The sequence below is a fragment of the Macrosteles quadrilineatus genome, unplaced genomic scaffold (assembly GCF_028750875.1).
Source record: "Macrosteles quadrilineatus isolate MER2022 unplaced genomic scaffold, UCM_ALF_1.0 Scaffold_5__1_contigs__length_97177068, whole genome shotgun sequence".
Lineage (NCBI taxonomy): Eukaryota > Metazoa > Arthropoda > Insecta > Hemiptera > Cicadellidae > Macrosteles > Macrosteles quadrilineatus.
The window spans coordinates 56,921,714-57,032,676 of record NW_026542598.1 but is presented as its reverse complement, the minus strand read 5'-3'; the positions used below and the strand labels follow the sequence as shown (position 1 = coordinate 57,032,676).

Sequence of the window (110,963 nt, the reverse complement as noted above, 5' to 3'; positions counted from 1 at the left end):
AGGTGAGCACTGTGCAGAAATTCCTATCGCATGGGGCTCAGGGTCATCAACCGTGAGCTAGTATATGGTGAGGGGGGCGGTGCGGGACTTAACCTTAGACACCAGCATTAGTGCTATTGAGGAAATTTATTCTAAGGCCACCAGGATCTTGGGACTTGTCATGAGATCCTCTAGGTGTGGACTGAATATAGAGGCGCTATGCACACTGTACATTTCTTTGGTGAGGTCAAGGGGTCGAGACTTGAATATTGTAGCTCCATATGGTCACCCCACAAACAGTGCTACATTGATCGTCTGGAGAGCGTCCAGTGCCGGTTTCTACGTCTCATTGGGCGTAGGATGGGGTACACGTACCGGGATGTACCTACCCAGGACATAAGAAGGTCTCTTCTTGGACTTGATACCCTGGCCAAGAGGAGAGAAAATCAGTGATGGCGTGTTCCTGTTCAAGATACTAAGTGGACGAATCAACTGCCCTGTTCTGCTTGCGCTGATTGACCTGCATGTTCCCCCACCAAGATCCACTCGTTCCAATGTGCTGTTTGCTCGCCAACACTGTTCGACTGTTCCACGAACTATGAACTTTATATAGCCCTCTGCCTAGACTGCATCGACTCAGTCTATATGTAGACTTCTTTGACTGTGGTCCACGGGTTATCAAGAGGATTGCTGCGTCTTCGGTTCTTGAGGAACAGTGATGTTGTTCTGGTGTGATTAGTTGTACAGGTCTTGTGTGATATTTAATTTTTTGTCAAATGTTTCGTTATCTCTCTAGTCATTATTGTGGGCTATTACTGGTGTATTGCTGTTGCATGTACTATTGATGTATGTATTATCTTTTTGTTATCTAGTCGCATGTTTTCATGCAGTAATATTATGGATTGTTATTGTTACAAAATGTCTATCTATTGTTATGCTTGCTATTTAACCAAGTTTTTTCTATTAGCATGTGATGTTGGTCCCTTATCTGCCTTTCAATATATTCTGCAAAATAACATAAAAAGTAAAAAAACATGAGAAAAGGCAGAAGAGAAGCAAATTTAATTAGGATAAGTATTCCTTTCACATTTCACTTGCATTCATTATTACTTTTCGTTCATTAATCTCAATCTTTCAATATTGTAATTGTATCAATATTAGCATGTTAACCCTGGAAAAATGGTGTAACCGTAAAAAATAAATAGACACCACTTAAGCGTAGTTTATCCCCTGTTCCTTCCTTCTCTGTAGCATATACACAGTTATGTTGGCAACAGCGTGACAAAAATGTTCCTCACACCTACTGACCTAGAATACCCATTATCCAAATTCTATTTTCGTCCTACCTTCTATGGATTGGAAATTCTAATGATTTCAACATGTGACCATTGACTATAGTCAAATATGTGACTTAAGAGTACATTTCCAAGTTTTTTTTTTTATCAACTGCACCATATTCATTCTTCCCATATATCCATGAGATTGTTTCCACCGAATTCAAAATGGTTTCACTACTCAAGAAAATACATTTTTTTCTTTTAATTATGACTGAGGTTTTTCTTTGATAACTTCAACTGAGCAGACATTTGAGGAGGAATCCTCCAACACTTTGCATGTTTACGGTGGTATCATATGTTTAAAAATTCTGGAGTGTGTTAAAATGTAAAAGCAGTGGTCACAATCTTAATTCTGAAAAAGAGTAAGCCTATTCACCTTTATCTACCATATTCACTTATTATTACCATTTATCCACTTTACCCAAACTAAAACTTGAGACTGAAAATAATATTTAGCAATAATTTTCAGATGAATTCAGGTACTCTTTACAGGCTTACTAGTAACAATGCTGGAAAATAGTGTGTGTTATCAGTTGATGAGTTGTATCTAATGTTTGATTTAATTTATTATGTACAGATACACTGACCAAAGATTACAGAATCACCCAGACAGACCTAGGGTTATATAAGGAATAATGGTTACATTATAAACACCACAAGCTTAACTCATTGAGCTGCTTTCATATTTACTTTTATCCGTAAGAGTTTATTACTCTGGTATAAAAAGTTTTATTTAAAATAACTATGTATTATTAAAACTGATAAATAGAAAAAGCATATTGTTCATCTTATCAAATATAACTTCTTAACCCTTTGGGTGGCAAAAATTTATTTGGGTACTTTCCTAAAAGTGCCAGAGTTTTTTTAACTAGGCTTGTCTGAAAAGTGCCAGGCTTCCCGTGGGGGCGAAGTGTAGTGCGCAAGAATAAAAATCAGTAAAAGTATAAATTTTCATCCCAAAAGTGCCGTGGAAGAATATATGGCGCCTCGATCATATGAGAACTCGATTGAAATCGTCGTTGTTTTATAATGACAACCGAGTCAACCGATATGCCCATTAAAACTCACATGATCGAAAGTCACGCCGGCCCGATATATCGTTGTGAAGTATTTTTCAAATGTGTTGTGCAAAACGATATATCATTGTGTGGCACTCAAAGGGTTAATTATTTAAATATTTGTTATATCAATGCAATTTTGTACTCGTCCTATTTTACCATAAGGAAACCCTGGTCTTATTATAGCCTAACGTTAGCCGTTGTATATTATAAGCGTGATTAAGCATTGATCTTACTTAGGATCAGATTTGAAGACAAGCACAACAACCACTCTCTTACCCAGACATTGAGTAGGTAATGAAATACTAATATTTGTTCTGTGCTGTTTGTGCATTCTACTTCAGAATCACATCAATGTACTTTGGATTAAAATAGATTTAAGTGAGACCTGAGTTTAAATGACCATGTATCAACCTGAAATTTAAAAAGTTTGAGATAAAAATAAGTGTGAGATTAATAAGTAATACCTTTGTAATATCAAAGTCTGTAACAACCTTAAACTCAGGACATAATCTTCTTTGGCATCCTTGTGCACTTTGTGCAGTCCTGAATGTTGATCTCGTAGAGATGTTCTTCACAGTTTTCTGGTTGAGATAACAATCAAGGGAGTGTGATAAAAAGAAGAAAATTAAAAAAAAGCACAATGTATAAAAAATATCAATATATTATATTATTTAAAATGTTGAGATACGATAAACAAGCTTATATCGGGAACTGAAGTACTAACATCTTTTGTCATCACATATTTATTGTTTCTTAGGATAGAGTGAGCGTGCGAGAAGCACAGTCGCTCGGTGCATCTCGCAGGATCACACATGGAAATAAATTTCTGTAAAATAACAAAGTCTAATATTTAACAAGAAAAAGGATGATTTATATGTATAACATTTCATTACTTCTAACACACACTATCGTCAGAATAATCGATAAAACATAAACCCACCGAATTTACCATGTGTCTCGTTCGGTAAATACTTAATTCGAAAATTCTCTAAAGCTTATCTCACAATATGGAGTGTAGCTTTCCGCCTTTTAAGAAAATTTAATGGCAGTGTAATTGCTAAAAATGAACCGGGTCACTTCCTTCCCTCCCTTCCCGAGCTGACGTTTGTACGGGCAAGAAACTTCAAACGGAATCTTTACACATCTGTTCAACTGCTATTACCGCCGAGAGGGGCCAGCCGTCTCGGCTCGACCGTAACGTTTTATTTCTATTATATTTCAAACAGAATTTTGGTAACTAATCGTAGTTTCTTATTTTACAGTTAAACTTTAAAACCGACTAACAAGAGAACACAACGTTTAAAGACATTATATCGATAACAAAAATAAAGACTGTGACAGACAATAGATAGATGAAGAAGGTGCTCGCATACAAGAGATGCAAAGGAAAGTGTACTTTTATACAATATAAATAAAACTACGATAACATAACTTTTATACCCGAGCATAAAGACGAGGGACTAGAAACGAGTATCTACACTGTCGGAGTTTGGAGAATAGATAACAGTTTAGACGGAAGTTCGGCAAGAGACAAAACCCCTAGCCCTAAAGAATAAGCATCTCTGTACAATTTTATAACCCTTTTCGGTTCCTCTACCTCGTCTATATCACCAACTCGATATCCCACCGACATTTTTAACCTTTTTCTATTAACACATTTAAACTTTTAAGAAAAAACTCGTTCAACAAACAATACAAGCGAGTCGTTTCCCTCTTTTATATACAACAAACAAAGCAAACGAAACAGTAACTTACTGTAAACATAAACATCATTAGTCCCACTTTGATTAATTATCACTAAGAGACAAAACGAAGCCATCAAGTATCTAAAGTAACAATCTCGGGTCCGGTATAGTCGCCCATGGGTGACCGTACCGGGGCGCTAGGCGCCTCTCCACACGTCGGACGGAGGAGATCGGTAGCGCTGGACACCAAAACCTGACCGTCACTACAAGCGCTCGTTGCATTCACACATTCCCCCACACAGTAACAAAATAAAACTCGATGAGATTTTGATGTCCAGCTATATAAATAGAAGTTTAAATTTCAAATCAAAACAAAAACAATAACGAAAGTCGGAACAAAAGACACGGAGCGTCACGCGACGCGGTCACTTAGTCCTGACAGTCAGGCCACATTCACGGCGCACACCTGGCACTCATGGAGGGAAAAGTCTCTATTTTGTTGCCAGTTCCAATTGGTTGTCTATTCCTGGTGCCGATCTCATTTTGTGCCAGGGCCGTTGTCTGACCCGCCGACTGACGCCTTCTCCCCGCCGTCTTTCATCTTCTCACAGTAGTCTGCAAAGATATCTCGGAATCGTGCCCATGATTTTTCAGGTACGGTGATGGCTGTTCGGAAATTTGTTTTCACCTGTAAAGAAGGAATTGACAAGAATTAATAAAGCAAATGTTCGTCATTGCCCCTGGCTCAATTCCCACTGAATATGCAAATTGCAAGCAAAGTAAGCCTATGAAAATTCCTTTTATCAGGCTTCTTGTCTAAGAGTAGCTGTAATGATTCTGAGTTGTCCATGATGATAGTGTCTAGTATCTAGGTCTTCTGAAAAAATCAAATGTCCGTTACTAAAACCTTCAGTAGAGAAAATATACAACTGATTATTACTATTCTTAGAGATTTAAATGGAAATTCATGAATCTGACTATAAATAGAGAAAATAATAATCTGCACTCCTAAAGATATGTATTACAATTCAATTTTTGTATTTAATTAAATTTTCTATGAATATTGAAATTTGGATGAGAAATGGGAACGCATTTTGTTCTCACCACTTCCACAGAGAAATTACATGATAAATATTTTTTTTACTAATCAAAGAAACTTTACAGTAGACTTCCTCTTTTTTGGACACCTGATAACTGGACATCAGTTTAACCAAACTACTCTCAGCAGAAGTGGGAGGTACTGAAAAAACTTTTATATTGCAGCTGTCACGAATTAATTGTAATGGGCATTTGTAGTGCTAGATTTGTAAAAAAGTAGGTGCCGGAACTGTAACCTATTTAATGTGATTAGTATCTATTTATGTTCCTATTTATACCATTATTTTTATCTTTAAAGAGAAGTATCCTCAAATCGAGCAATGATCACCTAAAGCCTTAACATCTGATGTTTTGTGTTTACAGTAATTATCCCAAAGTGTATAGTTTTACTATTTTTACGCAATAATAATTATTGGCTTACACATCAGGCATTCAAAACGTAAAGAGTTTTAGGGACCTCGTTTTATCCGGACTAGCTTCAGTCTTGAGGAGTACAGGTAAGACAGGTAAGGAGCCTACTGTAGTACCTAGTTCTACAGAGTATCAGTGCAGTTATCCCGCTCACCAAGAAGCAAAACAAAACTTAAAAATAAAAAGTTATATACAACTAATCAAAAATATTTAAAAAATAATGAAATCCAATGATAAACAGTAAAAAAAATGTGATTGGTAAAGTATGACCATAATACTTACTTCAGAAATACGCATGTATATGCCGCGGTTATTTTGACCTATGTCAAAATAAAAGTTTTTGTTTTCCACCCGCATGTGCCTCCCTTCGGGCAATTCTCCCTTGAATCCTCCGTCGTCAGTTCCAAACTCTTCTAGCAGATCTGTGAGCGCATCTCGGAACTCGATCATTCCCTGAGCTGGAATGGCTATCTGCGACCTCGGCCCTCCCCTTGTTATTGTTTGTGATACCTGAGACAAAAACAAACCTTGTTACCAATGAATTACTTTTGAATTAAAATATTTTACAATAAAAAGGTAGTGTAAGATAGAAATGGAACACTAAGTGATTTGAGAGACACTGGGTAGTCGTTTTTCTTTCATTATTTACCCAGTTATCGTCTAGTACCTGTTTTTTCTATTTGTTAGCGGGGACATAAACTGAAGATAAAACTGGTATGTATGCAACATTGCTTTTATTTCTGAACTCAACACTAATAGCTGATTACTATAGTCAACTAGAAGGGTAAACGGATGGTCATTAAAAATGTTATGACCACCATCAATAATTTATTTAAATAACCTAAATTGCTTGTAATTTACAAAACAAAATTCACACAAAAACACTACATATCTTTAGTTTGCTGGCTAAAAGAATGAAATCCCAGCTCAGAATATTTATACACACAAATTCATGCAAGGTAAAAATCTGATGTAGCCAAATTAAAAAAAAAATTACAATATTTGAAAAGTTATTTTGAATGTAGCAAGAAACTAAATAAATGTCACAATAATAGCATGTTATTTTTTTATGCCTTAATTCAGTTGTGAAAAAATAAAATTTGATTGGTATTAGCAATATGTACATCTTAAATGCAATAACAACTACTATAAGGCCAAGCGCAAATGCCGTAAAGGGATAACTCAGTTTAATGAAGTCGAGGTTGTAACATAGAACACAAGGTCCTAGGTTTTTAGAATTTTTAAAAAAGGATAGCTGGCGCCTGTGACATGATTGGGAAAGAGTCCAAACTGGCTCACAACACTTTAGACTATATAGACAAAACATTGGAAAATTTCACTGTCATAGACAACATTTTCAACTGAGTTTTTTTCAGGTAGGCCTACAATATGGTGAGAGAAAAAAACTCTCTCTCCTTAGTTGTAAATACTGTCAGTGACAGTGAAATATTCTAATGTTTTGTGTATATAGTTACAAGTGTTGGGTCTCTTGTGCTAGTTTCAACTCTTTCCCAATCAGGTAAGCTTACTATCCTCACAAAAAATCAATTTAATGAAGGTTAATTCCGTAAACTGAAAGATGGTGTGAAAATACTCACCAGAAAACCAATTGCTCACAGACAACAATTACAAAAATTTGTCACAAATTAAAACCACAAAATTCCAGCAGCATTTTTTTTATCCACAAATACACTGACAGTCGTTTTAAATTATAAAGAGTATTTTTTTATTCATGAATTTACGTTTACATTTTCTCCAGAAATGAACTACAAATATAAGTTAAGACTATCTAAATGATATCATTATCATATAAAGAGCAAAATACATCAAATAGCTCACTTCTAAAAGGATATAAAAAAATTTAATTTAATCCATTTTGTTAAAAAAACATTTAATGTACATTTATATATACGGGGTAGAAAAAAGTCCTGGGACAGATAAATAGCCTATATAAAAAAATAATCAATATAAGAGCAGCTAAAAAACTTGGTACAAAGTTACAGGGCATTACAATCATTTTAACACATTATTCTGTGATACGCTAACCCCCTCAGGAGGACGGCCCACCAGGGCTCAGAGAAAATCCTTAAATGTAGGTTATTATAGCACATCAAATTAAAGGGCTTTACTAGTAGAATACAATTCCACAAATCCAAACTCAAACTCAACCGAATCAAAAATTGCAGCCGTTTAAAGATATCTTGGTTCTGCCATTTTGAATCTTTGAACGGCTGCTATTTTGAATATTTGAAAGGCTGCTATTTAGAATATTTGAAAGGCTGCAATTTTAGAATCAGTTGTTCTTTTTAGCTCAAACTTACGGCATTGTATTCCACTAACAAAGACTTTAATTTGATGTGCATATTAAACTATGCTTACATTTATGAATTTATTCTGACACCTAGCGCCCTGTCCCCATTAGGAGGTAGCATATCACTGAATAATGTGTTAAAATGATTTTATCACCCAGTTAATTTGTACCAAATTTTGTAGGCCCTATCCTTATTTTTTTTAATTTAACTGTCTCACCAACATTTGTTCCACCCTGTATATTTTGTCTATAACACTACTAACTAAAGGACCTAGCATTTGCCTGCACACATAAGCCTTGGGCCTGTAATCATATCAAGAAAAGCAAGGGGTGAGTTGGCACAGCATAAGAATCGGCTGTATTGATAATATTAGTTTCAGCACTGGGATGCAAACCTGCGAAATCACTGGCTTTTAACCTACTGAGCTTACTTTGATGGACGTAATTGTCAAGATTGAGAAAAATTACTTTTACAGTGAAACTATCCTATGCCCAGTAGGCCTACAGAATTTTAAGAGCTAATATTTTATCCAACTACAAAGTATATCACACTTTTGAATGTCTAATTAATTTTAAATTTTAATTTTAGAATTTTAAATTTTGAGTAATTGTCTTCAAAGCTTGTTTTGTCAAATCTAAATGATGGTTTTAAACAGATTCTCCTTACAGAGATAGTCCAATTCCTTACAGTAAACTAGTTTTCTTACTATTAAACTAGGATCCCAATAAAAATTAAATTTGGCCAGTTTAAAAATTAATTTACACTGAATTGGCTAGGTCTACACAAACTGTAGTCAAATACAACATACCACTTCATGTCAATCATGCATACCACAATCTATTTATTGTTTACTTCGTTAATAATCTATTTAAAAATATAAACTCCTCAAATCAACTGCAAAACTTCAAAAGCGCTGCAGCTACAAATTTTTCAAAACTCAAAAAAGGTAACATTCCGCAATTTGGAGTAAGAGATGTAGAGCATAAATTTTAATGATTGTTGTAGGATAGCAAACACCTGAAAGCACAAAAGATACGACAAATAACACTTATAATAAAATATTTACACTTATACTGTTTACTCGCAAGATTGTTTGATACATATACAAGCTGGTAAGTGGTGATCGATTTTGATTGGACACTCCAATTATCATCAGACCCAATAGGCAAATCTCCTTCGCATTCGCCTATTGGGTCTGATTGGAGTGTCCATTCGAAACCAATCACCACTTACGATCTTGTATATGTATTAACCGTCTTGTGAGTGAACAGTATAAGTGAAAATATATTTTTATAAGTGTTATTCGACATATCTTTGGTGCTTTCAGGTAAATTAATAACACGTACAATGCTGATCAAGAAGTTATTTAGATAGCAAACATACTTGAATGGGAAGAGACAAAAACTTCACAATGTACGCAAAAATTGAAATGTTTCATGGTCAATGACAGCACTTTCAATTAAGAAAGAAGGATGTAGCTTCATGATTTGGTAGGTCACAAAACTAAGACAAACTCCAAATCTTGAGACGGTGAGACCCGTGTCAAATTGGTATACACTGACCAGACGTTCCCCCGGATAAGGCATCTTCAGTGGCAAAGCTTTAACTGACTAATTTAACCAAATGCCATTTTACCACTCATTTTACGATCCGATTCAGTGAGTCAGCTAACAAAAATATATTTATTTACACCACAAACTAATATTACAAAATGTTTACATATTGGCAACACTGTAAACAACTTCCTGACCCCCATTGGACCTGAAGACAATATTCTTAACTCAGACCTTTCCTGGTTGTTAAAGTGTCAGTGACAATTACTATTCTAATTGACTCAGTACAATGTTAAATTTTTGAGCTTACTCTACTCTTTCCCATCTAAGTAAGGCTAATAATTGCAGCAAAAAAAAACATTCTAAATTGTTTTTAGCGAATTTCCCTATAGGGAAGTAGCTATTACCGTAGGTCTCATGGTAAGACTTAGGCCCGGGACCGATTTACTTTTTCATTTTGATGTCCCCAGAGGCCAAAAACACCATTCGTTCAAATTTTTATATATGTATATATATATATATATATATATATATATATATATATATATGTGTCCGTGAACACGATAACTTGAGTAATTTGTATCCGATTTTGATGAAATTTGGTTTGAAGGTGTAAGGCGGGATAAACTTGAATGAGTTCGCGATCCAGCATGATCGGACCATGGGAACAGGGTTTTATGGGGTAAAAATTGGTTTTTCTCACTTTTGACCCTCAAAACACAAAATTTCCTAATTTTTCTCTAAACCTTCTTAAAGAGCTTAAAAAAACAAACAATTCAGTATATCAAAGTGTTTTTGTACGGTTATTGGTTACGGAGATAACTAAAAAAAATGGTAAGTTTAAAATTCCCATATTATTCTTATGGAGAATATTGAAAAATGTTGTAGTTTGCTTGTTTATGGATATCTTTTGATCAAACTTGGCAAATACATTCATTTTATACTAAGCAATAATTATTTTACTTAAAATGCACACTTTATTAGTTTCCTTGTAGCAGCAAACCTAGGTACTCATTAAACCTAATGTTATTTAAATAGATCAATTAAAAATCAATACAGCCAAATGGAAATTCGCTTAGACGGCAGGTTTGCTGCGGCGGGGGTATTTTAGGTAGATATCTCCTATATTGCTCTCAAACACCAGCACACCACAACAACATCATGCAAGTAGCACAACATACGGAGAGTGTAGAACGTAGGCTATACCTTGCTTACCCTAAGGAATCTGCCACGAGAGTTTTCTTTCAGGTCAAGGTAATACCGTCTATTATCTTTAATCATCATTTCTGACTTTAATTTACCGTCTTCTGGGACATTTTCGGGATTCGGGGGACCTGAAACAAATCCATCATCTCAGCATACCAAATAATGAGCCGTCTTACAGACTAGAACACTTCATAAAATAATGTGCCTATGTTAAAATATTTGCATTAGCATTTTAAGATGATCTACAAAGTAATATAATAATAATAATTTATTTTATTTTATTTATTTTATTTTTGGTCAGGGGTGATTGAATGTGATAACTTTTATGCTGCTATGCTGTTAATTATTTAACCACCGTCATTGGTTAATGACCTTAACAGCCGAGTAGGTTTCACACTTAAATGTGGCAAAAGAACTTTCACTTTCTCATGATCAAACCAATGATCTTTGGTCTCAATGTATAAACCTCATCTCACGCTACTGATGGGATTCCACACCGAACAAGTTTTAGAGAGAAAACCAGAATGGTAATTTCAAAATAAGTTATTAGCCTAAACATAAAGTTGAGAATGTGGTTACAAAAAGTGTAATTAGTCCAAGATAAATTCTGTTCAGTTCTCTTGTTGTTTCAATGACAGTTGAAGTTTTATTACACCCAAACAAGAAGGTCTCTTCCAATATTATGATCTAAGTGTTTTTGTACACTCATGGTGGAAGAGTCCTAACAGGAATGTTAAACGAATAAGCACTGTAAATCCTTATCCATCTACAAAACAGCTTAGAATAGTTTTGTTAAAATCTGTAAATATATTGTTTTGTAAATCATGAACATATCATAGTTTTACGCGTCTTTGAAAAAATGCCAGTTGTAAATTGTGCAATATCACAGCTATGTAAAGGATAACTTTATTTTTCATAATACATGCGTGAGATACTCTACTTTTCGATAAGTTTTAATGAAAAATATTTGCATATCATCTAAGTATTGAATTGTTTAATTGACCTTGAACTATTTTCTTATCATAATGTTTGACCTTGTTGTAATCTTTCAAACTATCAGCCTGTGCTTATCTCGGCTTATTTTTAATATCATCTGGGTTTAAAGTAGTATGTTAAAAAGAAGTTTGAGAAATGTGTGGGCTCAAACAAAACACACATATAACAATTTGAAGTGTTTTGGCTTGAGGCTTTGGTGTGATTTGTGGGCGGGGTTGACCTAATAATCATTTAGAAAGAGGTCTCAGAACTTTTTTACATCACGGTTGTGTAAATGAGGTAAACTGTGGAATTTTACCTTCTCTACAAATAAGAATACTACACTCATGACCTTTAAAGACCCTACAATGAAATAGTATTACAGTAGTACTGCACATAGGTATGACAATGAATACTACATTACTATAATCTAAAAATTCAGTCAAAATTAAAGTTGCAAACGGACAAGAATATTCTTTATCAGTTAGGATTTTTAGGATCGCTTTTGAAGTGACTGCAGTGATAAAAGCTTACCAAGGGCTGCGTAAAATTCACTAAATGCTGTTAAATGGTCTCTAAATTCTGCGGCTGTTGAGAGAGCGAGGAATATTTGACTCCGCCTTCCATCTGCTCCAATCTGGAAAAAGAAAACACAGTTACAAACACTGTAAATTATATTTGTAAATTTCTTTTTAGATTTAAGTTTGATTTCTTTTTATAAAACTGCTTCCTGTTAACCATTATGTTTGATCCAACTCAATCACACACTCACATCTTCATTAACCCTTTGAGGTAGAATTTTTTCCAAATTTTCTGGTGAACTTAGCTTGCCATTCAAGCAGTCAGGAAAATGGCGCCCAGGGACCTATACTCACCATTCGGCTTAAAAAATTAACTTTTTTGATTTTTTAATTTTTAATTTTTTTTTGTCCTTGTAGGTTGCCATTTTTGAGCAGTCGGCAAAATGGCGGGCGGCGACCTATACTCGCCATTTGACCGCAAAGGGTTAATTTGTGTTTTGGCTGTAATAGTATCAACAGTTTTCTTTATGAATTTCAGTCCTACTATATCACATTTTAATAACCTGTTTGACAATTTTATTTGACAACTTTTGAATCAAGTACACAAAAGTAAATATATTTTCTAGAGTGCACTCACATATCCACAAAGCTAATAATGTAGAATTCACACTGGCCAAAAAATTTTAAAACTTGCCAAGGTCACTATTATGCAACTGATTAAGCAATTCTTCAGACGCCCTCAGATTACTGTATTTCAATCATGCATTGATCCAAGATTAGACAGTTCTTCCAAATGCAAACACTTTTTTTATTAGACTTTATTGTAATTAACAGTTCAAGCCATTTTGATTTTGCAGACTAAATAAATTAGCTATTAACTTGATTTCCATGATCCTATATATTTGACTACTTCAATATTTAATTCACTTTTTGACTATAAGGTACTCAAGCAACTGATTACGTAGGTTATTTTGCAGTCTGCTAACGTAATTTGAGTTTCTCTAGAAATATCATATATAACGTGACAGGAGTTTTTTTATTTCACGATTCTGAATCAACCACTTAAAGGATGTTCATGACTTTTGTGTTGAAAGAAAGATAATTTTATGAAATAGGGAATGTCAAAGCCATAATTTTAGTTTAGGCTTTCAGTTTTTTAGAAATTAAGTTTTAATTTTTAATAAGTCTAGCAGCTGACTCTAGGATACTGTAAGTAGACCTACTATCCTTATGTAAAATATAAAACATTCTTTGGCGTGTGCTCATGTTTGGTTACGTTTGGGTGTGCTGATGTAGGCAAAATATCACTTTTTTCAACTAAATATCTTATAGTTTGAATAAATGAATATGGGATATTAGGATGTACATATATTCAATGAGGGTGGGTAATTATCACGGACATTTAAACGTATAACGGTATGAATAATAAACATAGAAAAATTACCTTACTAGCTTTCTAACGTTGTTTACTTTATCAAATTCCTTCTAAAGAGAAGTAACAAGTTCTTTTTCCAAATGAATGCTATTTTAACTAAACAGCTGCTTCAAAACAAACTAACTGCCATTGATTTTACTTCCTTTTGTTTACTTATTGATTTATCAATAAATACGGTGAAATTTATATAAAGGATAGGTATGGATGATTTATTTGAAAATGTCAGAACTATGTCGGCACACCAAATTTTTGGTTGGTAAATTAAGTGTCAATTGGTGTGGTAGGTCTTTAGAAAACCATCCAATAAGCTGCAGGGTGTCAGCAGAAACCAAATTCGATTCATACCATAGGCCTACCATATTATTTCAGTAGTACTGTATGGTACAAAAACTTGGGACCTGAACAAAGTTAATACAAAACCAAAACCTTACTATCTGTAATCAGATATTTTTATCTTTACTTTGAAATGCTTGTTTTATATTTTTAGAATATCTCGGGAGCAGAACCTGTACCTCTTAACCTCTGCTCTTCTAAAGGTCAAATTTAAGTATTTACAGCCAACTTAAATTAATTGATATATTATTTACATTCTTTGAAAATGTAAACGTGGAAAATTTGGAAGCCCATGGGGCGTACCTGCGTAGCCCAAGGAAAATATGAAAATTAAATTATATCATTTTGCATTGCCATTCATTTGTGAGCTATGTTTCAACTTTCAAGTCTCTAGCTCATCGGGAACTTCGTTTAAAATTGATATCAAAATTTGTAAGAAAGTGAGCTAATAAAAACAAGCCCATGGGGCGTAGCCCAAGGGAAATATGAAAATTAAATTATATAATATTGCATTGTCATCCATTTGTGAGCAATGTTTCAAGTTTAAAGTCTAAAGCTCATCGGTAAGTTTGTATAAAACTGATTGCAAAATTTGTACCGGACAAGAAAGCGAGCTGATAAAAACGTTTTAATAAGATACTATGTAAGTCAGTATGCAATGGAAGGTGGTACCTTAGGTGTACCTTAAACCAGTAACCAGTGTATGTGTGTGTGTCAACCGCCAATCTCACTTAAAGGCTTTTCAAATCAACAAAATTACTATTTTATTGTAAAATTACCGGATTTAAAATGAAGGTCGTATTGACCTATAATCGGATAAAAGAAATATGTGGTCACGTGATATTTGTTTACAAGATGATTGTCCTTATTAAAACTGCCAGAATGTTTCTATATGCGTGTAATTAGCTATTCTCAATTATATCCAGTTTAAATTGACTACCTGATTCCCGTACGTAGAACAGGCCAACAGCTAGTTAAAGTAATTTCATTAACAAGCCTTTTGTCAATAGAGAGATTTGATACCATAACCAACTAAAAATACCTAAATCCTCTTATCCAGTCCATTTTGATGCAAGGCTAGTGAAAATGGTATTGATGAGACTAATTTAAGTTTTTTTTTATACAATATTCATTTTTATTTTTTATATGGATACTATTTCAAGCTTGCATTTAAGAATGGGTTAGTCTACCACATGAAATCTTTAATACAATGGAAATATTTAAAATGTATGAACCAAACAGTTGTAAAATAAAAATCTGCTGTAATTTGCAATAATTTTGCTCAAAAAATTAATGGCTTGGTTGTAAATGGAAGAGTTATGAGACATTTTTTCAAAACTTTAAAAAGCTTGTTATGGTTTACAAGTCCGGAGTTTATTTTTTGAGATTGGCTATTAAAGCAGGTGATTTTTAAAATATATAATTGTCAAACGAATGCAAATGGGGAGACAGATTTTGATAAATGCTTCTTGGACTGGTTTATCTTAACAAATCAATCAAACAGCAAATGATGGGCAGAACTGAACCAAAATACGAGCTCAGTTAACACCTGACCAGCTTTTCAGGATTAATACTGTAGTGAGATATAACTCTGAGCAAAGTATTTAGATGCTAAAGCAATGTACAGAACATACAGCTTACTTCGGCTACTTTGATAAATCTTCCTCTCCTATTCTGTTTAACATCTAGGTAGAATCTTTTTGACTGGATCTGTAACATTTTGGTCGCCAGCTCTTGCTCCCCCTGCTGTTGTTGCCCTGTAACAGAAAAAAAATTGTTACATATGAGTTAAAATAAAATAAAAAATATTTATACTGTCTTATAAACAACTAAACAGTCATTTACAAGAAACAGAAAGTATAAAGTACCAGCCGGCGTTTCCCCATTAAATCATGCGAACGTGTTTTTCTTGACAAAGCTAACTTTAAGTTGTGAGTTGATTTCAATGTTTGAGATTTTGAGTCAAATCCATATTAAACTGAACGTAGACGTTTCTAATACTATTACAGTAGACTGCCTCTAATCCGAACTCCTCGGGGCTGAGGCCAGTCCGTATAGCGGTTTTTCCGGTTAAACCGACGTCCCCAAAAACTTGTTAAAACAGACCGTATTTAGTATTTAGACACGTGATCACTGGTCTCAAATCTTTCCCATGAGAACAGTTGTTTCAGTACCGCCCACTTCCTGTCGATCTAGTCCGGTATAAGCCGATGTGCTGATAAAAATTGATCGGTTAAAAAGATGTAATTTCCGCTGAGTGTAGTCTGGTTAAACCGATGTCTGGTAATAAAAAATTTGTACAATAAAGATCTTGAGCCACCTTAAAAATTTGTAAGATGAAAGCTGAGATCTAGCCAGGTGGGACAGCAAGTGAGAGGTCTTTATCACTGCATTGAACATTGAACATCCTCACGTATAACTGGCTGTAAAATAAGTCGAAGATTGGTCCTAAAATGTTAAAATGCCAACTCACATTTTCTAACAGAAAGATAGCTGATAGTGTGGTTATTCATAATAATACCTGAGTTTAAGACCATTCTATTTTAGTTATTTTTGAATTCTCTGAATATATGATTTTTGTTGGTTAAAAATGATTGTATATACAGGAGCGGCAAAAAACCGATCTATTTTTTGCTGCGCACTGTTCATCGACAGGTCGTCAGAGCGTGGTGGGGGTAGGCTCGTTGGAAAGCCTACACAATGACATTATCTGTGGTCATAGAGCAGTGGTCACTTGAGCAACACGTGCTTGTTATCGAGTCGTTTGATGATCAAAAGTAATGATTCAGTCATTGCAAATCAGCGGCATTTCCATGCATTCTTTAAATTAGGTTGATATAGAGAGGTTCTGGTGGGATTATCTTGTTTGGACAATCAACAACATTGAACAGATTAATACACATTAATCTGTAGGGATAAGAATTAAGATCGAACCTCAAAATTAGTGTAACTGAGCGGCCAGACATGTTCAAAGCAGATGTTCGTTTTCGAGCGGGCCTACGATGAATGTTTTCCACAGCAGCACGGAATCTAACGAATGTTAGTTGTCTGACATCCGATCTGACTTTGGACGGCTTGTCAGCTTCTTTTTGAACGCAGAAGCCATTGCTCTAAACTTGGTAACCCACCACATGATTGTGCCACTTGACGGAATCAACGTCACCCTAATTTAAAAAAAAATGAACCGAACTGCCGCTGAGTTGCAATGACTGAATCATTACTTTTTTAATTTGACTCGATACCAAACGCACGATGCTTAAGGCCTGTTCACACCGGCGTAGCAAGACGTCTGCAGACGTATTCGGTGTATTAATACGTCGCCAGTGCACTGATCACACCGCAGCTACGTCTGACGGCTACGTAGCCGGCGAGCCGGCTGTTGTTTGTTGATTTCATTATATTATTTTATATTTGTTTATATTTGTTAATTTATTGTTCATTTTTATTAGTGTTTCATGAATTTCAGTTAAGATTGCCACAGTTCAATTGCAGCTTTTATAGTAGCCTGAAAAGTCTGTTAATGTTAATGTAGACAAAAATATTTCACTCTAATTTTAGGCCGTATATAGTTGGCTATAAGATTTGCGCTATATGATAATATTAAAAAATATTACCAGAAAACATGCAATAATTTTGCTCATCCATAAGGATTACATTATAAAATAGTCTATGGTGTAAGTAAGACCTATGTCTAGATATAATTCATTAATGTTTCATAAATGTCAGCCCACTATATGAACCATAATAAACCATGTGATAGATTAATGCGATTTAATAACTTTTAAGTGAACTTTTATGTTATAGTCCAACATTTACCACTAATAAATTAATTATGAGTTGTAGGGAGGGTGGCGGTGACAGCCTTGTGTGCTAGTGCGCATGAGCGTATTCGGCTATGCGAGCTACGCGTAGCTAGCAGGCGTAGCGGCAGCGCCGTAGCTTCCGTAGCTCACGTATTAATACGCCGTGTGAACACTCTCTATGAATTACATTAAGAGCTACGTCAGCTACGTATTTCGAAAAAGTATTAATACGTCTGGCTACGCCGGTGTGAACAGTCCTTTAGGTAACCACTGCACAATGACCACAGAAAATGGCATCAAGTAGGCTTTCCAACGAGTCTAACCACACCACTCTGACGACCTTTTGCTAAACAGTGCGCTACATAAAATAAATCGGTTTTTTGCCGCACCCTGTATATAATACATGTCTGTACCTCCCAATGTTGGAGGAAACAAAACTATAATTAATTTAGACATATTTTTCATTTATGTACCGGTAAGGAAACCGGGGGGCCACCAGTTGACCGACAAGATACTTGGTCGTCTGGCCACTAGACCGTCTTTTTTAATTAAATAGATAAATACTGAAAACCAGTACGTCGACAAGTTATTTCATCGTCAGTCCAGTTGACCGGCCTGTAAATCTAAATTATTATATACGAGAAACCAACTTGTCGTCAATTCTCCCGACCGACTTACCACTTGCTCGTCTTTTAGGTGGGGATGTGTTGAGCGGCAGTGCCAGCGGCGCGCGCAGCTGTGGAGGGCCCTGCAGGCGTACCAACTTCTGTATCTTGTAGCGGCGGTTTTCATTCCGACGATTTTCAGCTATCACAATGCAGCGGACTAGCGAGGTTCTTATTACGTGTAATTGTTTGTTTCTCAATCGATATTTTGTTATACACAGTACAGTGAATATAAATAGGCCTATATTAGTTTACTTCAATGAAATAAATGTTTTATTTAGCTAAATAAATACAAATACGCCGATTGAACAAATACAATTGTTACAGACAACAGGAAGTCCTTAATATGATCAAAAAAGTGTTTATCTTTATTAAAAAATTACTGAAATTTGTAAACTTACTGCTGGCGACAAGGGTGGTGCCATACATAGGTTTATCAATAAATAAGATAAACATGGACAACCTTATGCAGCTATAAGTCAGGAAACATTTGTAGAAACATTAAAAAGCAATACCAATTTATGAAATATGATAAAATATTTACAGGAAATGTTGATTACTGTATATACATCGTGAGTATCTCCAGCAGTTACACACTGGTGATCTTTGAGTTGACTCTTTTAAACTCATTGATTATTACTTTTTTTCGTTTTGAAATAAATTCTGTAATACTTTGAAATTGCTCGAATTCGAGCAACATGTACACGAGTTTGAATATTAAATTAACTAACATGTAATAGGAGGGTCAAATATTGTTAACAGTGGTGAGGTAACTACCGTTACATTTATTCAATTGAGAGATAAATACAAATTGATAATACCGGTTATTTAAAGCTTTGTTGTCTATTTTTCCCTCTCTTAAAAAAATAAAATAAAGAATAAATTTAGACTTTTGGTGACATTAGTTTGTACTATTTCTCCTTAAATGACACTGCTGTCTTGGTAAGCAATAGTTATCTCGGTAAACTATTTATTTGCTGAAGTGCACAGTGTGCTACTTAGCCTGAGAAACATCTTTTGTTTTATGATTTTGTTGTAGGCCTATTGAAAACCTTGTCTAGAAGGAATTCCCATTGCCTGTGTTACCGGGGAGAAGTTTTTCTTAGTAAAGTCTGTAGACGTCTTCGGTTTTACACAGAAACATGTAATTATAATTGAAGAAGTACATGTTTTATCCTCTCACGTTGTTGCGTGGACAATACTATGGTGATTCAATTCTGTGTACTTCAATTGTCTAACTGGCCCTAACTGACGCATCCTTGTTTTTTTTTACTAAATAATGTAGTCTTTACTTCCGTGGATCTTTGCGTTTTATTGTGTAACTGTCCTCAAGTAAGTCTGTGTTCTGAGTAAGTACTTCAAATGCACGGCACTACTGTATATTCAGATTTTCTAATGAACTATCATAGATAAAAGGAGTATAGACATGTATGTATGACAGAGTATGTCTACTCCTTTTATCTATGGTACTATTTCCAAGTTCATCTGGACGACCCTGCAAATCGTTTCTAGTAAAAAAAATTGTATTTGGTTTATGTTTATGAACTTGTATGAGTGTTGTTAACTAAAGCTAAATTCACATCAAATTAATTAATTTAATTTATTTTAATAGTATTTCTAATTAATTTCAGTTTTAAGAACATATAGTAAATAAATCCTTGTTGAAACGGCTGTACTATCCATGCAATTATTGTCAAACTATATGTTCAAAGATTCCTGGACGGCAATGTTATAATACTAGTTGGAGCAGAGGTACTGGATCTAGGGTTAATACAGTTTTGTGACGTGTAAGGTATATCACTGCAGAAGTAGTTAGCTCAAGAATTATGACGCGGATGACAAAGATTGGTAGCTTTTGCTATAATTATAAAAAAAAAAACCAAGTACATAAATCATTCACAGTTTTTTTTCACAGTCTATTGAATAGCCTGCAGTTAAGTTCACTCTAATGAAGAATATAGACGTGGCCAGAGTTCCAAACGATTTAAGTAACAACTGTTTACATGAACTATCCTATATGTAAGTTTTTTTTTTATAGTGTGCAATGTACTTATTGAATTTTCATTAGTAATATATCATGGCTATATCGTTTATGTAAAAGTATCAAAAGATAGTAAAACGAAAACGAAACAATCAACCAAGACCAGTGACCGAAACAAGTGTCGAGCTGGCGGCGCCGCGCCTACCTCGGGATTCCCCGAGGGCAATAATTCATCTTTGAAGTAACACCGGTAACACTGACTCACTGGCCGACACGGATACCCGCCTACCACCCCCTTTGTGTCGTCACCCTATGACCACCGGTCGGTCGGCCACCCATCCAAGGAAACTCTAGACATCGGCGGCTCTTTGTCGTTCGTTGACCAGCGTATTTTCTAGAGTTGAATGTATACCCTCACTCACACCAGGGAATAAGTAAACTGTAGTAGTTTTCTTGTTTATGAAAATATTTGCATTAAATTAGAAAAAAATCATTTATTTATTTATAAAATGTTATTATTTTACAAAAAAAAACACACTTTTACCCTCCCTGTTGCAGCAAACCCAAGTACTTGTTAAACTTATTCTATTTAAATATGGAATAACTGTGATATTTTCAAAAAGGCATTTTAGTGTAAATCCAATCAGGCAAATAGAAATTTGCTTAGTCTGCAGGTTTGTTGCGGTGGGGGTATATTTCGTCATAAACTCTTTTGCCACTTAAGAGTCTTCAATAGTAAAGTGGCAACTAAAACGCGACTCCAGCGACCCAATTCTGGCGGCGCTCTAGAACTACCCGAAGGCCATTTCCGGTATTACGCGTGCCGCATCACACAAGTAGTTTTCCCGCGCCCCTATTCAAACGCTTGTAGGCGAAGAAAAAGAAAGCGAGTTGACGACCGAGGCTAGGTCGACCCGATCGACTTCGACAGCTGTTTTACTGTCTCTCTCCCTCTCTCTCTCTGTCTTTGGATGTGTAGGGTTGGCGAGGGTTGTAAAATTGCTGAAAGTGAAAGGGACGTGGCTGGCGCTACGTTCCTAGTTTTTGGCCTCTTGATGCTAACACTGGGTCGGCTACTCGAGATCAAACAACAGCGTGTGTTTAGTACAAAATTGGGTCCACAGTCACATCTATACTTATTTAATACGCAAGCAGGATTTTTGTGACAATTATTCCTCCGAAACTACTGAACCGATTGACATGTTTTTGGTGTCATTGGAAAGAGCGTAACGTGAAGTTGTGCAGGAAACTTTCTTTTTAGGTAAATAATTAGAGAGTGAGGCCCTGGGACCCTTTAAAGTTTCGTATTTCTCCATAAGATTAACACGGGAAACAAACATTGTTTTGAAACTCCAGCTGTTGTCAGGAATTAAATATTAATAATTAATTGCTCCCCGTGGAAGCATGAGAGTTCTGTAGAGTTTGTAGCCTACACCTTATTGTCTACAAATTGGCTAAATAACTTAAGGCGGTGACACACTATCGATCTTTTCCCCGATCAAGACCCCGAACCGAGCAGGGAGAAGGGAGAAGGGAGATAAATATCAGCAAAATTTTACTCCGAACATTTCCCCGAACATGACCAAGACCAGACGAATTCTACCGAGCGCGGCAAAAGGAAGTTTGGAGAGAGATAGAGAGTGTGTGCGAGTGAGAGCGCGGAACTATCAATGCTAGCGCAGGCGGCCGCTCGGTGCGGCGCTCGCGACGATGTACGGGGCAAAAATGTACCGTGACACACTATCGTACATCGGACCGTACATCGGACCGATCTTTTCTTTGATCTTTCGCCAAAAAACCGCCTCCAGAGCGCTCGTCTCCCTGCTCGGCCTGATGTCTTGTTCGGCGTCTTGATCGGTGTACGGACTCGTGACACACTATCGAACATCCTCCCTTCGACCTCCCTTCTCCCTTCTCCCTGCTCGGTTCGGGGTCTTGTTCGGGGAAAAGATCGATAGTGTGTCACCGTCTTTAGGTACAGTACATTATAAAAGCTGACAGACTTTTTATTTTGACTTAAATTGTAAGCTTACCATTTCCCGTCCATGGGCAGTTTGATAGTTAAAAAAAAACCCTTTAAACTGGAATAGGACTGTTATGTAAATTGTGAGTATTTCCATTAGTTAATAATCTTTTAGTTGACTCTTTTAAAATCATCGGAAATTATGACTGTTATTAGTTTTTTAACAAGTAATTTGTTTATATGTAACTCCTGTATTTCTTTGCAATTGCTCGATTTCGAGCAACATGTACACTAGTTAAGCTATAATTTTATACAATAGCTAAGATATTCCACATTCCAACCAAATATCTGGCCGAAAGTAGTTTTTGATTGCATTTTAATTGAATAATTTGTAACGAATCGAATTAAACCACGAATCGGACATACCATGATCCGTATGTCAAAATGTATGTTTTAATAGGTGAGGAATCCGATTATGGTATTTTTAAACTTTCGAAAATGTATGGTTTAGGCTGTAGAGATAAAATTACGGTGAAAATCAAATATATAATTGAAACGATTTTTTGTGTTGAAATTCTAAAATAAAATTCTTAACTCCTACCCCAAAATATACCGATTCATAATGTTTATTACAACTATGATCGATAATGTAGCCATAAGGTCGATACAAATTCTTATATTTCGCGCGACGAATATGAAAATATATAGGTTTTTATTAAGGAACGGATTGTACAAATATATTGATCCGTATGTCGAAATGTATGTTTTAGTAGGTGGGGAATACGATTTTTGTATTTTCAAAGTTTCGAAAATGTATGGTTTAAGCTGTAGAGAGAAAATTACGGAGAAAATCAAATATTGATTTTAAAAGATTTTTGTGTTGAAATTCAAATATAAAATTCTTAACTCCTACCCCAAAATATGCCGATTCATAATGTTTATTACAACTATGATCGATAATGTAGCCATAAGGTCAATACAAATTCTTATATTTCGCGAGACGATTATGAAAATATATAGGTTTTTTTAAGGATCGGATTGTACAAATATATTGATCCGTATGTCGAAATGTATGTTTTAGTAGGTGAGGAATACGATTTTGGTATTTTCAAAGTTTCGAAAATGTATGGTTTAAGCTGTAGAGAGAAAATTACGGGGAAAATCAAATATTGATTTTAAAAGATTTTTTGCGTTGAAATTCAAATATAAAATTCTTAACTCCTACCCCAAAATATGCCGATTCATAATGTTTATTACAACTAACTATGATCGAAATTTAAACTGTGTCTATTTAAACTGTGCGTGACACAATGATGATAATATCTTACTTTTGTCATTTTTGGCTAAGCCACTACGGATGATTATTGTCATGATTGTAATACTCTGTTTATTTCTTATGTACTGTAAAATATTCATGGCAGCTTCACCGCAGGTGAAGCCTTGGGTTGTATTTACTATGCCATTGGATAAGCTAATACGATAAAAATCACTGGCAGCGTTATTAAGAAATGTAAGCATTTCAAGTTGATCGAATAGTGGAACTAATTATGTGGAATGTTTGCTGAATAGCATTAGACACTGTGACGTTTGACTTATTTCCACAGTCAACGAACACTGATAACCAGTGCAAATTTTAATCCAATATACCATGTGGTCCTATTGTGGTTTAATGTCAAATGCTCTTTCATTTTCAAGATGAGCTCGCTCGCATCAATCAAACACGTCCTGGTTGATGTTCGTGTACTACGCTCAATCCGGATATTGTGGCTACACAAATGCCAATAAAAATAATCAATTATAATCAGCTATTTGCTTAGTTAATTTTGAAATATTTAAATTGTTCAGATCAGACAAATTGACAACAAAAAATGCGTTGTAAAAAGTCACTATGATATATTGCTGATGAAGGTATGCGAAGGGGTGGCAAGGTCATCCAACGCGGCTTCTCTTTCATCTACGCAGTTCTAGGCTTCTCTGGACTTCCCCAATACTTTCGTTCTCACGCCGATGAAGGACAGGTCAGGTTGATTGGAAATGGAAAGAAGTTGTAAAAGGTGCTTGTCATATTTATGATAGTCTCTATTCATTTAGGGCTTATAAGGGTGTTGTTAAGTTAGGGAAAGCAGACGCGGTGGCGTTCTTTTGAAGATATTGACCGCCCTAGTGGCAAGTCCCGCACCCGTGGACTTTCCCCAATACTTCGGTTCTCACAGTGATGTACGTCCAGAGAATTGTAAATTAAAACTGATTTATATAAGTTCCTCGTTATTTTTACGATAGTACCTTACCTATTCGGTGAAGGTTTTTAGGGGTGTTCTTAAGTAAGAGAATAGGGATGACAGACACGGTGGCGTTCTTTAGAAGTGGTAGGTCCCGCTCCCGTCAACTTAAATATTTGAAGGGTTTGGTATTTTTTTTGTTTGGAGCAAATATAAGCATTAGTCAATTATATAAGGCAAGGACTATACAGATCTTAGCATACACAGCATATACAGCATATACAGACATTATTTTCTTCCGCGTTCTCTTCCCATTGCGATTACTTATATAGTTAAGTCTTTTTTGTTTTACTTGCGATATCAGTAATGCTCCATATTTATTATGTTGCCAATTTATTGTTAATTTGTATTTTTCAAGTTTCTATGTTAGTTTTACCTGATATTCTCACAGCAATGGCCTTTTCGAACAGAAACAAGTAATATTGGCACGGGCTTGGAAATATGTTTCAAATCAGGCGAAAGTACTTGGAATCACACGATTAGCCGACATTTATGTTATAGAAAGGATTTCATGTGTTCTAAATAACAATCTCTCTAGACATCGCCAGAAGTTATTTTACCATCCATGCGATTCGGGCAACTTTGTCGAGCGATCCTTTAAGCTCGTGATACCCAACATCTGTTGACCGTTATTAAGTCACTGGTATCGCGCGGTTGGTTAGTAAGTATTCCTTTGGTTAGTAATACATCATAAAACCCAAATACATTAAATAATCAATGCTCAATAGCATTCATAGGAATGCCCTTTTCCTTTGTATTGTATTTTGTAATTTGTTACTCTAGTATCTAGACTAGTTGTTTCCAGTTAATATTAACTATACAGTACCTATTTAAAAATCATTAAAAAATTTTAATTACCTTATAACTTCTCATTACAAAAAAAGGAAGAATTTTAAGCGCTTAACTTTTAACTAACCGTAAATAAAAATCTTAAGCTCAATACTGTTTTAATAAAGGTTTTAACAGAGTAGGCTTAGAATACTGACTGACAGACCAGTTAAAATGTTCATCTTATTTTTAAAATGTTAAATAAGAAACTCTTCACATACCATGTCTTTTTGTAAACACTCTAACGTCTTCAGCCAAATGGCCTTGGTTTCGTTGTTCTTTAACCATTATTTTTAGATCATCAAAAGCGCGGCATCTTGAAATTGTTACGTACAATTCCCCATGCTGTAAGCAGGGGATGCAGCTCTAGCAGAAAAGACCAACTTTTCGAGGACGAATTTTAGAGGAACACTCGTTTTCCAGCTGAACTTCAAGTAATAATTTCAAGACTTCATCATTCATAACTTTCGCCATTAATCTGGTTCTATTAACCAGTCCTTTTTTTGGATTTAATTTTCTTAGTAAAATTACAATTACACCTTTTTTGACATAACTTGCGAGGAGGTAAACCACTTGGTGCTAAAGTGTGAAGAAATTCATCAGGCACATGTATCTGGTCTCCCTCTTCTTGAATCAAAGTGTCCACTGAGTAGTAAAATCGGCTGTCATCATTTAGTTGCTCAACTATTTTATTATTTATTTCGTCACAATGCCAAAACAATCACCTTTCCACCAAAAGGCTTTTCTTGGTCTTCTCTTCTGGCAATATATCGCAGTAATCTTTTTACAGACGATAAAGCTTACTAATATAGACATATGAGCTTCATCCCATAGTATTTCTTTACAATTCCTGATATAAATCTCCCTACCACTCTGAATGAAACTGCAAAAATAAACTATCCCATTTCATCAGTCATCCTTGTATTGGAAAGTCAACTGATAAATAAACAGGAAAAGTAAATATTTAAAGAGGTTATTTTTATAAAGACAGATGTTTTTTTTAGAAATGAATTATATGTTTGATAAACTTAACTAAATGTTCACTTATATTTAAAAATACAAGGTAGCTTTAAAGTCCGATGGGTCAAAGCACATTGAACTGAGCGTGACATCAATTATTCCATGACTTCTGCAGATAATTCTCTTTAATTTGACACAACAATCATCAAAATAGGTTGATAAATATAAGAGTTTTTGCTATGCACAAGAAATTCCTTAAGGAATTAGAATAATAGATGATTTGTTACAAGCCTATGTTAAAATTAATATTTGTTTTACGTTTGTGTGCTACTATCAACAAAACATGCGATCCACCACTGAGCTTAAACATCGCATTCTATACTTCCTAACCTATCGTGAAGTTTGAAATTGGGAACACATTAGATCGGCATGTTGTGTTGATCGCAACTTGGGGTATATATGATTGCCCAAGTAAGTAATCCTAAAGTGGTTTTTTGACGTTTAACAAGAAAATACCTAAGTCACATAAGAGTGTAATATTAAGGACAATTTCGGAATGCATTCTCAAAAACTACCTGAAATGAAGACGAGCAATAAATAGCCGAAATGCATGAACAGCTACGTATGGCAATATTTTTAGATAGTTCTATCGTAGATTAAAAGAAGTCCTTTTATTTATGGTTCAATGTAGAACAATTGCTTAAAAACAATGATTATTATAAGTTGTATGTACATAATTTAATATAATAGACCTTATAAGGTTTTGTGAAGACTGTTTGTGCGATTATATATAAACCAGAACTGTAGGTTCATCAAATGACATTAGCTCGCATTCGTAACCTAATAGTTGAGATTGTCCAGGGTCAGGTGCTGACGTGTACGCCTCCTTTCTATGTTTCGTTGTTGTCGCGTCGGAGGCATTTAAAAGAAAAAAACAACAAATAAACAAATTATAGCTACACAAAACAACGATAAATGCACAAATTTAAGTTACAATCATGCTAACACGATCCGTCATAGCGACACAAAGCAACGATAAATATATAAATTCAAGATACAACCATACTAACACGGTCCGTTTTCGTTTTGGGGGTTATGTTTACACAAACTCAAATAGTAAATAAATTTACTCAATGCGTTTCATTGAATCGAAAAATAAATAACAGCAATTAAATTATACAGCTGATCAAAATGTAAACAATTATGTTCTTCATAAGGATAACATGGGAACTTTCAAAGCCACTGGGGCAGAACCCAAGGGACTTTGTAAAAAATATAAGGCCAGTTGGCAAATCTACGCGACACGCTCTTTCCAATGAGATGTCAATGGATAAAATCGGTTAAGAAATGGCGGAGGAGTTCAACCGACAAAGTTTCATGTAGCGTATTAATTATATAGATATATATATATATATATATATATATATATATACACACCATATTACCACACTACAAATGTAATTCTACAATATACGGTACGTAGTTTTATCCAAACAAACGATCAAAACCCCCTAATGATATTGTTATTTGATTCAATAGTCAATGCACATAAGCGAGTCTTATCTTTCAAAGCAGATTAAATAATACAAAGGCAGAGGAATGCGCGAGAACGAGGTCACTTCACGGTTGCTATAGAAACGGCGAAACTATCCATTAGAATTGCGCGGCAACGTCAACTAAACGACAGACTGTATAAACACGCCGAGTGTGTAGTGTTCGACGGAGCTAGGCTACTTTCAGTTGGCAAGACTGGCTTCTAGCCTCGAGCGACGTGGTTCAACCACGAGAAGCGCCTCAAACTCCTGGGTAATCCCCGGTTAGCTCCTCCCACTCTGCCCCCTATCCCCACCTAAAAGACGAGCAAGTGGTAAGTCGGTCGGGTCGATTGACGACAAGTTGGTTTCTCGTATATAATAATTTAGTTTTACAGGCCGGTCAACTGGAATGACGATGAAATAACTGGTCGACGTACTGGTTTTCAGTATTTATCTATTTAATTAAAAAAGACGGTCTAGTGGCCAGACGACCAAGTATCTTGTCGGTCTACTGGTAGGCTCCCAAGGAAACCTGGTGATTTTAATGCATGTGAAACACTGAAATATTTAACTTGGTTATAAAATTCCAAAATAAACAGGCATGTGTAAAAATAATTAAAAGAAATGTTGTACTAATACTTTTTGGAATGGCTTTCCAACTTAAACTGTCAACAGCAAATAGCAACTGATTGTATGACATCTGAACAAATATTTCATCTAAGCAGACCCAATTAATATACAGTACATGAAGAACTCTAGCCAGCTGACAATGGCACATCTGTGGTTTAAGTGATATCCACAAATTCCAAGATAAAGCTGAACAGATTTTAAGTGTAAAAAATAAACCAATACGTAGCAACAAAATTATGAAACACAAGACATTCACCAAATCCATCAGGTACAGGAACTATATCACTAAACCGAACAATCAAACTTAGACGGAACACTTGAATTATATTTCAAGTGTAATTCAATTATACTTTTTGAAAAAAACGCCGAACAAAATTATACTTCTGAATTCTTAGCTGCCTGTTTCATCAAAGTTTGATATAGCTTATAATGAACAAGTCTCAATAAGTAAAACCAACAGGACAAATAAGACAAACTGTTATAGATCTGATTTTGCAAAAATGTTATGAACTAATAAATCTTGAAGTAATAATAAATCAATAATAATAAATAAATCATAAAAATAACAAATCAATATTACTTTGCATCTTAAAATTATTTGTAAAAATTATTTTGTAATAAGAACTAAGTATAAATAGCATCAAAATATTATAAAACACTTGGTTGTCTATTTTAAATGTAGCATGATGTTTATATACTGTGCATCATTGTTAAGTTTTTTAGAAACAACACCCATTATTAAGATAAAACTTTTATTAAAACTGCTGGGTGATTTGGTAAGAGGTTATTTCATGAGTCTAATCCCCAAATAAAGAGGTTGTGCAAAATACAAGTGTGATTAGGCAATGAGGCTCTTTTTTGGTAATGTATAGTACTGTATTAAAATTATTGGCTTTTGATCAGTTGCATTTTCCACTTCTTGTCGACATGGTTTATAATATTTAACATTTCTGAGTATTACATAGTTGTCGGTGTCACCAATTGTAAAACACAATAAAATATGGTTAATTGTAAAAATTAAATAAACGACAAACAATTTTTAAATTTAATTCAGTATCCTATAAAATATCTAGAAGAAACGACACATTATAATTTGTAGGTTCCAGTTAAATTCTTTAATGGCCTCCTATAAAATTAAACACAAGTAATAGTGCTAAAGTATAATGTTAGACACACTTTATCTTCACAATCTATTGCTAAAAGGCGTTCTTTAAGTCTGCTTTCATAAACAGATGCTTTCTTTGAATTTTTAATAGATCTTTTAAGAGGAGGGCAGACAAATTCTAGCCTTGCTGAAAAATCCTCAGGATAAAACCACTTATCCTTTCAGTTGATTCACAAAGCCAAAATGCCACTGAATTATTAAGGTTCTTTTAGCTTCACATTTTTATTTCAAAGGTACAGTTAACTATTTTATAACAAATGGCCAGTTTATAAAATTAGTAAATACAATAGCTATTTGTTTTAAATTCTTAATCTGTTGTAACCTGTGGCCTATAGCATACTTTTTGTTGGTGAACCTAATGAAATCTTTAAACAGTATTCTTATAGTAATACCAGAAACAAAAGAACCCTCGGCCGTTTCGAGCCGCGCAGGTTTCAATGGTACGGCCCACCTACCTGCGCGAACCACGTGATCTTTTCGTTTCTGCGCAGGTTGTTTTGTTCGTGGTATATCTATAATTTAATTTTATATAATGAGAACAGTACCAAGAAGTTAAAATATGTATTTTGTAATTAGGCCTACATAAATGTTATATTTAATTAGTGTATTTTTTAACAGTAAAATATATAGGCTACTCAAAAAGACAAAAAAAAATATGATTAAAAAGGGTTAACATTTTGTCGTAAGTTTTATGTAAAATAGGTGACCTACATTTAAATAGTTTTTTTTTTTTATCGGGTTTTTAATATATCTGTAGCTGTGCCTATTATACAATTATGTATAACTTATACCTAAATACATGCTTTTATAAAAAGCATCAATAAAACATTTTCTAAAAGTCATTAAACACATGTTTATATATATATCCCATGTAATCTTGGAAATTTCACGAATTCAAATTTAAATTGCAAGTTCATAACCCACAGATTTCAATATATTTTTAATAATATTTTGTGTAAAACTATAAAAATAAAAAAATCGTTAATTTAAATCATTCACCTAATTTAAATAAAGTACTATCAGGATCTGGTAGAAAGAGTGTATAGGCTATGCTAATTCGCCTTTTTGAAATCTTTTATTACTTCAACCTAGTTAAATAGACATAAACTTGATTTACAAAAAGCCATATAACTCATATATTTGACACTCCTTCGAATAGCTAAACAGAAAAGCCATCACCGCCATATGCTTGGAACAAAGAAAGTGCTTCAAGGTCATCGCGAAACACCTTGGTTTCTCTACAAATCTCAGTTTCCTTTGCTCTAATCTGCGCCAAAACGTCAACCACATACACATAGTGAGTGTGGACGTGTCAAAAGGCCGTAATAAGTCGAGTTCGACCTCTGATATAAATAGCAAGTGTCATGGCCGAGACCTCAAGTTACCCCATCCCGTAGGCAACACGTCTCACAGCGGAGTTGAGCGTGTAGCATGTACTGTCTGATAACGAATTTGACATTTACACTTCCCAGGCGAGTTGAACCTCCATTCGTTTTAAACAATAATAGTTTAAAAAAATTGTATTTTTGTGAACATTTAAACTTAAATATTTTGGAAACGTAATACAGAACTCATAACAAAAAGTATTTTTTTATATAATTAGATAAAAATTAATAATTGTATTTTCTGAGTCTGAAAAAATATTTGAAAATTGTTACCAATGACAATGTAAAATTAAATTCCCCAAAAAAATTGTTTATCGCACACAAAGAGTATTAAGAAATTTAAAAACAATATAATAGGCTAAGTATATGTTACATTAAAAGTAATAAGTTAATTTTCCGCAAACCATTTGTGGTATGGTAAGATTTTTTTCCCGTTAAAATGTACAATTTTCCGGTGCGGCCAGGTCAGCCAGGCAGCAGGATCAATACGGTTGGTGCGACAACCTCCCCCTACCCCTCCACCATACAGACACATGGCCTACTTTCAGGCTCTTAGCAACATCGCTTTGTACACCTACTGTACACGACACGAACCTGGTACACGCAATCCGCGGTCCGCAACGATATCTCACATCCACTCGTGACAATCATGTAAATAAGTACGAAAATCCACCAATTTTTACAGTATACAATAAACAAAATCTTGATATGCCTATCTAAAATTACTAAAATTTGTATGTAGAAAAACATGTTTCATAAAAAATATTCATTACGTTAACCCAAGCTAAGACTAATTGGTAAAAATGTTTAGGCTAAATAAAGTGATGCAGTTTAAGTTAATCCGCCGGGGCTCTTGAGGCACCGTAGAAACTATAAAAACAATATATCTTGTGGTCGCCACTTTACCGTTGTCGTCGTCGGGCGACCCATCGCCGTTCTCTCCACGAAACACCCGGCTGCGATACATCCTTCCGCATGCTACAGGCTACGGGCGACCACGACTACGACTCGCGCCGGCGACGTCACATGTTGGACTGGTCGGTCGACCGTCGTCTGCTGCGTCAAGCTGGCCAACCCTCCAGAGGGAAATTTCCCTGCTCTACCCCATCGCACATTGTCATAGGTCATTCGGTATGGGTTCGATATTCTCATACAAAATCCCTAGTTTTAACTGAGTCTATATTTTCGTACTGATTTTATTTCATTGAGTCAAAAGTTCAGTCCACGTTTGAATTAGGCCTACGAAATAAAATAAATAATCCATTCCGCACTCTGCAAGCCTACTTACTGTAGTATTTGCTAATAATTATTAGTTTCAAATCAAAATAGCGATTAAGTAAATTCTAGTTTCAAACACATTAAGGAACGCGATCATGGAATAATAGATAAAACACACTCCCTTGGAATCCATGGGTACGAGCAATAACTAACACGAAAATTATTTCACGACTGATTTGTCTAATTATAAACTCTAAAATTGTAAATATGCCAATATTTTATCCAGAATGGTACCGTTCTAATAATTTGACCCATTATATCACTCTTGTACATCAAGATTGACACAAAATACCAAGTCACCAGGTGATTTATACCCAAATACGGTACTTACGTATTATACGGAGGCCACTTATTTTACAGCGCGCTGCGGCGGTTGGGTTAAGTTGGGTTATCATAAATATGTTTGTAGAACTTTCCTAGTTTCGTTATGAATCGAACTATACGAGATGAGTCATAAAAACTTATGATAACCCAACCTAACCTAACCGCCGCAGCGCGCTGTAAAATAAGTGGCCTCCGTATAATACGTAAGTACCCCAAATACTGTATCAATAATGTTGAACGACGACAATGACTCCTTTTGCAGCCTTGTTACCAACAAAGATACTTCAATGTACTCGAAGTCCATCAAGGACAGCTGGATCCAGTGGCGGTCCCGGGGGGGGGGCGAAATATTTTATTAGCTAACATAAATACTACTAGATGGAGCATATTTAGAAGCTCAAATATTGTTTTTAGGCTTTAAAATCCACATTTTGTCCCCCTTTTTTTCTGGGGGATATTCCATACCCCCCCCACAAGTGATCATCTTCCCAAAATGAAATCCTGGGACCGCTACTGGCTGGATCCAATTTAAAAGCTACGACACCGGCATTGACTTGGGATACTCCAAGTAGACTTCTTATGCCATTATAAAGAACTCTAAAGCCAGTTTAAATGCACGTTTAACGTTCGTTACACTTGGGCTTGCTGTGGTGTATTTTTAAATTTGGTAGAATCACCAGAACCTTAAATGATAAAATTTATAACTTCTTCGGTCAGCTCAAATTTACTTAAAATATGGTTAGCGGGTCCTCAATGCCAACAAAAAGATCTAGAAGGGTGTGTGTTTAAAATATGGTAGCCTACTGACTGACAGAATCGAGCCTACGAAAGACCACGGCTCGATCGCGCTTAAATATTTGAAATAAGTCAATTGAAAATATAAATTGAATAAAAACCACATGTTACCCATTCCAGATTAAAAGGACTTTCATTTTTCCAGTGGTCTATTTAGTGAAAGACAATTGGCAGCAGTGCCGGGTCAGGTGACAGTTGGTAGAACCGCTCACAGGTAGCAGCAGCAGCAACATCGTGACGGTGACAGTGACAGTACGTTGTGTATGTGTGGTATTGTGTTTGAGTAGGTATCACTGTGTCAAGTGCGACGCGACCATTACACATCGTCTTGCAATGTCAAGTACAGCCCTCCCAGCATTCACCACCCGCCATCTTCGCGTTATCAGTGGCTGCTAATAAATATCATATATTTCAGAATACCCCGAACTATCTTACCCGATGAAGAAACTGTTTGACTTCCATACAGTATACCTTTGTATATTGATACACTCCACGGCATGGCTAAGCAATCTCAACGATGATGATGTAAAGAACTACCGGTACACGAGTTGTTCATATCGTTGTAAAGCAATAAGTTCGCGTCGATGTTCGATCTTTTGTCGTCCACGTGGCTATGGAAATAAAAAGGATAGTTCCAGATTCAACATTTTTTAGCGTCATTGTTTTAGTAATGAAAACAAGAAAAGCTCTAAAAAATAAAATTACATTTTTATTAATCATAGAAATTAAAAAAAAAAAATGCTGAATGGTAACATTACCAGAAGTTTCAACCGTTCCCCTACAAAAAATAAAAATGCAAATGACACGAAAAAAGTAGCAATAACACAAAAACAGACATGTAGACCAAGTATTTTTATTTAAGTTTCAACATCTAACACATTATACCATGCCTTCGTATAGCAACATATATTTCATCCTGTAAAACTCATAATTGGTTGGGGCCATATTTTATTTGTTCCAAGATCTCTCTCTCTCTATGGTGAATGATTTAGATTTTTATCAAATTTTGACAAAGCTACAGGGTCCTATAGCAATATCTAATCATTCCAATCAGCATAGCGCCGCACGCCGTCAGTGTTTACGATTTGTGATTGTATCAAGAGACATGTGCAATCTGCAAACGAAAAGTAGTTTGTGGTGTGTGAATTAAAGAGGCGTCCATCTCAGAAGGGGACTACACATGGCAGTAAAAGCCACAGACTCTAGTAGTCCATTTATAAATGGATTTTCCCATAGATGGGAAAACACTCTAATATGTAGTTCTATGAAGCAGATTGATTAGTAGACCTACCATTGACTATCAAACGCAATTGATTAGTACCATGTCCTTAGTCAATGTTGGTACTGACAAATAATGTTTAGTTTTCTAAGCTATTGTTATTCTGATTCTTTTATTTTCTTAAATTGTGTGTTGCTTTGCAGATGCTGTTTGCTTTGGACTTTTCGTTTATACCAAAAAGTTTGGTTTTCTTGTGTAGTTCGATTTGGGCAAGGTTTTAATTTTAATGCATGGCATGTCTTGACTTAGATTATTGTACACTATTTTCATTGAATTGTCAGATAAATTATTTGATTTGAATCCCATAGTGTCCATGCCCTATCTAATCTGTCAGTATAACTGAAGCTGTTACCTCCCGCTACCAATAACATCATTTCCGCCTACTGTTGTATTCTCTCAGTCTCAGACGTATCCGAGACGTATGAAAACTCTAATAGCATAGTTGTCAAAGAGGAATTCCATCATAGTGTCCACAATCTTAATATGATACAACCGACCGAAGCAGTCATCTCTTGTCAAATACAATCAACATATAACGGTCCATTAAGCCAGTACAAGCTACTGTTTAAATTATTTTCCTACCGATTGCCACTCATAGGTAACAGAGATGTATGAAAACTGTACAATATAGTCATGTTGCGTCCATAGCCTAACCCCCAACTTCACGAAGCTGCGATCTCACGTCCCCAATATCAACATAACCTCACTTTCCTCTACAATAGTCTGTACTGTACATGCTGCAAATGCATTTCCCGCCAAATTACCACTCAATAACAAATACTCGACCGAGACGTATGGCAACTCAACTCTATAACACTTGTCAAAGATTAATACCCACCATAGTAAACATCAACATAACCTAACATGGCTAAAGCTATAAATTGCTTTCCCGCAAATTTACTAATCATCACCGGTTATTGTGGTTAGGCTACTTCATTGTTGTACAAGATGTAGTCTAATTTATCTAACCTAACAAAACAACCTAAGCTGTAATCCCTCGTCACCAATATCAACATAACCTAACATTTTCCCCGATCCAATATAATATTGTATAAACTAAATTCTCGGTCTTACGGTGTGCCGCGCCGCGTCAAATCAGTATTACACTACTGTATTTGCAAAACCAGACGTTTCGCCCATTCTATGATGCAGCATCCTCAGTGACACAGCTGAGAGCTGAGACTGATGAAACCGGCCGCTCACGCATACGCATTAAGTATTGAAGATTATACATTAACTACTCAATTCCAAGTTGTAGATCAATTTAACGTGAATAACCTAACCTAATTGTGCTACATTAGGGGGTGGCCGAAGGAGCAAGGGGTTGTTGAACACCCCCCTAAAAAAAAAATCAAACCCAACATTTTCAATCAGTACGCTACATACCCGGAGGTGTCCAATACTGTATCCTCTCCGTTAGCCAGTTGTGTGTATCCATATTATCACTGTCTGCCACCATGTTATCGTATCACCAGTCACCACTCCACCACGAGCACCGGTTGCCGACTGAAGAGTGACGACGTCAGGGAATGCAGCGACCGGCGGCGCTTAGGTGACGTCACTCTTCCAGGAACCTACGGTGACGTGTCTTCTTGGGGAACCCCCGCGCCGCGGCCGCGCCATTCATACTGACTCACTAGTCACTAGTGCACTACGTGTACGTTCATTCATGAATCCACAGGTCCTTGAGATTTCTACGGCGTCGTGCAGAAAGAGACGAGAGAAGAATCTGACACAATTCCTTATTTGGTATTAAATCAAATTATTAAAATTAATAGTTTAAATTTGCATTTCGGTCCGGACTACGAAATCTTAAACCACTTTAATCCATTTAAATGAAAAATAAAAGGTTAAACTTTTTTTAATGCTAGCTTAAAACGATTTGTTTGACGATAATTTCTTGACGAGAGAAGAGCTGAAAATCAGTTTGTAAACTGTAAATCGCTTGACTAACACATTTTAATTTTATTTATATAATTCCATTTTCCGTAATCTCAGAGCTGACATTATTGTAGTTTAAAAATCCACTCTACGTTTTTATTGTTTGTTTTTTGTCTGCCCTTTTTTATCTTTTACTTGAGAATCTTACAAGAAAACAGTTGTGGCAGTTGGAGACAAAGCCTCTCAATAGTTTGTAAACTGCGGAAAATCGTTGCAAGGAGTTAAATCAAAACTCAAATATGCATTAACACGTACCTAGACAATCATCCTTATCCGATAAAGCGGAAGTTTGTCAAACATTTGTAGAAGTAGTGCTATTTTCACCATCGATAAATATAGCCTACAACAGAAAGTTTTAATCGGCGACCTCGTGACGTTACCGAGGCAAAAAAAGACTAGAATGCAGCCTTGGACTTTGTTGCATTTGGTTTAACTATTAGATAACAATGAGTAACAGCAAGTATGCTACGCACGTATAAAACGCAAATAACGCTTTTAGTATGATTCATACTCTATCCAACGAGGCAGCTGAACTGATAAAGTTTATCTGGCCAAAATAATCATACTTCCTTTAACAAGATCGCCGAAGAATTGCAAACAACCAGTTGCGTGGACAAAAATCGTATTAATTGATGCGAAACTATTTGGTAAAATGACGATTTGAGCAGTTAAAAAAAAAATCACCTATAAAGCTGATTCGCTTCCTAATAGACTTGGTGATTCGCCAACAAACAAGACGTGATGGTAGTGGCGCGGTGATGTAAAGGATTTATCAAGTGAAAAGTATTTATCGCCCCAAGAAGAAAGTGACGATTGGATTAACGTTAATACTGGTGGATAGTGAACTATTAGGATGGAGCAAACCCGTACAAACCACGACAGACTCTCTTTCTCTGTGGTGCAATAAACGAAGTCTTAGTGCTTTCAGAATAACAATTTCAACAAAAATATTACGACTTGAAGCACACAAGTGTATGTACATGGAATTGCAGTAGAGGACATAAAAACACTTGTTTGACGACTATTAAGTGAAATGCTGAGGGAGAAGACGGGGTTTGGAGTTGGTACGCTATCATTTTATCGTACGAGGGAGGTAGGCATATCTTAAAGAAGTAGAAGTAAAATATCACCTATTACGTTATGATATGGAGTGTCGTAGCCATTGGACGAAGTAGTCAGGACTTATTCCCATGGTGGAGGGTGAACTCCACCATAGCCGTACAAAATCATGGTACCATGGCAGACTTCCTTTGTTTTCGGTTATATAACGAGTTTTGCCGACTTTGGAAATCGGTTATAGAGATGACGGTTCTAATACTGTATAACACAGAACAACAATGGTATGGTGAATATGAGTTTAAGTGTTGGGGTGGTAAGAAGAGTTACTCAGAAGTGAGTATACAAGTAGGGCCTATATTCGCCCTACGTGGTAGGTGTATCTATCAGAGAGCTAAAAAGGTAAAGCACACAGAATACCTCGTCTTAAGAGGATATGATAATAAATGGCGAGCCGGTGGACGAAGTCAAGGCTACAGATAGACACGTATACTGTATATGTATTTCTGTAGCCCTGGGACGAAGTAGTCAGGACTTGGGAACATTCCCGCACAAAACGCTGAGAAGACCACTTATTGGCTGTTATGATGTGTATTGGCACCTGGCGAGCCGGTGGTCAAGGTGACGTCATACCCAGGACCAGTGGTCATTATCCACAGAGCATGATCCGGCTGCGCCACCGCCAAATGTGGCACACAATCGATCATTACAGATTGACTCACACCTCAAGGTGAGTTGAACCCAAAATACACGCGCATCTAATTGTCGATACGTAATCCGTAATCATGACGGAATATTTCATTTTAAATTTATACAGCTTGTCGACTCTGTTAAGGACACTTTGTTTAGGTAAGATGTCTACGTATGGCTATATATGGTCAAAATCGACAATTGTTTTGAGGAGTCATACCAAAATGAGAAGTGAAGTAGACAGTATCGGAATAGGTCAGTTAAATTTAAGACTTCTCAACCTGACCTCTTACGGCATTCTATTGTGCAAAGAAAAATTAGTGCCAAATCGTAAGTAGATCTAAACATTAGTACAGTTTCTTTCATACTGTATCAACTCACCACCATGTAATGCACGACAGTTCTACGCGCCTACATTCCTTAAAGGCCTATACAGATGGACTTCATAGTTATTCATAGTTAATGAATTGTCGGTACAGTACGTGAAAATCGTAAAATAAGATAATGTAATATTGACGTATTTTTGTGAATCGCTGACGCAGGCGAACTATATCTACTAGTGCTCGAGGATACGAGAAGCCACGGGGAAACAGCCGAGGAAGGACCTCCGGAAATAGCAATCTTGTTGTGATAGGAAATTCCACCTTATCGGCTCTATTAATAGACCACCGTTGCTATATCTGCTGGCGGATAGAACACGTGTGCGACGAGTCCCAGGATTAATTATTGTCCTTTGGAATTCCTCGTCTCGTACTGTATGTTGAAGATTTCCCCTGCACTGGGAACTGGGCTTTACAGTTTGTATGGCTCCAACATGTTGCAACTTTTCTAAGAAAACGTGTTTCCTGTCCTTGTTATCAAAAGGAGCCTAAAATAGTCCTGGTTAAAGGAACAGATATCTTAGTATGAATCAAAGCTACACAAATCATCTCACTCCATTTTTACAGGATAGGCATCGCAAGTTAATTCACCTTTATAATTTCATTGTCTGCATCAAGTTTTAGCATATTTTAAGCAGAATTATGAAACTTATTAAATCTTATACAGTTCAGGATTAGACTTTGCTAGGTCCGTTAAGTAGGTATATTACTTAAAAATATATTTCCTCAACAAAAGAATCGAATTCTGAACTATACCAGTTAAGTAAAATTTCAACCAGAATAAGAAGCATATTAATCTTATTTAAGTAAATCTCATACTGTCATACAAATCGGGGGAAGGTTTCTTAGGATTTGTTTTATTACCGCGTGATGTTAAACAAATTTTTTTTTATAATTACAATCGAATGTATATTGTTTAATGAATGTCTAATACAATGCACCCACTCGTGTTACCGGAATTAACTTTTCGGTGATTCAGTCACTGTATCAACACAATAAGCCCACTTGACTTGAAATTACTTGAAGAGAAAAGAAGTCAATTACTGACTCCGCCACTTCCGCCGGATACGATCAAGAGATCCGGTTTAGTGGAGTGGTCGGATTCTCGGAATGTTTGCAATAGCAACACACTAACACACTCCCACCAGAACAGCTGGAGTGGAGATGAGAGAGAAGCAGAAGAATAATACGGCGATGATTCAGTGATTCACCAGTGACGCAGTCAGCTGATGTCACTGTCTTCAGTACTGCCAACCTTCGCAGAGAAAAGTGGAGCCAAAGCGCGAGACACAACAAACATAAACAAAGGAACGCGACGCTCTATGTGTGTGTACATAACACTTAACACTGATGACTAAAATGAGGTTAAATGTTATAAATAATTTAAAACAACAAGTGTAGACGATTGTTAGAAATGTTTTTTTTAGAAATGCGTTCCAAGTAAGAAATGTTATGAGTTTAGAGACGATAAAACTGTAACATTAAGATGTAAAAATTGAAATTTTCCATCTGACCTCTAAGAAAAAGAATGATTTTATATCCACTTATATTAAAATGACAAATAGTTTCAAACACGTGGAATGTAAAAGAAGTCATAATTTACTACAAAGTAAGGGCGTAAACAAATTTTAAAATTCATGTTTTTTTTTATTAAAAAGAAAAAAAGACAACAAATTTCGAACTTTGCAGTTTCTTTCTACATCTAGTTGTCCTCTCAGTGACCCGGCGCGTGATTCACACTATGACCGACGTGTTGTCTATGACCTCAGGTACACTACACGTACACATACCTTTGGTTTGGTGGTGTTGGCCTACAGTGACTGAGTGTACTTAAAATTATATGACTTAATCTGTCACGTCTGTGATTCCACTGGGATTACAATAATTCTTATTTTGTTTACCAAGGTACAAATGATTCACCCAGTGACGTTTTGTCATGACTTCATCACAATTTTGGAGGGAACATTTTGCCGTTTATAGCAGGGCCGGGGATAGTAGCTAGTAGCTACTATCCCTGGCCCTGGTTTATAGTGTTATCTCTCTAAATGTCTAATCACAGATGACAGGTGGTACAATGACAAAGTGTGGTTACATTGTTATCTCTCTAATGTCTCCTCAATGTTTAGTTGTGGTAGTGGTGGTACAATGACAAAGTGTGGTTCTAGTGTTATCTCTCTAATGTCTCATCAATGTTTAGTTCTGGTAGTAGTGGTACAATAACAAAGTGTGGTTTTAGTGTTATCTCTCTAATGTCTCATCAATGTTTAGTTCTGGTAGTGGTGGTACAATGACAAAGTGTGGTTATATTGTTATCTCTCTAATGTCTCATCAATGTTTAGTTCTGGTAGTAGTGGTACAATGACAAAGTGTGGTTCTAGTGTTATCTCTCTAATGTCTCCTCAATGTTTAGTTGTGGTAGTGGTGGTACAATGACAAAGTGTGGTTCTAGTGTTATCTCTCTAATGTCTCATCAATGTTTAGTTCTGGTAGTAGTGGTACAATGACAAAGTGTGGTTTTAGTGTTATCTCTCTAATGTCTCATCAATGTTTAGTTCTGGTAGTGGTGGTACAATGACAAAGTGTGGTTACATTGTTATCTCTCCAAAGTCTCCTCAATGTTTAGTTGTGGTAGTGCTGGTACAATGACAAAGTGTGTTTATAGTGTTATCTCTCTCTCGTCAATGTTTAGTTCTGGCAGTGGTGGTAAAGGCACTAAGAGTGGTTGTTTTAGTGCAAGTTTCTTTCCACTTGAGGTATTAAACTACAGTATATCTGATTAAAGAGTTACAAAGTTCATCATTTCTGTCTGGCTTAGCGCTTAGCGCTATATCTGCACAATAGCAATGGATAGGTTTGTAGTTAGGCTATGTTTTAACACACTTTGGTTTTATGACTCAATCTAGCCTTTGTTTCTCCGTTTTTACCAAGGTACGTATGAATCATACAGAGTGTTTCAAAATGAAAGAGCAGATTTGGACATGTCACATGTTTGAATCTACTCTTTCATGGGTCAGATTATGGAAGTGGGGTAAATCCACAGCCTAAGTAGCTGTTTTCTCTTGATCTAATTCCTGGAATTATAAAGCTATCTATCTTTTATTTACTCCCGTTAAAATGAATCATATATTTTTTGTACACTCAAAATTCCTGTGTAGTGTGCTGTTACTTAATATAAATACTAGTTGACAATTTCAAAAATGAGTTTTCTCTACTTTTATGGTTGATAGATTTTTATTTATTTTTAGTAATTTTCAGACATTTTACCTTTGTATAGCATGAGACAATTAATTTTAGTTATCTTGAAATACACATGTACAAAGCTTGAGTTCTGCATTCATTTAACATGGGCGTGACAAGCACAGTTACGGCACAGTTGACTGAGTATGTGAGTGTGTGGTGTGTGTTGGTGTGATGTGTAAGGTTTTGTTTCACCAAGGTCGACCAGATACACAGTTCCACTCCTGATACACTGGATATTTATAGGTGTGAATGGCCAACAATGGTTGTGAAGTTAGGTAATAATGCCTTGCCTTCTCCACTCTACATCTGTTGTTAATATACAAATATGGGTTGCTAAACTTTGTCTAGCTTTATAATGTTCACAGGATTAGGCTACTGCAGTTTGGAAGATAACTTACGTACTAGGTTTGACACAAGAAAGTAATTTTGTCTTTATTTGTATATTGGCATAATTAAAAACATATTACAATATACATTTACAAAACACATAAAAAAGTATATAACATTCAAAAGTCCATTGAAAATTTATCGACAGGCGAAATAAGGTTCACTTTTCTAAAATGCACGTGAGTGTGGTTCTTATGACAATAGACATGTACAGTAAGTTACATAATAAACTATTTTCTTAAATCAGACCTAAGGATTTATCGACAAATTTATTTTTGAAAACTTGGTAACATTGTAAATAGACAGAGGGTAATAACCCTTTCTTATATTGAGAAAATCTGCTTTGGAGGCCACATAATTAAATGAAATCAAGTGTTTATTTGTTGATATTTTTAAGAGTTAACCAAATAAAAATTTCTGACAAATAGAATGACTTTAAAAATTACTAAATTCCTTTTTTTTGCAACTCATCATTACCTACTCGACACTGATTACTCTTATATCTACAAAATGTATTACTATAGTTACAGGTATTTAGTTAATTACAAGTTTTAAATAACGTATCACAAGTAGGGTTTGGTTCTAAACTCAGATGCTGTTTATGTCATTGGACGATCTGTTAATTAGTATCCCATCTAACAAAAGGTCAATGTTAGATGGTAGCCAATTACTTTAGATTAAAACTTTAATTTTAAAACCATAAGCAAAGCTAATGGTGTCCTGATGCCTGACTGAAGCAATGCAGGCCTGATGCCCCTAAATGGAGAGAGGATAAAGGAAGTTGATTTAATTTATAGTCTAATTATTTCTGGATTTATGTCTTCTTTTGGATTGTAGTTTTTTGCAGTAATGAACTTAAATTCTAGACCATTTAAGTGTTATCATTTGTGTTTTGTATCTGACTCATAGGAGCTTCATTTCATTTAGTCGTCTATGCAGACTTGCTACCAAAGAAACGAGGGAAAATGGAAGAATAAGAGATTTCATTAACCCACCTTAAGGCCCCATTTTCATTACTTTCACATGATAATGAATACAATTTAATAGAATGGCAAGCTAAAAATTCAATTTGAAAGAGCAACGTACAAAACAGAAATTCAGCAACACTTAAATCAAAGCCATTGTTTGTTTATTGCTGCCGCTTCTTTGATGTAGAGCTTGATATGCGTCACACAGACAGGGCCAACCGTTGTTTGCATTTCAACAAGCCTAATTTCCCAAGTACTTTGCAGTGGGCTTTCCCTGCCCTTGAGCTCCTATGGCTGCCAGGATACACGAACACGACTGTTAATTTGTTCCTAAACGTACGTGAGAAATACAGCGTACTTATCTTGCCGGCAAGACTTGCATACAAAAATCAATGCATTCTACAAAATATATTTATTGTACAAATAATACCGTACTGGAAAACCAATCAAATCGGCTTAGATAGCATACTGCCTGGTTTTTATACTGCCTTTAAATAAGCAATCTAATATTTTTGCAGGTGACTTAATAACTAACTCTTAACAAAAAAAATCTTTTGTAAAAACACAAATATTTTCTGAACCTTTATTATATCAATTGCCAAGATCAATAAATAATTTGTAGAATTACACATACTTTAAATCCCGTTAGTGTTACTTTTTTCAAGGAAATGAGTTTGTATTTCAAAATTAAATTTTCACTGTCCATAATATGGAATGATGTGGAATTATTATATTGAGACATAGGCTACACATTTCACAGGTTGAATTCCATTTTATTTTCATAATAAAAAATATATCTTTAAAAATCTTAAATTTGTTAATAGGCCCATTTTTCTAATGGTAGAAAACTACATTCTAAAAGGCTACAGTTTTTCTGCTCCACAACATTAAAACATGCCTACAACTTTTTTCAATAACTTTTCTCTAAAAATATTATAAAAATGACTCAGAATCGCCAATTTACAGAAAACTACAGACTACAGAAAATGTTAAATTAAAATTCACTAATAATTGCAACATTCCATGTAGAGTAAACACAACATAAAACAATTATACAAAAATATGTTTAGTTAAATTGAGTACAAACTAAAGAAACTTAACTTACCGTATATTACGATATAACACAAATAAGAATAACTTTTTGTTTGAAAGAAGACAGGCTTGTTACATACAGAAATATGCCTGGAAGCCATACAAAGGCTTACAAATATAATCTTGCTAACAATGTTTGTCTAGCCGACCTTAGGATATAATCTTTCATCTATCATCTCCATTACTTGTGAAATGATTAATTAATTCATTTCCCACTGTATTTAAACTGACAGCCAAATCTATATCTATACTTATTTAATACGCAAGCACGATTTTTGTGACAATTACTCCTCCGAAACTACTGAACCGATTGACATGTTTTTGGTGTCATTGGAAAGAGGGTAACGTGAAGTTGTGCAGGAAACTTTCTTTTTAGGGAAATAATGAGAGATTGAGGCCCTGTAGCCCTTTAAAGTTTCGTATTTCTCCATAAGGATAACATGGGAGATAATTTTTATTTACAGAAACATATGTTTCTTACTTGAAAATAGTCAAAGTCTACTACATAATAATTGCTGTGTATTATGACTCTTAATGTATACCTACTACATTTCAATCAAGGATTGTGTACCTTAAAGTTTACCCATAATGGATCTTACTACTTTATTTTAATGCTGGGAATAGTAAAATTTAGTGGAGAATAAGTTAGGTACCATGATTTAAAAACTTTACTATAATAATTTATGTATTTAAATCACAAATCTTTGACATTATTAATTCATTTGAAACTAAACAGCTGATCGACAAATCAAACAAATAATCTACTTCATGTGAATAATGTTATTACACAAACATAGTTTTTTTAACCAATATCTTGATTCTTTTTTACTTGTGGGTGTATTTTGAGTTTGCAGTTATGAAAGCACCAAGCCAAGTAACTTTTTTCAAATTTTCTTTATAAACTAACAGTATTAATGAATTACTACATGAACTTGACAAGTCAGGAGATTAATTGTCAGTTTACCAAGGGGAAGAAGAGTGGGTCCTTGAAACAGACGAAGGCGCAGACACCCAGTGGATTGCCAAGACACAGATTAGACTAATAAAAGGGGGCAGTGGTTTTATTGATGAGGGATATTAATACATCAAAAAGGGCCTTATTAATGGCACAAGGCTTTGTGATCAGAATGGTTAACAACTTAATAGAATGTAAAGTCTTAACTGGAACAAGTGAGTGGGGACATATTTTAATTTCGAGGATAAAAATTTACCCGTCTGAAACAAACTTACCTTTTAAAATGGAAAGATGCTAATTTCTGTTACCTTTGGCATTTGCAGCGCTGTTCTTACCCAGACCAATTTCAATCATGAGCAACTATATTATATGTTGTTTTAAGTAGGCTACATCTATTAATAGGATAAGCATATTCGTTACCGAAAACTCTGACCAAGGTAATCTTCCTGAAGGTAACTTTAAGGCTAAAATCGTAGTATTCATGGAAGTGCTTTTGTGATAAAAATATTTTTTTAGTGTTTATTTTTAAAATTGTGTTTTCTTCAAGCAGCATTTTTATGACCCTCAAAATATGCTACATAGGCCTATTGGTTTGATATGATAAAATGTTTTGTTAAATGTGTTATAAAATCTTTAAAACATAACTACCCTATAACCTTGCTCGCTGCCTATAACATACTTGAATTTGAACACTTATTAATTTACTAAATATAATACACATACAGCTAGAAAATGGCTGGACAGCTTCCCTTCCAAGGCTTCATTATTATTGTTAATTTTCGACGTCGAGTCAATATATGATACGATGAATTTGTTTTCTAAATTCATATGTTATTTTGCGGCGCATTGAGCCGCACAGGTTCACTAGTACTTATTTAATACGCAAGCAGGATTTTTGTGACAATTACTCCTCCGAAACTACTGAACCGATTGACATGTTTTTGGTCTCATTGGAAGGAGCGTAACGTGAAGTTGTGCAGGAAACTTTACTTTTTAGGGAAATAATTAGAGAGTGAGGCCCTGGGGCCCTTTAATGTTTCGTATTTCTCCATAAGATTAACATGGGAAACAAAAATTGTTGTGAAACTCCAGCTGTTGTCAGAAATTAAAAGTGAGAAGAAGGATGTTAATTTTAAACAGTCAATAAGTTTTCTAATCCAACAGTTTGCTACAAACATTTACTGACTTGGTTGAAATGAAATGTTTACTATAGTTCGGCCGCTTAGAAAACGACCTGCGCGCTAATGGTAAACCAATGCTGGAGGAGGTCGCTTTCTAAGCTGCCGACCTATATTTGAATCTGGGTTGGCGTAAATATTACAATGGAAAAAAGCGAGAGAGCCTGGATAAATTGATATACTAAAAATAAAACTGAATTAACACTGTGCTACATTTCTTAGTAATCATTGAAAGAGCCAATTTGCAAACTATGGAAACATAGGAAAGTCATAAAACACCACCAAAGAGAAGAAATAGAAATAATGTTTTTTTTTAGTTTATCATCGTTATTACGGACAACCTAATGCGGAGTAAGGCTATTTGTAGAAAACAAGATCAGCTTTTGAAAAATGATAAGATATTTACAAGAAATTTTGATTACTATGTACATGTTGCTCGAATTCGAGCAATTGCAAAGTATTACAGGAGTTATTTCAAAACGAATAACAGTCATATTTACAATGAGTTTAAAGAGTCAACTCAAAGATTACCGGTGTGTAACTCATGGAGATACTCACGATGTATATAACAGTAATTAACATTTCCTGTAAATATTGTATCATATTTCATAACCTGGTATTGCTTTTTAATGTTTTCTACAAACATTTCCTGACTTATAGCCATATAAAGTTGTCCATGTTTATCTTCGTTATTGATAAACCTAAAACATTCCGGCTGGTTTTCTCCTTCTCAAATTGCCTCGCTGTACAGGCAACACAGGTCATTGATAGAGGGCCAATTGAGAACGAAAAGTCGTTTTGGGGTAGTGTTAGGACACATTTGTAACCTAATAGTTGAGATTGTCCAGGGTCAGGTGCTGACTGTCCCGCTCCACTGTTCTGTAGCTGCGGTCATTATCACGATTACGCCTCCTGTCTATGTTTCGTTGTCATCACGTCGAAAGCATTTAAAAGAAGAAAAAAAACAACAAATAAACAAATTATAGCTACACAAAACAACGATAAATGCACAAATTTAAGTTACAGTCATGCTAACACGATCCGCCATAGCGACAAAAAACAACAATAAATACGCAAATTTAAGATACAACCATAATAACGCGATCCGTCTTGGAGGTTATGTTTACACAAACTGAAATAGTAAATAAATGTACTCAATGCGTTTCAATGAATTGAAAGATAAATAACAGCAATTAAATTATACAGCTGATCAAAATGTAAACAATTATGTTCTTCATAAGGATAACATGGGAACTTTCAAAGCCACTGGGGCAGAGCCCAAGGGACTTTTTCAAAAATGTAAGGCCAGTTTGCAAATCTACGCAACACGCTCTTTCCAATGAGACGTCAATGGATAAAATCGGCAAAGAAATGGCGGAAGAGTTCAACCGACAAAGTTTCATGTAGCGTATTAATTATATAGATATCGATCTGTTATGTACATCATGAGTATTTCCAAAATCTTTGAGTCGAATCTTTTAAAGTGATCAGAAATTATGACTTATTCATTTTAAAATAACGCCTGTAATACATAGCAATTGCTCGAATTCGAGCAACAGGGACACTAGTAAAACTTATTACACAAACATATAATTAAGCGCTAAGCGTTGACATGTTGATATCATTAAGCTGTTCTTAAGCACTAAGAAACCATATAGCCTGATTTCCATTATAAATAAAAATAAACAAAAAAGTACAACCAAAACAGTAAATGTTTACAGCCATACTTGTTTACTTAGCCACGGATTTCTGTTCGCAATAAGACGTGAGTGTAGCAAATACATGAGTTTATCGTTGCTAGGCAAAGAGCATACACCCGAAGATCGGATAGTCGAAGCTCTATGACATCAACCCTTTAGGAGTTTTACATCGGGTAAATTAAGTTTATTTTTGTTGATTTAGAATTTTGTTTGCTTGTTTGCAAGGAGCCTTGCACCAGGCCAATATGTATATATATAAACAGCGAGGTCTTTCCAACATCCTCATTGTAAACTGTGCTGAGTATTGTATACTAGGATTGCTTTCATAGCAATGAAAGCCAGTTAAGCGGAGCAATCATGATTCATGATCTTTAATCAAACAATAAATTAAAATTGTTTATATAGATATATTACAAAATACAAATGTTCCACACTCTGCACTGCTAGCCTTTACTACTTCCTTCAGCACTTCCTACGTTGTGTCGCGGACCTGTTTCCCTTCCTTCCCATAGCTTTATAGTATTAAAGATACCTTAATGTAACTGCCTCAAACGGTTCCCACACTCCGCACTGCCAGTCTTTACTACTTCCTTCACCACTTTCTACGTCGTGGAACTGGTTTCCCCCCTTCCCATAAAACATGTAACTGCCACTAACGGTTCCCACACTCCGCACTGCCAGCCTTTACTACTTCCTTTACCAACTCCAATGTTGTGGACCTGATTCCCTCCCTTCCCATCACATTTTAGGATTGCAGATACATTTATCTAACTGCCACAGACGGTTCCCACATTCCAGACTGTTCACCTTTACTACTTCCTTCACCACTTCTTACGTATAGGAGCTGTTTCTCTCCCTTCCCATAGCATTTTAGTATTGCAGATACATAATGTAACTGCCATAAATGTTTCCCACACTCCGCATCGCCAGCCTTTACTACTTCCTTCACAGCTTCCTATGTTGTGGACTTGTTTCCCCCCTTCCCATAGCATTATATTATTTTAGATACAATTATCTAACTGCCACTCCATGAATATTTACCACAATCCGCACTTCTCGCCTTTACTACTTCCTTCACCACTTCCTATGTCGTGGACCAGTTTAAGTTAGCCATTTATGAGTTGGATCCATGAAGGTAATTCACCGATGAATTTTTTAAGATAAAATATTATTTGTTATAACCTTATTTAGCAACGTAGGGTAAATCAAATCTGTTAATGTACCTAAGAAAGTATGTTTTATCTATGACTGTACATATTCGATCAAACTGTCGTTTCCAAATTGCGACTTAAATGTAAATCTAAGACTTTCTCTGTTGTATTTAATCAGTAGTTGTAATCATCCGATTCTTCCCTTTGTACTGTGTTTAGGTCGTGGATTAATTTTAACATAGTCTATGATTCTTTGTTTTGTTTACATTTAGGGCCTACGTCGTTACTTTGTAACCATCATAGCAACCCATAAGACCAATGTTAAAATTTTAAAACTTTGAGTTGCTTTACATTATTAAATTGAAAATTGAAATTGGTTATGTCTAATAGCAAACATTTGACAAAACAACCTTGGTAAGTTTGGCTAGAATTTGTTCAGCCGTTATTGAGATTAAGTGTTATAGGCCTAACGATTGCATTGAAGTTGATCCCAAAGAGCTTTGCTTCACTCCACTCAATAAAAGTATTAATCTATTTATATCTATAAAAGAGGAAGTATGTATGTATGTATGTTAGGTACCTACTTTGTTTGGTTGCCATTTAATAAGTATTAAAGTATATACCCTATGGACTCCAAAACCGCTTGACAGATTGTAATGACACTTTCAGGCATTATAAGCATTATTCAAGGATGGTTTGTGTAAAGTTTGGTGCAGATCTGATAAAAGGGCTCCGCCCCAGTGGGGTTTGAGGGGTGCAATGTCAAACTTTTGGAACACAAATTTATTAAAAAACCCGCATATATAGAACAGAATAACCTTTTTTTCTAAATCAAAATTTTAAAATCCGTTAAATTTGTTTATTTTAAAATTACCTACAAAACAACAAAAAAGAATCATCAAGATAACTGTAGTAGCTCCTGAAATAATGGTACCAAAGTGCAAAAATTACAAACTTACAGGAATTCGCATTTAATAAAGGGGTTACATTTTTTTCTACTGATTTTATTATTTTTGTGTTATGTCATGTTATTGGTGAACACGCAACGCTGCACTCGTCAGTGCTACGCCGTTGCCATCTGAGCTATCACGCCACCATCGCCCTACCAGGTAGATTGCAGTTATAAGCAAGCTCACGACAACACTAGCGCTCGTAGGTCTGATTTATAAGCTCATCACCATAAGCCCATTTGTAATATTTTAGGGATTCGAGATTCTATTTTTTTAGGATTTTGACCATCTCTACTTACCAGAATCAAAATCTGAGCTCCCTGGTGCATCCATCCCCCCTCCTTGACCATGATATTTGTCTGAAAAAAAAAAGAATTATTTTAGAATATTTGGTAGCTTTGTATTATACGGAGGCCACTTATTTAACATGTGCTGCGGTGGTTAGGTTTGGTTGGGTTATCATAAAATATGTTTGACTATTCTCGTTTCGTTATGCAAATTTTAAAATTAGTTTTGTTATGTATAAATCAAACCATACCAGATGAATCATATTATTCTCATTTATTAATGCATTTTTTATGCATTCATTCAATAAGTTATATTTTTATTTCTCTGAGTTTAAGTTGAAAATCATCTATTTTTTACGTGATAGCCTAATCATTAACTTATCACTGACTTGAATTTTTTCAAGCAAACCCTGAAAATAACTTTGTAATTAATTAGTTTTTCCAATACAATATAAAATCATGTAGGCCTACCCATAAAAGAGTGAAACAAACTTATTTGAAAACACAAAATCCTATCAAAACACTAAATCTAACGTAAGCCTAAGTCATTTTCTTCTTTACATTTTATACATATAATATTACAATATCTTATATATTTAAAAAATTTGGTTTTTCTTTTCCGAGTTCGTTTGGCTCTTCTACCTAAAAGATTTTCATGATCGAGGTCTCAAATTGAAAGTATGCAGGCACAGATTTAACCAGTGGCGGTTCCAAGGGGGGGGGGGCTACAGGGGCTATAAAGCCCCCCCTTGGACCCTGGAAAAATAAATTTAAACGTACATTTCATCCTTAAAATACGCAACCTCATAAAACAAGACATTGATGTAGTTTTTATTAAACTTAAAAGCGATGGCAGGAGTAGTATTAAGTCCCACATAGAAAAACTTTGTGGACACTAGCACAACAAATAAAACAATATTCTACGCTATGGAAAGTGTTGTACGCATCATCAAATTTTTACAGCAGTCAGCTGTTGACATGCTAGGGCAAAGGCAAGCACTGAGCGCGCGAGTGAGGACGGGGAAACAGCTGATTTCCTGATGTTCCACAGTTAGTTGTCAAATTGTCTGCTAGCCACTAACTTTACACAGGTATCAATCAGCCATCAGCGGTAGCACCAGAGTGGCCTATTACCATTGACTATATAAACATTAGTGTTAGTGTTAAAGTTTATAAAGTTAATGCCATTACTGAATTCGATACAATACATATTGTGACATATCTATGAAATGGAGAAAAACGTAAAGTTAAAAAAAGTGTCTACTTGCTTGCATGACATATAACAGGTGAAATGGGAGGTTTTAGGACAATTTGGCACAGTTCTAGCCAGTAGAAATGGCTTTATAAAGTCACTAAACGGCTTTTAGGAGATGGATTCGTAGTCTACAGTAGGTCTTTGTTGTGAAATTCATGAATGCAAGTTCGCCATAGTTTGAGTTTAAAATGTCTACTTGCTCATGACAAAGACAAATAACAGGTGAAATGAGAAGTTTTTGGACGGTTGGACACAGATATAGACATTAATAATGGCTTTAGAAAGTTAGTAAACAGTTTTTATAGCAGGATATGGCCGTAGCCTACAATATGTTTTGAGATTTATGAATGTAATCGTCATGGTTAGTTTTAAAAATGTCTACTTATTCATGACAAATAAATGTGTAAATGGGAGGTTTTGCACACAGTTCTAGACGTTAAAACTGGCTGTAGAAAGTCGCCTAACGGCTTTTAGGAGGATATGGCCGTAGACTACAGTGTGTTTTGAAATTCATGAATGCAATCGTCATAGTTTAATTTGTTAGGCTAAATGTCTATTTGCTCATGACAAAAAACAGGTGAAATGGGAGTTTATGGACGATTGGGCACGGTTTAAGGTGTTAAAAATGGCTTTAGAAAGTCACCAAACGGCTTTGAAAATTCCAAATTTTTGAGTCCTTGATGGCAAATCTGTGTGTGCATAGGTACCTTCAATTTGAGACCTTAATCATGAAAATCGGTTGGGTAGAAGAGCCAAACGAACTTGGCAAAGAGAAACCAATTTAACTCCCTTAAGAAATACATGGAGATCAAATTCCGTTAACAAATTAACCAGGTGGGATTATAGATGAATATATGCCGATCCTTGATGGCAAATCCAGTGGCGGTTCTAGGACCTTGTCAGGGGGGGCTTGGGGGGAGCACCCCCTGACAAAGCAGGGGGGTCCGGGGCTCCTCCGCCGGGAAAATTTGGAATTTTCAAAGCCGTTTGGTGATTTTCTAAAGCCATTTTTAACACCTAAAACCGTGCCCAATCGTCCATAAACTCCCATTTCACCTGTTGTTTGTAATGAGCAAAAAGACATTTAACATATCTTTTCTGTTATCGAACGGAATTTCAAAATTGTAAGCAAGTCTGGTTAGTTATGTTAGTTTAGTTTAGAACAGTTTAATTTCTTAATCCATAAGCCTACATATATTTTTGCCCAAACAAGACTAGTTGTTGTCAATTTGTAGGCTATTACGTTTGAAGATATTAAAACAGAAGGAATATGGATCGTAAAGGAAAAAAAATACAACAAAAAATCATCGATTATGAATGATTGTTCTCTTTAACAGAAAGTACCGGCTTTTCAAACCTTTAACAAACAAACTACCATTACAATTCATGATATTGAGTTATTTGTTGAGTTTTCTAGGGACTGGATTCCAAGAAACAAGTCGTCAAAAGCGTCTGTCCCCCTCCCCCTCTTATTAGCCTACTTGTTGTTTGATTTTGCTGCCCCTTCCTCACATGCCATAGGCTGAATCACTCGAAACTAACTCAAATATAACTTATACCGTATGTTAAATTATGGAGAGAATCGTATTTAGACACACAATAACTTAACTGGTCTCAAACCTTTCCCGGTAGAAAAGTCTTTTCTGTAGGCCTACCGCCCATTTCCTGCCGATCCAGTCCAGTTAAAGCAATGTGCTGGTAAAAATAGTCCGGTTAAAGAAATGTTAACTTACTTCAGCCAAGGTTAGTCCGGTTAAAAAGGTACCAGATAAGAGGGAGTCTACTGTAAATCAGTCTTGTATTATACCTAATCAAAATGAAAAAAAATTAAGATTTAACTTACTTAAGCTACTGTGAACAGTTAAAGGGTACATTCATTGCTAAGAAAAAACTCATATAGGCTAACTTAATAGAAAATATCAGAAGTCACCATCTGCAATGGATTTGTCCACGTAATAACCTCCAGGGTATATTTTTTTATGGTATGAGAATGGACCCAGCTGTTCCTGATCATTGGGCTTTAAAATTACTCTTGAGAAATAAAATGATCCTGGCTAAGAAAACAGCTGGATTGTTGTTACAAAGCTACACAGGATCCCTTCACACCATTCTACACTCATTCTTCACTCATATTTGGGTTGAAATATGCACCTATAGTAATACCAGAAACAAAAGAACCCTGGGCCATTTCGAGCCGCGCAGGTTTGAATGCTACGCCACCCTACCTGCGCGAACCACGTGATCTTTTCGTTTCTGCGCAGGTTGTTTTGTTCTTGGGATATCTGTAGCATACCCATCTCAATGATTGATAACTTAATTGATGTTTTCATTTAAGGGCTGAATTAAACTTATTTATTCTATGGCTTTGATAAAATGAACTAGGCCCTAATTTGTATTAAATTTTAAGTAGCAGGCCTTGGATGACAATCAGTTATGCGATTAGCATTAAATCAGTTTCTTAGGAAACAGTGCAGCTGTGGTTTTGGACACTTAAGTATCAACTTGACCAAACTTAGCCTACTGTTATCTATAAGTACATTAGGCCTAAGTTATTTCTATTTCATTAATTGATAGTCCAATGAAAAATGGCATCTGGGTCCGGAATCAGGCTTGGAATTGAACCAGCGAAACTTCAAATTTAAAGACCAGCACAAAGTAACATAACTTAAGTAAGTTTAACCACTCGACCACCCAAACTAGGATACGGTAACTTACTTTGAGGTATTCACAAGTTAAGAAAGGTAAGTTAAATCCTACCCTACTTTATTATGTAACTTACCGGTACCTATATTTCTAACAGGCAAGAAAATCGGCATACAATTGTTCAGGACTTCAGGCGTCTACAAAATGATATCATTTCTCATAAGTTAGGCAACGCTTAACTTTCACATGGACTTTAAAAAAAATTTTCCAAACACTTTAGTTTGCTTTAAGTTTGGTTTCAGATTTTTTAGTAGGTCCTGCGCCTAAACATTTCAAGATTGCAAAAAAAACCAACAGTCAAGTTAGGCTCAATTTAAAAGACCAGCTGTTGAGAAATCCTGACTAAATATTGATGTATTAAAGCTCCATTAGCCTATTAATATCTCTCAGTGGTGACCTGTTTATATTAAAACACTGAAAGCAACGAGCTTTCAAGAAAGTATCCTTAATCCATTTTGGACATCTCAACAGATTGACAAATCCTTGACTGTGATAGGCCTTGGATGTCAAGTAACAATTGAGTGATTTATGATTAGAATAATTCTACTCTGTCTACTTGGATACAGCTAATGATTGCTATCAACAAGTCATAAGGGTCTTAAAACTTTAGAGGGAACGTTCATAAGTTTCTATTTAGAATAGTGGTGCCGAGACATAAGTTTAATCCTACTTCATTTTGATCAATTATATGACAATTCAGTAACAGACCTACAAATCAGTCACACAGGAATCTTACAAGCGCCATTTAAATCTAAATACGGTTGATATTTATACACAGTCCACAACTAAATTATTGCCGACTTGAAACTCCATTTCCAATACAATATATTATTTTATCCAGATTAAAATTCAGAAAATCATAATCGCCATCTTGGTACCCTTCTATTGTGGAGATGTACAAACGTCAAAGTAGGCCTGAGGAGGGATATCCTGAACGTTAAGCAGTGAGAAAATGATGCTTAGATATTTAATAAGTGAGTAATTAGAGAATAAGTGTAAATATCAAGCTTACTTTGACCCTGGGGTTGATCATCTCCACTCTCGCGGTCGGACATATCCTTTACCTAGAAAGCGATTTAACCCTCTTTTTGCCCGAAAGGTAATTATTCCTACGCCGGACAATGCTACGCCACGTCTACCGTATAAAATAGATCATGAAGTAATTTAAGATTGAGGCTATATTGATTTTTCGACACGCAAATAAGTGACACAAACACGAACTAAATAACGTTTAAAGTAGAAAATACTAAATTCTCCTCACTATAAATTCGGTTTTACAAGAAAATGAAACGATTTGACACTTGAAGGGGATATGACGTCTTTGTGTTCTGCTGCACAAGTGCCTTCTATGACTACTTTGAACAGTAAACAAAAACATATGTTTCTCACCTTCTGTATCTTAAATTTTCTATATGCATATGTATGATTATGTAAAAATTAGCTCATTATGATTGCAATAAATTAATCAAACGGGATAAAATATCCCCACTACAGCAAACCTGCAGAATAAGGGAATTCCTATTTGCCTGATTGGATTTACACAAAAATATTTCCCTAAATCACATTTTTATTTACTATTTAAATAGCAATATTTTAACGAGTAAGGCCACGGCCTAGAGCTAAAGGCGGCTGTGGTAGTCCTCAGGACATATGATCCTACTATGGGATGTCCCTGGGATAAAGTGTGCTGTCTGGGCCATGAGGCCTTATTACCTTATTACCTTATTACCTCCTCCTTGGCTTGATACCAGCATTAAGCTGGTTAGGCTGCGTCAACTATTTCAATTATAAAAATAAAAGCTAATATTTACAATATTTACAGACTTCCATTTAGTCGGATTAATAGACTTAATGGCGGTGGATTTAAAGTCCCGTGAGGTCGTCCTCAAAGAACTCCTTAAGCGAGTAATATGGCCTAGCTTTTAGCCAACACTTTAACCTGGCTTGAAACTGATTTTTGTTTAAATCCCTAACTGCAACCGGCAACTTATTGGTCAGTCTGAGGGCCAGGACCGGGAAAGCATCCTTTGTCCTACTGAGCCTGCAATAGGGCACATCAATGTGGTCTTTGCGCCTGGTGTTGTGCGCATGCACCTGCTGCCTGGTGGTGAAGGTATGCACATTGGAGTGTAGGTAGCTGACACATTGAAGGATGTAGTTGCTGTGTATGGTAAGTATGCCCAAGTCGACAAAAATAGGCTTGCAATGCTCCTGTCGCCCACTGCCAGTCATGATTCTCAGAGCTTTCTTCTGCAGTTAAAGGATTCTGGAGACATTAGATGCATGACCCCATAGCTGAAGACCGTAAGTGACGTGACTATGGAATAATGCGTGGTACACCACAACTAGGTAAGCTTTATCGACTAGTCTTGTTAGTTTCCTGAGAAGATGTGTTACTCTTGATAATTTCTTTGCCACGTTATCCACATGATCTTTCCAACTCAGCTTAGGGTCGATCGTAAAGCCCAGTAGATTTACCCTATCAACGTCCTGAGCCAAGTTTGACTGAAGTGAACACAGGATTTTTTTGTGTCTTGTCTTGGTTGAGTTTTAATTTGTTTGTCTCAAACCAATCTTTTGCTGCCCTAAACATCACTTCAGCTCTTTCTGAAGCCGTTCCTGGATTGTCACCAACAGAAATTAGGGTAGTGTCATCAGCAAACCTGAGTGCATTGCCACCTATAGGTCGTTTATCTATGGCTATATGTGGCTATTTATGGCCTAAACATAAGAAACACAAAATAATATAGATTTAGTATGAAAAGCTTAATAATCAGTTGAGTAAGTTGATTAAATAGTTAATAAACACAAATTTTGAAAAAAAAAACGAAAAACAATTTTTTGGCCCAGACGGGTCTCGAACCTGGTACCTTACCTCTGAGCTATCCGTGCTCGATGATTATGAGAGTTTTCAAGAGGTCAAAGAGTAGTCGACAGTTGCAATGGTCGCAATACTTAAAATATTTTTGATACTACAGTTATATAATATGATTCAGTTAATCTGTTAAGGCTTCAAGTAGTTGAATAGTTTTTCTGGTAGTTGGAGAGGACTGGTATTTATAGATTATTTAATTACCATTAGATTAGTACTTTTATAATTGATTGTTATATGACTAAAATTAGTATTGGATTATTTTATTAATTTAAAGTTAGAATTAAATACACGTTTCACACAACAATGATAGAAACCTAGTTTCTCTGAACTCATTTGTAGTAGTTTTTTCCTCAATTTGTTACCGGGACATTACAGGATATCCAGTGGATTTTGTACATGTCATGGGGGCATCCTATGGCATTCGTACATATCACAGGACTTTACAGGATATCCTGAGGTTAACCTATAAATCCCGGCACATACGGTATATTTGTAGGATCCTATTGGTTTCGTACTCGTCCCGGGATTTTAGGGATATCCTGAGGCTGGCGTACATATCCTGAGATATTCTCAGGACATGGGACCTACTATATGGAATGTCCCTGGGATAAAGTGTGCTGGGTGGGAGGGTGCACACCCAAAATCTTCAATCTGCTTGGCTTTTAGACAATCCTTTCTACGATATCATCAATCAATTGTTATCTAGATTTGGTTATCGTTATTTTTCTAAAAATGTTTATACATGTTAACTAGGATTTGTAATATGTATGGATCAAATCTTTGTCAACGCATTTTTGGTACAATCCTGTTTATGTCTTTTTTCATGTTACCAATCTTTTTTATTGTCTAGCAAGATTAATCTGAATCTGGCTTATACAGGGTGAGTTTTAAATGAGTCCCCCCCCTACTTTTTTTATACATTTCTTAAGATATCAACTCCGAACCACGTCAGATCATTGTAGAGTAGCAAGTACTTCATTTTGATTGGGTTTAAATTTTTGGCCACCATCTTGGATCCGCCATATTGGATACAAAGTTATTTTTTCAAATGTAAAGGTAGGGTTGTGACCCACCGTTTCACACAAGACTTTTACGCTGAATACGATGCTGCAATCCGTTTTAAAAAATGTTGATCCATTCTAAAGTTGTGAGAACTTTTTATAACTTTATTTTTAGTCCATTATAACATTGTGCATTTACAAACTAAGGCCATAATATCAAAATAGTGCAAGATAAAGATAAGTGTACACCATTCATTGTTGACCTATTTTCACTCGGTTATGACGGATGTATTTTTTCAACCGCCATCTTGGATCCGCCATTTTGAAATGTGATCAATTATTTTATCCGTTTTTTGTTATCAAGCTTTCTTGATAAAATATTACAATTATTTTTATTTAAAATGTCAATATTTCAAAGACCAAATATGACAATGAAAAACGGATTGCGGCATTGAATTCAGCATAAAAAGATAGTTCAAAATTATGGGTCACAACACCACCTTCACGTTGAAAATAATTTATCACATTTCAAAATGGCGGATCCAAGATGGTGGCTGAAAAAATACATCCGTCATAACACCGAGTGAAAATAGGTCAAATATGAATGGTGGTGTCCACTTATCTTTATCTTGCACTATTTTGAGATTATGGCCTTAGTTTGTAAATGCACAATGTTATAATGGACTACAAATAAAGTTATAAAAAGTTCTCATAACTTTAGAATGGATCAACATTTTTTTTAAACGAATTGCAGCATCGTATTCAGCGTAAAAGTCTTGTTTGAAACGGTGGGTCACAACCCTACCTTTACATTTGAAAAAATAACTTTGTATCCAATATGGTGGATCCAAGATGGCGGCCAAAAATTTAAACCCAACCAAAATGAAGTACTTGCTACTCTACAGTGATCTGACGTGGTTCGGAGTTGATATCTTAAGAAATGTATAAAAAAGTAGAACTCACCCTGTATATATTTATAAATATTTATCTTATGCCACTCATTGATTGTAAAAATGGTGTTTACTGTATGAATAAATAAATAAATAAATAAATATGTATCCTCTATTCGTTCGGTCCGCTCGCTCCACTCAATGAGATTGTATTAAACCAAATGTAACTTAGGTCATTCTGACTTCTGAGATGTTCATCTGACACAGATTCTATAAGTTTCCAAGATAGATGTCTGACCCGTGAACCCGTGAAAGGTCGTTGATGTCATGATGTGAACATGTCAAGGCAATTTGGAATCAATACGAATACTTATAATAGCTTGACTAAACCACCCCAATCTTAGATTTGGAGAGGTGCTAATGATAATATTTTGGGTTTTAATTTGGTTACAAAGTAGTTATTCGTGGAAACCCAGTTTAATACATCCCCCCCTCCGTGTGTAGACAAATTAATTCAGGAATCTTTCTCCTCCAGAAATTTTCTAGGTTTGCAAATTGTGATGTTCTAATTTACAGCATAGCATATTGCAGATTAATTTTCCCACATATATGGCGTACGCAGTTCCAAGTGGGGGTGTGAGTGTGGGAAAACGTATTTCCTCTTTCTGTTTCAAAGGCAGCCGGGGTAGTCTTTGGATTGAATAGATCTTACCAATGGATATTTTTACCTAGGTCTAGCCACAGAAAACGTACTATATTAGTACGTTTTCTGTGGTCTAGCCCATGGTCTAGCCCCGAAACGGCACACGGATGATTTCTCTGGTGCCGTTTGACGTCACTAACTGCTGATGTCACTTTGAGGGAACACCAATACCGCAACGATACGGTATGAGCTATCGACCTCGGTGGTGTAGTGGATAGCGTGTTTGGGCTGATAATCCTATTGTATTGGGTTTGAATCCCGCTGGTAGCATTGACTTTTTGACAACAATTTTTTCATATCAGCAAGTTTGGTTAGGTTATGACAGTTTAATTTTATAATTAAAAAATTATAAAATTCAATTTTAGGCATTTATAATTTCATTTTACAGTATGAACAAAACTATTTTTTAGATTAGTAAACCTTTATTCGATTTTTCCATTATCGGCACGTTTGGTTAGTTTGGTTAGGTTATGACAGTTTATAAAATTGTCTGTTTCTTCAGACGCAGCAGTTAGTGACGTCAAACGGTACCTGAGAAATCTTCCATGTGCCCCACCGGGTCTAGCCCTAGCCTGAATTAACGTGAAAAACAATTCCGTGCTCGTATCTAGCGTCATAGGCTAATCAACATCTGCGCTGGCGTCCGCCTAGGACCAAATAAAATCCAGAAAAATAGTATAATCAATGGTGATACTTGAAAGAGATCTTAATTCATAATACAGTAGTAAACCGCATTAAGTTAACTAATGAGCACTTTAGTCCTGTAGATAATCATTTAAATGTTTGTGTGAAAATATTACAACCCGAAGTGTAATTATTAATTATTGTGTACCTAAGAACTCATACATATAGGAGCTAGAAACATTAATACTTTTCTACAATATTGTAAAGGCACTGGTGAACAAAAACAAAGTTGAGTCGTTTCGTTGAGTCGGAAAATGTCGCTCTGTTAACTGCTTTATCACTGTCGAAAGTTCAAAATCGACCCTTCTTTTTGTTTTATTACTGCTTAAAGTATTTTGTAAAACTGTAAATAATGCTGATCACACTTAAAAATCTTCAACAGCAAACCTTTCAAGTTGACATCGACCCTTCTCAGACCGTAAGTACTAGTTAACTTTTAGCCTAAAACACCATGGCTGTTTCAAGTAGAGCCTGACATTGAAATTGATCAAGAAACATCATTAAGTTATGCGTTCGTGAGCACTTAGGCTATTCACTTATTTTTAGTGATCTATCGCCATCGATTTCAAATTTTACTAATTCCGTCATTGTTATTGTTTACATGAATTGAGTGAGCAAGAGGGATTAGAAGGATGGCCTTTTATGGTTAAAAACAAAAGTAGGCTAGGCCTAGTGAATTTCACGTTTTACTCAATTTCACTCTCTTAGGCCTATGAGTTAGTCTTTATTTTTCTAGCAACTGATGACTTCAGTAGGGTAATTCAGATAGGTAGCTTTTTTAAGCTGTTGTGCTGCAGAGTCACCGATGTAAAAAAGTCATTAATACGAATGATAAATCTTAACCTCACATTCATTCACAAAAGCATTAGGCATTATTTGAGGTTTTATGTTAAGTAGACTGGTTTTAGTGCAGTAACTTAGACTACATACAGGGGACCATCGACAAACTCAGGACTCGATTGTCCTGATAGGTGTTTTTTGGGGATAGGCTAAGTTACTTAGGAATATAGGTACCAATGAATTAAGTTAAAGTAGGCTTGGCTTCATAATAAACAAGGTTATTAACCCATTGGCGCCGACTTACGAGCGTTACTCGTACGGCCGCTGCAGGCCCGGATGCCGTCTTACGAGAGCCGCTCGTGTCACCGCCATTTTTTATTTAGTTATTATTATTTTTCGCCCTTTTTGTTTCTTCTTACTATTATAATGTTTATAAATATCTTGCTTCTTGATTTGCGTATTTACACATTTATTTTAGCGAATAACAAACAATTTTGTGTTGCCATGGTAACCACATATCACCAAAAATCAGCTGTGGTAAGGTAAACAAACAATTTTTTAAAAATGTTACTACTTATAAAAGTACACAACTTTTGATTTTTCTACGTAGGGAATCGATTGACCTTTATAATCGTAGTGTTATTTGGTGTCTGGATTAATCTTGGAATTTGTATAGGCCTTATCAAGTTTTCTTTCAAAATATTGTTTTTAAAATTTTTATTTTTATAATCTTTATATATATATATTTTTTTTTGTTTAGAACTTTGACTATCCAATTATCACTTTTCTGTAGACAATTTTACTGTGAACAAAACGGTGAAATAATTATTAATTTATTACTTAAGGTTTTCTTTCTATAGCAGTTAGAGTTAAAGTCTACAAATTCGGTAAAATTAATTGCCGCCAGAGGGTGCTGCTGGTAGCGGATTAATTCCTTCCCCAATGGGTTAACCCTAGATCTGCTGACCATTTTTGTCCAAAACGCTATGGGTTTTAGGGCAGTTTTGCGTTATATTTAGTAACATATAATTTATAACTTAAGTTATTTATTACCAATAACACCAACATATTATATATCCTTTTGTATTCTGTATAGCCTAGATCAAGGACAATTTTAATGACAAACACGATAGACCCTACCAGGTATTTTTAATCTTAGGTGACATATATTGCACTTCAAGACTGACATTACATAGGGACTTCATATTACATATAAAAGAAGCACAATTTTATGCTGAAAAGAATTATGTACAACACTTACTTATAGTTTAAATGTTAGGGTCATTCCATATCAAATCAACTAGGCTTTCAACCTGACCATCTTAGATTTTGATGACATTTTTTTTACCGTGCGCGCAAATCTAAAATATTGTCTAGGATGAGTTCTATTGGTCCCATCAAGTTGTACAATGGCTCATTTTAAAGAGGATTCAAATGCCTTTCTGATACCAAACTCAACCTACTTGGTAAAAATTAATTTTTTTTTTAAATTTCAAAATAGCCTGTTTAAAAAAAAAATTAAGATAGGCCTAGTGATTTTTGAAAAATTTGAAAATTACATATATATGTTAAAGAATGTAATCTAGTAAGTAGGTACACGTACACTATAAAAATTTCAAAGTGGGATGATAATGGGATCAGCAGTTATGATACAAATACTTGACTATGGTTCACTGTTTCCAAGCATTTTGGCGCATACAACGTGTAAGTAGGTACTAACCGAAATGTATCATGAAATAAGAGTCAAATAATTATATGATTAGAATTAAAAAGATCTGCCTATATATTCAAATTTTATATGACATGTTTTGCTATAATATAAACTAAATCTAGCAAATAAACTTAACATTACAGTATTCAAGTTAACAGAGTTGCCGTCAACCTTTGAACATGGGGGCTACTTTGAATAAACTTTCCCCTTTTCATATTTTTTATTCTTTTTTCATATTAATTTTAGGCCTATCTTTAAATGATAATGTTTATTATATTTTACTATTCCCATATGAATACTCTACTTAAAAAAATATTTAATAGTGCATACTATGGTTCTACAATAAATGAAAAATACTTTATTTTTCACTAAAATATTAATAAAGTATTTTTCATTTTTTGTAGAACCATAGTGTGCACTATTAAATATTTTTTTTAAGTAGAGTATTTATCTGGGAATAGCCTAGTAAAATATAATCTATATATTTAATACGCTAGGCATATTTTTGTCATAATTGTTTTGGAGAGATGGTGCTACCGATCACCATGTACAAGGTGTCATTAGAAAGATCTTAGCATGTAGTTTTGCCATCAAACAAAAAAAACTTTGAAATTCCATCAGGGCTCTGCCCCAGTGGCCTTCAAAGTTCCTATGTTATTCTTAGGGAGAAAATGTTTGTTTACATTTGAACAGATGAGTACTTTAAAATTGACACTAATATTTGAAACAGCTGGTTATACTAAAGTTGGAGACATATGCTATATAAGGATTTATTAGATTAGCCTAGTTGAAAAGATTGATGTTTCACTGTTTTAAACCAGTATTTATTTGCACAAAATCAAAACAACCAAAAAAACGTTTGACATAATGGAGACTACAAGACGTCGACCAGGACAGCCAATAGGAGGAGGCCGACAAACTTTAACTGGTAGACGCGAACAAAATACAAATAATACTATTGTCGATGATAACCAACAGCCGCCTGAAGATTTCACATTCAATTTAGGACCGTTGGATAATTGCTGCATAATCTGTTGATTATGGAAGACAAGGAGGCAGGTAGGACTACATCGGAAACAGAAGAGAGGAGATATTAGATGAGTGGCAAATGCATTGGGAGCAGAGTGATTTATGTTAACGTTTTAAAGGTAAACGTTTGGATATATACCTACAACAGAAAGAGACTGGAACAAGATTGGGAGATGGGCCATTATGAACTCAGTTTGTCACAGGACAAGGAAAGTTTTAAGGCGAATTTGTGGAGGTTTCACCTGGTGGAAGAGGAAGTATGTAGATGTGTAGAAATAAAAACCACGAGTCACGTATTTATAAATTGTTCACTTCAGGATACAAAAAGGAGAAAACAGGAATAAGTCTTAGAAAAGAAAGGTCTAGGTATAGATGAGAAAATAAAACATGATGAGTGGCAATGAAGCAAATAAAAGAACACGTTTATATAAGTAGCTAGGGAAATAGGATAAAAAGAAAGAAAAGGAATGAAAACTAGCCCATGAAGGGGAGAGGAAAGGTTAGAGCGAATCTCAATGATGTAGATGTGGAGAAATAAAAACCACGAGTCACGTATTTATAAATTGTTCACTTCAGGATACAAATAGGAGAAAACAGGAATAAGTCTTAGAAAAGAAAGGTCTAGGTATAGATGAGAAAATAAAACATGACGAGTGGCAATGAAGCAAATAAAAGAACACGTTTATATAAGTAGCTAGGGAAATAGGATAAAAAGAAAGAAAAGGAATGAAAACTAGCCCATGAAGGGGAGAGGAAAGGTTAGAGCGAATCTCAATGATCCCTGTCGCTCAGGGTGATATGAGTAAGGGAGTCATGCTGTTAGGCTTTTGGACACATAATGTGTCTGGACGAGGATTGAAAGTGGCTGAAGCCTAAAAAGAAAGAAGATTTTCACGGGAATTGGCCTGGCTAATAAGTCCCAGACTTAAGCCAGGAGTGGTGGTGGGAACGAGGAGTTAGCTACAAACATTTACTGACTTGGTTGAAATGAAATGTTCACCTGAATATTTCCATAATCTTTGAGTCGAATATATTTAAGTCATCAGAAATTATGACTGTCATTCGTTTTAAAATAACACCTGTAATACTTAGCAATTGCTCGAATTCGAACAACAGGTACACTAGTAAACATTATCATTTAATGATAAAATTAATATGAAAAAAAATAAAATATGAAAAGTGGAAAGTTTGTTCAAAGTTCCCCATGTTCAAAGGTTGACGGCAACTCCGTTAACTTGAATAATGTTGTTTATTTGCTAGATTTAGTTTGTATTAGCAAAACATGTCATATAAAATTCAAATATAGGCAGATCTTTTTAATTCTAATCATATAATTAATTGACTCTTATTTAATGATACATTTACATTAGTACTTACACGCTGTATGCGACCAAAATGCTTGGAAACAGTGAACCATAGTCAAGTATTTTTATCATAACTGCTGATCCCATTAACATCCCACTTTGAAAATTTTATAGTGTGCTTACTAGATTACATTCTTTAACATATGTAATTTTCAAATTTTTCAAAAAACACTATCTTCAATTTTTTTCCAAAAACATGTTTTGAAATTTTCAAAAAATATTAATTTTTACCAAAGTAGGTTGAGTTTGGTATCAGATTAAAGGAATTTGAATCATCTTTAAAATGAGCCATTGTACAACTTGATGGGACCAATAGAACTCATCCTAGACAATATTTTCGATTTGCTCGCAGGGTAAAAAACGCCAATTTTTACCATTTTGAAATATTTTTATCGTAAAAACTATAAAAGATAGTAAAAAAAAAAAAACATATTTGGATTCAGGACTTAAAATACTACTAGTATGCAAAATTTCATCAAAATCCAAGATGGTCAGGTTGAAAATAATTTTGTATTGGTTGATTTCATATGGAATGACCCGTAAGAGTATCTGAGAGGCAAAAAACAAATTGGGCGCTTGGGCTAAAAATCACTGTAGGCTATTTTGTTTTCATCTTGTCTAGATTATTCTCCCATTTATTATCTTCTCATTTTGTTCTAAAAGTCATTTTTTCACCCAAACATTTTACTTCCTTATGCTATAAATAAAATCTATTTACATAAAACATCCAAATAAAACTTGAAAATGTCATAAAATATTATTCAACTTATACTAAGTCAGAGTCAGCGCGAAACTAGTCAGAATGACTTCCCGCTGCTGCCCTGTCATGCAAACAAGGCCTCCCTCTATTAGTTGGTCTCCAAAAGTGGTTCATTTTGTGGAAACAGGCTGGATGTACTCCCACATTGCAACCTGGGCAGTAAAAATGGCTTGTAGACTTTTTGCCTTCAGCAGCACACACAACACATCTACGGAGTTTTACACCTGGAAGCCAAGTAAGTATATGGCCGATATCCCCTCCAGGGCCAGGCATGGGGTTCTCATTTTGCTGGACAGGAACTTCATCCCCCTCAACTAGAGACTCTATTATACTTACAATAAAGTCATGCCTATTCATGGCTTGTCGGTATTTTTGGAATAGAGAATCCATGCGTCAAAAAGTGCCATGTCCATAATGTTGTCATAAATTTTCTTCCAGTATTTTTTTGCTTGCCTGGAACCTATACATAGTACCTATACCTATACATGGTAGGCTATCTTTTGAGAGTACTCCCCCCATGTTTAGGTTGTACTTATGGATTAGGATTGGCTTACCCGGTACATGCTTGTCTCCCACTCTTACTCGTTACAATGTCGTCTTTAGCGTAACAGCCAGTAGTAATCAAATAGGCAGGTTTCCGTTTTTCTTTCTGCTTGTAACCTACCAATAAAATGTCTTTTTCCTGAAATAAATGCTTTGCAAGGGTTCTAATTTAGTTTCAATTACCTTTTTTGAAAGATCTTTTGCTTTTTTATTTACTGTGCCAGTTAGGTATGTTTTGTGATCTAATAACTTTTGTGTCACCGGTAACATAGTATAGTAATTGTCCATGAACAAATGGTATCCGGTATCCCTTTCCCAACAAACTACACTTTCTCATCAAATGCATAATTACCTTTTGAGTAAAAGGGTCATTTCCATCTTGGCCTTCTAAAAAGCCCTTGCCAGGACAAAGTTCAGTATGTAAAACATACCCAGTCTTGCTGTCGCAAATTTAAAACTTTTTGATACCGAATCTGGCATGGTGCTTGTTGGGCATGTACTTGATATAAACAAACCTATTCTTCATGCCTATCATTGATTCGTCGAGAGATATGTTCTGTTCTGGAATGAAATATTTTTTGAATGCTGCATTCATTGAATCCAAGAAAAACCTTACTTAATACCAAGGATCATGGTTAGGTTTGTTTTTAGGAATAAAACGAAGAGAACTGACTTGAACTGAATAAAGGACTTCAATCACTACTCATAACTTCTAAGTAAGGTTATGTTTTTGTTTATAACACTCATTGCCGATTGTAATCAGCTGGTGTCCGGTAAAAGTGTATTACAGTACAATAGTAGATAATGAAACCCTACTTTATAAAGCAGGCAGCAAACAGTTGTTTTCAGGACTAAATTCATATGTGGAAAGTCCATTAAAACCAAATAGTGTGATGAAATAGTTATTTGTGTAACTAGTGGGCAAAGTGGCACTTTGCTGCACACAAATGTTTACGAATGATCTGGAGTGCAGCAAAGGCCTTTTGCACTCGTGTTACACCTTATATTTTTCCTACAGTCACTATAAAACATATAAATAATAATTAGTCTTTCAAACATTATACAACACGTTTTTAGGTTCAGCTGGCAACACAAATAGGTGCCCTAGAGAAAGTAGTACCCGGTCCGTATCACTCCGCTATTTTTCCTCGGCAAGAAATGTGCTCCGCGTTTTGAGGATATAGTTCCGTATGTTTTTGTAATTTGAAGTGGTTTCCGCGTCTAAAAAAATGCTTTAAAGGTATTTTCTTGTTTATTAAGATCGTAGGAATGTTTTAAAAACGTTTAAAAGAAAAGTTCAGAAATACCGAAACTATAAACACGAAATGACAGGTTAAATCGTAATTATAATAGTCAATCAGTTGCTCATAGTATTAATATTTTTAAGTGTTGCCAACCTATTTTCAAGCGTACACGGATTATGTGCATAATAGAACCACGCTGTTTTGTGTTGTTTCGTTGGAATCCTGATGTGCGGCAAAGTATAAACCGTACGACAAAGTATAAACCGTACAGCAAAGTTATAAATATGCAGCAATTAGCAGCTTTCTGTACTATAAACAGTACAAGGAAGCCAACTTTGTTGGGTGACTGTTGGAAAAAGATCTATTGGGAACCTTTAAACTTGATTCCAGCCCATCCTGGACCACCCCCTTGCTTTCCACCAACAAATGCCTTGTCGTGTCTTCTCCTGTTTGTCAGGATCGTCTTTCAATCAATCAATCAATTGGCAGGATTGAGATTCGTCCTCATGTACAATACCTTTTACAATTATCCTAATAAAAATCGGCCATGCTCTTGCTTTTCATGTAGGCCTAATTTAGGCCTATTGTTGAACTGATAAAAAAAATGTAGGAATTTCAACAGTTTTTGTTTTTAACCTTCTTTGGCCTTTTTCAGATTAAAGATCTGAAGGAGCGAATACAAGCTGAGAAGGGAAAAGACTACCCAGCTGCTAATCAACGACTTATCTATGCCGGTGAGTATTTTCTTCTAATTTTAGGAATTAACATATTAGAGAATTAATTTAATGTGCACAATTGTTATGAAAACAAAGTTTTTCCTCCTCCATGGGGAAAACTAACACTTAACTGCTTGATTGAATAACCTCTTTATCCCTTGGATTAGCAAATTTCCAAGTTTTTTTACTCAATCACACTATCCTCTGCATTGTTTTTGGAACTTGTGAGTAAATACTCAGGTTCCTGGCCATGGAGGTTGTCTCTAAATATTGGATACAACACATAAACAATACGAACAAAATATAAGTACAAACGAATAACTCCGCCAACCATGAAAGATGTAGGCCTAGTATATATCTGTACTTAATTGTTTGATTTAGTCTTCAACACAGGTGAAATGGAAAAAAACCTTAAATTTGAACTAAAATGACTTATCATGTTTGCAGGTAAAATTCTCACAGATGAATCCCCAATTAGTGAATACAATATTGACGAGAAGAAGTTTATCGTAGTGATGGTGTCAAAGCCTAAGTCAGCCCCAACCCCCAGCACTGGCCCCGCTGATCCTACAGCCCCGCCTGCGCAACCCGAGCCTGAGTCTAGGCCTAGCGAGGACAGGTTGGTACAAGACTTGTACAGTTGTAATGTATTGATTTGATCTTTTATCCTACAGAATATTAATCATTATTTTAATGCATAGGCTATTCTTTATTGGCACACCCTGTCAGTGACTAAATCCAACTAAATTAATTTTCATTCTGAAATTGGCTACAACTTCACCATGGGAAATGGGTGTCTACTTTTATAAATAGTAAATGGTTATATGCAGCTCTCTAAAATAATCAGAAAGTACAGTCAAACATAGGTGTCTGAAGCCAGTCGGGTATCTTTGGGAGGGCAGTGAGAGGATTGAGTTGGGGCCTGTGAGAGCAAATGCAGGTAACCCAAGTGAAAATCAGATATCCGACACACTGCTGTAGCTAGGCCTCCATCTCAAAACCGTAAATTTATGTGTGTTTACCAGTTGGTGTTTTCAAAAGTTAACAGTAAAATTTGTATTTAGACCAGCTGAGGCTAGGGCGGAGGCAGTACCTCCGGCTAACATCTCTGCCGCAGAATCAGCTTTGTTAATGGGTGAGGAGTACAACACTATGGTGCAGAATATTGTAGACATGGGATATGACAGAGATCAGGTATGTACAGTGTGTACAAACTTAGTTCCCTCCTCGGTACCAGTACTAACGACCTATGTACCTAAACATTTTGAAAGGCGAAAGTGTTAAACTACAATATTAGTGGCTGGGTGTTTTTCTGATGAACCTCAATTCAATTGTGGTACTTCAAAACAGATTTTTGAGATTTTTTTATCCAGTGTCGCATTTACTGCTAATCAACTTTCATAGGATGTGGACAGTTTGTCTGACCCATATAAATTTGTCCTTGGCGTGATTAAACATTTTCAAATCCGGTGTTTATCAGTAAAAGTTTATGAAAGTAAAAAATTTCATTTTAAAAAGAGAATTACATTATTAAGTTTGCTTTCATATGTAGTAATATTTGATCAACACTACTAAATTCTCATACTCAGTTCACAAAATTTAGGTGGTTTTCGGACACAAAATCTATTCCCTCCACTTCACCATATATTTAAAACCATAGTTCAACAGCTGAGGTAACAAGTAAATATAAACATACATTTATTGAATCCACCAATCAGCTGCAACATCAAAAAAAGGAAACTAAAAAGTGGTAACTTTCCCTCATACCGCCTAAATTTTGTGAACAGACTATAATTGAAGAATTTATATCATAGATAATTCCATTTAACATCAACCGTATTAAATAGACCAAACTCAATTTCTCAGATATGTACTCAGCTTCCTTACCAATCATAGATTCTCACTAAAAAAATTCCTTTGACTATTGATACAACTATACATTCCATCCCCATGTTAAAGTTTTCGCCAGTTTAAAATCAAAATCGCCGCAGTTGATTTGAGCCACCATCAGATTGTGCTGATCAAAATTACTGATTTTTGTCGAGTACACAAACTTTTTAACCAATTAAAACAAATGGAATGACTTTTAGTGAGCTATAGCAATTCTGTTATGACCAATCAACTTGTTCAGTATCCAAAAAATAAGGTAGAAAATAGAATTTTAAGCCCTAGTGCATTCTGTGACTGGCTTGCACGACCCTAGCACATTCTGTGACTGGCTTACACAACTATGTCCTTTTTTAATAAAAAAAAATCTACGACAGCTGGTCCATATAAATGAGATGTCTACTTCGATATTCAATATACAATGGAAATCTCAAGGTGTTCATTCAAATCACTATAATAATGTGTTTCTAAAAATTGATCCAATGCCTCTCTGCTGACTTTGATAATTAAAAAATGATGTAAAGAGAATAAACAATTCATCATGGAAGAGCTTCATGTTTAGTGAGTGAGTTGATTAGTGCTCTGCATTCATCAAGAGCTACCCCTTCAATGAATCCTAATGTATGTTCATACTTATTGTCTGTGTTTAGGTAGAAGCAGCACTTAGAGCGAGTTATAACAACCCAGACAGAGCTGTGGAGTACTTGCTGACCGGAATACCAGCAGACACAGACAACGGGCCAGCTGATGAAGACTCGCCACCTGCAGGTACAAGATGTTCATCATATTTGTCATTGTTTTTCATTTGTTCCTTAGAGACTGTTTTGTTTTCCAGACAGTCATTGGTAACTTCTCAAATTCCCTATTACTTGCTTGTTGCCCCACTGAGTTTTACTTTGGAGGTCACAGAAGTCATTGATCTCACCAGGGAAGTCACTAAATTGAATTTAAAGTAATTGTGTGAGCTTGGAATTTAAATAGACTTAAGATTTGTTATATAACTTAATGAATTTTATGTAATGCCATGTAAACAGTTTTTCTGTCACAAATCTTTTTTCAAAATGTAATCTAATGTTTTGATCCTATTTAGACAACTGTGAACATCATCCGTGATCACAATGTCTGCATATTCCGAATTTCCACTAATCCAAACAGGGTCTGGCCCCAGTTAGTTCGGATAAGAGGTACTCTAATGTATTAACTTAAGCAATCATAAATTTGATGCTATGTGCATTTATCACAATGTTATCGCGGTGATATCGTTTCGATGATCATTTCCCGAAGTAATGTGGACATCATCACTGTCTCCATATGTGATAGCACAAAGAAAGTGATTTGTGATCTTCATGGATAGGCCTCCTAGTGATATTTGAGCGACAACCGTGTCTAAATTTATGAAATAGGCTACTTCTATTTACCAACATTTCGGCCCTTATGTATTATGCATTCTTCAGGTTGACTTGACTCCTACACAGTTGATGTATCTTTAAACTCAGTTGTCCCAGCCATTGCCTGAAGACCACGGATATTAAGTTTTTTTACTCTAATCTATAAAAATGTGAACCATGAGTTTGTTAAGCGGCTACACAATGAATCTTTCAGTCGCAGGTGAGCCCGGAGAGGAGCCACTGGCGTTCCTCAGGTCGCAACCTCAGTTCCAACAGATGCGCTCTGTGGTGCAGCAGAACCCCGACCTCCTGAACGCAGTTCTACAGCAGATCGGACAGACCAATCCGGCGCTGCTGCAGCTCATCTCTCAGAACCAGGAGGCTTTTGTGCGAATGCTCAATGAGCCCCAAGGTGGCGGTGGGGGCACCGGAACTGCTCCTCCCGCCGCAGCCATGCCTCCTACAGCCGTCCCTGTCACTCCCCAAGACAAGGAGGCCATTGAGAGGGTATGTTTTCATTTTTTCTGGTTGGTTGAAATGGGAGAAGAAAAGTCATAATTGAACGCTGTTGTGTATTGAGCAAAAACGCACATCATCATCATGGTTGATTGACTGAGGGCAGACCTCATCCCTGGGCACCAGCCACATGTAGCGTGTAAACTAGGGAGGCAGGGGTCTGCTCAATAACATAGTCCCAACCAATCCTCTGTTTAATTTAAACCAAACAAGGCATTTTATTTCTGTGTTTTAAGATTTTGGATTAGCCAAGAATTTAATTGTTGACAGAAGTTAAAGTAACCACTTAGAATTAGTAAATTTCAGTTAAGCTATTGCCAGAGTGATGGCAATAATTTAAAGAAATATATGACATGTGATATTAATCTTTAACCAACCAATAACTTTCTGCAAATATAATATGAATATGGCTGGTATTTTCTTTTTGGCTGGATGATTCTGAAATGACAAATCCTATTGTCATAAATGCCACAACTCACCGTTTGATAGTATGGGTCTGCAGGTCAGACTTTTTTTTTCGGGTCAGATCGAGTAAACAGTGATCCTCAGGTCTCGGGCTAAAATCGGTTCAGGCCAAAAAGTTTGAATTCCCTTGAAAAGTAATATTTTAAAAATATATAAGTGTTTCTTAGTAAAAATGTCAAATGACTTTTTTATAGTTTCTGGAGCACTTTACTTATAGCTTCATAGTACGTAAAGTATAGTTTCATTAATATACTATATATTAATGAAACATTTTCAAAATATTAAATAAATGTTTGTTTAATGAATAAACTTTGTCAAAAGGGTATCAAGCAAAAATGAAGAAATGTATCTATACTTACGGGAACTACTTAAACAAAATTATTTTTAGGAACAGCTCAAAAATAAAAACAAACTAAAATTAAAATCTATATCAAATCAAATCAAAAATCACTTTATTCACCTTTATTAATACAGGAATACATTATTAGGGTAAGAATAGTATTCCCCCGAATGGACTGCAAGTCCGTGCTCGAGGGAAGAGCTCTTACCAGCAGGAAATAGGTTTTTGTTATTGTCCATACGTCAAAAACATGTGCATACTGTTTATAAATAATGTGTACATCTATACTTAATACGTATCAGAAGCTCTTCGGTATACGTATCATTATCATCGGTCACAGCAATATTATCATCTCCTATGATAGCGACAAAACCACAGGTCATGGTGAAATCAAGTACATATTCTATGGTCAGAATAAAAAAAAACTAATCTTTTTTTGGCCCAAACCAATCCCTCGGGCCAACTGATGGCTTCATTCAACCCTAAGATATCAGAGACTGCAGACCCCCTAGCAGTCATTTACCTAACTTTTAAAACTATGGAAAATCTGTTTATTTTTTTCAAAATCCAGAGTTCTAACAGTACTTATGATAGTCACATTTGATAGCACCAACAAAGAGTACTGCAGTACTGGTTTGGAAGAAGAAAACAACTAAACTTATTGAAATAACCCCTTTACTTTTTAGTTGTAAAATACAAATACAGTATTAAATGGTAGGTTATAGAAAGTTAAGAAGCACTGTTCATTAGGATCTAATAGTTATCTATAAATACTTTGTTTACAGTTGAAAGCGCTTGGTTTCCCAGAACATCTGGTGATTCAGGCGTACTTTGCGTGTGAGAAAAACGAGAACCTTGCCGCCAACTTCCTCCTCTCTCAAAACATGGATGACTGAACTGCAAAGATTATTTATTGTATAAAGAAAACAACCCTCACGCCTTACCTGCACAGATTCCTTGTAAATTTCCTGTCGATTCGATTTGATTAAATTTGAGCTAATCTTCATCATTCTTCCACGATTTTGTCTGCAAATAGAAATTATTTAAAGAAACTATTTTGTTACGATGTTTGTGCTAAATAAACTTTAGTGTTGGCTTTATTTTGGGATATGCCAGGATTATTTTGATTTTTTTCATGTTTTTATTGTCTGTTTATAAAGTATGAATGAGATACTTTGCATTCACTCAACTAACATTTGAATTTTGATCAGAGTTTTAACTTAAAGAATTTGAAGATTCTGGGAATATCAAAGTGAGTTTCTTGTTTACCATGATACGAAAAGGATTCTCAAAGGTTGATATAAGGCTTTTGTAATATTGTTTTGGTTTCATATTAAATTAATTGTAAGTAAATTTTGTGAATTATGAGTGTTTTTACTTTCCCGCATATTTTGTACAAAGCTTTAGGGGTTTTTATGAAATTAACCACAGTGCTGTGCTTGAGTGAGTGTGATTTTACTGCTTGGATTTTATATTTTTTCCTTTTCTTATGTAGCCGACCTTATCATACTTGACAGCAATATAAAATTTACCTTATGTGACATTTGCCAGGATTGCTGTAATAAATGGGGAGGGGGGGTGATATCAGTTAGGATAGCAGTGGCGTAACAAATTTTTACGGGCCCCCTGCAAACTTATTTTTTGGGCCCCCCTCTCATGAGTTTTTTTTAGACCACCGATACAACATAATCAAACGCCTTCCCCTCCCCCCAGAGTTATTTTTGGACCACCAATACAATGATCAAACAAATTAATCATAAAAAGAGTAGTAAATAAATTATAAAAAAAATATTAAATTAAAATATTAAATATTAATTAAAAATATTAAATTATGAGTTATGTTCCATAAAAGGGCGTGTTAAGTATTTCAGTCCTGGTTTGATGAAAATGTGTTACCGTACATGAAATGTTACACAATCAATATCAGTGTTTGTAAATAGTTCTGAAATCAAATTAAAAAAAATACTTTATTTTCCATCTGTGTATCAGAATGATCAAGGAGGTTAAAGATTTTACATTTAGGCCTAATTTATCACATATGTTATCCATTTTTATTGCCCTGATAATTAGATGACTAATTCGTTAATTACAAGGCAAAATTGTGGTTCGAATTCCTCTATTAACCCCCTTAGGCCCCCTAGTTGCCTTTGGCTGTATTGGCTTTTAATTAACAGCTTTTTCTAAGGAATATGTCGGCCTTAGTCCCTTTCAAAACTAAAAGGTTGCGCCACTCATCCTACACTCATCTCCATTAATTCATGGCTTAAAATGCCTACATTGGTATGGTCGCCATTTCAAAGTAAAATATTAAAGTATTAATTTAGTCAGTTTAATCTTTGGTTATAATTAACTCATACACTAAAAGCTGGTTAATTTAATAGATTAACATACTTTTATCACAGGCTAAAATAGCCTATTGCATTTTTTTTATTTTATCTTTGTATGGATTTCAAGCGTTTGTTTATCTTACCACAAATGTCTTTAGTATTGGTTAATTGTAAGGTAAAATAAGATATGGGCTAACAAACACAGTCAGTAGAGTAGCAGTATATTGTATTTAACAAAATACAATCAATATTAGGACAAAACTAAAATGTAAAATAATACAATATTAAAAGCCCCAGCCAACGTTCATGACTCCAGGCTCCAAAGTAACAAAATGTTTGCAGACGACATAAGCAGTGTACGAAATCACCGAGAAGTAAAATATTTCTCGGTGACGAATGTAAGATTGCATAATAATCAAAGACCCACGTTATTACACTTAAATTTGTTACCCTAGTTCGTTATCACTGAAGAGGCCTAACGAAATTAAACGATAACTGATAACAACATATTATTAATAACATCAATGCTATTACTTGTTCAATACAATTATTGAATGATTGATAGTACATTTAAATAAGAATGAACTCCAATTTTTCGGCCCCACTCGTCTCACGGGCCTCTCTGCTACACGCTCACCGGTTCGCGGGCCCCCTCAGCTCTCGGGCCCCCCCCCCGCATTGCGGGCCCTTCTGTTACGCCACTGTAGGATAGAGTTAACTTAAACTAAAATAAATTAATCATAAAATAAAAGCAATATTAATTTGTATAAAATGGTTACTTGTTTTGGCTTTGTTTATAGTAGTAAAACATTCCTCACACACTGCTTACACATAACAAAACTTCTCAAATGATAAAAGTAATATTTACATGTAAAGAATTAATTAAATAAGAATGCCTTTGAAAAGAAAACGCAACTACAACGCGCTCCTGTATTGTGGTATTGCATTGACTTTCTGCAGTCGTTTTTATTTTATTTTATTTTTTAATTCTTGTCTCGAAAAAAATCCTAATCAAAAAGAAATCTTGTCTCGTATAACGAGATTTAAAATTTCCCAAAATTTCGAGACTTGACCATCCCTATAAAAAAGTTTTTGTTTTCAACAGAAATTACTAATTTAATATATCTTGATAAGCTTTGTACGTGTTATTAAATTTGTTTTATAACACTTAAAACATTTATTTACGCCTGTAATGTTACTCTCAAGACGGTAAATATACAAAAAAGATTTTATTTTAATTTATATTTATATTTTAAGTTAATTTATATCAGCACAATCTGTCAGTTGCTCACATCAATTATGAAGATTTTTATAAAAAAAACTGGCACAATTGTAACATGGGGTTAGATGTCTAGTTGTATTGGTAGTCAAAGGTTAAACCTATAAAGAAAACAGGTCAGCAACCCATCTTTGAAAACAAACTCTAGAAATAAATCAAATGCAAATCAAAGCCCTAAAGGAAATTACCTTTTTAGTTACCATTCGTCTCTCCGCTAGGTCATTAGATCGAAACTTGGACCGAAAAAAATCAGACCGTGTACACTGACAGCAATGCTAGGCTGGTGAATATGAGGTTGTGATGTATTTCCAGCCGGTGTCGAAAGGAGAAGGTCGGTTGAACTAAGGTAACAAATTTAACATTTAAGGTTAACAACATTTTAAAACAGTTCGTTAAACTAGCAGAGGATGAACGCCTATCGAATCCTGACATTAATTTCAAAACAGTTGTGTATCATAGAACTTTAGATACTGTAATAAATCAAATGACTTAAATATTTGAGGGGATGAACAAGTATGTTTTCTGTTCTCACCCCGGAGTTTTTATCTTTGTCTACAGACGAACAGTTAAATGTTATATCAACAGAACTAGCTGCTGCATATAATGAGGATTTCACTTTAATTTTCCTCACTAAATGCTCACTTGTTAAAAGGAATTTGAAAGCAGAAATCTTAACAAAGATATCAGTAAAAGGAATTTGTGAACTTTTGTTAATTGACTACTATTCTGTCGCTTGCAGCGTTCCAGATGGTAGGACTATGCACAGCATACACTTTGTTTTTAACATTGTCCGTAAATGTTGCATCAGCTGAAAGGTCGTGTTCTAAGTTAAAGTTGATTAAACACTATCTTCAAAGTACCATGTCTCAAAAAAAGGCTTAGTGGGCTAAGTATACTAAGTATAGAGAGTGAAGCGGCAAGATAGATTGATTTTAAAGAGATTATAAAAGCATTTGCTTCACAACATTCAGTAAGAGTGAGCAAATTCAAGTGAAGAATAACATATTGAATAGTCGTTATTTGTAAATTGTAAGTTAAGCTAATTAAGTCTAAGAAGTTATTAATTTGTATAGTACATTATTTACAATTTTCTATAAGCAAATAATTATGTTACTTTTGCCCTATAATATTAATTGTGTATCGTTAAATACAATATTTTGCTACTCTACTGACTTCGTGTGTTAGCCTTTTTCTTATTTTACCTCACAATTCATCAATGCTAAAGACATATTTTTTATGAAGGTCAACACTTGAAATCCATATAAAGTTAAAATAAAAAATGCAATATTTTAGCCTTTAAACTAACCAAATAAATCATTGATAAAATTTGTTATAAATTAAGTATCAAACCTCCTTTACATAAAACATTATGATACGGATAAAAAAATATGATATTTTTATTTTATTTTAAAACTTTAAATAACCACTGATATTGATATAATGATGTTGAGATGTAACTTATCCAACCATGACTGAAATACTTAACACGTTCTTTTATGAAACATTACCCATAATTATAAAAGAAAAAAAAACGCAGGTGTTGAGGGGGGAGAGTGTTTGAGTATGTTGTATTGGTGGTCTAAAATAACTCATGGGAGGGGGCCAAAAAAAATAAGTTTGCAGGGGGGCCCAAAAAAATTTGTTACGCCACTGATTAGACACCATCCTGTACCATGTACGATAAAGAATAAAGAAACCTCGACTATTAATTGACTATAAGATTTTTGGAAATTTGGCGCTATAGGCTATAGCTTAGGCAGCCCAGTAAACAAAGTGAGGCCTGGCAAAAAAAATTACTACATTGACTAAAATTAGCGGTATAGTGCAATGTTGTTTGTGTGTTATGGTCAAAGAAGTAACTGATATCTTGCCCAAGTTTGCTGGATTAAACTTGTTTGGACCATCACAAATTATCTCAGTTTGATTTTCACATAATTTGTTCATGTAAACTAAATCATATTAACTAACCTTTATTTGCAGATAGCTTATAATCACAAAGCAGTTATGTGACATGAAATTTAAAAAGTGTTTTCTTTTTAAACTACAGTACCTCATATTTGTTTGCAATTTCTCAAGTATTTTGATTTGAAAAAGTTCTTACTATTGTGAGAAGACCCCAAGACAAAGAAATCAAAACATGTTTATGAAATAAAAATATTTAATTATGTATAAAAACTTACATATACAGTACCATAGCGTTCCAGCAAGCAAGGTAACATGTGTATACAGTCTCCAGTCATTATACATTAAAATTATTATGTACATTTATTCATCCATATATACAGATTAAATTAAAACATAACTATAGGAAAATTATAATACATGAATACAGTGAGCTTTTTACATGGCTTAGTATAACCATCGTTTTAAATTTAAATGAGCTAAATAAATTAACATTAGACAAAGAATAGATAAACTAAACAAGATATAACCTCCACAGATGATACTGATGAAAATACAGCTTTGGAATATCCACAGCACTGAGAATACTTTAAAGTCCAAAGTGGCAGTTTCAAGTTCATTTGAAATTGACAAAAGGAACTCTTTGCGCTATTGGGCGTAGGTCTATGTCGTCAGGGCGGGGGGCGAACTGTTTGCGACGGGGGTCGACAGGACGGCTCGGACCCGGTGTGTAGACTTCTTCATCCATCCGAGGAGTGGGTGGGGGGAACTGACGCATGTCACTGTCCATACGGTAGAACTGTGGCCGGTGGTCCTCATCATACCGAGGAGTGGGGGGAGGCCCAAGTGGAGGCATGGCAGGGGTGGCCAGCAGTGGGCCACGGGCACGTGGGTCCCTCACTGGCGCAGGGGCCGGCACGGGGTCATCCATCAGTCTCTGGCGGGGGTCGCGGGGAAGACCTAGGTCATCTGTGGGGGGACGAGCGATCCTGCGGAGGCGTGGGTCGTTAACTCCAGGCTGAAACATTACACCTTGATTTTATTTCAATGACACACCAAGATTGCTACTTTCTGTTTACATTTGAAACTTTTACAATCACCCTTACAACTTACCACAGTAACAGTGGTAGCCTGACTTTAACTGGGTTTTTTCAGTGAATGAATCTTATTAGGCCTACTTAAATACCAAGTTATTTCAACCATAAAATTTTTTTCTCTGTAATCGGCCCAATCTTTAACTATAATTCAGGGGGTCGTAGTTATTTTGTAGTTTAGGGCTTAATAGTGTTGTTACATTAATTTGGAAAAATGATAAATTCATTTGCTCTGAAGAACCCAATGATTGTATTTCTTACAACCCAACACATTATCAGTGAATGATTAAGTACAAAAAAACATGAAAATTCCTATGAATAGAAATCTAGATGAAGAGTAATAGATAAACTGTCCAAACTTTATTATTAGTGATTCAATTAAGTAGGCTACAAAAATATATTGATAAATTAGCACAAACAAACATGTATAAGAAAAACATTAACTCGAGAATATGCATTTGTAAACCATAAAGCCTAATAGCCAAAAACAAACACAATATTGTGACTCACCCTCGGTTGGATCTGCAAGTTTGTGTAGTCTGCCTTGATGATGTCAGCAGGAACCAGATTCCAAGTGATCGCAGAGTGAGAGGCTAGAGATGCATCAATCTCACTTGCTGCAGTGTGCTGCACAGGCTTGAATGGCAGACTGCGGAGATCCACATCTTGCTGCGGAGACTCCACCCGTGGTGGTCTCACCTTCTGTCTCAAGTCCACATCTCCTCCCTCCAGCCTGGACAGCCTAGGATCTCTCACCCTAAGAACAGCAATACAATGAGTCAGGGGTTGATGAAAGTGTGACAATAGACTGTTACAGGACAAAAGATGGACGTGGATGGAAATGCAAAAAAGTGTAAGAAGACAGGCAATTCTGTTAAAATGCTGCTGTTTAAAATCTACTAGGATAGATTTGTGTGAAATTGTGAGTTAAACGAAATATGCTTTGAAATAGTCCCTGCATTTTGTATCACACTTACAGGGTCCCAACTAAAACTTGGAGATTAAATTTACAGATTGTCACAGTAACTTTTGCTAATTTTGTAGTTGATAAGAATCTGGATATGGAACATGGTGTGAGTTCAAGTAGATGTGTTTTCCGTTGTAGCAGACCTCAAGACAATGTAACAGAAGACAATACAGTATTCATGTCATCTTGTGCAGACAGCATCCGTCAGTCTGACCTGATATAATTTTGATTTCAGACCAAGTTAAGATACAAAAGAATAAAAAGAACGGTGAACGATAAAAACGGTGGAAGGTTTAATAAATTATTATATGAAACATTTGGAAAAGTCTAATGTATGATAATATATTTTGTTATGTTATTAATGTAGTTTGTAAATGTTATTTGTACATTTATATATTACGAGCAGAATACCCGTCCTTCGTACGGGGTTGGCGTATGAGTATAAAATGCTTATTCAGTTATACTCGTTCATACCTTGCGTTTGCAATAGGAGAGGATACGGTTTGAGAAAATTTGATTCTTTTAATTTACGGTATGCTATAGTATAACACATCTACCATAGCCACAATATTCTACCACTACACCTAAACAACAAAATTAAATTATTGAATATTTGCACATTATCAAAAGGTTATTTATAATTTCAAAACATAAACTTAACTGTAAACAATCCTACTTTGACAGTTCAATCGCTGCTTGGTTCAAATTAACTGTTGTCATGAATGCATCAAAAAATTAATAGTGCTGCACCCTGTTGGTAAACCTTAAAACTTTTTAATGATATTGAAAAAAACCAACTTGTCTGGTTGAAACAGCTGACAAAATTCTTTAATTCCTTTTCAATATGAATACTCATAAGGTTAATTAATGTAGGACAATCCAGAGCCACTGGGGCGGAGCCCGAAAGGATTTTTGAGATAAAAATATGTCTATATGATAATCGGGAATGTGAGCTATCATCATACCAAATTTCAGCCCATCCGACCAGTAGTTAATGCATGATTGAACTTCAAACGAACAAACACACCAACTTTTTTCACATTTATCCTATTAGTATGATATGATTAAAGGACTTTCTTGGATTTTTGTATTCAGCAAACTGACCCCTAAATATTTATTTTTATATGCATTTTGGGTATCAATTTATAGCTCTTAACCTCTAGATGTGCATTTTACGGGTATTGATGATATCCCGTGAAAGCCCTTCATCCTATATACTTTTAAAATTCCAGTGTTGTGCTAAATTCTGTTGTCAATCATCTGAACTTTTTCAAGTTTACTTTTGTTTACGTAAAACAGATAGCCATGATACAATTTTGTTTACATCCATACAAAAATGCTAAACAACACTATTGAGTGTGTAGTATTGACCAGAACGAACAAAGGAGGTAAAGTATTAATTCCTAAAATAAAACTGTCTCCATCAGAGGCATTGCCCTGGCATGGAATGCTTCTAATTTCTACCAATGTTAGCATTGCATTTACAATTGATAAGGTGCAAGGACAATCCCTCGTAAAGTGGGAATGTACCTCCCTAAACCTGTATTTTCCCACAGGCAACTTTATGTTGGTCTAAGCTGCACCTGGTCATTTGACGGAGTGAAGTTGAATGAAGTTGTAAAAGGACTGTTTCTTTTTCTAGCCAAGAAATAATTACAGACAATGTTGTCTGGCCAGAAGTTCTGTGAATTTCCTTACAATCACCTGTGTGAATTATTTTGATAAAAAAAATTAAGGACTTTGGCTGAAATAATGTACTTATCTAAAAAAGTTTTTATAATTAAAGTTTGTTTCACTTTATATGTGATTGTATTGGAAAAACTAATTAGCCTACAATTATATGTTTAGGGTTTGCTTAGAAAAAAAATACAAAGATATGTTCAGGGTTTGCTTAAAAATATTAGGTCAGTGATAAGTTATTACGTAAGGCGATTATCACGTAAAAAATAGATAATTTTCAACTTTAACTCAGGGCAATATAAAATTTTTAATTAATTCAAATATATCACAGATATTGAAATCACAAAGTAGGCCTAATGCTGGCTCCTAGTTAAAATTTGACAGAATTTTAAAATGTAGACATTGGTTACTTGAAATCTTTAGTCATATTCCGGTTTTCTGGTGGGAATTATATTATTTTAATGTTTTAAGGATGGAAAATAAAAAAATATTAAAGTTATTGCGGAAGCCATCTGCAAAGTTTCTATTATCAAACAATTTAAAATGTCGCCGCAATTTTTAGGAGCCTTACTATACATACTACACTACTCAATTAGTATAAACTTTTTTTATTAATAATGTTGGATGTTACTGTCTGAGGAATAAACAAACCTGGCCGGTTCCGGTTTGGCAGGTTCATCATGTCTGACTGTCTCAACCACAGGTTCTGTAGATGTTGGTGTTGAGGGTTGTTGTTGTTGTTGTTGTTCAGCTTGTTTCTGAGCTGAGCTCATCTTCTGTAGGTTAGTAAGTGCTTCGATCACCGACTGCATGTTTGAAAAGTCCAACTGCGGAGGTATGAATGACTGAAACAAGAATAACATTTATATATTTCTAAAATTGGCTATGATCGGATTTATACTGTGGAAGACATTCTTAAGTACCAAAGTTGGTACTTTTTTAACAAGAAGAGGTTAAAAAAGTAGGAGCAAGAATAGGAGCAGCCACTCAATATTGACTTAAAGCAAAAGCTGTACGGTCAAAATGTAACAGCAGAAAGTTCAACAGCCTTTCATTTACCCGTCCACCATGGGCTGCAGAGGCCTATGCGTGGTATCCAGCAAAGCAAGGGGTGAGCAGGTATGGTACAAGGGTGAAATGTACAGATGAAAAATAGGGGGATTTTTTAAAGTACAACAGATGGAAATTTTTTTTCATAGTAAAGCACATTTTTTTTAAAAAAAAAGCACATTTGTCTGAGCGCTTTGATGTAGACATTAAACCTTCAATCTTTGGTCAATCAGTAGCATCACTGATTGTGACGCCAAGGCCGCAACATCTTGGGTTCACGTCCCGGAGCAGCCACTCAATATTGACTTAAAGCAAAATGCTGTACGGTCAAAATGTAACAGCAGAAAGTTAAATTTTTTAGGATGAAACTAAAAACTATTTACTATAATTTATAAAAAAAAATACTTCTTTGCAGTCAGTCGCCAGTTTTTTAGCCATACACATGCTTTAAGGTTTTCATGTTGTTTTTGTGTTTTGCGTTGTGTATGTACTGTTTATAAACTTTGACACAATGAAAATGAAGAAATGCCGTAAATATGTAAATAGTGATATAGTTTAGTATACTACGACCACGCACCCGACGATGGAGTGATATCCGAAACAGCCGTAGTGCTACAACTTACCAGGATTGCGAAGACTGTAAGTAGCCTTTGTATATTTATAAATATCTACACGCAATCTGCCACACTGAAAAATTAATATAATTTGCAATTCTTTAAATGATAAACAACTGTACTAACCACAGTAGGGGCTGGAGGGTTGGGAACATCAAGTGGTTTTGCCGCAGCTGACGCAGAAGCCAGCATGTTGAGGAGAGAGACAGGATCGCCAACTGTAGAGCTGGTAGTTGTGGCTTTGGTCGTAGTGGCACTACTGCTGGCCCCTGTAGTGAGGCCTTGTAAAATAGAAGACAGAGGGTTCATACTAGCAGTGGTAGCTGGGGGGTTGGCACTACTGGGTGTCTCTTCATCACTCGAGTACCAATTCTCCTCTGCCATTTTATTATCTTCATCATCCTCGTCATTTGCGCTCGCCTGGAAAAAGAGTAAGTTAAATACTTGTAATTGGAACTAGGATATCTTATTTAGGTTAGGATGAATAGTTACATACACTAGATGGGTTTCATTACCTGTGAAATATTTTGTACCGCTGAAAAGTCTGTCAATCAATAGTAAGATTTGCAGTGCATCAGTTATTCTGTGATCTCTAGTCTTATTATATAAAGTGTATTCTCTTTATAAAATGTTAAATATCAATCAATGTCCCATGCTTAATGAAGTTAACCAATTTAACTGACAATCTAAGTTAATTTAAAATTTTCAAAATGCTTTTTGGTAAAATAATTTTAGATCTGTCAGCTTAATGATTGATGGGAAGAAATAACTCTATATACTTTCTGAGAAACTGTATCAAGTCAAATATAAGTGCTATGTTATTTTAGTTTTCTTCAGTGTATCTATTTGCCTTGGTAAATAATGAGTGAGACCTCACACAATAGGTCAATATGTTTCAATTCTGTTCTTTTTCAAGGTTACTTTCTGTCTATTGAGTGAAGCCTATCCTCTGCAAAGAATAGCTTTATCTACCAAATAATCAGGTATAAATTAAATTAAAATTACAATACAAGCAATTGGTAAAAGTTTTAATTGTGAGGTAAGTCACTATTTTGTCAATTAATACCTTATTTCCAGGTACTTCATAATGCTGGCAGGATAATATATCTACTCTTTGATAATTAAGCTTATATCAGCTAAATGTGAATGGAATTATGTAAACCTTTAAGGTTAAGGTCAGGTTGAGCTATTCTCATATACACGTTGATGTTGTACCTGACTACTCTCCGCCTCCCTTTGCTGTTGTTGTATCCTCAGGAACAGTTCCCGCTGCTTCTTCGGAAGATGTTGAAGGGTGTGTCCATTGTCGTCCGCTACGGATGCAAATACAGATCGTTTGTCAGAGTCTTCAGGTTGTTTCTCGGTTGGCATCATTATGGGACCTTCAATGCTGCTTCTTCTGTCGGCTAAAAAACAAGTTTCTTAGTAAAATTTTGCTTTTAATTAAAGGTTTTTTAGGTAAGAAGAATCAAAGAAAACTGTGCCATTATAGACAAAATATAACATTATGTAACTGATGAAACATTATATTAAAACCAACGGAATTGTAAATATTTTTTCTATTGTGTATTGACAAGAATACGCTGTATTTACATTAAGACTAATTATTATTTCCACAATTTTACTGATCTAAACATAAACCTTACCATCAGATTGATTTGGAGACATGATTTCTGACACTTTCTGAATACTATGTTGGTCTTGTTCACTATTTTCACCCATGGAATCGTGACGCTCTCTTTTCTTCACTTTTTCTCTTTCCTTTCTTTCCCGCCGCTCTTTTCTGTGTTCTCTTGCCTTCTCTCTCTTGGCTTTCCTTTCTTTTCTCTCTTCTTTCCTTTCCTCCTTTGACTTTTCTGTCTTTTCTGATTTTTCATGCTTTTCATGTTTGTCATGTTTGTGTTTATCAGGATCTCGTTCCTTATCCCTTTCCCGTTCTCTATCCTGCTTGTGAGGTGAGAATATTTCTCTGCAAACATAAATATTTCTAAATTACTCTTTAAACTATTAATAATATTTGACAGTATGCCTATGTATGGCCTAAGCAAACTTCTAATTGCTTTTGAGCTCTGTTATTCTGAAAGGTTTGTATAGGCTAGACGGGAATTTACACAAACAATCAAGCCCAGTGTAAAGAGCATTGAGTCAAACGTATCAGAACTTAGGTTTACGCTGAAACAATTATTTAAATTTTTATAAGTTTATGACAATGAAACAAACAAATATCTCTCCCTCTTGACATTGGAGAAAAAATACATTTTTCCGTTATTTTCCTAATAAAGTGCATTAGAAATGTAAACATTCAACCTCTTACCTGTCTCGTTCACTAGACCTAGTGGAATCTTGACTCCGTTGAGTGGGTGATGGCATAGGAGTGTGGTTTCCATCTACAACAAAGAAATTAAATATATTGATGTTTAAAATTCAACTCAAGAACAACAAAACCAATAGTAAGATTGGTTCTTGAATGTCCGTTGCCCAATAAGTGACAAAATTAATAGAAAATCAAAAGAAAAGATAACTTATGCATTACCAAACCAAAGTAGGTATTTTGACTGTTCCTCCCTCAATATTTTTGTATACATTCATGTAGAGATTGTGCCATTTGGTGTTGTTGGTCTGTGGTGGGGATGAGAGAAAGGCTCCCAACAACACTGAGAGCCTCGATGCTAGTGGTATCAAATTAAACCAACGACAATTGATTATCGAGATGACTGGACAAAAAAACAAAAGCAATGGTCGTTGAAAAGGGGTTCTCATATACATGTGCACCCTGCTTACAACTATAGTTTACCTGATCTATACATTAAACAAAATAATATTTTTTACAAGCCCAAAAAGACATATAAAACATGGTTGTGTTGCTAGCGTCAACACCAAGTGGTTGACAGTGTCTCGGACTTCGGTCCGGGAGGGACAAGGTTCGATTCCAGGCACACCCACAAATCATTTTGGTTTGGACCACTTTCCCCAAAATTGTTTGTGTATTCTCTATAACTTCTAAAAATGTCATAAATTAACACTAGATACAGATATAACAATGTTAAAAACACAACCCTTTATTTATCTGCTTGAAAATGATTTTTGATATTTTATAGTTTTTGTTTTTGATAAAGGAGTTCCACCAGCCTATTACATTGCAAACTGTTTAAGCATTTTTCTCTTTCAGTTTTTTTAGTAACACAAAAAAGAGAATAAAACATCCATTTACCTGAGTTCCTTATATCTTCTGGAATGGTGACTTTGATGTCAAACAGTGAAGGTATCTTCCTATCTCTGTCCCCCTTTCCTCTCATGAAGTCTCCCCGTATGTCTCGCATGTCCCTCATGTCTCGCATATCTCTTATTTCTCTTCCATCTCTCATTTCCCTTCCATCTCTCATTTCTCTTCCATCTCTCATTTCTCTTCCATCTCTCATGTCTCGCATATCTCTCATGTCTCTCATATCCCGCATGTCACGGTCCCGTGGGTCGTGTCCATCGTGTCTCATGTCCCGCAGGTCTCCACGACCGTCCCGCATTTCCCTCTCTCTGTCTCTGCGTGGGAAATCTCCCAGGATATCTTTCGGAGCACACTCCAGATGCTGTAATAAAACATTTAATAAGAATCGAACACTTTCACTACTTAAATTTAATAAATTGATGGAGAAAATATTTGATTTTGGTGTTCAAGATTAAATAAAACTAATAAGTTTAAAGTTTTATTTGATTTATTTTTCAAAGGAAAATTAGGTATGGTAAAATGAATGCGGCTCAATTATTTTATTTACACCTAAGCAGTAAATGAATGATATTTAAAATGAACTTTTAACAGAACAAACTTCAACTTTTTTATGAATGAATTTTTGATTAATTTAAAATGACATGAATAATTTTATTGGGACAGTAAAACTTCAGGAAAACAATTGTATGATTTAACATAAAAAATAATTAAATTCACTTAATTTTCATGCATTAAATATTTCAATGAATAAGCCATACTACCTCTCAAAATAACTGAAAGTACAAAGCAGTAGGCAGTAGGCTAGGGTATAATTTTTAAAATTCCAAACTGTCTGTTTAAAATATTTTAAACAAAAAATAACTAAGTAAATTAGGATTTAACATTAAGTAGGCCACATCAAATCACAAAATACAAAAGTTATACAGATAGGTAAAGGTTGTTTAAATATATATTGAAAGTTTACAAAATTGAAGTGAACAACATCAACCCTATATTAAACAAACTAATAATACTCTTACGTTGGCCAAAATCTTAGTCAACTGGTCGGTGAGCGGTCCATGGCTGAACTTGCACTTTTTCTTGGCGTAACATTTGAGTCCAGTATGATAGAATCTACACGGGAATTCGCTGTGCATGTACAAACACTTTTCTTTTTTGGCACAGCAATCTTTCATGTAGAACTTGCAGAGTTCTGTCTTCCGTGGTGGTCGGATCTCATGAGCGTAGGGGCAGTCTGAACCCTGCCGAGAAAAAATTAAGAATTAATTACCTAGATAAACGGGAGCTCGGCCACAAACAGGTGAACTCCTTATGAATTGAACACAAGATCTGACCAAGACATGATTTGCACTTCTATCTAAGCTGCTATCTCCTGGCCACAAAAAAACCATCCAGGTGCAATACAATATAGTTTGTAAATGTCAGGTATAGGCCTGTTTTGTTAAACTTTACTTGATGAGTTACAAGAAGAAGTTTCGTTATGTTATAATCAAACTGATAAATTATAAAATCATAAATATATTAAAACAGAACAAAGACAATTATAAGTTTTGTATTATGGTATTTGTTTTGTATGAAATCCTAATACTTTTCGGTACTGTTTGTTATATATTTACAATATTTTTTTTAAATTAAAAAATGAAAATGAATTATCAGCTGACTGGTAATTGTTAGGTCAGAAGACAAAGAAAACAAAAAAAAATCAATTACGCTAACCAAACAAACAATATTATGGGAGATAGCAGGATAGCCAACATCTTTAACTTTACATCCTATATGCTTAATGGAAGTCAAACTATTGATTATGAGCCTAAATATATTATGTAAAACAATGGATCGGTCATTTTGTAACCGATGACACAACAGAAAGGGCCCTGATCAGACATAAATTCCGATCGGTACTCTAGGGTAAACACTCATAAAACTAGGCATGTTAAAAACATGTACATACTCTATGGCATTTTCCTTGCAGGAAAAAGTGACACATCTCCATTTCTTCCCTCTTTCTCTGGTTACCTCGAAGACTTCCTCTACCACCCCTTCCACGACCTCTTTGTCTGTCCCCCCTCCTTATCCCTCCCCCTCTCCCTCTGAAGGTCCTCGGCCTACGAGGGATGTCTCCTCTTTCATCATCCTCACCTAAAACATCAATAGACAAATAAATGTGAAATCTTTTAAGCCATTGAATCTACAGGCAAAATAATATGTAGGGTGCTTTTAACTTAATTAAAGTGGGTTGTACATAAACTGCAAAAAACAAGCTATCAAATTTTTAAATGTTGATTTTTTTGTCTTTAAGTCACACAATGAAATACCGGATATATAAAATGGCTAAATGATTACAGTTTGAAAAGTATCCCCGCCACAGCAAACCTGCAGACTAAGCGAATTTCAACTTGTCTAATAACATTTTTACTAAAATATTTCCATAAATAAGAAATATTTTATTCCCAATTTAAAGAATATCATTAAATTTAACGAGTACTTAGGTTTGCTGCTACGTGGAAGGTAAAAACTGTTTTTTGACCATTCGTCAATAGTATAGGATGAAATAAATAAATTTGCCACATTTTATCAACATATATCCATAAATAAATAAACTACAACAGTTTTCATTTTCTCCATAATATCTCCCAATATTTTGTGTAAACAAAACATGTTAGACAGTTGGCTAAGAGACTTTTGTAAAAATTAGGTCTTGTGTGCATTAAATAAGTGATACGGTAACTACCGCTAGGAGACATTAATTGATCTGTACACTTTATAATTTACCATCTCTCTCGCACTTCTCCATGTCCTCGTCTCGGTGTGGTGAAGCTCCTCGTACAAACATCATTTCTTCGTCGTCTTCACCACCTTCCCCTTCATGCCTAGTCTTTCCCATCTCTCCATCCCGCTCCAGGTCATGGCTCCTTCGATTCCTCTGTACAAACATTATAAAATAAGTATGTTGACAAGAAAAATTACTTTGGATAACTGTGGAACCAGTTGAAAAAATATAACAGTTAAAATTGGTTTTGGTTCAAACCTATTCAAGTCAAAATTTGATTTTTAAAATTGTTTGGATCAGGACACAACCATTCTAGTTGTTAAAGCTAGACATTCCGTCCTGGAGGCTCAGATTCAATTTCCCTTAAATTAACAATAGCGTTTGGCTCAAGAGTATGGCTAGCCTAGCAGTTTGATCGCATTGAGTTGTAGGTATTGAGAACACACAACAATTGGTACCCATCTGAGACAAGGACTGCCTATGAGTATTAAAAGGCATTGTACATTAAAAGCCAGGTAAAAATTCCACTTAAATAAAAACGTTAGCAGCATCAGTAGCAAAAATTTAAAAGCCGAACATTCTATCAATAGCAGTGAGAACGTTGTAATTGGACAAAATTAAAGCTCGACATGGTGATTCAAAAGTAAAACATTTTCACTAATTGAAATCTTAATCTACCTTTCCATCTCTTTTCCAACGATTTTCCTCTTCATCTTCAAAGTGTTTCCTCTTTCCTCTATTGAAGAACGGAACATTCTGTTCCCGAGGGGGTTTTTCATTCTCAAAGACTTTGTGGTTCTTGACAACCTCTTCTGGTTTCTTAATCACGGGAGAAACCACTTCTGCAGGCTGAACGATAGGCTTCAATTTTTCTGCCGGAATCGGTGTAGGTGAACTTTTAGCTTCACCAGGCTCCTCCTCTTCAAAAATCTCTCCATCTTCAATATCTTCTTCATTGAGAAGTTCAGCACTGTAACAAAATTTTTTATTATACTTGCTGGTGGTTGGTAGGCTACTTTACACAGTAGAGTCAGGGCCACTTTAATAAATAGGCCCAGGTCCAGGGTGGCAAGGGGTTTTAGGATTGTTGGGGTCACAAAGAAGAGACAAATTCTCCCACAAGGTAGGTCAAGAAGGGCGCAATCATCTCTTGGGCCCATACTGCAAACCGCAGGCCTGAGTACGATAGGTAGCTTAGCTTTTTGTTCTTTTCGGGATTGTAAAACAGCTCGGCAATAGAAAAATTTTTAAACAAAATTATAAAATATTTCACAATTTGTTTATAACAATCCTTAAAAATTAAAATATGATTGAATTTTAATGTCATTTTGAATATTATTCCAAATGGTTCAGATTTTTCTATTGGACCAACACTTTCAGCATTTTAATAGATTAAGTTTATATATCTGCCATTTTTCAAACTAAATTTACAACAATTTATTTTCTAAACAGAGATAAAAAGTCCCAAAGAAAAATTCCTTTTGGACTGTTCTGAATCCTAGTTTCCAATATGGCTATTTTGTTTGTTTGTTACATATAAGAAATAACAATTTTTTCATAATTATTCTTATCTAACATGTGAGTTGCTGAACAGCCTAACCATCTAATACAGACCTTGTATAGTAGGGTAGGTACTTATATAATAACTTATTTTGGTTCTTTACATTCAAATCCAATTAATGAACTAGAAAACTTTACAGCCCACCCTAAGATAAGTCAAATTAATCTCTTGGGGGGGGGGATTTGGTATCTTGAATAAAATATTAATGGTCCTATCCTAACCATTAATCAGAACAAATGTTTTTGAACTAATTGAACTTGAACAACTTCAAACTAAAGCCACCGGTAGCATGACCCCCCCCCCCCCCCCACCAAAATATGTATAAGTTTAGCCACAATTTGTAAAAGTTAAATTTACCATTAATATATGCCTGCTGGAGTTTTTTGTTTAGTTAAAGTATGTTCCAATATATTTATAAATTGATATTAATTTGCAGCTAAATTGATATGTTAGATATCTAACACTTTGATGACCTTGAAAAGTACAGCTCAGAAAATACGTGACTTCTCTATGCCTGAGTAGCTCTAACAAAGATGACTCATTCGTTAAAAATGTTAACCCTGTTGGTATGGGCAGAGACTGCCAGCCTGGCAGAGCCAGAGTACATACATGAGTTAATTTAATAGAGAATAATATAAAATAATAAGTAAAATACCATCAGCGCATATACGTTGTAAAATAAATAACTATCGAATAAGTTAAATAATAAAGATAGGCTAAAGTTGATGGCATATGCGAATTTTATAACCTACTACACACTGCTCAAATGAAAACCAATGAGGTTTAAAATGGTTAACTTCATTGACATTAACTATAATTTACAGTTAATATTAGCTTAAAATTCATATGCTAGTACTTAAAATACCCAAATGAAATCAGTTTATTCTATCTCAAATCTAAAACTAAAGTTGTGATTTCAGAGGAAGGTCTGGTCGCCATTACGGCTTCATTTTAGTTGTAACTGACGCCTTTCATTACCTAATATCCATTTGAAGCTAAAAATGTTCCCTACTTTATTTGTCAGCTATGCATGCTTTAAAAACAGCGTAATTTTACTCATAAAATTTACGACACAACTTTGCAATATTTGTTAGTATAAAGTTACACGTTAACAATCACTTTGCAAGGCAGTTGGAGTGAAGTGGCAAAATGCGGACGCGGTTGGTTGTAGTTCTTTGACTTGTCGTCTCGGGCCTCGGTCGCTCGGTCTCTTCTCCTCTTTGCCAGTTTGCCTCTCTCTCTCTCTCTCTCTCTCTCACTCTCGCTCGACGGACGGGGACGAGTCGTCTGCTACGTCACGCCACGAACCAACACGAATTTTGACGGAAAGAGACGAATACCAATCGATTGCTCTCTCCCTCTCACAATCTCACTCGCTCTCTCCCCCCTCTCTCTCCCACTCCTCTCTCACAACTCCCAACTTTTCTCTCTCTCTCACTCCCTTAGTTCCACCTTCCTGTAGAACCGGGCCCCGTCCCCGTAGGCCTTCTGCTGCAGTGGAATGCAACCGCGGAGAAAGCCATCTACATACAGTACTACAGTATAAGTTTCCAGTTCTAGAAAGCCATCCTATAGTACGTCTACCTCAGAATTATTACAAAACTGGGAACTGACTCAACTGTGAAGGGACTGAATATAACATGGAAATTTTATTAAGTATAATCGTTTATTTTTAGCCTGGGTTTAGAATGTCTACCTATGTGTTTTCGTTAGAGAAACTAAGTATCAATTAAATAACAATACAACTAGCGATTTTGGTTCTACAGTCAAAAAAGTCCTAATGACTTCTAAATATACACTATATTATTATATTACAATTCCAAATGACAAAAAATATAATAATATAAAAATTAAAAGATTAGTAGAAGAGTTAATCATAAAAAATATAATAAAAAAATCTACAATGCCACCCATTTCACTATTCGATCAGATCGAACTAAGTTACTTGCGTGAATTAATCGGCCAACATTTTTTTTTAACCAATCCATGGGGAAAACATTTAAACTGTCATTATCCAGCTGATCAATGAAGTTGAGCTGCCATGAAGAAAAACGTAAAATTATTGTGTTTACAATCAAAAAGGTCAACGTTTCTAAAAATAGTTTATAAACAATAAATTTCCCTAAATTCCAAACTTTTACCATCAATAGAACTTTTAATTCATATAAACACGACTATTATTGAACAATTTTAAACACACACGTGGTACGTACTGTAACTCCAAGACTACAGGGTAGCTTGTAATTTGGTAATCAACAGCCTTCCATCACTATAAAGTTGAAGTTCACCAATGGCAGGGTGTCAAAACAATGCAAATTTGGCAATAAAATTGCATATTTCAAATCATATAACAAGGGGAAATGTGGCTACAGTAAGAACCAAAGACTGAATTCACTCGTGTTGTAATGTTCATTTTATGCAATTGTGTAGATTTGAGCCTATTGGTGATCGATATTTATACTAGACACGGTACCATTTATAACGGATTACATTATTCGAATATGGACTAACTCAAACTTTTATATACGAGTTTAAAATCGCGTTCACAAAGATTACTAAGTTTAATCTAGAAAACAAAAATCCAAAGATGCCGTACCAAACCATTATGACTGATATTTCTTCGCTGATAGTTATATTCACAAGGCTATCAGATCGTCTTTTCAGGATTAGTTGTTTTTACTGGGTAAATATACTTGTTTTATGTAGAATAATTGTTCGAAAGGAAAATTATTTTAGAGTTCAACTATCATTAACTACGTCGACTACGTCTATTATTCGTCGTGATGAAACAACAATGTAGTTTTCAACACATATGTTTTGAAACTCAGATAAACACAAACCACAGCCTTTATGATAATTAGTTTACATACACGTTATGCACTATATGGAAAACAAAGGAAAAGAAGATTAGTCATTTATTGCTATTGTATACTTTTAGTTCAACTTTAAGATGAGTATTAGATACGAGGATAATTCAAGTTAGAAAAGTGCAAAGACTAGCTTTTATTCTTTGACAACAGTTTTATTATTTATTTAATAGTTTTACAGAAGGAAAAAACATTTCAACAGTTTTTATTTTAATCAGCTGATTTTTTAATAATAATTGTGGAAGTCAGCCATTAGGCGATATGAAAAGCAAATACCACTGACTGACAGATGATCATTTTATCTCAGAAAATATACGACCTAAAATAATTATAAAATTTGGCAGATTTAGGCCTACTCTATACACTGTAGATGTGCAATAAGAAAGTGTTTCGCAAAATTCTAAATTTAAGGGGGGTTAGGGGGGGAAGCTATTTCTAGTGAAATTCGACAAGCCTTTATATTTTGGTCTGTATGTATACGCTCATGGTGGAAGGAATTTTGTTCTGTACGCTGAACAAAAGCGAGGATCTTAAATATAATGGAAATTCGTTATTGCATAAATTAATTATCTACAACTTTTGTATTTAACGTTCTTTTCTATCTCAACTGGTTTTTAAGTAAAATCAATTCAAAGCCAAAACTGTGAAAATTGTATACTTTAATAATTATTATACTGTAGTAATTAAAGAGAGCTTTCTTGTACTAATCTAAGTCAATTATATGTGATCATTATTGCGTGATTCTATCAACAAATGATATCTAATGTCAATGTTTTCTTGTCCTCGAAAATGGTACCTAATTCAAGGTTCAAAATTATTGATATGAATAAACAAGCCTAAACAATCTAAAGAGCTAAGTAATCCCAAGCTATTTCGCTCGATTCCAATTGCAACCAATAAAGTGTTCTAACGCCAAGGTAAAGTCATCGTCGCCATCAATGTATAAAGTCTATCTATATTGTACATGTACCATGTACATCGATGGGTAAAACTGCTGCGTTGCAAAGTACATTAGTCATACAATAGCACAATATCCGGTTGGTCGACGCCCATAGTCTGAGCCTATTGACGAGCCTACAACCAACACTTTACAGCTAACTACAGTGTTGGATCGGCAAATTACTAGTACAATGGTCTTATCGATCAAAATTCAAAACTAAACTAAAGTAAGTCCGACTCATAAATATAACGTAATTATTTTAGCTTTGTGACAAAGCTTTGTGCTTTGTCGCTTTACAGGCTTTGTCTGTGTGTTTACTGTATGGGAGTGGTGTATGTAGGAATAAAATACAGTATTATATGAATGGTGCAAGTCTCAGTGAAATATCTCCATTATTAGGTATTTCGTATTAAGAGGGCTAACATCCTACAACTTTTTGGTATTTTTGATCAATTATTCAACTATCTGCTGTAGCTCCTGATGGGATTTTTTCTGTTCGCTTTTTCTTACCAGAATAAGATTTATTGTTAAGTTTTTTATTAAAACTATAGTTCCTTTATTGCTAGAGTTGCTTTTATATTGCTTTTACAATCGAAAGTATACCGAGCCATGGCTCGAGCTTAAGTTATGTTTTACCTGTCTGGAAAATAGTATCCTCAGAAGAGAAGTTTTTCTACTGGAGAAACCTACGCCAATTTATCTTTTTATATTTTATTGATTTTATCTTTTACTTAATTACTCTCGCCTCGGTAACAAGTTTTGAGTCCAGTTGACATTAACGAGGGTTACCACCAAGGTTCTCATGTAGACAATTAAGGTAAATGAACCTTGTCCATGACAGCGACAAAAGCATTGTTTACAGTTTAGGTTGGCAGTTGTGTCAACGCAAGTGGCCATGTTTGTACAACGAACTGTCGTGTGCCAACCTACAACATGGCATTTGGTCGTTCGCTGCTCAGAGATCGCCATTGATTATTTTAGGGGAGATTACTGCTTTTAGCGAATTTCCCATATAGGGAATAAGCTATTACCGTAGTACTCATGGTAAGACCTGGACGCGGGACCGATTTTTTTTTTTCGTTTTGAGGTCCCTAGAGGCCAAAAACACCATCCGTTCAAATTCATATATATATATATTTATATATATATATATATATATATGTGTGTCCGTCAGCACGATAACTCGAGCAAAAATGATCCGATTTTGATGAAATTTGGTACAAACGTGTAAACGTACGTTTATTCGAACGAGTTCGCGATCCAGCATGATCGGACCATGGGAACGGGGGTTTACGGGGGGTTTTATGGGGTAAAAATAGGTTTTTCCCATTTTTGACCCAAAAAACATAAAATTTAGCAATTTCTTTCCAAACCATTTTGTAGAGCTTAAAAAAACAAATAACTTAGTATATTGAAGCGTTATTATGCGCCTAATTGTTACGGAGAAAATTCAATAAAATTGTAAATTTAAAATTCCCATGTTATTCTTATGGAGAATAAGTAAACTGTTGTAGTTTGCTTGTTTGTGAACATATTTTGATCAAATTTGGAAAATGTTTTTATTTCTTACGAAACTATTCAAATTAAAAAAAAAACAGTTTTACCCTCCCTGATGCAGCAAACCTAAGTACTTGTTAAACTAATTCTATTTAAATCAAGAATAAATGTTATATTTTTAAGTAGACATTTCAGTGTAAATCCAATCAGTCAAATGGAAATTCGCTTAGTCTGCAGGTTTGCTGCGGCGGGGGTATTTTAGAGTTTTTTAGGTTTTATTTTGACTGTCCGTGAAATAAGACAATATATTCACAAATTGTGAAATTCAAGTTGTAGACCCGAGCCAGTGGACGAATTTGGGATTTAGGATGAAAATGGACGTTAAAATTGATCCGTGGACAGAGCGCTCTGAAATTACTGTAGGCCTACTGGTTCATGTCAAATAAGCGCACTTTTTAACCAAGCCGAATTGAAGGAATGACTATCGTAAACTGTATCATAAATGTTACGCCAGAACAACTATCAATACACATATATAAAGTGTCAAAACTGGATGATAAAATCGATTTCCAGCAACGCTCCCTGTGATTGGCTCATTCGCATTCGTCTATGTCCTAATTCGGGTATAATATTGGATTTGGATATTATAGCTGGTCCATATAGATGGAGATATACTTAAGTAGCCTAAAGCATAGATAAAACATACACTCTTGTGTTGGTTAGTCTATGGCTAAAGAAAGTAAATTAGTATTATTGTACAATTGCTTCAACCCGTACTCTGCAACGGCATGTAGTGAAAATAATTAAATAACTTCTTGATCAGCATTGTACGTGTTATTAAATTTACGGAAAGTAAATAAAGAAACGTTTTATAACACTTAAAACATATATTTACGCTTATACTGTTACTCACAAGACGGTAAATATACAAAAATATGGTAAGTGGTAACCATCTACCACTTACCATCTTTTTTGTATATTTACCGTCTTGTGAGTAACAGTATAAGCGTAAATATATGTTTTTAGTGTTATAAGACGTTTCTTTATTTACTTTCCGTGAAAATAATTATAAAAAACTTCCTTGAAAACTTCTAAGGAAAAGTTGTAATATCATAATTGGTCATAAAACAGCCGACACATAAACAGGTCATAAACGATCGGGGGTATTTTTACTACTCTACATTACAAAATTCTGTCCCTAAACATCTGATTGGAATTTTATAGATGACGATTGCAGTTAACCCCTTGACTATGGATGGAGTTGGGAATTATCACCGCGTCTTTGACTATAGTGATTAACGTAACTTTTTAATACTTTAACGTTAAAGCTGTACAGGAGCTAGTTTATGAGCAAAAATGAACGTACAGTAGTTAAATGATCACCCAATTATGTGCAGCTGTCAATTAATTACTATGGATCCAAGCTGTAAACAACTTAAAACGTTAAAATTTCAGTAGCAGTTTTCATAGATAAATATTTTCAAAACAGCTAATTGGTAATTTATATAAGACGTATATAGTAGAATTAGGGATGACTATGTCCAATATCGCAAAGCCTGGGCGATTTGAACTTAATTATTTTGTTTATATCAGTTAGGCCAGAATTTAAATACAAACATTATCGAAAATTTTGTGAATCCAAGAACAATAGTTGAATTTTGATTGGAAGTTTAGGTTTCTCGGAAAATAGAAAGCGTTAATTGACATTTTGGGTCGACTGACTCACGGTCAGCCAAAAAAATGAGATAAAAGGTCATAAAATTGAGTAAATTGCTCATTGGTTGTTCATTAAGAGTTGTGAAGTTTTTAGTTATGCTACGTTCCATGACCGAAGAAATCCAAAACTAGCTTTATGGTAAAAATCAAACAGCTGAAGGTATGATTTTGCCAGGTGCTTTACGTCTTGATTTCACTACTTTTGGTATTTTCACAACTTTAAATATATTAACCCAAGTAAATCGATCGACAAATTACACCTGCTTGTCCTCTCCTAGCATAACCTTATCTTTTTTATTTTTATTTTTATTGAAAACCAAACGATTACCTAACAACGATTGAGTAATAGAGAAACGTGTCCCTCGGATCGTTTGGTTTCCATTAAAAAATAAAAATAAAAAAGATAACAAAAACTATTATTGTAAAACCTAATGCCTTTTTAGTTACCTATGTTAATTACTTCCTCGAGCATCCAACCTTAAATTTAAGGAATAGCTTAAGAATTCAACGAACATTAAAAGAACGTCTTTTTGCGAGGGATATTTTTTTCCAAAGTAAAGGTTTAACACTACCAATTTATAGTAGTAAGACTTGAGAACTACACAAAATAACTACGTAAACATTCTGTTGAAAAAAAACTTGTTTACAAAAAAGTTGAAACCCGATTAAGACTTGAAACTACGGGTTACTTTGGATTTTTCTATTGCAAGGAAGCTACAGTGTGTGCGATATTTCTTTATCAGCCAAACCTAGTGTTATCTAGGGTCAAGGCCATGGAGCCAACAACACGCAAGGTCGTTTGTGAATGACTGGGGTTGAAATGGGGAGGCTCAGTATTGACGTTTTCTAGGACTCATCCCCTACAATGGGGTGCAGATTGGACCATGGGGTGCATAGGTTTAGCTACGACCATTCAATTTTCAACTTAAATTTTCTTCGCTCATTAGGCTCGTGTACCTTAAATTAATTTAAACTGTTGATTCTACTGAAAAATGTGATTGGTTTAATCTGTATACTTTATTATAGCCGAGTAATACATTAGAGGTACATTGCAGTGCTCACCTAAAAAAAGCATCTGGTTCGATCCTGGACATGGCCCATCCCATGATATAGCGGGCTATCAACTAAATGATCCCATCTACCAAAAGGTCGACATAAAAAGTATTGAATAAGAAATATTGAAAATGTATTCATTTTGAATGTTTTTGTTTTACTTAACACAAACACAACAGACTTTGCATGATCTGTACAGTAATTATTCAGCAGCTTATTTGTACAAACGGAGTGCGGCAAAGCAAACTGTGTCATATACAACCGTAAACAACATGTGCAACTCTTTGCAATTTATGATCAAGAATACACTATTTTATATTTCTTCTAAAACTTGTTTCTTCAAATAGGAGTACCAAAAAGCCCCTTAGATTGTGCTGCCTTTCTTAATGTAATATCATTTTTATTTAATAAGTATTTTCATAAGGGTGTACTATTTGATAAAGGATGAGTGTAGAATATAAAATTACTACTTTTACTCAATTTTTTGTGGAAAATCAATGTTCAATTGTGAAGCTTTGTTAAAAGAACGCGTGTTTCTCCGTCCAGGATCTTTTATTAAACACCAATGCTAAAAGGACAGCTGGATCCCGTTACTATGAATAATCTACTGACCAAACAGGATCGAACCAGAGAACTTCTTCTAAGCGAGAGCTTTAACTAACTTAGCCACGTAACGACTATTCAATTGTTCTTGGCCTTGGCATGTACATTGTACATGATCAAATAAAAAATTCCATATTATTATAAAATCGTTTGGAACATGATAGTTATGTGTTTTAGTACTTTTAGTATATTTACACCACGTAGAAGAGGGCTTCTGTGGGCGGAGAGAAAATCGATACTGTAGCTTACCCAGGAGCATTAATGTCGCATCACGTTACATAGCCTTGAGATTAGAAAAACAAAATATGAGAAATAGTGTTAATGTGTGATATAAATTGAATTGGTTTGACAAATATTTACCAACTGCCTTTACAATTTCATCGGGATGATTTTCTACGAGAAAAATATAAAAATTCTGTCCCTTGGAATCATTAAGCCTTGTATTTTGCCATAATTTCTACGTCTACTTTGCAATAATTGTATATGGTGTAGTTAATTAGGCCTATAATGGAAAATCTATCACTTAATCTTGTAATCTAATTCAATTGATTCATCCCACTGTATTAACTGACTACCCTCAAATTTAATCGGGATCGTTTTATTTTCAATCAGTTCAAAATTGTGTGCTTTGGAAAGAAGGAAAACAGTTTATTTGGCTTTTATTCCTTTTCGCATTTTATTGACATGATTTTGCATTGAACTACAATATCAAGGAGAATATCGCCACTTTAAAAACATTCATCACGTTAAATTGGGAATATAAAGAAAGAACTATTTTCAAGATAGGTGTGTACGTTAAGTGTATTTTTTCGTTGTAAGTTAAATGATACCTATACTATGATATCGATATTCCAAAGCAAAAGCTGGCTAGAGCTACAAGCACTTTTTGTTTACTACACAAAGATTTTAATACAACGTAAAACATTGGGTATTACCATTGACTATATAACACTACACTACACTAATCTAGTAGTGTTATATAGTCAATGGCATTACAAATTTCAGACTGGAAACTTAGAATCGGAATTAAATATTGCTTAATATTGTACGAGGAAGATTGCCCAGACTGGTTTCAAGAAGCAGGTCTTTGGAATTTGAAACATCTGGCTCTATAGTTGTTGACATAAGTTACTAACTCTAAACTCTAAAATGTTAGTACAAATTTATCATTTGTACTAATACAAAATGGTGACAATTTAAACCCTAATATCTTAAAACTAGCGACTTCACTTAAAACTTAAAAATGGGTTTCATTTATTTGTGATATACAATTTCATATGACCGTCATTTTAAATTGGTACAAATTAGAAGTTTGATACTTTTTGTAAAATATTGGTCCTATTTGTCATCACTTGAGTTATGGATTCATTTGTAAAACTAACATACAGACAGACAGAAAACCAAACATTTTAGACCCATGTTTATACAGTATGATGTTTATTTATTGTTTTATCCTGAAGAATAAATATACAACATCTATCCAGGGAGTTTATATACATTTTGTATTAGCCCCTATATTTCTCTAGTGTAAAACAGGGTCAGTAAGGGAAACTGCTTAGTATGTAGCAGATAAACGAACGAGCACACGTTGGCCTTAGCCCAAGGTTATTTTTATGCAGCACCGTTTAACTGTTTGTTTTGTATACGTAACGTAGTTTCAATAGTCAAAGGTATTATGGTATTATCATTGATGACTATTGGATATTAATAGTCTAAGGTACCGTATTATGCTCTGACGATTTAAAATTTCTTAAAAACACTATATTTATTTGTAGTTTGGCGAGTTTAAATATGTACCGTAGTACCTTTGACTATCAATACAACTTCTGTATCCAATAGTCAATGGTAGTACATTAGAATGAATCATAAAGCATCTACGTTCACGGGTACACGTCTTGGGTAGGCTCATTCTTGAGCTGAAAATAATGCTGAATGTGTGGCAAAATGTGGAATGGAGTGAGGTGATGTGTGTCGTTCATTTTGACCAAGATCAGCTGTTTTTTTAGACGGACCATTAAAATCCCAATTAAGAACGACAGCCGGGACTAGTTACCATCAAATATGATCAAACTAGCAGAGTACCCGTCCTTCGTACGGGGTTGGCATATAAGTTTAAAATGCGTAGTGCAGTTATCCTCAAGCTTTGCATTTGCAATGGGGGAGGACACAGTTTGATAAAATTTGCTTCTTTAAATTGACGGTATACTATAGTATTACACATCTACCAACCATAATGTTCTACCACTTCACACTTAAACAATAAAAAAAATAAATTATTAAAAATTCACAAAAAATTACAAATTATTCATGACATAAAAAAATAACTGTAAACAATACTACTTTGACGAATACTACGTTCTCATTGTGTATCAAAGTTGTTGTTGCTGCTTAGTTCAAATTAGCTGTTTACATACATGCAAAGATAATTATAGTGCTGCACCCTGTTGGTAAATCTTATAACTTTTTAAACCTTTTGTATGTCATAGAACCAACTTTTTTAGTTGAAACAGCTGACTAAATTCTTTAATTCCCTTTAAATATGAATACTAATAAGGTTAACATGGGGAACTGCAGAGCCACTGGGGCGGAGCCCAAAAGGATTTTTGAGATAATAATATACCTATATGTTAATCGGGAATGTAAGCTATCATCATGCCAAATTTCAGCCCAATCCGTCCAGTGGTTTATGCGTGATTGAACTTCAAACAAACAAACACACAAACTTTCCGTTTATAATATTAGTAAGATAGTATACGGTATTTCATCACTAAGGACCTAAAGTGACTTTTCCCCCTGAATCTCGAGAAACTTTCCACACTCGCCTGCGGCTCGTGCGCAAACGTTTCTCTCATGTGCAGCAAATGCACTTTGCACTCGCATTACGGCGTTACACGTTATTTTTTTCCTACAGTTACTATAAAGCATATAGGGGAAATAATTAGCCTTTCAAACACTATACAACATGTTTTTAGATTGGGTAAAATCCAAGCGCTGAACGAAATGGGAAACACTGCAACAGCTGATCGTAGTCGTAGTATCTTTAAGTGATGCCAACTTATTTTCGTATAACGTGGCTAATAAAATCACACTGTTATGTGTTGTTTGGTTGGAATACTGGAGTGCGGCAAAAGTAAGTAAATGCATCAGTTAGTTACTTTGCGTGCTATACCGGTAATCAGTGCAAGGAAGCCCACTTTGTCAGGTAACTGTAGGAAAAATAATATACAAACCTATTTTAAAAAGTCAGCTGACCAATTAAATTTACAAAGAGTAATCAAAGACATTATAATTAAAAATTCATCGATATTAGTTTCTTCCAAATTAACATACTACTTATTTTTTTATAATTCGAAATTAATGTTTAAAAACGAAGAGTTGTGCTCCAAATCAAATTCATTAAATTAGAAGTTTGTTAATTTCCTAGTTTAGGCTACAGATCCTATATACTGTATTACTTTTTTCTTTAACTGACAAGTTAAAATGGGGTAATGTACTCGTCTGAAATAGCTGTCTATCTTATTATATACTACTCCTATCTACTATGCTGATCCTTACTAGGGGGACATGTGATCGTAGTCAGTAACAAAAAGCTATGCAAAGCATTTGTTTCATTCCTCATTCTATATATCCATTCTAATTTGTGTTAATTTAATATACTCATTAGTTAGTGTGCCATCTCAAAATAGCTAATACGAGTGAGATTTGTACAAACACATACTGTACTTGAGACTGCATTTTACTGCACTGAATTTTTAATTTGATATAATTGATATTGATTGATACTTATATTCATTTTTCAAATAGCTTTGAAGAGGGTTGACAATTTATAAATCAATAGTCCTTGGTTTATCTACGAAACAAATAAATAAAACTGGTTTTTAGTGCAGTGTTTTGTAGTTGTACGAAGTAAATGACTCGCGCGTATCAATTTATACTGAAAATGTATCAATATCATGGAAGACAAAGTTTTTTCACCAAATCTAACTCCAAAATCTTATAGGGTATTTCCAAGAGCTAAAATTTTGCAGGAAATAGTTATTTGTGTTACTAGTGTGCGAAGTGCCACTTTGCTGCAGATGAGAGAAATGTTTACGCACGAGTCTCAGGCGAGTGCGGAAAGTTGCTCGAGTACAGCGAAGGCACTTTGCACACGCGTTACACATTATATTTTCCCTACAGTTACTATAAAGCATAAAATAATCAGTCTTTCAAACACTATACATATGGTAACGCTGCACCAGCTGATCGTAGTCGTAGACCGTATTATTTTTAAGTGTTGCCAAATTACTTTCAAGCGTACACATATTACATGCCTAATAAAAACACACTGTTTTGTGATTTTCCCCTTTTTTAAGAATACTAGAGTGTGCGGCATAAGTAAACTGAGTTTGGCAAAAGTAAGCAATTAGCTATTTGGCGTACTACAATCAGTGCAAGAAAGGCATTGAAGGCAACTTTGTCAGGTAACTGTAGGAAAATCTTACTAATATTATAAATGTGAAAGTTTGTGTGTTTGTTTGTTTGAAGTTCAATCACGCATTAACTACTGGACGGATTGGGCTGAAATTTGGCATTATGGTAGCTCACGTTCCCGATTAACATATAGGCATATTCTTAAATCTCAAAAATCCTTTTGGGCTCCGCCCCAGTGGCTCTGTAGTTTCTCATGTTAACCTTATGAGTATTCATATTTAAAGGGAATTAAATCATTTAGTCGGCTGTTTCAACTAAAAAAGTTGGTTATATGATATGCAAAATCATTAAGGTTTTAAGATATACCAACTATATTTTTTTGCATTTATGAAAACAGCTAATCTTAACTAAGCAGCAAAAACAAACTGTGATATGCAAAGAGAACTGTCAAAGTAGGATTGTTTACAGTTGTGTTTATGTTTTTAATTTCATGAATAATTTTTGATATTTTGTGAACTTTTAATAATTTATTTTTCTCTATTGTTTAGATGAAGTGGTGGAATATTATGGCTATGGTAGATGTGTTTTTACTATAGTATACCGTAAATTTAAATAAGCATATTTTATCAAAATGTGTCTTCCCCCATTGCAAGTTCAAAGCTTGAGTTGAGTATAACTGCTATAAACATTTTTTTTTACTTATATGCCACCCCGTACGAAGGACGGGTACTCTGCTAGTAAAATTATAGTTTGTTGTGACACGAATCGGAAACGCCAAACAAAAAGTGTCTGCAAGACTGAAATAGGTATAGTATTACTGTATATGTATTGTTTTGTTTAAAAATTTGACTATAACGAAATGCAATTACAATGTAGTTGCTCGCGATGTAGACAAAATAATGTAAACTATTTACCTAAAGTTTTTTTTTACATTCGATTGCATCATTGGTGCATGCTGCAAATGTAAACTATTTACCTACAGTTTTTTAACGTACGATTGCATCATTGGTGCATGCTGCATTGGTTAAATCCTCTATTTATTGCTTTCTTTAGCTAAATTCGATCTAATTTCGGTCCAGTTACGACAAATCACTGCAAATACTGAAGTTATATATAGGTACTTGCTGTTTTTTTGGCCATGTATTTCAATAGGTATTACAATTTATCAATAATATAATAATTTTATATTCTGATAAAACATTTTGACCCATTCATGGCCTAGATGTGAAAAGCAATTTCATATATTAAGTTACCCAATTTTTTACGAATTGGCGTAGTTATTTAATAAGTGGCGTTCTAACCATAGTTTCAAACATAACACAACTTGTCTTTCAAGTATTGAGATTTGTAAACTTAATCTTGAAGCCAAATTTAAACGAAAAATAAATCTGTACTCAATCGAAAAATCCCATCATAAAAACGTCAACCTTAATTTGTGACCAAACTTAGGCTATACCGGTAGAGCTGGATGATGTTCGTGGGGGTTTTCACATTCTTTGTCAACTATTTTGGGAGAACGAGGGGGGTCGCGAAGAAAGGAAAGCCTCATAGTGACGAGACGAAATAGGAGACAGGAAAGACTTGACAAAAAAACAAGTCCTTGTCAGTAGCTATTGTGAAGAAGAGTGTACTGCGAACTGGACATTAAATTAACTTCCTTTTGCCTAAATTATAATATATAAATTACGGTATTTGTTTTGTGATTTTATAAATAACTGATTATGTGAATGATTGTTTTTTTTTTTCATGAAATCGGCAACAAAACCTTAATATAAATTGGATAATAAATTTAAATTGTCCATAATATGTTACACGATTTTATATTTTACAAATTAGATATTTTTCACGAGTTTTACTTAGAAGTTGTTTTTAAATATTAATCAATCCATGTGGGGTTGCGTGGATAAATTTGGAATAAAATTGTAAACCGAATATATATAACCACTTACTGTATAACAAAGTTCTAAACACGGTAAAATTATTATTTATTTTTAGTGGATAGAGGTTGCTAGCTTAAAAAACGTTAGCCTAACTCGGGGTTAAAAAAACCTATGTTTTTTAATGCAGTAAATCGTATTTGAAATTCAATTTTTATCAAAATATAATAAATTAGTAAAAGATAAAAATATAGGCAAAATAATTTAATTGCTTACCGAGCATTATAATTTAAAATAATTATTATAGTAAGTGAAAATTGTTACTAATTTTCAGTGGATACAAGTTGTTAGTAAATACAAAAATTTTAACTCGTGTTTTAAAAACCAAGATATGTTTTTAATTTTTTTTTTAATTTTTTTTTTAATTATTATCAAAATATAAATCGTAAAAAATAAAAATATAAGCTTATATTGTATAGAGTTATGTGAATGTAAAGTATAAAAATAAAAAACGATATTTAATTAATTTGTTATTATAGTTCTTGGTTAAATTTTCATTTTTATTAAACTCATAAAAGTGTCATAAATTAGTCTACACAATAAATTAATGTCTCTTTTTATAGATTACCTACAACAAATCAATAAAAACTTACAAAGTAGCCTACATAAATTATAACGGTTGTATCGACAAGCCGACACTATTGTTGAGTTATCTACGTCTATAGGTCGTTAAAATAACAATAAAGATAAACTAATAATGTTTGCTGACTGATAAATGAACATTTACACGTTGAGAACAAGAGTGTAAAGTACAATTCTGGCACACCCTATATTGGGCCTCCCGAGACAAAACCATCACCACTATCAGTGAAGATAAACTATCTAGAAATTACTATCTCTGAACACCACTCAGGCAGTGGAAACAACTGATTATGTATCCGCAAGAAAACAATCTCAAGGACAAATCATAAAATGCTAACAATTGAACCATGCTAAAATTAATTTTAGAGATTTTTGAGAAATGTACTCATCAGTTGCACACAATTACACAAAATCTTATTCAGCAGCCTAAAGCAAGTGTTAGTAAATAAAAGCTATAGTATAAAGTAATGGAGTCGTATTTATTTTTAACAACACATCACTCCTGCCTTCGTTTTGGAAGTAGGACACGACCTTTACCGAACTTGCCCGCTTCCCACCCCTTTTGGACCGCGCGTACAGATGTAAGGATTAACATTAAGTAATTGATGAACGGTTTTGACCTACCAGATAGACTGTTTTACATTCATTTGTCGAGAGGTTTGAAGTTTTACTGGGACATCGACACGGTCACCACGGAGGCCTTTGTTCTGTCTAGTGCTAGTGCAGGAAGCCGAAGTACCGCTTCTAATTTCGCTTTCCCCTCCTTCCCCCCACCAATCCGTCCAGGGATTCTGGGATACTGCACCGCACCCCACCTTGAATACCCCCCCTGAATCGATAAAAATTTGCTTATAAAAATATAACTATCAACTAAACAAATTAATTTCACCCTCACTGTTAATTTAAGTCAAAGTCACTAGGTATACAACCGTTCAGACAAAAATGTAACAATACGTGACGTCATTTGTAGATAGAAATTACGTTTTACTTCATAAATTATCCAAATGTTGTAACAATCGAGGAAAATTATAGCCGATACGAAAGAGCAAATAAGTTATCAAGTAATTGAGTAGTGGACAGGGCGTATGGGTAATACTTTACAGAATATATTGGCTTTGTATAAGACCAACAAGACCATTACCTCGACACTGCCGCCATATTGAATTGTCAATTTCGTACTGATCGTACTTGCTGACACTGTTCTGCGCATTACCGGAACAGATGACGCAACAGTTACATAAGCATTTTCGTTGAACCAGGAAAAGAGGCCAAGTAATGAATTGTTTATAAAAACATTCTCCAAACTTTTTAACATTGTTTTAAAATTAATGGACCCTAATCTCATGCAATATAAAACTCCCTGTAGGTCATGTGACCTTGGGGAGTTTATTCGTAAGCAACCTATATAAGGAAACTAAATCTAGGTAAGGATTTAAGCTTTATGGCCCTCGAACCGAAAAATAATCGTTTACTGCACCTTTCATGCTCAATACAATTGACTCCATTGGGCGAAGGGTTGAGTTCACTGGTTAGGGCCATTTTGTGTTCACAAAAGGACCGTTTATCTGAAGAATTATCCTAATTGCTTTTAAGCAAAACACTGATTTACACTTCGAATTTCAGTGCGACAAAGGCTATGCTTTAGGGTTTAGCAAGCATTCTTCTAATGTAGACGTTGACGAAACGCTAGAGTCGACATCACGATTCACAATAGAGAGCGTTGGTGTCGGCGATGTTTGCGTGCCACGAGTCGGCTAATCACGTGATGTACCACGTGACCCCGCGTAGGCTTCTGATTGGCCGAGCGGAGAACTGTGTTTATATAATATCGTTACTACTCGCTAGAGTGTGACACATGACGGCCACTGACTCATTGAGTGGTTTAATTAGACTATTGCAATTGAATGAATGTTGAACAAACTTGCAAAGCAAATATTTTGTCTACAAAAGAATGAATTATTGTAATCGCTCCATTGAATGGACTGAAATTTACTCAATGTAACATTAATTATATGAATCAAGGAACTTGCTCTTTATTCTGTGATATCAGATTTCATTAGTCTGATAATTTTTCATAGTTGAAAACAAAAACAGCATCATTGACTCAAGCCTGTTAATTAAAACATGGTATTCTAAAGTCAATAATTTTTATAATACCGGTACATTTTACATAACAAATTGTTTTAATGAATGCTTGAAGGGGAGGTGAAAGATGACTAGTTAGTTTATACTTCATTTGGCTATAGGGATTTAACTTAGGTATAAAACAATACATGATTTATCATACAATATTTGATTTTCTATCCCAGTTTTAAGAGCTTGAGGAACTTTCATATTAGTTCTTCAACAGTTACGTATTTGAGTTTGTATTAGTTTTTTATAAACAGAAGTTGAGAAGTAGTAATATTAGTTTTAAGATAATTAATTAGTTCATCAAACATCTTACCTACTCAAGAACTACAGGCTACAACGACAAAGGTAGACCTAATCTATAACTTTATTGACTTCTTATACAGGTTCGCCATAACATGCGCTCAAACATATATTCAAGGAAATTTTAAAATGAGAGTTATCAAGGGTGATTTGTTATTGAGGTTCCACTTGTAAATATCTTACTGCCAAGTTTATACATTCTTGTCATCTGACCAGACTGCATTATGACAAAATAAACAGGCCAATTATCCATTTGCAAAAATAATTAGCCATATTTGCATAAAAAATAGATCCCTAAAATTGCTAGTCATTCTGTACCATACTCTAATTTTCAGATCAGAGTTTGTTATGTAATCATATTCACAAAAACTAAAATGAATACTCAATTGCAGTTATTATGTTTCACATAATATTGCTATCACTTTAACATGTTGTGATTTCTTATCAGTTAAGTACAAACATTTTAACTGTCTGTCTATAACTAAGATAAGTAAATATTCTCCTCTAGAAAAATATGGTATGATAGTAAGAAAAAAATAAGGTTGTCAGAAACAATTATTGGGAATTAGTGATGTGTCAAAAAACCGAATCTCAAATCTCAAAACCATCAAAACTTTGGAAAAGTTTCGGTTTCGAGATTCAAAAGTTTCGAAATTGAAGATTTTGGCAGTTTTATTCTTGAATCTATTGGCACTCTTTGTATTATTATTATTTTTTTTTAACACTGTTTCCACACTATCTGATAGCAATAGAGCAAACACAGTAAATTGTATTCTGAAATTTCAGAAAGAATTATGTTGGTATGGGTTTATCAGTCACATATTTATGTTATTATATCAGTGTCAGGAGT

At 34.8% G+C, this 110,963-nt stretch overlaps 3 protein-coding genes across 10 annotated transcripts; 1 reads left to right on the top strand and 2 right to left on the bottom strand.

Moving 5' to 3' along the window:
- Nucleotides 1–3,020: 3,020 nt before the first annotated feature.
- On the bottom strand, nt 3,021–55,996 carry LOC128994148 (transcriptional activator protein Pur-beta). Of its 4 annotated transcripts, none has more exons than XM_054418466.1 (7): nt 55,722–55,996; nt 50,764–50,823; nt 15,548–15,663; nt 12,152–12,254; nt 10,643–10,770; nt 5,854–6,081; nt 3,021–4,750 (listed from the first exon to the last, which is right to left on the bottom strand). In XM_054418466.1, the coding sequence occupies exons 1-7, from the start codon at nt 55,762–55,764 to the stop codon at nt 4,601–4,603; spliced, it is 828 nt and encodes a 275-aa protein (XP_054274441.1). In that variant the 5' UTR covers nt 55,765–55,996; the 3' UTR covers nt 3,021–4,600. The 4 variants fall into 4 exon arrangements, with proteins under 4 accessions (XP_054274441.1, XP_054274442.1, XP_054274443.1 ...); XM_054418467.1 differs by having other exon boundaries at nt 10,652–10,770; nt 55,722–55,987; XM_054418468.1 differs by lacking the exons at nt 50,764–50,823; nt 55,722–55,996 and adding an exon at nt 36,163–36,274.
- Nucleotides 55,997–61,076: 5,080 nt separating this feature from the next.
- Nucleotides 61,077–74,970, top strand: LOC128995391 (UV excision repair protein RAD23 homolog B). 2 transcript variants are annotated; one of them, XM_054420400.1, is made up of 7 exons: nt 61,077–61,280; nt 68,949–69,027; nt 69,457–69,628; nt 70,074–70,203; nt 71,547–71,664; nt 72,505–72,791; nt 74,391–74,970. In XM_054420400.1, exons 1-7 carry the CDS (start codon nt 61,215–61,217, stop codon nt 74,499–74,501), a joined length of 963 nt encoding a protein of 320 aa, XP_054276375.1. In that variant the 5' UTR covers nt 61,077–61,214; the 3' UTR covers nt 74,502–74,970. The 2 variants fall into 2 exon arrangements, with proteins under 2 accessions (XP_054276375.1, XP_054276374.1); XM_054420399.1 differs by having other exon boundaries at nt 61,079–61,280; nt 72,499–72,791.
- A 4,381-nt stretch (nt 74,971–79,351) lies between these two features.
- On the bottom strand, nt 79,352–109,362 carry LOC128995156 (zinc finger CCCH domain-containing protein 4-like). Of its 4 annotated transcripts, none has more exons than XM_054420070.1 (13): nt 109,158–109,362; nt 91,190–91,481; nt 90,514–90,664; nt 89,693–89,880; nt 88,761–88,982; nt 87,730–88,102; nt 86,833–86,905; nt 86,165–86,487; nt 85,734–85,924; nt 84,645–84,938; nt 83,506–83,699; nt 80,718–80,964; nt 79,352–80,131 (listed from the first exon to the last, which is right to left on the bottom strand). In XM_054420070.1, the coding sequence occupies exons 1-13, from the start codon at nt 109,217–109,219 to the stop codon at nt 79,730–79,732; spliced, it is 3,012 nt and encodes a 1,003-aa protein (XP_054276045.1). In that variant the 5' UTR covers nt 109,220–109,362; the 3' UTR covers nt 79,352–79,729. The 4 variants fall into 4 exon arrangements, with proteins under 4 accessions (XP_054276045.1, XP_054276047.1, XP_054276046.1 ...); XM_054420072.1 differs by lacking the exon at nt 109,158–109,362 and adding an exon at nt 108,822–108,839; XM_054420071.1 differs by lacking the exon at nt 109,158–109,362 and adding an exon at nt 108,305–108,416.
- Between the last annotated feature and the right edge of the window lie 1,601 nt (nt 109,363–110,963).

Coding starts and splice junctions, on each gene's coding strand:
- LOC128995391 (XM_054420399.1), top strand. CDS start 61,215: ATGCTGATCACACTTAAAAATCTTCAACAGCAAACCTTTCAAGTTGAC. Junction 69,028..69,456: donor TCAACGACTTATCTATGCCG/GTGAGTATTTTC, acceptor TCATGTTTGCAG/GTAAAATTCTCACAGATGAA. Junction 71,665..72,498: donor TGAAGACTCGCCACCTGCAG/GTACAAGATGTT, acceptor TGAATCTTTCAG/TCGCAGGTGAGCCCGGAGAG.
- LOC128995156 (XM_054420070.1), bottom strand. CDS start 109,219: ATGGCCCTAACCAGTGAACTCAACCCTTCGCCCAATGGAGTCAATTGT. Junction 89,881..90,513: donor GGAGAAGTGCGAGAGAGATG/GTAAATTATAAA, acceptor TTGATGTTTTAG/GTGAGGATGATGAAAGAGGA. Junction 86,906..87,729: donor AGAAGATATAAGGAACTCAG/GTAAATGGATGT, acceptor TCTTTGTTGTAG/ATGGAAACCACACTCCTATG.
- LOC128994148 (XM_054418466.1), bottom strand. CDS start 55,764: ATGTCCGACCGCGAGAGTGGAGATGATCAACCCCAGGGTCAAA. Junction 15,664..50,763: donor GAGCTCAGATTTTGATTCTG/GTAAGTAGAGAT, acceptor TTTCTGTTACAG/GGCAACAACAGCAGGGGGAG. Junction 6,082..10,642: donor GATTCCTTAGGGTAAGCAAG/GTATAGCCTACG, acceptor TTTTTGTCTCAG/GTATCACAAACAATAACAAG.